General features: G+C 46.5%; 3 protein-coding genes, 1 long non-coding RNA gene and 1 pseudogene across 5 annotated transcripts; 2 read left to right on the top strand and 3 right to left on the bottom strand.

Moving 5' to 3' along the window:
• Nucleotides 1-15451: 15451 nt before the first annotated feature.
• Nucleotides 15452-26054, bottom strand: ATP5MC2 (ATP synthase membrane subunit c locus 2). 2 transcript variants are annotated; one of them, XM_053554444.1, is made up of 5 exons: nt 25999-26054; nt 22633-22701; nt 19713-19796; nt 19008-19201; nt 15452-15712 (listed from the first exon to the last, which is right to left on the bottom strand). In XM_053554444.1, exons 2-5 carry the CDS (start codon nt 22669-22671, stop codon nt 15598-15600), a joined length of 432 nt encoding a protein of 143 aa, XP_053410419.1. In that variant the 5' UTR covers nt 22672-22701; nt 25999-26054; the 3' UTR covers nt 15452-15597. The 2 variants fall into 2 exon arrangements, with proteins under 2 accessions (XP_053410419.1, XP_053410418.1); XM_053554443.1 differs by lacking the exon at nt 25999-26054 and adding an exon at nt 25421-25589.
• Nucleotides 25809-73779, top strand: LOC128560874 (uncharacterized). Its single transcript, XR_008373169.1, has 3 exons — nt 25809-25913; nt 46143-46298; nt 73733-73779. It is a non-coding gene; the product is annotated as an uncharacterized LOC128560874 (long non-coding RNA).
• Nucleotides 36464-37382, bottom strand: LOC128560865 (Golgi phosphoprotein 3-like). The gene has a single exon (XM_053554441.1). The coding sequence runs from the start codon at nt 37316-37318 to the stop codon at nt 36713-36715; it is 606 nt and encodes a 201-aa protein (XP_053410416.1). The 5' UTR covers nt 37319-37382; the 3' UTR covers nt 36464-36712.
• Nucleotides 67656-86347, bottom strand: CALCOCO1 (calcium binding and coiled-coil domain 1). Its single transcript, XM_053554396.1, has 15 exons — nt 86240-86347; nt 83589-83768; nt 83147-83249; nt 82184-82374; nt 79725-79883; nt 79175-79323; nt 76169-76259; nt 74580-74735; nt 73811-74065; nt 73213-73338; nt 72633-72728; nt 72171-72279; nt 71746-71945; nt 71291-71397; nt 67656-69969 (listed from the first exon to the last, which is right to left on the bottom strand). The coding sequence occupies exons 2-15, from the start codon at nt 83742-83744 to the stop codon at nt 69792-69794; spliced, it is 2076 nt and encodes a 691-aa protein (XP_053410371.1). The 5' UTR covers nt 83745-83768; nt 86240-86347; the 3' UTR covers nt 67656-69791.
• Nucleotides 86348-124255: 37908 nt separating this feature from the next.
• Nucleotides 124256-124800, top strand: LOC128560871 (cysteine-rich and transmembrane domain-containing protein 1-like; annotated as a pseudogene).
• The last annotated feature ends 11738 nt before the right edge of the window (nt 124801-136538 follow it).

Here is a 136538-nt window from a genome sequence, read left to right as displayed (position 1 = left end):
TATGCCTGTAATCCCAGCACTCTGGGAGGCTGAGGCAGGCAGATCACCTGAGCTCATGAGTTCAATACCAGACTGAGCTAGAGGGAGACCTCATTTCTAAAAAATAGCTAGCCATTGTGGCGGGCGCCTATAGCTGAGGCAAGGGGTCACTTGAGCCCACAAGCTAGAGGTTGTTGTGAGCTGGGATGCCATGCCACTCTACCAGAGGCGATAAAGTGAGATTCTGTCTCAAAAAAAAAAAAAGAAAGAAAGAAAGAAACGACAAGACTACAGTTGTCAGTTGTTCAGTGGTTAGGGCACTGGCCATATACACCAAGGTCGGCCAGTTTGGACCTGGCCTGGGGCTGCTAAATGACAACTACAACAACAACAACAACAAAAATAGCTGGGCGTTGGGGTGGGCACCTGTAGTCCTAGCTACTGGGGAGGCTGAGGCAAGAGAATTGCTTGAGCCCAAGAGTTGGAGGTTGCTGTGAGCTGTGATGCCACGGCACTCTACCAAGGGCAACAAAGTTAAACTCTGTCTCAAAAAACAAACAAAAAAACAGAAAAGAATCAGTATGCAGTGCTGGAAGGACAAGAAACAACGGGAACTCTCATATACTGCTGGTGGGAATGCAGAATGATATACTCCCTTTGTAAAACAGTTTGGCAGTTTCTTTTTTTGTTTTTTGTAGAGACAGAGTCTCACATACCACCCTCAGGTAGAGTGCCGTGGCATCACACAGCTCACAGCAACCTCCAACTCCTGGGCTTACAAGATTCTCTTGCCTCAGCCTCCCGAGCAGCTTGGGACTACAGGCGCCCGCCACAACGCCCGGCTATTTTTTGGTTGCAATTTGGCCGGGGCTGGGTTTGAACCCGCCACCCTCGGCATATGGGGCCGGCGCCCTGCTCACTGAGCCACAGGCGCCGCCCAGTTTGGCAGTTTCTTACAAAGTTATACCTACACTTACCACCTAACCTAGAAATCCCACTAGGGATTTTCCCAAGAGAAATAAAAACATGTCCACACAGAGACCTGCATGTGAATGCTCAGCAGCTTTATTGTAATAGCCCCAAACTGGAAACCACCTAAGTGCCTATCAGGTAGGAAGTGGATAAACAAATTATAGTACATCATATAATGAAGTACTACTCAGCAATAAAAAGGAATAACAATGCAACTCCTTGGAAGAATCTCAAAAGCATTTTACTAAGTGAAAGAAGCCAGACACGCCCACATATTGCAGGATGGCATTTAATTATATTCTAGAAAATTCAAAAGTAGAGGAACAAGAATCTGATCAGTGGTTGCTACGGGCTGTGGAGGTAGGCCGAGGGGACTGACCAAAAAGGGGCACAAGAGAACTTGTTGAGGTGATAGAAACACACTATATGGCCAGGCACAGTGGCTCACGCCTTAATCCCAGCACCCTGAACCAGAGCAAGACCCCATCTCTAAAAATAGATGGGTATGGCATGGTGCCTGTGGCTCAAGCGGCTAAGGCGCCAGCCACATACACCTGAGCTGGTGGGTTTGAATCCATCCCGGACCCGCCAAACAATAATGACGGCTGCAACCAAAATATAGCGGGGCGTTGTGGTGGGTGCCTGTACTCCCAGCTACTTGGGAGGCAGAGGCAGGAGACTCCCTTGAGCCCAGGAGTTGGAGGTTGCTGTGAGCTGTGATGCCACAGTACTCTACCCAGGGCGACAGCTTGAGGCTCTGTCTCAAAAAAATAAAATAAAATAAAATAAAAATAAAAATAGACGGGTGTTATGGCCAGCACCTGTAGTCCCAGCTGCTCGGAAGGCTGAAGCAAGAGGATCTCTTGAGCCCAAGAGTTTGAGGTTGCTCTGAGCTGTGTTCATTCCATGGTACTCTACCCAGGTTGACAGTGAAACTCTGTCTCAAGCAAACAAAAACGTAGTGAATTTTACTTTATGTAAATTATTTCTCCATAAACTTGAATTTAAAAAGAACCACCACTGATAAAAAGTATGTTTTTTATTTTTTTATTATTGTTTTGAGACAGAGTCTCACTTCATTTTTTTTTTTTTTTTTTTTTGGTAGAGACAGAGTCTGTTTTTAGGCTGCCCTCAGTAGAGTGCCATGGCATCCCACAGCTCACAGCAACCTCCAACTCCTGGGCTTAGGTGATTCTCTTGCCTCAGTCTCCTGAGTAGCTGGGACTACAGGTACCCACCACAACGCCTGGCTATTTTTTTGTTGCAATTTGGCTAGGGCTGGTTTTGAACTTGCCACCCTTGGTATGTGGGGCTGGCGCCCTATCCATTGAGCCACAGGTGCTGCCCCAGAGACTCACTTTGTAACCCCTGGTAGAGTGCAATGGCATCATAGCTCACAGCAACCTTAGACTCTTGGACTCAAGTGATTCTTTTGCCTCAGCCTCCCGAGTAGCTGAGACTACAGGTGCCCATCACAATGCCTGGCTATTTTTTTGTTTGTTTTTTGGAGATAGAGTCTCACTATGTCACCCTCAGTAGAGTACTGTAGCATCACCGCTCACAGCAACCTCCAGCTCTTGGGCTTAAGCGATTCTCTTGCCTCAGCCTCCCAGTAGCTGGGACTGTAGGCGCCTGCCACAACACCCGGCTAACTGGCTATTTTCTTTCTTTCTTTTTTTTGTTTTTTTTGAGACAGAGCCTCAAGCCGTTACCCTGGGTAGAGTGCCATGGCATCACAGCTCATAGCAACCTCCAACTTCTGGGCTCAAGTGATTCTCTTGCCTCCCCTTCCCAGGTAGCTGGGACTACAGGCGCCCGCCACAACGCCTGGCTATTCTTTGGTTGCAGCTGTCATTGTTGTCTGGTGGGTCCGGGCTGGATTCAAACCCACCAGCTCAGGTGTATGTGGCTGGCTCCTTAGCCAGGCACTGAGCCTGGCTATTTTCTTTTGAAAGCAGGGTCTTGCTCTTGCTCAGGCTGGTCTTGAACCTGTGAGTTTAGGCAATCCACCCACCTCGGCCTCCTAGAGTGCTACGATTACAGGTATGAGCCACTATGCCCAGCACAAGAGTGGTTTTTATTTTTATTTTTTTTTTGCAGTTTTGGCCAGGGCTGGGTTTGAACCCATCACCTCCAGCATATGGGGCCAGTGCCCTACTCCTTTGAGCCACAGGAGCTGCCCCAAGTGTGGTTTTTAAATGTGTCCATAAATTCTTTTTGAGACAATCTTCCTATGTTGCCAGACTAGAGTACCATGGTATCAGCCTAACTCACAGCAACCTCAAACTCCTGGGGTAAGTGATCCTCCTGCCTTAGTCTCCTGAGTAGCTGAATAGATGGGACTACAGGCACCCACAGCAATACCTGGCTAATTTTTCTATTTTTAGTAGAGATGGGGGTCTTGCTCTTGCTCAGGCTGGTCTTGAACTCCTGAGCTCAAGTGATCCTTCTTCTTTGGCCTCCCAGCCTGCTAGGATTACAAGCATGAGCCATTGCAACTGGCCTATCCACAAATTCTTTAACGCTCTTCACTTCAAAAGGTGGAGCCTAATTCCACTGCCCTGAGTATGTGCTGTTCTTCTGTAGTGATACACTTCTAACAAACAGAATTTGGCAGAAGTGACGGTGTGTGACTGTTGAGACTAGGCCATAAAAGACATTGCAGCTTTCCCCTTGTTCCCTCTCTTGGATCACTCACTCTGGGGTAAGCAAGGTACACACTCACCTAGCTTTATGGAGAGGCTTCTATGTTAAGGAACTGAGACCTCTGGCCAGCAATGATGTTGAGTGAGACATTTTGGAATTGAATCCTTGAGCCCCTATTCTTTTTTTTTTTTTTTTTTGTAGGGACAGAGTCTCACTTTATGGCCCTAGGTAGAGTGCCGTGGCCTCACACAGCTCACAGCAACCTCCAACTCCAGGGCTTAAGCGATTCTCTTGCCTCAGCCTCCTGAGTCGCTGGGACTACAGGCGCCCGCCACAACGCCCGGCTATTTTTGGTTGCAGTTTGGCCGGGGCCGGGTTTGAACCCGTCACCCTCGGTATATGGGGCTGGCGCCTTACCGACTGAGCCACAGGCGCCGCCCGAGCCCCCATTCTTGAATCAACTGGAGCTGCACCTCTGGTGGATATGTTTTTGTTTTGTTTTTTTTTTTGCACAGTTTTTGGCCGGGGCTGGGTTTGAACCCGCCACCTCCAGCATATGGGACCGGTGCTCTACCCCTTTGAGCCACAGGCGCCGCCCTTTTTTTTAAGACAAGTTTCATTGTGTTGCCTTCAGTAGAGTACTATGGCGTCATAGCTCACAGCAACCTCAAACTCTTGGGCTCAAGCAATTCTCTTGCCTCAGTCTCCCAAGTAGCTGGGACTACAAGTGCCTGCTACAATGCCTGGCTATTTTTAGAGATGGGGTCTTGTTCTTGCTCAGGCTGGTCTCGAACCTGTGAGCTCAGGCAATTTACCTGCCTCGGCCTCCCAGAGTGCCGGGATTACAGGCGTGAGCCACCTCACTTGACCTTTGGCTGACATTTTGTCTGCAACCTTGTGAGAAATCATGAGCCAAAACCAAATAACTAAGCTATTCCTACATTTTGACTCACAAAAACTGTGAGATAGTAAATATTTATTATTTTAAGCCACTAAGTCTAGGGTAATTTGTTACATAATTATAGATGATTATATATGTGTGTGTTTGTGTGTATATGCTGGGAGTAGGGTCAGAACTTCAGACTTGATTTGTTGTTTTTGTTTTTGTTTTTGAGACCAAGTCTCACTATGTTGCCCTTAGTAGAGTGCTGTGGCTTCACAGCTCACTGCAACCTCAAACTTTTGGGCTTAAACCAGTGGTTCTCTACCTTCCTAATGCTGTGACCCTTTAATACAGTTCCCTGTGTTGTGGTGAGACCATTATGCATTATGAAGGTCGAGAACCACTGGCTTAAGCGATCCTCTTGCTTCAGACTCCCAAGTAGCTGGGACTACAGGCGCCCACCACAACGCCTTGCTATTTTGTTGTTGTTGTTGTTGTTGTTGTTGCAGTTGTTGTTTTAGCTGGCCCGGGCTGGGTTCAAACTCGCCAGCCTCAGTGCATGTGGCCAGCGCTGTAACCACTGTGCTACGGGCATGGAGCCCAGACTTGATTTTAAAGTAATTACTTTCCTAGGGAGCAGGCAAAAGTGGAAACAGGGAGACTAGTTGGAGGCTAGGGAAGAGATTATGGTGGCTTAAGGCAGGGTGGTGACAGTGGAGATGAATGTGTGGAGTGAAGGAAGTAGGAGTATCAAGCATGAGCCTTAGGTTTTGTTTGAATAGGTGAAATGGAGATAACTGTAGAAAGAACAGATCAGGAGAGTAGTGGAGGAAAACAAGGCTTGAGGAGTATTAAGCATAATGTATTTGAGAAACTGTAATTAGACCAGTATGCTTAGAGTTCATGGTGATTGGATGGGAGGAGAGAGTGGTGAACAAGTTGGCTGAAAAGATAGCCAGGAAAGAAAGGCCTTCTTTACCATCACAAGGTGCCTACACTTTATCTGAAGCCTATTTAGCCACTGGAAATCACTAAAAGATTTTTCTTCTTTTTGAGATGGAGCCTTAAGCTATTGCCCTGAGTAGAGAGCTGTGGCATCATCATACACAGCTCACAGCAACCTCCAACTCAAGCCATTCTCCTGCCTCTGCCTCCCTAGTTGCTGGGAATACAGGCGCCCGCCACAACGCCCAGCTATTTTTTGGTTGTAGCCGTCATTGTCGTTTGGCGGGCTAGGGCTGGATTAGAACCTGCCAGCTCAGGTGTATGTGGCTGGTGCCTTAGCCACTTGAGCCACAGGCGCCAAGAGTTTGAGGTTGCTGTTGAGGTGCTAAAAGATTTTAAGTAAGAGAATGATTGAGCAAATTCAAAGTTTAGAAAGATAATTTAGATTAAAGAAAGGAGATATTGGAAGCCAGAAGACATTTTGAATAACTTTCTATGAGGCAGCATTGTACAGGGGAAAGAACATTAAATGCGTTTGGCAAAAATAAATAAATAAATGGGTTTGGAGTCAGATGGATCAAAGTTCAAATTGTGGCATAGCAAATTATCAACTGTTATGGACTAAATTGTGTCTCCCCAAAACTCAGATGTTGAAGTCTCCTAACCCCTGCACCTTTGGAAATAAGGTCATTGTAGACGTAATTATTTAAGATGAGGTCATGCTTGAGTAGGGTTGGCTCTTAATTCAGTACGACTGGTGTCTATACAAAAAGGGGAAATTTGGATACAGATGTGCACACAGAGACAATGTCATGTGAAGATGAAAGCACAGATTTACAAGCCAAGGAATACCAGCAAAACACTAGAAGCTGGGGGAGAAACATGGAATGCACAGATTCCCCCTCACAACCCTCAGAAGGGTCTGACCCTGTCAACATGTTGTGCTTTAACTTCTAGCCTCCCAAACTGTGAAACAATAACTTTCTATCCTTAGATAGAAATATGAATTGGTTAAAGCCATTCAGTTTGTGGTACTTTGTTATAGTAGCCCTAGCAAAAATATATGCCATCTATGTCACCTTGGAAAAATTATATAATCTTGCTAATCCCTGGTGTCCTAATCTGTCCAATGGGGATAATTATATCTACATCATAGGGTAGTCATGAGGATTAAATAAAATGACATTTGGAAAGCACCTGGCATAAGGCAACACTACATAAATATTACCTTGGCTAGGTGAGGTGGCTCATGCCTGTAATCCTAGTACTCCGGGAAGTCAAGGCAGGTAGATTGCTTGAGCTCAGGAGTTGGAGACCAACCTGAGCGAGAATGAGATCCTGTTTCTACTAAAAATAGAAAAAGTTAGCTAGAAGTTGTGGTGGGTGCCTGTAGTCCTAGGTACTTGGGAGGTTGAGATAAGAGGATCTCTTGAGCCCAAGAGTTTGAGGTTGCTGTGAGCTATGATGACCCCACAGCACTCTACTGAAGATAACAGAGTGAGATTCTGTCTCAAAAAAACAAAACAAAACATAAATATTACCATGCATTTGTGAGACACTAATGTTATCTAAGAAAAGTAGAATATCTCTGGAGATTTTTATAAAATTGACTGCAATTGTCAGGGTCATGTGTAATACAATCTAGGTCACAGGCTGGATAAGATGACTTTAGAGTCCCATTTTCCTGTTGGAATCCTTAGAGTGTAGCTCTGGCATTATCTTGTGCTTGGTGAAAATGTCGTTTCTTTGGGATAGAACACTAGTACAAGAACCCAAAGTACCCTTAAAGGCAGGAAGATTGAAGCAAACTAATGGGGTGTCCAAACTGTGCTGAGGGTTGCATGCAGATTATGTGAACTTTATTGTTTATCTGTGATTTCATGAAAATTATGCAGACTTTTTTTTTTTTTGCTCATTGGCTTTTGTTAGTGTTTGTATATTTAATGTGTGGCCCAAGACAACTCTTCTTCTTCTAAGGTGGCATAGAAACCAAAAGGTTGGACACCCCTGATAGAACAGAACTACAGAAAAATGAGCCAGATGCCTCAGGCCTCTGGACTCCCCAGCTCACTTCCTTAGGTAAAAAATTTAGGCTGGGGGTTGTCCTCTCCTCAGATCCATAAGGGAAACCCAACAGAGGCCTCACCAGTCTCTGGAATGCCTGGTCCTTTCAGGCAGGGAGTGCTTTGCCAAGGCAAACAATCTCGGCTCTAGGGCTCTATGATTGTGCTTTGGGCTGGGGTAGGGGAGAACAAAGATTCCTTTCTTTGCTTCCCCAACTCTATGGCTTCAGCCAAAGACACTGTTTACACAATCTTCCCTGGTGAAGAATTTGTTCCTTTTCTCTCCAGGTTGCAGCTGGAAAAGATTGATTCCCTCCTTGCCTATTCCTTTTTCCCATGTCTTTGGGCAGGAAAAGTACCCAAAGACCCCAAACTGCCACCCTCAGAGAAGATGTCAGCACACTTAGGAGTAACTCCAGGCCTTTTTGTGATGTGACAGAGAATCTTAGTTTTGGTGAAAGAAAGTCTATCTGGCTGGGAAAGGAAGGGCAGTGGGAAAGGTTGGGAGCCCAGCTGCACTCCATTCCTGGTCTGCTTATTCCACCCTCCATCATTCTCCAGGCTTTCTCAGCTCATTTACAAAAGTGAATAATCAAAATCAAGGGCTGGTTTGGCTTTCTCCTTTGAGTGAATGATAAAGTGGGTAGGATGAACATAGTGTTTCACAGTGGGAGAAGTTTTTCTTTAGTTTTTAGTTATTATTAACTCCAGCAGCACGATATCTCCCCCATTCCCCAAAAAAACAAAAGCAAGAGAGAGAAAAGGAAATCCTAAGAGTGGAAGAGTATAATTTTAGTACTGGCAGAGAACCCTAGTGTTAAATTACTCCCAGTAAAGTGGTAACTGAGGAGCTGCAGAGTCGAAGATAATTTACACAATCCAGGTTTCCAACAAGTAGTTTTAAAACCTAATTTCACGGGTGGTGCCTGTGGCTCAGTGAGTAGGGTGCTGGCCCCATATACTGAGGGTGGTGAGTTCAAACCCAACCCTGGCCAAACTGCAACAATAAAAAAATTAAAAAAAAAAACCTAATTTCACTTATTTCCAAGACATCTCAGGGAGGCAAATAGTCTACCCACTTCATACAAGGGAAGGAACTGAAGCATGGGAAACATTAACCAAAAGCCATTTGGTAATGACTTGAATCCAGGATTTTTTTTTTTTTTTTTTTTTTGCGGTTTTTGGCCAGGGCTGGGTTTGAACCTGCCACCTCCAGCATATGGGGCCCATGCCCTACTCCTTTGAGCCACAGGCGCCGCCCTGAATCCAGGATTCTAGGACTTTCAATCTGGTTGACTCCACAAGGTCAGTCTGTTTTCTGAAAATTGTATAGGTCTTTGCTCCTGCACAAATTTTTCCTGAGCTAAATTTTCTCCCTATCTTAAATCCCTACTGACTATTCTTTCGTTGCTAAGGGAGCTATGGCTAGCTGTTTATTACCCTTTGCAGATATGTTTTGGAAACTTGAAGTCCCTGCTTCAGCTGTTGGGAAATGTGAATAGAAAAGTCAAAGGGGTACAGAGGGGCTGAAAGTCCAATTAGGGTCAGATATAATCCCTACACACATCCAAAAGCACCCTGCAACCGTGTTCCCAGCAAGACATGCAGAATTCATTTCTGTAAAAGCAGCCATACAGTTCCTGGAAGGCTATAATCCACAATGGTTAAAAAGATCCATCCTGGGGACAAAGCTGAGTCTATTATGCTGAGGCTGCCCAGAAACCCTGAAATTGAAGAGTAGGGTAAAATAAACCCTGGGGTAGGTAAAATGATACTTATCTGTAAGATAACAGCAGGGTGGCTCTGTGCCTGTAGCTCAAGTGGCTAAGGCGCCAGCCACATACACCAGAGCTAGTACATTCAAACCAGCCTGGGCCTGTCAAACAATGACAACTACAACCAAAAAATAGCCAGGTGTTGTGGCAGGCACCTGTAATCTCAGCTACTTGGGAGTCTGAGGCAGGAGAATAGCTTAAGCCCAGGAGTTGGAGTTGCTGTTAGCTGTGATGCCACAGCACTCTCCCCAGGGCAACAGCTTGAGGCTCTGATTGTTTAGCCTTCTTGAGCTAGATTAGATTCTATGGAATTAGGCAGCAGCAGATCAGATAAGTCAACTTTTAGAGATTCCTGTCAATTTAAGAACCAAATGAAACTACTACTACTGCAGATTGGAATACTGCACTTGTATTAGCTTTCTACTGTTGCATAACAAACCACCACAAATTTAGCAGCTTAAAACAACATTCATTTTTGGGCAGTGCCTGTGGCTCAGTGGGTAGGGGCGCTGGCCCCCATATACCGAGGGTGGCAAGTTTGAACCTGGCCCCGGCCAAACTGCAACAAAAAATAACCTGATATTGTGGCCGGTGCCAGCTACTCGAGAGGCTGAGGGAAGAGAATTGCCTAAACCCAGGAGTTGGAGGTTGCTGTGAGCTGTGAGGTCACAGCACTGTAGTAAGGGCAATAAAGTGAGATTCTGTCTCTTAAAAAAAAAAAAAAAAGGGTCATTTAAAATATTCTGCCCACCCTAGCACTTATTCAAAAGATAAAAGGAAAGGATTTGGGGAGGATTGGGTGGGGGGGAGAAAATGGGAGTAAACTATTTTTAACTAACCATTTACACTAATAAGGAGGGCCAATCATTGGAGATGAAAAGGGCCTGACCTCATGCCTGGTATTCTATCCATGTTTTTTTGTTGTTGTTGTTGTTCAATAAAGTTTTATTTTTCCAAATATATGGTTGGTTGGACCCTCTTCCTGCATCTCCACCCTTGGTGTTTCTGGTGTAAATTACTTGAGCTCTGTGCTTTGAAACCAGTTTGATAAGTCCTTTACTAAGGAGCTCCTGAAGGGCTGCCCTGGCCAAGGAACCTGGAATCTTCAGTCTCTCAGAGACCAGAGCTGGAGTGATAAGCTTATAGTTGGGAACTTCCTTACAGAGTTTGTCTTTTTTCTTATTTATTTATTTTTTTGTAGAGACAGAGTCTTACTTTATGGCCCTCGGTAGAGTGCCATGGCATCACACAGCTCACAGCAACCTCCAACTCCTGGGCTTAAGCGATTCTCTTGTCTCAGCCTCCCGAGTAGCTGGGACTACAGGCGCCCGCCACAACGCCCAGCTATTTTTTTGTTGTTGTTGTTGCAGTTTGGCTGGGGCTGGGCTTGAACCCGCCACCCTCGGCATATGGGGCCGGCGCCTTACCGACTGAGCCACAGGCGCCGCCCTCCTTACAGAGTTTGTCATACGTAGCTTTGTCAAACATGACTAGGTTGTTTTGCCTTTGGACCACTTCTTTTTGGCCTTGCCTCCAGATTTGTTCACTGGGTCTTTGTCTTTCTTGGCCGACTTTCCGGCATCTTTCTTCTTGTCGTCCTTGGGTGGCATTGTGAAGCTAGGAGAGGAGCTGCCACTACCATAACCTGGCTAAGATGTCCTTATCCATGTTTTCTATCATTTCTGAAGTGGAACCACAAGGTAAATGGTCAAAAATAAGGAAATTTTAAGGACTGCCTGGGGACTAAAAGATGTTCCCATGTTTTAGTTTTTCCTCATCAAATGGTAAGAGCAACAAGATGTCCAGCTATGTATTCGTAGGATACATGTTGGAAAATGCATGGTATTTTGAGATATGATTATTAATAAAGATAAAATTTCTGGGCAGCACCTGTGGCTCAAGGAGTAGGGCGCTGGTCCCATATGCTGGAGGTGGCGAGTTCAAACCCAGCCCTGGCCAAAAAACAAACAAAACAAAACAAAAAAGATAAAATTTCTTTGTTCAAAACTTGGGGGAGGGCGGTGCCTGTGGCGCAGTGAGTAGGACGCCGGCCCCATATGCCAAGGGTGGCGGGTTCAAACCCAGCCCCGGCCAAACTGCAACAAAAAAATAGCCGGGCGTTGTGGCGGGTGCCTGTAGTCCCAGCTGCTCGGGAGGCTGAGGCAAGAGAATCGCCTAAGCCCAAGAGTTAGAGGTTGCTGTGAGCCGTGTGACGCCACAGCACTCTACCAAGGGCAGTACAGTGAGACTCTGTCTCTACAAAAAAAAAAAAAAAAAAGCTTGGGGGAATAAGACAATATTCTTTACTCACCGGTGTGATATTACTGCTTTTCCTTTTTCTATTTCAGAATTCTACATGAATATGCCTTCATTTCATTTGAGTGAAGAAACAGAACTACCATAGGTTCATAGCCACAAACTCAAGCTAAATCACCAGTGTTGTCCCCAAGCAACTATCTCCTCTTGATGACCTTGTAAAGCCCTCAAAGTAATACGTCTATTTATCTATTTAGAGACAGAGTCTCACTCTGTTGTCCAGGCTGGAGTGCTATGGCATCAAAGCTCACAGCATCCTCAAAACTCCTGGGTTGAAGTGATCCTTCGGTATCAGCCTGCTGAGTAGCTGGGACGACAGGTGCCCACCACAACGCCCAGCTAATTTTTGTATCTTTAGTAGAGATGAGGTCTCACTATTGTCCAGGCTGGTCTTCAACTCCTGAGCTGAAGTGATCCTCCCACCTCAGCTTCCTAAAGTGCTAGGATTACAGGCATGAACCACAGAACCTGGCTCTAATTTAAAAGGAAGGCTGCAGCAGTTTCCTTATTACTGTGGTTCAGCATTTGTATGATTTTCAAATTTACTTCTAATTAGGATAGCACAAACTTGTTCCCTCATGCTGAAGAAACACAACTGACTCTTAAGAACCTGAAGAAGAGGAGGGAGCAGGCCCATCCCTGGGTTGAGATGTTTCCTGGGCAGACTTTAAAAATTTTGGATAGTTCACTTCTCTGTGCCAACCAGGAGAGGGAAACACTGCCTGTAAAATGGCTATGAATGAGAAAGCAAATTATAACCAGTACACATTACATTTTGATGGCATTGTCCTTTCCTTATATTCAGCACACTTTTGCATACTCACGTAATCCCTGGAATGAGTATCACTACCCCTGTGTAGTAGACAGGGAGAAACTACTACGAGCATAAATAGAAAAGCTTTCATGAGGGCGGTGCCTGTGGCTCAGTGAGTAGGGCGCCGGCCCCATATGCCGAGGGTGGCGGGTTCAAACCCGGCCCCGGCCAAACTGCAACAACAACAACAACAACAAAAACATAGCCTGGCGTTGTGGCGGGCACCTGTAGTCCCAGCTGCTCGGGAGGCTGAGGCAAGAGAATCGCGTAAGCCCAAGAGTTAGAGGTTGCTGTGAGCCGTGTGACACCACGGCACTCTACCCAAGGGCGGTACAGTGAGACTCTGTCTCTACAAAAAAAAAAAAAAAAAAAGCTTTCATGAATGTTATCAAAGTTGGAGAGATCGTTAGAAAATTTGCTCTTGGACCCTGTTTCTCTATTAAAACATAGCACTCTTCATGCTAAGTTGTTGGCAACTTGAGTTGCCAAGAAATATTCCTTGGGGCCTGAATCTAAGAGGATCCAGGTTGCCTTGATTCTTCCCGAAGAAATTTTCTTCTAAGCTTCTTGCAAAACCATTTCATCATCTAACCTTTGTTCTCTCCAAGCATCTAAGTTAAGGGGTAAGTTCAACCCAGTTCTAAAGAAAGGACCAAGAAAAGAAAACAGATACCTGATGAATCAGGAAGAGGATGGAGCAGCAAAGGCTCCCATTAGAGGTTTAAATTCAATGCTAGAAACAAAGGGAGGGCTACTTCTCATCTCCCAATATGTAAATACTTCCCACCAACTCTGGGCTAGATGAGACAGAAGTCAGGAAGTGATCTAATGAGGTTTGCAGCCCAGAAAATAGTTATTTGAAGATGATATAGCAATCTGAAAGCAAACTATAGACTATCCCTCTCAACCCTGATCACAATAGAACAGAGGCAAGCGTTAATGATTTGCTGTGACCTGCTTCCTGAGCTTCAGTTTACCCTGGGCTTTAATTTTAGTCACCGAGGGCAGCGCCTGTGGCTCAGTGGGTTGGGCGCCAGCCCCATAAACCGATGGTGGCGGGTTCAAACCCGGCCCTGGCCAAACTGCAACAAAAAAATAGCCGGGCGTTGTGGCAGGCACCTGTAGTCCCAGCTAATTGGGAGGCTGAGGCAAGAGAATCGTCTAAGCCCAGGAACTGGAGGTTGCTGTGAGCTGTGTGACGCCATGGCACTCTACTCAGGGCAATGAAGTGAGACTCTGTCTCTACAAAAAAAAAAAAAGAAATTTAATTTTAGTCACCAATGTACCAAAAGTAGTACCTTGGGTCACCTACATATCATCTCTGACAGGACATTAATTTATACTGTTATTTCAAATATGAGTAAGATAAGGATATTCAAAGTTTATGGAGCCTTTAGAAAATATGTAAATAATTTCTCACCTTTATACTGACTGTACAATCCAAAGTCCTTCTTGAGGCAGCTTTAAGGGAATAAAAGGTTTATCCTTGCTTACTCTGTCCTTCCCTACTTACTTGGGAAAATGCTCTCACCGTTGCCAGCGACACTATGCTGCGTGAGGAGAGTCCACAGGACCAATAGTCTTACACCCTGGCCTGCGAGAGATGACTGGTTCTACTTCCATCTCTGCTAGTAAATGCCTCCAAGAGAACCCTTTAACCTCTCAAACCTTGCATTTCCTCACGTGAAGTGAGGTGGTTGGATTAGGTGATTAAAAAATTGACAAAGTACCTCCTGAGGTATTTCATGCTACATCAGCGGTTCTCAACCTGTGGGTCGCGACCCTTTTGGACTGTATTAAAGGGTTGCGGCATTAGGAAAGTTGAGAACCACTGTGCTAGATACTTTTAGAAATACAAAGATGAACATGATGTAGTCTGTGTCCCAACAAACCAACAATGTAACTTCATTCTCTGTGCATGCTCTATGGTCCTTTACAAAGGTTAATGCTCACTTGACTGAGGATAGATGGAAATCAGAAAACAGCTTCAAGGCCTTGTACTCTCTCTCACCAAGGAGGCTGCACTTAAGCTAAGTCTTCAGGGATAACAGAGTTTGAAAAAGAGGAAAGTGAGCAAAGATTCAGAATAAGAAAGCAAAGACGGGCAGAGAAAGGGCAAGGCTGGAAGACAGTAAAGTAAAGACAGGAAAGAATTTGAAAAAAATGGCAAATAATGGCTTGGTGCCTGTGGCTCGAGCGGCTAGGGTGCCAGCCACATACACCTGAGCTGGTGGGTTAGAATCCAGCCCAGGTCCGAACAATGACAGCTGCAACCAAAAAATAGCCGGGCGTTGTGGTGGGCACCTATAGTCTGAGCTACCTGGGAGGCAGAGGCAGGAGAATCGCTTGAGCCCAGAAGTTAAAGGTTGCTGTGAGCTGTGATGCACTCTACCCAAGGTGACAGCCTGAGGGTCTGTCTCAAAAAAAAAAAAAAAAAGGCAAATAATCCACTATGGGCAGTGTGTATAGGAATAATAAAAAAGTTGAGAAAGCGGGGCAGTGCCTGTGGCTCAAGGAGTAGGGCGCCAGCCCCATATACCAGAGGTGGTGGGTTCAAACCCAGCCCCGGCCAAAAAACTAAAAAAAAAAAAAAAAAAAAAAAAAAAAGCTGAGAACAGACTTGTTTCTGAATTGGTAACTGACCAAACTAGTCCTTATGTTTAAAGAGGATCACCTGCCAATGGTGGACAGCAATAAATGCTAGAGGGAAAAGACTGGAAGCAGAAGAGGTTATTAAAATAGACCAGGTGGGTGACAACGAGGGCTTAAGCCAGGACAGTTGGACAGAAAGCCTATTAATCGACATTTTAAGCCAGCACTGTAAGTTGCTACTGACCCCCACCCTCCAAGGCAAGTAGCAAGCCAAGCTAGGTGAAAATTATTAAAAAGGAGAGCTGTGTGTATTTGAATAAAGTTTTACTGCAACAGAATTAAGAACAAGTGGGTCCAGGCAGAGCCATATTGTGTTTAGATCCATCACCACCCCCTGGGCCTTGTACTCTCACCAAGGCACTCAGCCAACTGTGCCAAGAAATATACACAGGAGACTCAAGAAACATCTTATTAATACAGTATTTATTTACCTTTCCTCTGTCAAACCCTGAGCCAACCACTTTCCCCAGGCTGCCTGGGGAGGTATGGGAAAGGAATACACAGGGCAGAGGAGAACGGGAGAAAGAACTATGGGAGGTGGAGACAGCTCCTTCACATGGCGAAGAGGATGAGAAAGGCCACCATCAGGCAAAAGAGCCCCATGGCCTCCGAGAGGGCAAAGCCCAGAATGGCGTAGGAGAAGAGCTGTTGCTTCAGAGAAGGGTTCCTGGAAGAAGAGGAGAAAAGACTGAATTTCTAGTTCACACAAAGAAAAGAACAAACATCTCAGGTGGACTCAGGGAGAATTCCCCTCTTCAAGATGGTCTTATTTAAAGAGCCATTCCAGGCTTGGCACCTATAGCTCAGAGGTTAGGGCACTGGCCACATGCACCGGGGCTGGTGGATTCAAACCCGGCCCGAGCCTAGTAAACAAACAACAAAAAATAGTCAGGTATTGTGGCATGTGCCTGTAAGTCCCAGCTACTTGGGAGACTGAGGCAAGAGAATCGCTTAAGCCCAAGAGTTTGAGGTTGCCGTGAGCTGTGATGCCATGCACACGACTGAGGGCAACACAGTGAGCCTGTCTCCAAAAAAAAAAGCCTTTCGGGATGACACCATCATGTTCATGCCCAAATCCTTGTCCTGAAGCATCAAGGGCTCCACAGGGACTGAGTGAGCAGTGAGTGGATAGTGAGTGGACAATCTATAACTCTGTACATGGCCCAGGGACAATCACTATCTTCTGATAAAAGAACAAAAAAGTGGTTAAAAAAAAATCATTACCTTTTCTTGTGCTAAGTTATCATTACCATTAAGTATCAGCCTGGATACTTAATAATATCTGGAATCCAAACAGGATGGCGAAGCATCCAAACCAAGAGTCTATCTGGAGCAGTGTTGTCACACTTCAAGCAGCATGACCCCCCAAAAGCAAACATATAAAAGCTAAACTGCAATGGTACAAAAGTGGGACATTTTAAAGGCTTGTTTGGTTCTCTAAAGCAGCCTCTGAGCACATCCTCAGAATCTCAGGGCTTTATAGAACACAATTAGAAAACACTGTTCCAGAGGACACAAGAGTCTGAGGGACAGACTACATTCTCTCCTTTGAAAATAGTACAAGAGTTTAGGCTTTGAAAAGCTACACATGGGGGGTGGCCCCATATGCCGAGGGTGGCGGGTTCAAACCCAGCCCTGGCCAAACTGCAACAACAATAAAAAAAAAAAATAGCCGGGTGTTGTGGCGGGTGCCTGTAGTCCCAGCTGCTTGGGAGGCTGAGGCAAGAGAATGGTGTAAGCCCAAGAGTTAGAGGTTGCTGTGAGCCATGTGACGCCACGGCACTCTACCGAGGGCAGTACAGTGAGACGTTGTCTCTACAAAAAAAAAAAAAAGAAAAGCTACACATGGGTCTGTGGGGTTTATGATATGAGTTAAAACAGGATAAAGGGTCTACCTCGGGTGGCGCCTATGGCTCAGTGGAGTAGGGCACCAGCCCCATAAGCCAGAGGTGGTGGGTTCGAGCCCAACCCTGGCCAAAAACTGCAAAAAAAAAAAAAAAAAAAAAGGGTCTACCTCCAACTTTGAAATTTAATATATAATTTGTTATTTCCTTTAACCTGACACCTCTGGAAGTCTTGGTGGTTAAGGTAAAGCACCACCAGCTTTTAACAGAATTGTGGATACAGAATTCTTTTTAAATACACATCCTAAAAAACACCTATTTCCCCAAAGACATTAAGAGAACTTGCTGGTCTCTTAAGGATTAATTCAGTTCTAACATTGTGTTGTCCAAAGTTGGTGGAGACTAAACAGTCCCAGGTGTCAGGTAGCAAGGGCTGGCTGTAGAGCCAGTTTTCCCAGGAGTGACAAGGGGAAATTCCCAGAGATGGGGAACAGTAAGTCACTATGGGCCAGGCCCAGTGGCTCATACCTGTAATCCTAGCACTTACGGAGGCCGAGGCAGGTGGATCATTTGAGCTCAGGAGTTGAGAACAGACTGGGCAAGAGTGAGAGACCCCGTCTCTACCAAAAATAGAAAACTTAGCCAGGCATTTTGCCAGCTACTTGAGAGGCTAAGGCAAGAGGATCACTTGAGTCCAAGAGTTTGAGGTTGCTGTGAGCTACACTGCCACCACAGCACTCTACTCAGGGCAACAGAACAAGATTGTCTCAAACAAACAAACAAACTCCCCAAAATAGTAAGCCACTCCGTTCACTGAGGCTTTAGAACAGGATGGCAAACTTTTCTGTAAAGAACCAGATAGTAACACACACCAAGGCCCCACCCCCCTCCCTCTGTCCCTCTTTCTGCTTTTCCTCCCCCGCCATAACCTTAATTGTCATTAATTGTCCTCATATCAAAATTGAGTACATAGGATTCATGCTTCTCCATTCTTGTGATGCTTTACTAAGAATAATGTCTTCCACTTCCTGGGCCTTGGTGTGTGTCACACTTTATGGGGGCAAGACATGATTGCAAGAGGGACTTTACCTAACAATTGCAATCAGTGTAACCTGGCTTATTGTACCCTCAATGAATCCCCAACATTAAAAAAAAAAAAAAAAAAAAAAAAAAAAAAAGAACCAGATAGTAAATATTTTAGGCCATGGGGGCCAGGTATGGGCTGTATTACCTTAAAAAAAAAAAAAAAAAAAAAAAGATCTTTAAAGCCTGGGCAATAGCAAAACCTTGTCTCTACAAACAATAAAAAATTTAGCTAGGCTTGGTGGCAGATACCTGTAGTTCCAGCTACTTGAGAGGATGAGACAAAAGGAACCTTTCCAGGAGTTGGAGACTACAATGAGCTATGATGACACCACTGTACTCTAGCCCAGGGAACAGAGTGAGACTCTGTGTCAAAACTGAACAAACAAAACAATCCTTTCAAAAATAAAAAAAACCCAAAACATTCTTAGCCTAACCACACAAAAATTGACCTTGGTTTGCCAATCTCTGGTCTACACCAAAGCTGTTCCATAGAGCTTTCTTCAACAATATAAACATTCTACAGCTACACTGTTGAATACAGTAGTCTCTAGCCACATATGGTTCCTAAGCTCTTAAAATTTGGTGTGACTAAAAACCTAAATTGCATGTATTTTTAATTAAGATTTAAATTTAAAATAGTTGCATGTAGCTAATAACTACTATACAGGATAGTATACAGACCCCCAAATATTTCTTTATTTCAGAGACTCAGTCTCTGTGGCCCAGGCTAGAGTGACATGACAACAGCCTAGCTCATAGCAACCTCAAATCCTGGGTTCAGGAGATCCTCCCGCCTCAGCCTCCCAAGTAGCTGAGATAATACCCAGCTAATTTTTGTACTTTTAGTAGAGATGGGGTCTTGCTCTTGCTCAGGCTGGTCTTAAACTCCTGAGCTGAAGCAATCCACCTGCCTTGGCCTCCCAGAGTGCTAGGATTACAGGCGTGAGCCACCGTGCCTGGCCAACCCTCAAATATTTCTGCCCAGACCTTTGGAAAGCATAGAGAGCCAGGGGAAGGTCTAACTTATCTTACCTGGCATAACCAATGATGAGGCTCCCGAACACAGTTCCAATCCCAGCCCCAGAGCCAGCCACACCAACTGTGGCAGCCCCAGCCCCAATGAACTTGGCTGCTGTGTCAATGTCCCTTGAAACAGCACTGGTTTGGAAGCTGCGGCTAGGGACAAGTGAGGCCAGGGAACGTGAGGCTGCCAAGATGCTGAGGTTCTGTGAAGAAGAGGCAGGTAGAGGGTAAAGTTTTTTTGGAAACCCTTGCTTTGGAAACTTAAAAACCCTTTATGCTGTCTGATCCTGAAGTTTCTCCCTCAAATGGAAAATCATTTAACTCCCTGGAAACTCTCAAATGCTAGCAAAGAATCTTTTAAAGCAAGAGGTAGACTTCAAATGCCTTCACAATTCAGGTGTGGCCTAAACTGAGGCCCTGGGCCAATTTCTGGTGCCCTAAGATCATCCATCTTCCTGAGACTAGATACTCCCAACTGAAGTCAGTAGGCCAAGTTCGCAGTAGCACATATGGGCTTGTGCTGCTGCTGGCAAAAGCTGGAGCACCAGAATACACGTTGTCTTAAAACTGTCTTCCATCTCCACCTAAAGCCAATGGCCTTTACACTTCACTAATTTTAGTCTGTGTCCCGAGTACTCCCCCTGCTGGTTCTGGCAGGTAACCCTCCCCAGTCCTCACCCCAAAGCCACAGTCCCAACTGGAACAGAAAGGTACCTCATCTGTTCGTGTCCGTGTCTCTGGTCGTTTCAGCACCACCACAGACAGTGGTCGGCTCAGCAGCTGAGAGGTGCTCTTGACCTAGCAGGGATGACGCAAGGGCAGGAAGGTCAAGGACTTCATCAGAAAGGATCTCCTCTCCTCTGATGCCCTTTCCATTCTCACCCTTAAATCAGAATCTTAGATCATTAGTTCCTACTTTTAGCAAAGTCTGGATTCAAGAACCACATCATTTCTCTTGCTTCTGGGGCTTTGCTTTAAGGGAAGCAAGTCTATTTCCTTTGGGGCCATAAGGGATTACTTTATCTACTCTTGCAATAGCCTCTTACAGCCCTTGAGAGTAAGAAATCTAAGCCTCAGAAACATTTGCTTAACTAATCAAAGGAGATACATACGTACACACATACTTCCCTCAACTTATCATGGGGTTATGTCTGGATAAATTCACCAGAAGTTGAAAATGCATTCAAATCCACCAAACCTAGCAAACATTAGAGTTTAGCCTAGCCTAACCTTAAATGTGCTTAAAATGCTTACATTAGCTGGGCAAAATCATATGGCAGCACAGTACGCTGTGGAGTATTATACTGCATTATCACTAGCCTGGGGAGAGATCAAAATTCTTTTTTTTTTTTTTTTTTTTTGTAGAGACAGAGTGTCACTGTACCGCCCTCGGGTAGAGTGCCGTGGCGTCACACGGCTCACAGCAACCTTTCTACTCTTGGGCTTACGCGATTCTCTTGCCTCAGCCTCCAGAGCAGCTGGGACTACAGGCACCTGCCACAATGCCCGGCTATTTTTTTGTTGCAGTTTGGCCGGGGCTGGGTTTGAACCCGCCACCCTCGGTATATGCGGCCGGCACCCTACTCACTGAGCCACAGGCGCCGCCCGAGATCAAAATTCTTAATTAGAAGTATGGTTCCTACTAAATGCATATCGCTTTTGTATCATCATAAAGTCAAAAAACTCTTAAGTTAAACTAAGTTGGGGACCAACTGTGTCAGTAATGGCAGGCCCACAAGAAGGAAGCCCACAACTGGGCATCTTGCCTTGAACACACCCTTCTGGAAAATATGCGCAAAGTTCCAGGCTCAAAATTTATCTCCTTTTGGTAGCCTTTTCTGACTAACCACAAAGCCAGTACCTCTAAAAACAGATAGCACAGTGGTTAATAGCCAGCATGGAGAGTTAGACAGACTGGCATTCATATCTTTTTTTGAGACACAGTCTCACTTTGTTGCCCCAGGTTACAGTGCTCTGGCCTCAGCCTAGCTCATAGCAATCTCAAACTCCTGGCTTCAAGCAATCCTCCTGCGTCAGGCTCCCATGTAGCTGAGACTACAGGTGCCTACCACAATACCTGGCTACAATTTTTCTATTTTTAGTACAGATGAGAGCTCACTGTTGCTCACCTTAGTTTCAAACTCCCTGAACTCTTAACAATCCTCCTGCGTCAGCCTCCCAGTATGCTAGGAGTTATAGGTGGGTGTGAGCTACTGTACCCAGCCAACATTCAAATCTTAACTCCCTATCAGCTGTGTGATCTCTGGACAAGTCACTTAAAAATATATATATATATATTTTTCGAGACAGAGTTCTACTCAGTGCGCCGAGCAGAGTGCAATGGTGTTGTAGCTCACTGCAACCTCAGACTCGGGCATGGGCATCCTGCTGCCTCAGACTCTGAAGCTGCTGGGATTATAGGTGCTCACGGCAGCACCCGGCTGGGTTTTTCCATTTTTTTTCATGAGTTGGGGTCTCACTCTCACTAAGACAAGCCTTGAACTCCTGAGCTCAAGGAGCCTCCCACAATGCTGGGATTTACAGGCGTGACTTACCGTGCCCAGCAAGTCACTTAAATCTTTCTAAGCCTGCATTCTCATCTATCAAATGGGAACAATACCTCTCAGGGCAGATTTTATTTTTTTTTACTGTTTTTGGCTGGGGCTGGGTTTAAACCCGCCACCTCTGGTAGATGGGGTTGGCGCCCTACTCCTTAAGCCACAGGCACCGGCCCTCTCAGGGCAGATTTGAAGAGTAAATGAGATTACAATATATACAAACTGGTAAACTCAGTTCTAGGCACTTGGTAAGTGATCAATAAATGGTACCTATTAACAGCACTAATAGTATCACTCTTTTTTAAGAGACAGAGTCTCATTTTGTTGCCCTCGGTAGAGTGCCATGGCATCACAGCTCACAGCAACCTCTAGCTCTTGGGCTTAGGCGATTCTCTTGCTTCAGTCTCCTGAGTAGCTGGGACTACAGGCACCCGCCACAATGCCTGGCTATTTTTTTTGTTGCAGTTTGGCTGGGGCTAGGTTCAAACCTGCCACCATTTCAGTACATGGGACTGGCGCCCTACTCACTGAGCCACAGGTGCACTCCTTTTAAACTTATGGATGAATCAACTGTCTGCACTACAGATATTTTAATTTTTTCCATGCTCTTCCTTCTGATTTTTCCAATATGTATTTATGTGTATTTTAGTTTCCCACCCAAATTTAAATACCAAAAAGAACTCCTAGCTATGGCTTACTCAGGACAAGATCCTACACACAGTGCATGCTTGGCCTAAGTTATATAATCTACTTTTTGTTTACCACCTCTGGGTGGTTTCCAGTTTACAAGGAACATAGTTTCTGTATCAGGAATAACCTAATTTTGGTTTAAATTCTTATCTATACCTAAGATGGGTGGATAAGAGCAGTTAACTGGCTGCTTAGGGCTATGGGGCAAAGGAGCATCTAGAGCATCTAGCAATCACTTTCCTGTTAGGCTACACAGCATGGTGCCTTCCCTCCCAAGAATCTCATTCCCCCTCCTCTTGTCTAGCTGTGAAAACAAAGTCTGATAGCAAGGAAGAGACAAGATTGGCACCTACTTTAAAACTATCACAGAAAAAGTAGGTACTCACCAAGCAAGGGGTGGAGATGAACTTTGAGCAGGCGTACATTTTCGGGGGTGGGGGGCTTTGGCAGGAAAGCTGGAATTACAGAAGAAGTATTGTAAACATTGTCCTTGCTCACTAAACTACATCCTTATTAGAACCAAAGGTGCTCTAGAAAGCTTAACTGGTCTAGAGAATGGGATGATTGAGCTTAAGGTCACAGGTGGAATTAAAACCCTAAAGTCATAATTTTCCTCCAGAAATGTCACACAACTTCCATGATTTCCTTACAATCTAGCGACTTCCCCTAGTCTGAATAAGTAGTCACCTGGTACCATCTTTAGAACCATTTCTTTAGCCTCATGATTTGAGGCTGTCAAAGGAATTTTTCCAGAGAGTCCTTTGCCTAAGTTTTTCTGATTTTATTCAGAAAGAACCCTTCTCAGGACTTCATTGTCTGGCCTTAAAAAGTTGTGCTTTAAAGACTAAGAGCCGGGCGGTGCCTGTGGCTCAAGGAGTAGGGCGCCGGTCCCATATGCCGGAGGTGGCAGGTTCAAACCTAGCCCCGGCCAAAAAAAATAAAAAATAAAAATAAATAAAGACTAAGAGCCTTTAGTCTTGGAAGATATTTGTTGCCAAGATACTAGAAGATCTGCAGCAATCTTTAATGAATTACCTCAAAGTACATGATTCCTCAAAACACTTCAATTTTCTACCCTAATTCACAGGATGAAGCAGATCAAGGAGGAACTCTATGTTTAGCAATAGCTACTAAACTGTTTCCACCATCATACTATGGAGTACTAAACTGTGTATCCCCAAGATCTAAACAAGTCCTGGCACTCTGTAGGTTCTAAGTTGGTAGTACTGAACTTAACTGAGAAGAGAGAGCAAGTTAAAGACATAAAGTCAAGGTCTCTCCAAGTTTAGTGAGAAGCCTACCTAAACCAAAATTATTTGGGAATGTGGGTGGTATATGCATTAACATATACCATTTTTGCCCTTCCTGGTCAAGATCTCTGGGGATAAGGCCCAAGTGCTCTGTATTTCCCAAATGATAATTAGGCACACTTAACTATAGTAGCACCATCTTTAAACCATAGTCTTAAAACTATGGTAAGGGTAGAAGCACACTTAACTATAGTAGCACCATCTTTAAACCATAGTCTTAAAACTATGGTAAGGGGAGAAGCAGGACGGGTCTAGCTCTATTGTCCAGACTGGAGTACAGTGGCCTGATCACAGCTCACTGTGTAATCTCAAGCTCCTAGGCTTGAGCAGGAGGAGGAGGAATCCTGCCGCAGCACCCGAAGTAGCTGAGACAACTGGCACCTACCATGATACCCAGTTTTTTATTTCATTTTTTTAGAGACAGGATCTCTATGTTTCACAGGTTGGTCTCAACTTCTGGCCTCAAGTGACCCTCCTGCTTCAGCCACCCAACTCCCTAAGTACTGGGATTGCAGGCATGAGCCACTGCACCCAGCCATTTGATTCTCTCCCTTTTAACACATTTTTGGCCAGCAATTTTTTATCTAGAAACTATCCATGTTTCTAAGTAACTTGTGACTGGTCAGCAATGTGTTAACAAGCTTTCTTACGGGCCATAGGCTGAAATACTTAGCGAATGCTTAAAACTGTCAAACTGCCACTTCCATATACATGAATTGAACTCAAATTGTCCCAGGTGTATTATACTTCTGAATTTAGAATCTTAAGTTACTTTTTTTTTTTGAGACAGTTTCACTTTGTTGCCCTTGGTAGTGCTGTGGTGTCATTACTCACAGCAACTTCAAACTCTTGCTCAAGTGATCCTCCTGCCGTCAGCCTCCCAAGTAGCTGGAACCCTCCACAACACCTGGCTGAATTTTTTTGCAGTTTTTGGCTGGGGCTGGGGTTGAACCCACCACTTCCGGCATATGGGGTTGGCGCCTTACTCCTTTGAGCCACAGGGCTGCCCAACACCCAGCTGTTTTTAGAGATGGGGTCTGGCTCTTGCTCAGGCTAGTCTTGAACCTGTGAGCTCAGGCAATACACCCACTTCCGCCTCCCAGAGTACTAGGATTATAGGTGTGAGGCACCACACCCCGCCCTAGGATATTAGTTACTTTTAATGTGTGTCTTCAACTCTTGTCCTGTCTACAACCATTTTCTTTTTCCTACGAACACACCATGTCACTCTGTATAGAACTCTGATTTCTTCTTATATAATTCTAACCCAATTCTGTTGCCCAATATTCAGGATTTCTTGGGTCAAAATCCAATACTTCTTTAAATCTTTTAGAAAAAGGCTTTCCCCCAAAGCAATTAGATCTCATTATCATTTGTAAAATATAGTTCTTAGAAGGATTAAATTTGCTCATTACAATTAATATATGTAAAGAGTTTAATGTAGTGCTGGCATGGCCCACAAAAAAGGGTGGCAACTAAGAAAGCCTGCACAAAGTGCAGACCCTACCACCAGCCACCTAAACATGTCCAGTGTGCAAATGGTTGCCTACAACTTGGGGCAAAGGCACTATCCAGAATCAAGGCTTATCATGGGTTTCTTCATCCATGCAGATGTGTCAGAGCTACGGGAGTGCTAACTTAACCATTCCCATCCTTAAACCTTTTTTTCCCTCTTAACGGCAGAATATGGGGAGGTTCATAAACCTGTGAGAGTAAAAGTGTCAGGTGGAGTCCAATGCTTTGCCTTAACCCATTCTTCTGGCCCTGCTGTCTCCAACGGAAATCTTTTCCAGCTCACCACCACAGGGTCAGGGAAGTAAGAGAAAGGTACTGGAAAACAACCAGTGGTTTTACAGACACTTGCCTCTCTGCTTTGGCTCTCGCAAGCGACGGCCAGAAGGGAAGGTAGTTTTGGCTGCTCTGGTCACTTCTACCACATTCGTGATCTACTTTTTAAATTGAAGGGTGCTGACTAGAGGGATTGGTGGCTTCATACAACCCACTATCTCCATTACTTGCTTGGAGCACCAGGTGTCCTGGGGCCAAAGTCTAGAGACTTGAGTAAAGAAGGCAAGAATCAGGATGAAGGGGAGAAAACTCAGACAGAAGGGGAAAAGTCTGGGGATTGCGACAATCTGAAAGAAGAGGGTCTGTAAGGGCTGGGTCGGACTAAGTGACAAGGAGCACTCCAGGATCTGACTCTGGCCAGCTCCCAGGTACACCCCCACCCCACGAGACATCCAAGATGGCGCCAGGCCCGCGCGGTTGGAGGTCACCGGCACTCGGAAGAGGCAGTTCTAAGACTGGGGACACCGGGAACCAGGGAGGGCGCGAGAACCTGGGTTGGGGTAAACAAGGTAAGGACCTCAAAGCATCCGTACAAGGTGGGGTGCCCCGCGCGCCTGCGCGACGCGGAGAAGGTACGAAGCCCCAAAGCCTTACCTGCTCCCAGTGCAGAGAAGACAGAGAGGGGCGGGGGGGCGGGAATAGCGAAAGGAAAGCTCAGCGCATGCGTAGCCCGGGCCAACGAGTCGGTCGGTCACGGATAGAGAGAGTTGAATGTGGGAGTGTGGGCCCGGGCGCGACAGCGCCGCCAGCCAGCTGTGTGGCGGTACCCAGCCAATTGCTCCACCTGGCGTTTGAGAGGAGAAACTACAGGCGGAGCTGACCGCTTGCAGAAACTAGGCCAACTCCACAAGTAAGCCGATCCTCTACGTGGCCTGCGGTTTGGTGTGCATGGCATTTGGGATCTGGGAGCTGCGTCCTTTTCCGAGCACGCGCAGTCACATTGCAAAAAACAAAACAAGACAAAACAAAAAACCCCACCTTACTGAGAGTTCGCTTTAAATAGCATACAGTCAGCTTGAGGTTCAGTACCTAAAATGGAGATGGTAGTGTAATCTTGGGATTCCTACCTTCTATTACGCGGGGGCCCTGGCATCACTGCATGAGAAACCGTTGTAATGGGCGAATAGTCAGCAAAATGCCCAATTTGCTTCTGGTGGCTCACATTTCCCCCACTTATCCTTGTTCTTATTCCAATGATAAGCCATGAAAAAACCAGCATCACCGAGCTGGAAGATAGGGGCTAAGTATGATCTAAAGCTCTTTACCTAGTCCTGGGACAGTCTCATAATAATGGGTACCTGTAAACTGCTGTAAGCAGTCGAAGTCACCCAGGCATGCCTGAGCCTCTGCCCAAGTTTCACCTACAAGAGTTGAGATAACAGCTCCCCACAGGAGATGCTCTCCTGAAAGCCCTGTCTTCTCTGTCGTGCCCTTTCCCTGGTGGAAGGAAGTGGGGGCTTCCCGGCCGTCATTTCTTCTGATAGGCCTCTTTGTCTCCCCGATAAAACCCGACCTGCCTTTTGGAAGAAGGCAGCAAGGCCTACCCCGTTCCAAACCTCAGCCACCCCGGCATCGTGCTTGAATGCACGATGGGAAAAAGCTCACCAAACCCCATAAAAAATAAAAAATAAAAAGAAAGCCGCGGCTGTAAATAAAGCCAAATCCGCCACCCTCTGTGGGGCCGTTTGTCCTCCCCTCCTTGGCCCCGTCCTTCCCGCTGCCCCTCCCGGCTCCCCGGCCCCGCAGCGCCCGGCCCCGAGCGCCTCCATTTAATCGGATTTGGGAGAAGGGGAGGATAAATCACGGCAGCAGCTTTACGGTCCCGGAGGAGAGGCGAGCCGCAGCCAGGCACACCCCGGCCGGCGATAAAAACCGCTGCTGAAAGCCCGCGGAGCAATTTCCCGGGACCCCGAGCGACGCCATTACAGGAATGTAATTTTGCCCGGATGAGGCCCTGAGTTTAATTATCCTCGCGGAGGAATTTCAATGCGGCCAATCCATCTTGCAGGCGGGCGGCAGAGGGATTTATATGGGCCCGTTATTTCACACCGATCCTCCATCTGCATTTTTATGGTCCTAAGCTCCTGAAAGGGAGGGGGAAGGAGTGAGGAGAAATAGGAGAAGCGGGCGAGGAGAGAAGGGTGGGGGACGGTTTGCCTTTCCTAAATTCACGGTTCCGGCTCGATTAGGATTCTCTCAGGTTTCTTGAAATGTCCAAATCTCTCTCCGCATCTGCTTGTTGATTGCACCTGGAGCGGGCGGGAAAGTGGAGAATCGGACAGGGACCCTTGGGATTCAGTCAACAGGTATTTACCCAAGTACCAAGCGGGGCCACATACTGTGTAGATGCTGCCGGGGAGGGGGGGGGAATGGACGACAGGCTAGCAAGGACTTGAGTTTATCTCCTGAAGTCCCTAGACACCCGCCATCCCGCCAACAAGGCTCTCAGCTTCACATCCACCAGGGCTGAGAAGCTGGCTCCTCCTAAAAGTTATTACATACAGCCCGCAACATTTAATACTCTCTAACCCTATACCACAGAGGACTCCGGATTCAGACAATCCTCCGTTCCCAAATCGCTGTGTGACCTTGGGCAAGCTGTTTAATCACTCTAAATCGATTTCTTTCCATGTAAATTGGGAATAATGATAGTGCTCACCCCACAGCCAATATTGCGATAATGTACATGAAGCTTTTAGCAAGGTACTTGGTATCCAGTGAGAGTTCAATAATTGCTAGCATCATCATCACCACCACCATCATCATCACTTTTGTTATTATAGTTAGGAGTGTTGCAACCCAATTCTGCATTGCTCCCTGGAGACTGTTTATTGCAAGGCCCTTGAGAGGGTATCTCATGAAAGAGATTCAACTATCACTTAAAAAACTTTCTCACCTATGTAAATCATACAAAATAAAGTTGTTTGACATGCTGGTGAGTAGAGATTTGTGGGGAAGCTGAGAATCCTGGGGGCCAGTTCTACAGGTTTTGAAGCCAGAAATTACATGCATAGGGGTACAGTGAGACTACAAAAAGTGGATGGACGGATCTGAGAAGAGGAATGAATTTGAAAACAACAAAAGATGGTCCAAGAGAAGATTAGGTGAGGATCTAGGGTTCCTGTGAATTATGGACTTGGGGAAAGGGTCTGTCGTCTCACAGAAGGAAAACTGGGGTCCAGGAAGGAAAGGGTGTGGAGCCAGAACTATCCTTTCCAATCAGTCCCTTTCTTTTCCTACCAGACCATGTAACAAGGTTGGCCTGATTGGCCAGTTTTTCTGATAACTGCTAGTGGCAGATTCTGACTGGTTAGCAGCCTTCCTGCACAGTGGTGATGGAGAAATAAGATTGATCTTTTTTTTTTCAGGATTGGTTAAGGGGGGGTGGGGGGCAGAGACTCATTTAATTGACTGGATAGGTTAGGAGGGAGATTCTGCTTCTCTCATATAGAAATTTCAAGTATTCTTTTCCGTAAAGGTCACCAAGAGAGTCTTATTGCCTTATACGTGTTTGCCTTTGGACAGGAAAATAGTAGCTTAGAGAAAAAAAATCAAGAGAATCATGCAGGTATGCCACACATAGTTCAGTTTCAAATCTCAAAGAGATCCACAGAAACAGAGGAGAGAGAGAGAACACAGAAAGAAATGCCAAGGAAAATATTGCCAGAGAGAAGAGGCAGGATTTGAATAGTATATTTTTCATTGCTGATGGCTTAGGAAGAGGCTACTTTATGATGGTGTTTTGCTAGATGCTCATGTTGCCAGTACATAAAGAATAGCTGTTTTGGAGGCAGGAGACTGGGAGTCTAGTCCTAGCCCTGCTACCACCTTGTTGGTAACTGTACAAGTTTCTTCATCTCTCAAAGCTCCAGTTTCCTCATTTGGAAAAATCAGGAAGAAAAGTGGATGATCTCTAATGTTTTATCCGGTGTTAACTTTTGGGGATTCTTTTTCTGTGCTGAACAGGTAATTTTCTGCACGTTGAAGTAGTACCTTTGCATGTTGATAAAGACTATTCTTAGATCTTGAACTTCTATATATATATTTTTTAATTGAGATGGAGTCTCACTTTGTCACCGTGCTGTGGTGTCACAGCTCACAGCAACCTCAAACTTCTGGGCTCAAGTGATTCTCTTGCCTCAGCCTCCCAGTAGCTGGGACTATAGGTGCCTGCCACAACGCCCAGCTATTTTTTATTTTATTTTATTATTTTTTGTTTGTTTAGCAGGCCCAGGCAAGGTTTGAACCCACCAGCCCTGGTGTATGTGGCTGGCGCCCTAAACACTAAGCTATGGGTGCCCAGCCTTGAGCTTCTGTATTTAGTTGTGATTGTTAAATTTCAAGCTCCTGGGCTATGATGGGCTGGTGGACTGATGGATTTTTTTTTTACTTTCCCTTGCTAAATCAGCTCCCCAACACAGGACTGTAAGCCATCAGTAGACCTCCCTACTTCTGGAAAAAGAAAACAGTAGATGAAGGAAGGGAAAGGATCACTGTTATGCAGGTTTCTGACAGCAGGATGAGTGGAAGAGATGGTGGTGGAAGGGTGTCCTAAAAAGATTTTGCTGAGGAAGAATTTAAGTTCCTTGGAATGTGTATGAAGAAATTTGTATGTCTCATACATATTTTTTGTAGAGACAGAGTCTCACCTTTATCACCCTCAATAGAGTGCTATGGCGTCACAGCTCACAGCAACCTCCAACTCCTGGGCTTAGGCGATTCTCTTGCCTCAGCCTCCCAGTAGCTGGGACTACAGGCGCCCACCACAACGCCGGGCTGTTTTTGTTGCAGTTTGGCCAGGGCCAGGTTTGAACCTGCCACCCTCAGTATATGGGGCCAGCGCCCTTCCCACTGAGCCACAGGCACTGCCCAGTGTCATACATATTATCTGGAAGCGAGGATTAAGTATCTATGCGAACAGATTTGATCCCTGCCATTGGAAGTTCCCTCCAAAGCCAAGGAAAACACGCAGATAAAATAGAAAATAAGAAGTCATTGTGATATATTGTGAAAAGCTAAGGATGGGAAGGTAGATCTGATGTCTAGATTTTAGGATGCTACTAATTAATTATGTAACTGAGAAAATCTCCAGACTTCAGCTTTCTCATCTGCAAAATGTAGGGAAAGTTAGATGATTACTAAGTTCTCTTTTATTTTCAAATACATATTAAGTAGCATAGACATGGCCTTTCTGGTCTGTCTTTGTCTCTTGTGACTTCAAGTAATCAGTCAATATTTACTGAACATCTACTATGCTCAAAGTATTGTGCTACATATTGTGAGTGGTATAGAAGGGAGGCAACAATTATTAATCACTAAGAAAGATATGTACATATATATAATATACAAAAGGGTTTAATGGGCTATATGAGTAATAGGAGTTGAGGATGTAGTATGACTTCTAGCTAGAAAAATCAAGGGGTACCATTTTTCTTTTTTTTTGAGACAGAGCCTCAGGCTGTTGCCCTGGGTAGAGTGCTGTGGCATCATAGCTCACAGCAACCTTTGACTCCTGGGCTCAAGCGATTCTCCTGCCTCCGCCTCTCAAGTACCTGGGACTACAGGCGTCTGCCACAAGGCCCGGCTATTTTTTGGTTGCAGCCATCATTGTTGTTTGTCGGCCAGGCTGGATTTGAACCCACCAGCTTAGGTGTATGTGGCTGGCGCCTTAGCTGTTTGAGCTACAGGCACCAAGCCGGGGTACCATGTTTTTAAAAAAATTATTCATTTGGGGCGGCACTGGGACTACAGGCGCCTGCCACAACTCCTGACTATTTTTTGTTGCAGTTGTCCTTGTTGTTTAGCTGGCCCAGGCCGGGTTCGAACCCACCAGCCTCAGTTTTTTGGTTGGCGCTGTAACCACTGTGCTACGGGCGCGAGGCATTTTTTTTTTTCTTTTTTAGAGACAAAGTCTCACTTTATCGCCCTCAGTAGAGGGGCCGTGGTGTCACACAGCTCACAGCAACCTCCAACTCCTGGGCTTAGGTGATTCTCTTGCCTCAGTCTCCCGAGGCAAGAGAATCGCCTTAGGTGGGTGGATTGCCTGAGCTAATGGGTTTCGGACCAGGCTGAGCAAGAGCAAGACCCCGTCTCTAAAAATAGCTGGGTATTGTGACGGGCGCCTGTAGTCCCAGCTACTTGGGAGCTGAGGCAAGAGAATTGCTTGAGCCTAGGGGTTTGAGGTTGCTCTGAGCAATGAAACCACAGCAATCCACCCGGGGCAATAAAGCGAGACTCAGTCTCCAAACAAAAAAAAAAAAAAAGAGGGCGGAGCTTGTGGCTCAGCGAGTAGGGCGCCAGCCCCCTATACCGAGGATGAGACTCCACCCATCTCGGCTGCGCAGAATGCTGGGATTACAGGTGTGAACCGCGTCGCCTGGCTCCAATTCCACCCTTTTAATTGTTTTAAAGCATACGCTAACTTACTGTTGATTATAGTCACTTTGCTGTGCTATCGATTATTGTTCATAGTATTTAACCATCTAACTGTCCTCACTTTATCCCCCCTCCCTGCTACCCTTCCAAGCCTCTAGTAACCATCATTCTACTCTGTCTCCATGAGATCAACTGTTTTTAATATTTAGCTTCCACATGTGAGTGAGAACATGTGAGATTTGTCTTTCTGTGCTTGGCTTATTTCACTTAACATAATGTTTTCCGGTTCCATCCATGGTGTTGCAGGTGGCAGGATTTCATTCTTTTTTTTTTTTTTTTTGAGAGACAGAGTCTTACTTTGTCGCCCTCGGTAGAGTGCTGTGGCGTTACGGCTCACAGCAACCTCCAGCTCTTGGGCTTAGGTGATTCTTTTGCTTCAGCCTCCCAAGTAGCTGGGACTACAGGCGCCCCCCACAACACCCGGCTAAATTTTTGTTGCAATTTGGCTGGGGCCGGGTTTGAACCTGCCACCCTTGGTATAGGGGCCAGCATCCTACTCACTGAGCCACAGGCGCCACCAGGATTTTATTCTTTTTTATGACTATATAATATTCCGTTGTGTATAGGTACCATAATTTCTTTATCCATTCATCTGTTGATGGACACTTACGTTCAGTCCATAACTTGGCTTTCTTGAATAGTACGGCAGTAAACATGGGAGTGCATATATCTTTTTCATATACTGATTTCCTAAATTTGGATATATACCCAGCAGTTAGATTACTGGGTCATATGGTTGTTCCATTTTTAGTTTTTTGAGGAACCTCTATACTGTTCTTCATAGTGGTTCTGCTCACGTAATTCCCACCAACAGTATCTGAGGGTTCCTCTTTCTTCATACCCTCAAACAGCATTTGCAATTGCCTGTTTTTTTTCTTATAAAAGCCATTATATATATATATATATATATATAAAGCCATTCTGACTGGGGTGAGATAATATTTCTTTGTAGTTTTGATTTGCATTTCTCTGATGACGAAAGATGTCACGATTTTTTTTTATATACCTGCTTGACATTTATATGTTGTCTTTTGACAAATGTCTATTCAAATCCTTTGCCCATGTTTTCACTGGACTGATTTTTTTCTATTGAGTTGTTGGAGCTCCTTATATATTCTAATTATTATTTATTTATTTATTTTTTTTTTTTTTTGAGACAGAGTCTCACTTTATCACCCTGGGTAGAGTGCCATGGCTTCACACAGCTCACAGCAACTTTCAACTCCTGGGCTTAAGTGATTCTCCTGCCTCAGCCTCCCGAGTAGCTGGGACTACAGGTGCCTGCCACAACGCCCAGCTACTTTTTGGTTGCAGTTTGGCCGGGGTTGGGTTTGAACCCGCCACCCTTGGTATATGGGGCCAGCACCCTACCCACTGAGCCACGGGTGCCGCCCTATTATTATTATTATTTTTTTTTGCAGGTTTTGGCCGGGGCCGGGTTTGAACCTGCCACCTCCGGTATATGGGGCCAGCGCCCTACTCCTTTGCCGCAGGCGCTGCCCCAATAATAATTTTTTTTTCAGTTTTGGCTGGGGCTGGGCTTGAACTCACCATCCCCTGTTATATGGGGCCAGCGCCCTACTCCTTGATCCACAGGTGCCACCCTATATTCTAATTATTAATCCCTTTGCAGACGAGTAGTTTGCAGTATTGTCTCCCTTTCTGTGGGTTGTCTCTTCCCTTTGTTGATCGTTTCTTTTGCTGTGCAGAAGTTTTTTAGTTTGATGTGATCCCATTTGTCCAATTTTGCTTTGATTACTTGTGCTTTAAGGGTATTACTCAAGAAAACGTTGGGGAGCCAGGCACGGTGGCTCACACCTGTAATCCCAGCACTCTAGGAGGCCAAGGCAGGTGGAGACCAGTCTGAGCCAGAGCGAGACCTCATCTCTAAAAAAAATAGCTGGGCATTGTGGCGGGTGCCTGTAGTCCCAGCTACTTGGGAGGCTGAGGCAAGAGACTTGCTTGAGCCCAGGTTTGAGGTTGCAGTGAGCTAAGATGCCACAGCACTCTACCCAGGGTGACTGGGTGACTGAGACAATCCCCCCCCCAAAAAAAATATAAATCATTGGGGGCACTATGATTAAAGTAGGTTTTTTCTTTTCTTTTAAAAAATTATGAAATATTTGGGCAGTGCCCGTGCTCAGTGGGTAGGGTGCTGGCCCCATATACTGAGGGTGGCGGGTTTGAACCTGGCCCCTGCCAAACTGCAACAAAAAAATAGCCGGGCTTTGCGGTGGGTGCCTGTATCCCAGCTACTCAGGAGGCTGAGGCAAAAGAATTGCCTAAGCCCAAAATCTGGAGGTTGCTGTAAGCTGAAATGCCACAGCACACTACCGAAGGCAACAAAGTGAGACTCTGTCTCTAAAAATAAATAAATAAATAAATAAATTTATGAAATATTTGAATCATATAAAAGAATGTGTGTAAGGCAAAAAAAAGTACAAGTAATAAATATTCATTTATGGGCAGTGCCTGTGGCTCAGTTGGTAAGGCGCCGGCCCCATATACCGAGGGTGGCGGGTTCAAACTCGGCCCCGGCCAAACTGCAACCAAAAAATAGCCGGGCGTTGTGGCAGGCGCCTGTAGTCCCAGCTACTTGGGAGGCTGAGGCAAGAGAATCGCTTAAGCCCAGGAGTTGGAGGTTGCTGTGAGCTGTGTGAGGCCACGGCACTCTACCGAGGGCCATAAAGTGAGACTCTGTCTCTACAAAAAAAAAAAATAATAATAAATATTCATTTATTCAACAGATATTTATTTATTTTTTTGAGATAGAGTTCCATTATGTCACCCTCGGTAGAGTGCTGTGGCATCACAGCTCACAGCTATGAAGTCTTGTTTGGCTCAGGCTGGTCTCGAACTTGTGAGCTCAGGCAATCCACCCACCTTGACCTCCCAAGTGAGAGGATTAAGGGTGTAAGCCACCGCCCCCAGCCCACACCCCCCAATTTAAAACATTACCAATGTGGGGGAGGGGAAACATTACCAATACTACTGAAAGGCCAGGCACAGTGCATCGCACCAGTAATCTCAGCACTTTGGTAGGCCAAGGAAGGAGGTTCAAGTGAGGCCAGGAATTTAAGACCAGCGTGGGCAATATAGCAAGACCCTGTCTCTAAAAATATATATATATATTTTTGGTGGAGACAGAGTCTTACTTTGTCTCTCTCAGTAGAGTGCTATGACATCATAGCTCACAGTAGCCTCAAACTTTTGGGCTCAATTGATTCTCTTGCCTCAGTCTCCTGATTACAGGTGCCCGCCACAGTGCCCAGCTATTTTTAGAGATGAGATCTTGCTTTTGCTCAGGCTGGTCTTGAACTCATGAGCTCAAGTAATCCACCCACCCCGGCCTCCCAGAGTAAAGGTGTGAGCCACTACACCTGGCTCTCTAAAAAAAAAATTTTTTTTTATAGAGACAGAGTCTCACTGTACTGCCCTCGGGTAGAGTGCTGAGGCGTCACACGGCTCACAGCAACCTCTAACTCTTGGGCTTACGTGATTCTCTTGCCTCAGCCTCCCGAGCAGCTGGGACTACAGGCGCTCGCCACAACGCCCGGCTGTTTTTCTGTTGCAGTTTGGCCGAGGCTGGGTTTGAACCCGCCACCCTCGGCATATGGGGCCAGTGCCCTACTCATTGAGCCACAGGCGCCGCCCTAAAAAAATTTTTTTAAAGTCAGCCTGGTATGGTGCTGTGTGCTTATTCCCAGCTGTTTGCGAGGCTGAGGTAAGAGCATTATCTGAGCCCAGAGTTTGAGGTTTTAGTGAGCTATGATGATGCCACTGAACTCTATAGTGTGGGTAGCAGAGGGAGACTCTGTGTCTAAAATTAAAACAAAGAAATAAGGGTGGCGCCTGTGGCTCAGTGGGTAGGGCGCCGGCCCCATATACCAAGGGTGGTAGGTTCAAACCCAGCCCTGGCCAAACTACAACCAAAAAATAGCCAGGCATCATGGTGGGCGCCTGTAGTCCCAGCTACTTGGGAGTCTGAGGCAAGAGAATCGCCGAAGCCCAGGAGTTGGAGGTTGCTGTGACCTGTGAACTGTGACACCACGGCACTCTACTGAGAGCAATAAAGTGAGACTCTGTCTCTTGAAACAAACGAACGAACAAATAAAAAACCCCAAATACCGAAGGACTCCACATATTTCTTTCCTATGGAACTCCTAAATTTTATGTTTATCAATCATCTCCTGGTTTTTCTTCACATTTTTACCTATGATGATTTATTTTGTCCTTTCTCCTATTTTAAACCATTCTGAGAGGGAGGTAATGCTGTTTAAAAAAGTCAAGACTTCTTTGACTTTTTTATCATTCAACATTTTGTTTCTAAGATTCGTTCCTATTGCTGTAGGTAGCTGTAGTTTATTCATTTTCATTGATGTATAATAACCCACCAATTTGATCACTAATTTTATTGCCAATGAGTAGTTAGGTTTGTTTCTAGATTTTTCTGTTATAAATTCTGCTTTGAATATTGCTGAACATGTCTCTTGGTATACATGGCTAAGAATTTTTTTAGGGTATATGTATAAAATGGAACTGCTGGATTATAAGATATTAATAGCTTCAACTTCTCTCTCTCTCTCTCTCTCTCTTTTTTTTTTTTTTTTTTTTTTTTTGGGAGAATATGTTTATTGGATGTGTGTGGGTTCACCCAGTTTATTCACCTATGTGGGGTGGAAATAAAGGAAGAAATCAAGTCTGCTTGATTTAAAGGTCAATGGGAAAGAAGCCCTGAAGTTGTGTTCCCCAAATCATAAGCCTGATTCAAGAGAAAAAAGGATGAAAATATCTCATCATACAAAACTCAGTGATGGGGTCTCTGACAGTCTCTAGCCAGCAGGGGAGAAAAGGAGAAACCCACCTGCTGGCTTTAGGATTTATTGAAGGCTGCCAGCACAGCCCAGATCATCTCTGTGGCACTGTGCTTTATCCCCTCCACCTCAGGGTCCAGTTCTACTAGGTCCTTGGCTCGATTCATTGCCACATCATACTTGTCATCTGTCAGAGAGGAGAAGACATTCTCTAACACGTCAGAGGAGTGGGCTAGCACCAGGAGTGCTAGTGTTCGCTTGTCCATACGCTGAGGGTCATTTACCCACCGCTCTAGTACACTGTCTTGAAGTTTCTTCACTAGTCGCTGTTTCTCTGTTATATTGGTCACTGGATGAGTAGTCATGTCAAATAGCAGGAAATTCTGCTTCTCAGTGGTTAGAATACCCTTCTCTACCAGGTTCTTTGCAATTCGCTCTCGTACATTTCTTAGCTGATACTGTAATTTGAAGGGGTTCCAGGTCTCACCAGTGAGTAGCTCTATCCATGTTTGGACAGTTTCTGTGGGTTCAGTTGCTTTGATGTGTTTGAGAGTTTCATCCAGTAAAACGTCACCAGTTGGGATGTCTGACTTTAGCAGTACCTTTCTGTCTAGCAGTCGCTTCTTACGCATGGTGGGGGGTTCCAGATAGATTCTACTCCGCATGGCCAACTCTATCAGGATGCCCCCTCTCAGGCCTGATGATATGCAGTCATTCCAGAAAGATGTGTAACCCGAGCCACAGGTGCTGCCCTTTGCATTCTTTTCTTTTAGACGTTATCCTTCTCTCTCTCTCTTTTTTTTGATTTTGGCCAGGGCTAGGTTTGAACCCGCCACCTCTGGCATATGGGACTGGCGCCCTACTCCTTGAGCCACAGGCGCTGCCCTTTTTTTTTTTTTTTTTGAGACAGAGTCTCACTTTGTCACCTTTGGTAGAGTGCCGTGGTGTCACTGCTCACAGTAACCATAAATTCTTGGGCTCAAGTGATCCTCTTGCCTCAGCCTCCCAAGTAGCTGGGACTACAACTCCCATCACAATGCCCAGCTATGTTTTAGAGATGGGGATCTGGTTCTTTCTCAGGCTGGTCTTGAACTCCTGAGCTCAGGCAATCCACCCACTTCGGCCTCCCAGAGTGCTAGGATTATAGGTGTTAGCCACCGTGCCTGGCCAGCTTCAACTTTTCTAGTTAATCTCTATTTTCTAATACTTATAAACCATCAAAGGAAATAAGAGTTTTGGTTGCTACTCTATCCTTGCCAAAGATTGATACTAAATAGGTGTTTAGTTAATCTAGTGGGTATAAAATGAAATTGCAGAGTGGTTTGAATTTATATTTCTTTGATTATTAATGAAGTTGAGTATTTTTTCATATGTTTATTGGCCATTCATGTTCTCTCTTCTGTGAAATTCCTAGTCATGTATATCTTTGCCCATTTGTTATTGGGTTATTTGTCATCTCCCCATTGATTTTTAGGAATTAACAAATATATATCCCAGTACTGATCCTTTGTAAGTGGTAGTTTGTAGAGTGGTAGGGATTTTAGTAGAGGCTCTAAGAAGGAATGATTTCAGTTCCAGCTCAGAATCTTCCTTTAGTTGGATTGATTAATTTTTTTTTTTTTTTTGACACAGAGTCTCACTATGTGTCAAAAGGGAGCGCTGAGCCCTAGCTGGTGTCCTTGATTCCAGTTCGGCCTGGCCACAGTCTACTCTCCACACAGTAGCTAAACCAATCTTTTAAAATGTAGATCAGATCATGCTACTTAAAATCTCCCACTGATGGCGGTGCCTGTAGCACAGTGGTTATAGTGCCAGCCACATACACTGAGGCTGGCGGGTTCAAACTCAGCCTGGGCCAAGCAACAATGACAACTGCAACAGAAAAATAGCCGGACATTGTGGCGGGTACCTGTAGTCTGAGCTACTTGGGAAGCTTAGGCAAGACAATCACTTAAGCCCAAGAGTTTGAGGTTGCTGTAAGCTGTGACGCCACAGCACTCTACCCAGGGCAACATAGTGAGACTCTTGTCTCAATAAATAAATAAATAAATAAAATAAAATCTCCCAATGTGAGGTGGGGAGCTAGGTGAGATAGCTCGCACCTATAATCCCAGTGCCCAGGGCTTGTCTTGGCTTACTGTTGCATTTCACTTAGACCTCGTTTCAAAAACTGTCTCTTTAGAGGCTTTTCTGACCACCCTATATAAATAGCTTTCACCCTCCCTTCCATATCTCTTTTATCTTCCTTATTAATGTATTTATTTTTTAAAGAGAGACAAAGTCTCACTTTGTTGCCCAGGCTGGAATCAGTGGCATGATCATAGATCATTGTATATAACCTCAAGCAATCTTCCTATCTCAGGCTCCGGAGTAGCCGGGACTACAGGCACATGCCACCATGCCTGGCTAATTAAAAAAAAATTGTTAGGCCAGGTGTGGTGGCTCACTCCTATAATCCCAGCACTCTGGGAGGCCAAGGTGGGTGGCTTGCCTGAGTTAAAGCAAGACCCTGTTTCTAAAAAAATAGCCAGGTGTTATGGCAAATGCCTGTAGTCCCAGGTACTCGGGAGGTGAGGCAATAGGATCAATTCAGCCAAGAGTTTCAGGTTGCTATGAGCTATGATGCCATGATAGTCTACCATCTACAAGGGCAACATAGTGAGACTCTGTCTCAAATAAATAAAATAAATACAAACAATTTGTTTGTTTAGAAACAAAGTCTTATATTGTCCAGGCTGGTCTTGAACTCCTGGTCTCAAGTGAACCTCCTGCTTTGGCCTCCCAAAGTGCTGGGATTATAGGAGTAAGCCATTGCATTCAGCCTTCCTTTATTTTTCTTTTTTAGCACTTATTATACATAGTTTTATATTTATTTATTTTTTTTTCAACTTTTTTTTTTTTTTAATTTGTCCGGGGCTGGGTTTGAACCCGCCACCTCCGGCATATGGGACCGGCGCCCTACCCGCTGAGCCACAGGCGCCGCCCTTTATATTTATTTTTAATTGCTTCCCCCCCCAACTAGACGATAAGCTTCACTAGGACAGGAACGTTGTTAATTAAAGTATTCCCAGCATTTAGAACAGTGCCTCGCACATGGAAGTCTCTCAGTAGAAATTTTGTGCATGATTAAACAGTGAATACGATAGAATCCTTGCCCTTAAAAAGTTTATAGTCTAACAGGGGATACAGAGAATTAAATATCAAGTAATTTTAACACAGTGCAATAGTATTATAAAAGAGGTAAGCAGTTCCAAATTCTAGGAACACCTCCACAGGCTTCACAAACTAGAGGCTATTTTTCCTCGAAATTTGGATGTGTACACACTGCATTCATGTAATCTTTTCTCTGGGCTCTTTCCCCTGCATTTTATCCCCATTTAATGAAATTGAACACTCTCTAGATATCCTTGGTTCTGTCCTTATTTGTCCAATCTTACCTGACTCAAGAGACCCTCGTGTATTTGATTGGGAGCTCATTAAAGATTAAGGATCACTAACCTACAGGTTTGATGAGGGTGAGGAGGGGAGAAGAACAAGAATCTTCCACTCTTCCACGATATCTCTCCACAGAGGCTAAGACAGGGTTGTGGCTCAGGGGAGCTGTTGCTGAGTCTTATACGCAGCCTGAAGACTCCCATACCTACAGGACAGAAAATGACAGGACAACAGTTAACTGACTACCAGTATAGAAGTTAGCCACATCCTCTTTAGGTAGGGACTAGAAGGAGACGTCATGGCAGCTATGAAAGGGCAGGAGAGGGAAATGAGCACCTTCTTTTGCTGTAACCTGAAAAAATTTCCGGTGACAAGTGGATTTTGGAAGCTATAAGAATGAAAGGAGAGGAGTTGCTGGTGGGCAAGTCTGTGGGCATTCTAGCCATAAAGGTCAGAATGGAAAAGGTAGGAGGGGCTCGGCACCCATAGCTCAGTGGTTAGGGTGCCAGCCACATACCCCAGGGATGGTGGGTTCGAACCTGGCCTGGCCTGCTAAACAACGACAACTGCAACAAAAAAATAGCCAGGGGGCTGTGGCAGGCACCGGTAGTCCCAGCTACAAGGGAGGCTGAGGCAAGAGAATCACTTCTCCCAAGGGTTTGAGTTGCTGTGAGCTGTGATGCACGGCACTCTACTGAAGGCGACATAGTAAGACTTCATTAAAAAAAAAAAAAATCTTAAACAGGCTCAGCATCTGTGGTTCAAGCGGCTAAGGCGCCAGCCACATACACCTGAGCTGGCGGGTTCGAATCCAGCCCAGGCACGCCAAACGACAATGATGGCAGCAACCAAAAAATAGCCAGGGGTTGTGGCAGGCGCCTGTAGTCCCAGCTACTTGGGAGGTGGGGGCAGGAGAATCGCTTGAGCCCAGGAGTTGGAGGTTGCTGTGAGCTGTGAAGCCATGGCACTCTACCCAGGGTGACAGCTTGAGGCTCTATCTCAAAAAAAAAAAAAAAAAAAAATCTTAAACAACAATGACAACTGCAACAAAAAGTATAGCCAGACCAGGCTGTTGTGGTGGGCACCTGTAGTCCCAGCTACTAGGGAGGCTGAGGCAAAAGAATCACTTGAGCCCAGGACTGGGAGGTTGCTGTGAGTTGTGACACCATGGCACACTCCCAAGGATAACTTAGTGAGACTCTGTCTCAAAAAAATAAATAAATAAGTAAAGGAAAAGGTAGGAAGAAAAGAGTCAAGAATGAGATGAACAGGCCCACACCTAATATTTGTGGGGCCCAAGGAAAAATAAAACTATAGATCTACATACCAAATGGTTAAATGTGTAGAAGTTACAAATCAAAGGTGTAGTAAATCAGCCAGGCACAGTGACTCACGCCTGTAATCCTATACTTTGGGAGGTTGAGGAAGGTGGATCGCTTGAGCTCAGGAGTTCGAGACCAGCCTGAGCAAGAATGAGACCCCATCTCTACTAAAAATAGAAAAACTAGCTAGGCAATATGGCGCATGCCTGTAGTCCCAGCTACTTGGGAGGCTGAGGCAAGAAGATCTCTTTAGCCCAAGAGATTGAGGTTGCTCTGAGCTATGATGATGCCACGGCACTCTATCCAGGCAAGCGATGGAGATTCTGTCTAAAAAAAAAAAAGGTATAACAAACTGTTAAATATGAAGGGATTAAAGAAATTCATGGAGGCTTGGCGCCTGTGGCTCAAGTGGCTAAGGCGCCGGCCACATACACCTGAGCTGGCGGGTTTGAATACAGCCCGGGCCCACCAAACAGCAATGACGGCTGCAACCAAAAAATAGCTGGGCATTGTGGTGGGTGCCTGTACTACCAGCTACTTGGGAGGCTGAGGCAGGAGAATTGCTTGAGCCCAGGAGTTGGAGGTTGCTATGAGCTGTGATGCCACGGCACTCTACCCAGGGTGACAGCTTGAGGCTCTGTCTCAAAAAAAAAACTCATGGAAAAAATGGAATTTAAAAATAAAAATAAAAAATATAAAAAAAACTCATGGAAAAAATGGAATTTAAAAATAAAAATAAAAAATATAAACTTTATTTCTCAACATACATTCCATCAATTTTTTTTTTTTTTTTTTTTGGTTTTTGGCCAGGGCTAGGTTTGAACCCGCCACCTCTGGCATATGGGGGGACCAGTGCCCTACTCCTTGAGCCACAGGCGCCGCCCACATTCCATCAATTTTAATACATTTTTGTAAGTGATGATAGCAGTCATTTAGTTCATCCCTAAAGAACTGAGGGTTCTGGAAGTTTAACCATGTCAATGCAGTCTTTTTTACATTATTAACTGAAGAAAAGTAGGTGCCCTTTATTTATTTTTATTTTTTTGAGATAGAGCCTCAAGCTGTTGCCCTGGGTAGAGTGCTGGGGCTTCACAGCTCACAGCAACCTCCAACTCCTGGGCTTAAGTGATTCTCTTGCCTCAGCCTCCCAAGTAGCTGGGATTACAAGCACCTGCCATAACACCCAGCTATTTTTTTTTTTTTTGCAGTTTTTGGCCGGGGCTGGGTTTAAACCCACCACCTCCAGCATATGGGACCGGCGCCCTACTCCTTTGAGCCACAGGTGCCGCCCAACGCCTGGCTATTTTTTGGTTGTAGTCATCATTGTTGTTTGGCAGGCCCTGGCTGGATTCGAACCCACCAGCTTTGGGGTATGTGGCTGGTGCCTTAGCTGCTTGAGGTACTGGCACTGAGCCAGTAGGTGCCCTTTAAATATATATACATTTTTTTTTTTTTGAGACAATTTTACTTTGTTGCCCTCAGAGCCCTGTGACATCACAGCTCACAGCAACCTCCAACTCTTGGGCTTAGGCAATCCTTTTACCTCAGCTTCCCAAGTAGCTGGAACTACAGGCGCCCACCACAATGCCCGCCTATTTTTTGTTGCAGTTTGACCGGGGCCGGGTTTGAACCCACCACCCTTGGTATACGGGGCCAGTGTCTACCCACGAGCCACAGGCGCTGCCATCTTTAAATATTTTTTAAGATTAGGGAACAAAAGGTGAAGCTAGAAGGAGTCAAACCAAGACTATAAGGTGGATGTAAAACTCTTGCAAAATTGCTCTTGTTTGATGAGGAGAATGAGCTGGAGCATTGTCACAGAGGAGAAGGACTCCCTGGTGAAGATTTCCCAGACATTTTTCTTCTAAACTTTGGCTAACTTTCTTTTTTTTTTTTTGTAGAGACAGGGTCTCACTTTACTGCCCTCAGTAGAGTGCCGTGGCGTCACACGGCTCACAGCAACCTCCAGCTCTTGGGCTTACGTGATTCTCTTGCCTCAGCCTCCCGAGCAGCTGGGACTACAGGCGCCCACCACAACGCCCGGCTACTGGCTAACTTTCTTAAAACACTCTCATAATAGGCAGGTATTATTATTCTTTGGCCCCTCAGAAAGTCAATAGATAAAATGCCTTGAGCGTCCTAAAAAACTTTTGCTGTGACTGGTCTGGTTTTGTTCTGACTAGGCCACTCTCGCCTCTTGGTTGCCATTGCTTTGATTGTGCTTTGTCTTCAGGATTGTACTGGTAAAGACATGTTTTGTCAAAGTTCTTTAAAGAAATGCTTCAGGATCTTGATCCCATATGTTTAAAATTTCCGTTAAGACTAGGGTATCTACCCAGAAGTAAAAAAATCATTTTTTTTTAATCATAGGGGCATTTGCACTGGAATATTTACTGTAGCTCAATTCACAATCACCAGTATGTGTAATCAACCCCAGTGCCTGTCAACCCATGAATGGATTACTAAACTGCGGTATATGTATACCATGGAATACTATTCAACCCTAAAAAAGATACATCTTTTGTATTAACCTGGATAGAGTTGGAGAACGTTCTCTTTAGTGAAGTATCACAAGAATAGGAAAACAAGTATCCAATGTATTGAATACTAATCTGAAGCCAGTAGGTGAGATAATACACACCTGCACAAGAGAAAAGCTCGATTTAATTCAAGTTGGGGAGGGCAGGGGAGGGGGGCCGGGAGAGGGATAGGTGTGCTTTCATCTAATGGGGACAATGTAAGAGTACATGGCACACCTCCTGGGTGAGGAGTACAACTACAACAGGGATCTTACCTGACAAATGCAAACATTGTAACCTAATTGTACGCTCTTATTACTCTGCAAAAAAATTTTTTTTTCCATTGAGAAAGCTCAGCTCTTGCCTATAGCTACACTGGGCACAACAGTTTTGGCACCCATTGAATGGAAAGTTTGCTTGGCTTTGGTTTTTCAGTCAGAATTGTGTAAATTGATGGCTATTGTTTCTGCTATTAATCATTGGTGCTCGTCATTTAGGGCATGGACAAGATTAATTTTTTACTCACAGATTGACGTAGATGGTCATCTGCTGCAGGGTTCATCTTCAACAGCATCTTGTTCCTTCTTAATATAAGATGTCCAGGCTTGGACCCTGTAGCTCAGTGAATAGAGCGCCAGCCACATACACCGAGGCTGGCAGGTTTGAGCCCGACCCTGGCCTGCTAAACAACAATGACAACTCCAACCAAAACATAGCTGGGCATTGTGGCGGGTACCTGTAGTCCCAGCTACTTGGGAGGCTGAGGCAAGAGAAGCCCAAGAGTTTGAGGTTGCTGTGAGCTGTGATGCCATAGCACTCTACCGAAGGCGACATGGTGAGACTCTGTCTCAACAACAAAAAACCAAAACAATCAAACAAACAAAAAAAATGAGCTGTCCATTTGGAAACTGCCGATTTCTCTGGGGCATCGTTCCTGTAAACTTTTCATAAAGCATCAGTGATTTCATCATTCTTCCACCCAGGCTTCACCACAGATTTGATGTTTGTTTTTGCTTTAATATTTTAGCAGAATTCACGTTGCTCTGATAGGGGCTCTTTCTTTCTTTCTTTTTTTTTTTTTTTTTGGTAGAGACAGAGTTTTACTTTATGGCCCTCAGTAGAGTGTCATGGCATCACACAGCTCACAGCAACCTCCAACTCCTGGGCTTAAGCGATTCTCTGCCTCAGCCTCCCGAGTAGCTGGGACTACAGGCACCTGCCACAACACCCGGCTATTTTTTTGTTGCAGTTCGGCCGGGGCTGGGTTTGAACGCACCACCCTCGGTATATGGGGCTGGTGCCTTACCTACTGAGCCACAGGTGCCGCCTGATAGGGGCTCTTTTCTTTTTTTTTTTTTTTTTCTTTTTTTTGTAGAGACAGAGTCTCACTTTATGGCCCTCTGTAGAGTGCTGTGGCCTCACACAGCTCACAGCAACCTCCAACTCCTGGGCTTAAGCGATTCTCTTGCCTCAGCCTCCCGAGCAGCTGGGACTACAGGCGCCAGCCACAACACCTGGCTATTTTTTTTTTTTTGGTTGCAGTTTGGCCGGGGCCGGGCCTGAACCTGCCACACTCGGTACATGGGGTACCGACTGAGCCACAGGCGCCGCCCATGATAGGGGCTCTTTTCAAACTGATGTCTTATCTTTCGTAGTGCCTCAAACTAGATCCTATTCAGAAATGTCATGACAAATTATTATAAGTTTATTTTGGTGTAATTATTTTTGTTGAGATCCATGCATAGTTTTTTCAATATACATTTCCATGAATTATTATTATTATTATTGAGACAGAGTCTCACTCTGTTGCCCAAGCTAGAGTGCTGTAGCATCATAGCTCATAGCAACCTCAAATTCCTGGCTCAAGCAATCCTCCTGCCTCAGCTTCATCAGGTTGGGACTGCAGGTGCCCACCATAACACATGTCTAATTTTTTCTGTTTTTAGTAGAGATGGAGTCTTGTTGTTGCTCAGGCTGATCTTGAACTCTTGAGCTCAAAGGATCCTCCCATCCCGGCCTCCCAGAGTGCTAGGATTATGGGTGTGAGCCACTGCGCCCAGCCATTTTCTATGAAATTTTTGAAGGTAAGGGTAAAACACCTGCTACCCTATTATTTGGGCAAATATATCAATATCAACTGGAAGGTTTATATTTAGTATTCTGGGACTCCTTCATCCCTGAGTCTGACCTTTAGGTTTTCTTTCTATTCCTAGCTGTGTCTGGTACCAAAGAGGGCTCACAAAAATGTGTGCCCAGTACAGCCACAAATCTAAACTACATCTGCGCTCCAGGACAACAGGACTAGGTGTGTGCCCCCAGCACTCAGTCTGCACTCTCAGAAGACTGGACCCTAGCAAAAGGCCCTGAAAGTGAGTATTGGCCTTGGAATGGGCTGCTCTGCTCAGCAGTAGATTCTGGTAACTAGAGCATGGTCTAGGAGAGGGAGGCATGAGCTCTAGGCAGACACATCCACTTGGATTTAAGTTATCCTCACTCTGGGGAAGAAGGCCCTCTAAAACAGGCACCCTGGGTAAAGCTGTCTGACCAGGCCAAGGGCATGGACTCTGAAATCATATAGATGTAGTAAGATCCCTATTATGATATAAGACCTCAGACAATTAAGTTTGTGCACTCATTTTAGAAAAAGTGCTGCATATGTCATTGTTGATTATCACTCTGATAACCTTTGAAGTACTCCCCTCGGCCATTTAGTGACCATAGTGATATTCACCAATGAGGTATGTAGCACTTTTTCTAGCACAAGTTCCCAAGCCTAATTGTCAGACCTCCTATATTTGTTCTTTTTTTTTTTTTTTTTTTTTGAGACAGAGCCTCAAGCTGTCACCCTGGGTAGAGTGCTGTGGCTTCACATCTCACAGCAACTTCCAACTCCTGGGCTCAAGCGATTCTCCTGCCTCCGCCTCCCAAGTAGCTGGGACTATAGGCGCCTGCCACAATGCCTGGCTATTTTTTGGTTGCAGCTGTCATTGTTGTTTGCCCAGGCTGGATTCGAACCTGCCAGCCCAGGTGTATGTGGCTGGCGCCTTAGCGGCTTGAGCGACAGGCGCGAGCCTATTTATTCTTTTTTGAACCTGGGCAGATTGTCTGAGCCTCAGTTTCCTTATTTCTAAAGTAGGGATAATAATACCTACCTTAAAGGGTTATTGTGAGAATTAAATATGCTAATGTGTTCAAGGCATCTAGTATTTCATAGCCACCACTCAGTTCATGTTAGTTTCCTTCCCACTCACTACCATGTTTGCCTCAAAGCAACCGTGGAGGCTGGGGAAAAAATACGATGATTTTTTTTTTTTTTTTTTTTAGATAACACTATCTGGCAGGAGTGGATCTGGGTAAAGAAGTTTATAAAGGGGACAGTAATAATCTAGGCAGTAATAATACCAGCTCAGGCAGAAAGAGGAAAAGTAAGCTGTCTTGGATGCAGATAAATGAGAAACAGTAATGGCGTAATTGCTTTTACAATCTGTTTGTTTTGTTGAGGGTAGCAGCTGGTTACTGTTTTGATTTTTGGCTTTCAGATTAAGACAGAGGAAGAAAAGATGCGAATAATCCGAAAAAATAGAAAATCCAAACATCATTTCTTGCTGACCAGAAACACAGAGAAACATGTAGCTGCAAATCCATGTGGTTTCTGTCTTTCAAATGCAGAGATGGACCCTCTTCTTGAGTGCTTTAGTCATTGTTCCTGAACATGTACAGATTCTTAACCACATGCTGGTGCTCTTCCCACTCCTGCAGCTGGATGCTGCTTCTCAGTCATCCCACGTTCTACTCTTTATTTTAGGCCCACTCCCTCCGTGTTAGCATCTTTACTCACTGCCCTCCTTCCCTGAGTTCTTCCTAGTTGGTGTCACCTAGGACTTATTCACTGTTTAACATGTTCACTACCTTGTATTGTTCTCTCATGTATGCAAGTCTTTATTTATTTATTTATTTTTTTTGTGAGACAGAGTCTCAAGCTGTCACCCTGGGTAGAGTGCTGTGGTGTCACAGCTCACAATAACCTCTAACTCTTGGGCTTAAGCGATTCTCTTGCCTCAGCCTCCCACGTAGCTGGGACTGCAGGTGCCTGCCACAACACCTGAGTATTTTTTGATTATAGTTGTCATTGTTGTTTGGCAGGCCCGGCCTTCATATGTGCAAGTCTTGTTTTCTTGGCTATAATTTAAGCTTAGTGAGGGCAGGAACTATAATTCTAATTCTCTAAAATTTCTCATGATGTCTATGAATTCATTCAATATACATTTGTTAAGGTCCCATGTCCCAGAACTGTGCTAGGTGCTGTGGATACAGAGACTACATATGCATACATATGTATATATTTTCAATATGTATATTTTTGAACTTAGGAATATTAAAAATATATAAAATATATGTCACTGGAGTAGATACCAATGTAACGGATTCATGGCTTGCTAACTGCCTGTAAAAGTGTTGAGCACATAGTGGGACTTCAATATATGCATATGTGTGATAGATAGATGAACTATGCTGCTTTTCAATTAGGCATTCAATTAATGAATTAATGAAGGAAACAACTGAATAATGAGACACTGATACAGCTGTTCCAGGTGTTCTCCTAGCAGACTTAAAGGTGTAAAACTGGGGCGGCGCCTGTGGCTCAGTTGGTAAGGCGCCGGCCCCATATACCGAGGGTGACGGATTCAAACCCGGCCCCGGCCAAACTGCAACCAAAAAATAGCCGGGCGTTGTGGTGGGTGCCTGTAGTCCCAGCTACTCGGGAGGCTGAGGCAAGAGAATCGCTTAAGCCCAGGAGTTGGAGGTTGCTGTGAGCTGTGTGAGGCCACAGCACTCTACCGAGGGCCATAAAGTGAGACTCTGTCTCTACAAAAAAAAAAAAGATGGTGTCTATAACCAGACACTACAAAAAAAAAGAAAAAAAAGGTGTAAAACTGGTTGGAGAGGAGAAGTGGTTTTGTTTATTTATTTATTTTGAGACAGAGTCTCACTTTGTCACCCTGGGTAGAGTGCTTTGGTGCCATAGCTCACAGTAACCTCAAACTCTTCGGCTTGAGTGATCCTTTTGCCTTACCCTTCCCAGTAGCTGGGACTGGCCACCACACCTGGCTAGTTTTTTCTGTTATTAGTAGAGATGGGGTCTCACTCTTTTCAGGCTGGTCTCAAACTCCTGAGCTCAAGTGATCCACCTGCCTTAGCCTCATAAAGTGCTAGGATTACAGGCGCAAGTCACCGCATCTGGCTAGGGCCAGGAGATGTGGTTTTAAAGTCACCAAAGAGGAGAGCTGATTGGGTTTTGAAGGTGGTATTCACTCCCTCTTGTAGGGCCTTGTGATTAAATCACAAAGCATTTTACAGGCGTTGGCAAATAAATACCTTTTGCCAATTTCATCTTTTGGGTTGCTCAGTTATGAGAACTATGTCCATCATCGTGATAAGAACAGTTATTATTGAATATTTATTATGTGCTTGACTTTGTGCTGATTTTTTACATAAATTATTTGAATCTTAACCCAACCCTATTAAGTGGCAACTATTATGACCCCCACTTTACAGAAGAGGAAACTGAGACATAGTCAGTCAGTGGGAGAGGTGGGATTTGTGCTATCTATTTAATAAACTAGAAGAGTAGAGAACTGAGTTCTTGAGCTGGCCCTGCCATTTACTCCCTGTGTGACCTACAGAAGTCGTTTCAGCCCTCTGGGCTTCAGTCTATTCTGATCACTTAGCAGCAGCACAGAACTGAATTGAGTCCAGTGCTTTTTCCACCAGCCTCAGCTGCCTAAATCTGATGGTGGTGATGCCCTAAATCTCATCTTTTTTCTTCCTGTAGGGGAGGATCCTCTTGCCCTCAGGGGATCCTCTTGCCTCAGTCTCCCAAGTAGCTGGAACTATAGATATGTGCCACCATGCTTGGCTGATTTTTCTATTTTAAGCCTCTTGATCAGGCTGGTCTTGAACTCCTGGCCTTCATCGATCTTCCCACCTTGGTCTCCCAAAGTGCTAGAATTATAGATGTGAGACACTGCACCCAGACAGGCATCCTTTTCTGAGCAATTATACAGTAGAACCTTCATAGCTGACCACCTCCCTACATTGACCACCTCTTTAAGTTGACTTAATTTTCATAGGTCAGACATGCACCATATGTATGTTATCAGTACAATGGACCTAGTTCTTCATGTTGACCACCTCTATCTGTTGATCCTATTGTTACAGTCCCTTGGATGGTCAACTTACAGAGGCTCTATTGTATATGAAGACTTTGGTGGCTTCATGAAAGTCTTGGCTGATGAGGAGTATAGAGAATGCTGCAGAAGAACAACCTCTGGTTCTGATTTTTTCCTCTGACCCTATCTCTTAATTCTTAGGTTTAAAGGAGAATATTTCCCAGAATGCTTCCCATCAAGAGTCTATTCAGAAAGCACCTACAAAACTAGGCTATGACTGAAAGGCAGATGATGGGTCTAATTCCTTTTTGAGGGAAGAGTTGGATCGACATCATCAAGAGACTGAGACCAAGTAACGAGAGAGAGTAGGCAAAGGCTGACTTCTCTGGGGAGCCTCCTTATAGAAACTGAAGCTGCTTAAATCCTCTGCTTTGTCCCTTCATAAATGGGATTTTCCCTCCTACATATACAGACAAAAGAGAATTATCTGAACAAGTTGCTTGGTTGGCTGGCATCAGTCAGTTTTACATTGGTATGCTTAAATAAAAATTGGTTTGCTGTAGTACTTCTGTTGCTATTTGACCCAGCTCTCCTTCCTTAGCCTCCCTTGTCTGTGTATCAAGGGTAATTGTGTGTTCTGTTCTCACCAGGGCAGATTAACTGTGATCTCCAATGAGGTGCCCAGTGCTGTTCTTCTCTAGAGCTCCTTTACTACTAGGCAGTCTGGCAGGTAGTAGTAATTTCTTTTTCTTTTTTAAATTTGAGACAGAGTCTCTCTCTGTTGCCCCCAGTAGAGTGCAGTGGTGTGATCATAGCTCTCAATAACCTCAAACTCGTGGCTTCAAGCAATTATCAGCTTTCAGAGTAGCTGGGACTATAGGTGCAGCCAAAACACCCAGCTAACCTAGCCTCTAATTTCATCTTGTCATTTTTCAGAATCATTTACATGGTTCTCCTGGATGCTTTCCTCTACCCCAATCTTTATTCCTGCATAGAATTCCACAGAAGCAAGGAGGAAATACCCCACCATCTCTCTCTCTCTCTCTCTCTCTCTCTCTCTCTCTCACACACACACACACACACACACACACACACGCAGGCAGACTTCATCTCGCCCCTGAACTTGCCATGCCCCAAATACCAAATCAAGATCACTAGCCTTCTAGGAGATGGGTCCACCCTTTTGAGAGGGTTCACTTGAAGTTGCTGAAAGGCTAAATTTCTGTATCATCTACTGTCATCCGTGTCAGGCTGCAGCTGAGGGCCTGGTAACCAACAGTTTAGGGGGTCAGTCTGCATGTGCATATAATGTGTTTGTAAAGGTATTTTCCTTAAGCAGAAGGTAGCTTTGATTGCAGGTTAAAATTCTGTTTGTGTGAGAGAGGAAGATGGGGAGCGGTGAGGATATGGCTGTTCTGACAGCATTGGGAGAGGAATTGGCAGCACAAGGGCAGAATTTAGAGAGAAGGATTTGGGAAAGCTTCTGGGTGAGAGCGGTGTGTGGAAAGGTGGGTTGGGAGCCGTAGTTGAGCATAAGGCACAGGCCTGCCGCCTTTCCCGGGATCTCCTCGCAATCTCAAGCCGAGCCGAGCCGAGCCAGATGAAGCCTTCCTGGGTAGGCAGGGCTCTGCCGGTGATCCCAGCGGCTCTCGCCTCCTGTTTCGGCGTCTCTAGGACCTTTCCTGCACACCCACTCCTTCTAACTCCCCTTCGATAATCTCCTGACATCTCTTCAAATCCAATTATTGAATTAATTGACGTGCGAACCGAGAGGCAAACAGGAAGGGGAGGCAAACACCGGGCGCTTCAGATTTATCCTCTGGCCTGCGCAGGCCCCGGCCAGGCGAGATTTACTGGATCTCGAACACAGCGACAGTTCAAACCTTTGATTAATCATGTTTTTCTCCCGGCCCCGTAATTTAGTTGCTCTTTTTCCCTCCCTGCCTTTTTTATCAGTGGAAACAGAGACGGAGTCCTCATCAGCTTCAATTACAAATATTAAGCCCCGGGACAGCACTTTGACAGAGAGGCGGCCAGCCCCCCCTTCGCCCCACCTCGCTAAATCATCCCCGAATTAACATCACAATCGGCGGCTGCCGCGCGTTCAGATTTAAATGGTGGCATATTGTTCGCGGACTGTCTAGTTCAGACTCGTGGGTTCGCAGCCCCCGGCCGCAGCCCCCAGCTCTCTGCTCACCGCCCCCCTCCGGCCTCCAGGAGGCTCGGGGCCCGGTCTCCAGCAGACGGGGCTGCAGGCAGGGGTGCGCTGGGGCGGGAGCGAGCTGGCTGATGAGGCGGTTCGGGCGTGCAAGGCGAGGCAGGCGGAGGCAGAGTGACCGCTGACGCCGGGGTTGCGCGGACAAGGGCAGGGGCAGGAGTGGGGTTGGCATCAGGGAGTGGGAGTTGTGAGGTGAGGACGAACTTTATGCAAATTAGACGCAAATGAAGGCGCAGAAGCAGCGGGTTTGGGAGTACTTGTACGTGGACGTTTGGGTTTGGGATTTTGACCCCTCATATGTTCTGCTGGGCACCCCTGGGTCTTGGTGGAGTGGCCAAGGAGGTAGGGAAATCTCTTGTTCTTTTGGACATGCAGTTCGAAGGGAGAATGTGGAGCAAGATCTCTCCATTCCCGAGCATATTAGAGAAGATTGTTCCTAAACTACAGCCGGAAGTCTTGAACACCCAAGGAGAGGTTGAAATACCTGGGGATTTTTCGGATTAGAAGAACCTCGAAGTAGCCAGATTTCTCCGCAGGCTTTGGGGGGAAAAGATGTGACAACTATTTGGCTCTGTCCCACTCAATAGAAGGAGAAAAGGCAGTGTCATTCCCCTGACCCTATCAATCCTTTCAGAATGAAGGAGTTCGGGAATAAAATGTCAGCCTAGGAGTCTAGATTTCCAGATATTTTCCTAAGCACTTGTCGATTCGGTCTGGCCCGCATCAATCTCCAGGACCCGGTTTCTGCCTAGCAACATCACAACCAATCAAGATGCAATTAAACCTGCCCGCTCTGCTCATCCTTAACTGGGATTGGCTGCTCACAGTATGCGCATCCTAAGTTTTCATTGGCTGACGGCCACCTGTATGGAAATAAGAATTACCCTGGACTCTCAGGCCCAGCTCAGCAGGGCGGACCTGTGGCTTACCGCGCTGAAACCCGAAAGCTCGGAGCCGGGATTCCTGAGCTTGTTTCTCTTCTTCCAAGTAGATCTTTCGAACTTTCCCCTTCTCCCTTTGAGCCCCACCTGGGGCCTAGCCTAAAAGAAATCCGACCAAACAACTAGAAATAATGTGGCTTTGCATGTTTTTTGCATCTTCTTTGCATTCTCTCCGTTCAAGGTCAAATTTTTGCCCCTTTCCTCCAAAGCCACTACCGTTCCTGCCCCTTTATTCCATGTCCATCTAAGGGGTGGCTTCTGTGTGGAATTCCTCAGTCCCTGCCCCCTATTTCCCAAAACCCTTCCTTCAGTTCAGTTTCCTCAATTCCCGACCACTCTCTTCTCCCACTCAGGCTCCAGGCATCTCGAACAACAATCTGGTTTAGGAGGAAGTTAGAGGGGGAGAGGACCCCCCCTCCAAAAAAACCCCTCCATCCTCTCTCCCCATCCATTTTCTCCGAGGGAGCCGAGTTTGACAGCGAATTCATTCCGAGCGGGGAGGGTGATTTATTCTTCAAATATACCGACAAGTGCGGGCATGATGGAGCCCATTAAAATGTTGGGAGATTGTTTTTATGATTGAAGTCTGTATTACTCCAACCATAAAGAAAGAGAGCAAGGAGTCATTAGCATTTTCATGATGGTGTATTTCTGCTTGTCTCCACGCCATCACTCATCTTTACTGCCCGTCCCTTTGCTCTCGCGCTGCTACAACGAGGAGAGACTGCAGCCTGAGTTGGGGTTGGGGGTGGGGGGAGACGGGGGCCGGAGATCCCCCCCACGCCGCTCTGCCCTTCACGCCAAATCCTCACCCTCCCTGGGACGCAGTTTGTGGGTGAGAGGCCCGACACACACAGACTGATGTGCCTCAGCTTCCTTCTGCTGGCTCCTCCTGCCCCTGAATGGTGGGCGGTGGGGCGGGGTTGGTGGTGGGGGGGCGTCTGCGCATATGGTGCTTGGAGATCTGAGCAGGCTGGGGGTTGGGGGAAAGTGTACACCCCTTCCTTTTCTTGGCTCTTCTCTTCTTGACCTATATGCCACTTAGAGCTCTTCAGGGTTATCCACATTGGAGTAAATTGAGAAATTCCTACTGAGTGCCTTGGGCTAGAGACCTTGGAGTAGAAGTGTACAAGAGGGAGGGTACCCCAAGTCCTTGGGTTTGGGGTCTGTGTTGGCAGGAAATTGAGAGCCTGGATATTTGGCTTGTGTCTCTGCTTCTTCCTTAAGTGTCCTTTGACCATGCTGTGACATGAGTTTAGGCCACCTGTCTCCATCCCAGTTCCCCACCTCCTGCTCCCTTCTAATTCCCTAAATTCTTCATTCTTTCTGCTCAGTTATTTACAATCAGGCCCTCTGATACCCCAAGGAACAAATTCAGACCTTCCATGAAAATAATGGAGATCAAAATAATTTACTGCCAAGGTAGGAACTTGGAGAAAGTTCATTATCGGCAAAACACTGTCTCTAGGTGCCCCAAAATTGTTGGAGTCATCTATCCTCATCCCTGTCATTCAATAAGACTCTAACATAAACATTCACTCCAGGATGGGGACACCCTGCCTGAATATCCTATTGCCCCAGTATATGATGCCACTTGAACGTAGGTTCATTGGGATATAGGTTAGGTTAAGTGGTGATGGGGGAGAGAAGGTATAAGTAGTGGCTGGGAAGTAGAGTTAGCTAGGAAGGCGTTGCCAGTGATATGGTAATTAGTGAACCACTTTCCTGTTGGTCTAGTGCTTTTTCATTGATGTCTCACAACTGCCTGAGAGAGAAGTTTTATGACCCCCCATTTCTCAAATAAAGAAATCAAGGCTTGGATTGAGGGGACACACAAGGTCACTTAGCTGGCAAACAAAAGAATTAAGATCTGAACCTAGGCTGTCTTCACTACTTGAAGCTGCCTGAGAAGGAGTTCAGGATCTCCAAACTATTGATAGAAGCCAGAATGACTGATTGCCCCATATACCTCATCTGGGTTAATAAGAAAGTGGGGGAGTCTGTCTGGCAGAAGCTTAAAGATTTTGAGAGAAATTTTACTAGAAATATTTATTTATGCCTTGGTCATTGGGTCTGGGTTAGCATTGCTGAGATTCACCCCTCTCGAATCATTTATTGAGTGAACATTTATTGAGCACCTACTACATGTCTTCTTTTGGTTGACCACATCCTCCCCTTTCACAACCCTGCACCTACTAAGATGGTTATCTAGTAAGGCTCTCAGGTCCTGGGTAGGAGTGGAGGCCCAGGAGAAAAGTGGGGTGTGGAGGTGAGGGCCCCCCCATAGTCTGTATGGTGCCCAGAGGCGGCTGCTGCGGCAGCTTCAGATTTATAGCTGCCCCGGCACTGATGCAATAAAAGCAAACGATCCTTCTCTGTACTAATTTCTGTGTAATTAGATCTCTCCTGGCATGGAAAGCGGTGAGTGGGGGTGGCCAGGAGGGGAGGGTGCCAAGGTCTATTCACACAGTCTTCCTTGGGAGGAGGGGCTGCTGGACACACATGGCTTCATGTGGGGCAGGTTGGATATGTGGATCTGCACTCACTGTAACGGAGATGGGAAATGCAGTGATGCACACACGGAAGGCAAGGAGGTGGAGGAGTCTCGGGATGTCAACATGCTTATGCCCAGGATGGGGAGAGACAAACCTGGGATCGTGTACAAAGAACCTGAAGCCAGAAGAATAGCTTTTGGCTGGTCTGTGTATACGTGGACGGTATACACAGAGTAATCCTCAGAGTAGCTGCATACAAATTTCCCTGTACTAAGCTAGATACCAAGATTCCTCAGAGAGGCTTGAACAGCAAAGAATTACTTTGACCCATCTGCATTTATATCCACATGTACAATACAATGCATACATACACATTTACTGGCATGAAAGCAGATAGACATCTCTTTTAATCAAATGCAAAAATAACAGTTTCTATACTTAATAGTGACTCAACAAATGTTTGTTCTGTCTTCCCCTTCTCATTGCCTACCCACCTCTCAGGCAGGAAACTAAAGGATTAACAAAAACTCTTCCTTAAGTAAGGTTTTCTTTAGGATACTCTAAGATGGATCCTATGAAGCCAAGAAAAAGATGGGGATTGCAGAAGAAATCAAAAGAATGGCTAAAGAGGGAATGATCTCGGACTCTTACCTTTCCTTGGGAAGAACAAAATCTCTGCTCCCCTAACTATACGCCATGGTGACAAATAATGACCTTGGGTACAGCAGGAATGCCATTTGGAACAGCACTTCTACTGAGCTAAGTATTCATCATACACTTGAGTGTGTTTGTGGAAGAACCTCAGAGGGCCTCTTATCCAATCCCCTTTGCAGCTTGAATCTCTTTTACAATAAGCCTGCCAGAGAGTCAGCCAGCTTCTGTGTCAATACTCCTGCTGAAACAGATCTCTTTACTTCATAAGCCGTCTGCCCCTGTCACTGGACAGCTGTAGGGGTTAGAGTATTCTTTGGTGGAATTGAAATCTGTCTTCTTTTTAATTTAAGAATATACTATTTCTAACTACCTGTCATATTTCCTTGAGTTATTCTAATGTTTTAAGACCAGTTCAGTCTAAGCATTAATCGTCCCTCCCAATGGCAATAACAATTAGGTACCCATTGAAAAAATCAGATGATTTTGATCTCCACAGATGACTGTCATGTACTTATCTTAAGCCCTTGTTCTAATGGGTAATTTCTGATTAACCTGAGTAATGAAAATGTACCACAATAAAGAAAGATTTGTCATGCCTTCTTATCACTTCATAAGGCCGTCCTTCTACATACCTGCCATAACATCAGGATATTTCTATCCCGATAAAACATGATCATGATGTGCTTGGCTAATAAAAAGGAAAAAGCCATGTATTAAAAGTATGTTTAAAACGATTTGCATGAGTGGTGTAAATATAAACCACCATCATCATTGTCAACACCATCCCCAATTTATTTGCCTTTTGAAATCCCTGCCTGACCTTGAGGGTAGGAGATAGATAAAAGAAGAGGGAGGCAGATAATTAGCGTCTATTAAATGCTTACCTTTGCTAGGCACTGTGCTAAACTCCAACAGCAAATTAGGTAAGTTAGGTTTTTTTGTTTTTTTTTTTTCAGTTTTTGGCCGGGGCTGGGTTCGAACCCACCACCTCCGGTATATGGGGCCAGTGCCCTACTCCTTTGAGCCACAGGTGCCGCCCGTAAGTTAGGTATTTTTATGCCCTTATAGGTAAGGAAGTTGGTCTCAAGAAGTTAAGTAACTTGCTGGAGGTCATACTCTAGTAACCAGAGAATCATGATTTAAACCCTGTTAAAATCAGCATTTCAAAGTCTGCACACTCTTTCTCTTGCACCAAATTGACTTTGACCCCAGAGTGCTTCACTGAGTGCATCATACTACTGATGTGACACTGGTGAGGAGATAATACTGGGTTCAATGACCTTACCCTTCCCAGATACCCAGATTTCTCAAAGGGAGCCAAGAGTTTAGAGCCTGAATTTTGGGGGGTTTGTGCTCAGTCACATTACTGCCTTCACCTGTGGGTGCCCACAGAATCACGGCCAGTGCTATATGCACCGTCACTGTTGCACAGTGTCACCTCCAACACACACCCATACTCATAGGCTGGCTTTACCTTCTGTCTCCCAGGTAGTGGTGTGTGCAGCCAGCAGGGGTCGCCGGCACACCAGGAATTACTACTTTGCAGGTCTGACTCCTTCTGCCCTAACTAGACAGAAATGTTCTTCCTACACTCTTCTCCTAAAACCTCTCTCTAATCCATGCCCTCCCCTACCTAACACCCAATCCTGTAGGTTTCTTATGATGAACTGGGTCTTAGGCCATTACGTAGCACCCTAAGCTGCTGAACCCCAATCTAGACCAGGGACCAGGGATTCTGGCTGTCAGTCTTGCTTTAGGACTGGTGGGAAGCCTGGAGTGCCTAAGCTTGTTAGGACTCTCCTTCCTCTCAGTGCCTCCCCCAAAACTATCTCAGCACCCTCCCTTACACTCTGTCTTCACCATCCTTTCTCCTCCCAACCTGTAAGAATCTGTCTCAGGCATCCTCAAACCCCCAAGATGCTTTAGTTCCCTCATCTTGGGAGGGTGTATGAATGAGGGAGGAGGCAAATCTCTTATGGAGTGATCTGTGACGATGGTTTTGGATGAGAAATCATGGTTTGAGGAACACAGGGGAAGGATCCAGGGACCCTGCCTCACAACAAAGTGGGGCCAGGTGTCTGCTTTCTTCAGGAAAGGGGCCCAGATATTGGCAGTGCAGGTATCTGCGGCTGCGTTCTGGGAGGGGCATCTCTCTGCTCTTTTCTGCATCTCCTCCCTCCCCTGTTGTAGCAACAGCGCCCCAGCTTTTCCATCCCCCCATCTCTCTGTTGCCCCCTCCCCCCAACTCCTGGAGCCCAGTGATTGGCGGCTGCCTGCTGCAGGGCCGGCTAGGTTTATGGCTTTGCGGCAGCTGGGGAGAAAGCGAGGCCAGAGACAGAAAAATGGAAACCTACCAAGAAATCAACAACGATGAAAGATAAAAGAGGAGACAGAGATAGAAGCAGAAAGACCTCAGGGATAATAGAGACAACAACAACAAAACCAAAATGATGAGAGGGACAGACTGAAGCAGAGATAGATACAAAGAAAATTATAGAGACGCTGATAAAAGATGAAGATGATGTGATAGGGATGGGTGGGAGAGAGAGAAACACACAGACAGAAAAACATTTGGATAAACCGTGAGAGTAGGGATGTGCACACTTTCTAGAGGGGGCAGGGATTGCTGGTAGTAGGTAGGGGTGAGGCAGTCATTTAGGGACTCCCAGAAATCACTCTGTGATAATGAAGAGGCTGAAGGATTTCACAGTTAATCGCAGTTTTCCCTACACCTGTGCTCTTATTCACCCAAGTAGCCTCTTTCATGTCCACACCTTTCTGGAGTTTTAAGGCTGTTGCTGAAATGTCCTCTTTAAGGATGACCTGTGACCTAGTGTGGAAGGATCTTGTTTCATGTTCATTTAAATGAGTGGGAAAACCAAGGTCTGAGATTGGGGAGGGATTTTAATGTTAGATCTATCCTTTTAAAAAAATATTTCAGAATGTTTTAATTTTATTTTTAATTTTTTGAGACAGAGTCTCAAGCTATGTAGCCCTGGGTAGAATGCAGTGGTGTCATAGTTCACAGAGACCTCCAACTCTTGGGTTTGAGCAAGAGTTTTTTGCCTCAGTTTTTCTATTTTATTTTATTTTTTGAGACAGAGCCTCAAGCTGTTGCCCTGAATAGAGTGCTGTGGCATCACAGCTCATAGCAACCTCCAACTATTGGGCTTAAGTGATTCTCTTGCCTCAGCCTCCCAAGTACTTGGGAGGGACTACAGGCGCCCACCACAACGCCTGGCTATTTATTTATTTATTTTTTTGGTTGTAGTTGTCATTGCTATTTGGCAGGCCCAGGCTGGATTTGAACCTGCCAGCTCTGGTATATGTGGCTGGCGCCTTAGTCGCTTAAGCTACAGATGCCAAGCCAGTTTTTCTATTTTTATTTATTTATTTATTTTGAGACAGGGTCTCAAGCTGTCTCCCTGGGTAGAGTGCCATAGCGTCACAGCTCACAGCAACCTCACTCTTGGGCTTAAGTGATTCTCTTGCCTCAGCCTCCCAGTAGCTGGGACTACAGGTGCCCTCCACAATGCTTGGCTATTTTTTGGTTGCAGTTGTCATTGTTGTTTTAGCAGGCCCAGGCTGGGTTTGAACCTGCCACCCTTGGTGTATGTGGCCAGTGCCTTGCCCACTTGGCAAGCTATAGGCACCATGGAGTTTTTCTATTTTTTTTTTTTTTTTGGCCGGGGCTGGGTTTGAACCCGCCATCTCCAGCATATGGGACCGGCGCTCTACTCCTTGAGCCACAGGTGCCGCCTGAGTTTTTCTATTTTTAGTAGAGACGGGGTCTCTCTCTTGCTAAGGTTGGTCTCAAATTTGTGAGCTCAAGCAATCCTCCCACCTCGGCTTCCCAGAGTGCTAGGATTACAGGCATGAGCCACCGGTGCCCGGCCTAGATTTACCCTTTTTTGGATATGAATTAACTTGCAAGGTTGTATCTCTCTGTCATGGTTTCTCAATTAGCACATACCACATTTACTTTATATGCATTATATAATGTTATTTCTTTTTGCTAATATATGAGCTTCTTAACAGAAATATCTGTGCCTGCCCTTCTTTGTGACTCCCATAGTGCCTTAGTTTTATTTGTTGAGTGAACCAATGAATGTCCCCTGGAGATGTTCAAGCAGAGGTAGAATGACTACCAATGAGGGATGTGGTCCAGGGAATTTCTGCACTGAATGAGAAGAATCTGGAAATAAGTCTGTAAGAGCCCTTTTGGTTTTGAGGTTCTGTGAGCTCATATAAATTAATCAGAGTTTACTGTTTCTTTCTCTACTTCTCCAAATATGCAGAGGTAAGGGGCAAAGTGGGAAACCCAAAATTACAAAGTACCTAATGTGGGCCAGGCTCTGTATAAGAAGGCACTTTGCACATCTGATCTCATTTAATCTTCTAAATAACACCAGGTAGGTGTTATCCACATTATACAGGCAAGGGCTCTGAGAGACAAAGTGTCCATAGGGCTCTAAAGCCTGGGTGATTTCAATGACACTGTATTTCTACCAATTTGTGAGATTTACATAGTTTAGAAAAGGAGGAAAGGCAAAGAGAGAGGTGAGAAATGAAGGAAACAGGGAGAAGACATGGCTTCTAAATTCAGAGTTGAGAGAGAGATTCTGGCCTCTAAGCCAGGAAAAAAAAATCCACTTTTGTGAGTTAGAGTAGGACAACTTTGCTTTCACTCAAGTATCAACAGAATTGGGGAAAGAGAAGGTGTGAGGGACCAGGATAGAGGAACCCTGGAGATAGGATACTGAGGACTGAAACCTTTGGCCCTAAGTTTTGGGTTGTCAACATCGGGTACAGACATGCATCAAGAATGCAGTCTTGGGGCTGGGTGCCTGTAGCTCAATGGTTAGAGCACTGGCCCTGTGCACCTGGGTGGCGGGTTTGAACCCGGCCAGGGCCTGCTTAAAAAAAAAAAAAAAAAGAATGCAGTCTTGGGCCAGCCACTGTGGCTCATGCCTGTAATCCCAGCACTTGGGAGGCTAAAGCAGGCAGATTGCCCTGGCTCACAGATTTGAGACTAGCCTGAGCCACAGCAACACCCCATCTCTAAAAAAATAGCGGGGCATTGTGGCGGGGGCCTATAGTCCCGTCTACTTGGGAGGCTGAGGCAAGAGAATCGCTTAAGCCCCGGAGTTTGAGGTTGCTGTGAGCTGTGATGTCACAGCACTCTACCAAGGGCAACAAAGTGAGACTTGTTCTCAAAAAAAAAAAAAAAAAAGGAATGCAGTCTTGGGAATTCCAGGCATTTGTCTTCCTTCTAGAAGGGATGTTGGGAGTTTGAAGTGATTAAAACACATGGGGGAGATGGAGTACGTCCAGGCTGGTGAGGTCCTATTCTGTGGCAGGGCTCAGGCCAGTGCTGTGCAGTAGAAATTTAACATGAATCGCATACATTATGTTAAATTTTCTAGTAGCCATATTTAGAAAAGTAAAAAGAACCAGGTGAAACTAATTTTAATAATATATCTTTTAGGCCAATGTACTATGTATCTGAAATACAGGTATTACCATTTCAACCTGCAATCAATATAAAATTATTAAGATATTTAAAAATTTTAGGGGTACTAAGTCTTTGTAATTTGTTATGCAATTGACACTCACAACATCTCAACTTGGGTTAGCCACATTTCACATGTGGCTGGCGTGGCTGGTGGCTGCCCTAATGGACAGTGCAGGTATAGGTTTTAAATTACTTTCGACTGGAGGGTGCCTCAAACCTTGTTGGCCAGAGGCAGCGGTATCTCTGATGTGTGAGTCTCAGAGATCTCTTTCCTATCCTTGATTTTTCTTACACCTTGATTCAAAAGCCTTTTTTTTTTTGAGACAGAGGCTCACTCTGTCACCCTGGGTAGAGTGCTGTGGCGTTGTCATAACTCACAGCAACCTCTACTCATGGGTCCAGGTGATCCTCCTGCCTTGGCCTCCCAAGTAGCTGAGACTACAGGCATGTGCCATCACATTTGGCTAGTTTTTTTCTATTTTTAGTAGATACATAATCATGTATCTATTGCAGACTCTATGAAGTCCAGCTGTGTAATAACTTCCACGTCCAACATCTTCCTCAAGATTTTCTTGCTGAGCCCCAGTGACTTCCTGGCTGCTAACCCAGTGGTTTCCAAGAGTTATTTCCCCGGTTTCTCTCCTTGACTCATCTCTCCTAAGTTGATTCCGACCTCTCCGACTGGTCCTTCTTAGTCTTCTCTGTAACTCTGCATTCTCCATATTTCCTTCCACGCTGATGTTCTCCTGGATTCTGCCTTGGTCCTCTTACCCTCTTCCTGTATATGGAGGGAGGCCAGGGTGATCTTTCTTCACTTACATCACTTTACTTTCATGGATCTTAAATATCTATCTCCAGCTCTGGATTTAAATATCCATCCAACTGTCTACTGGACCCCTCTCTCCTTGGGAAGATCCCAGAGACATTGGGAATCCCATAAGCCAAAATTGCACCAATCATCTTTACCCTTAAATATATTTCTCCATTGGTATTGTAGTCATCCTTAAGTCCTTTCTATAAAATGATGTGGGCTGAGTGAAGTGGCTCACACCTATAATCCCAGTACTGTGGGAGGTCAAGGCAGGAGGATTGCTTGAGCCCAGGAGTTCCAGACCAGACTGGGCAACACAGAGACCCTGTCTCTACAAAAATGTAAAAAAAATTAGCCAGGTGAGTTGGTGCATGCCTGTAATCTCAGCTACTTGGAAGGCTGAGGCAGGAGGATCACTTGAACCCAGGGATTGGAGGCTTCAGTGAGTTATGTGTCATACCATTGCCTTCTAGCCTGGGCTATAGAGCAAGACCCCATGTCAATAAATAAATAAATAAATAAATAAAATGGTGTAGTATTTGAATGTAACCTATACACATCTTCCTGTATACTTAAATCATCTCTAAGATTACTTATAATACCTAATACAGTGTAAATGATTGGTAAATCATTGTTATACTGTATAGCTTATTTGTGTTTTAATTGTTGTATCTTTTTTTATTGTTCTCAAATTTTTTTTTTTTTTTTTTTTGTAGAGACAGAGTCTCACTGTACCGCCCTCAGTAGAGTGCTGTGGCGTCACACGGCTCACAGCAACCTCTAACTCTTGGGCTTACGCGATTCTCTTGCCTCAGCCTCCCGAGTAGCTGGGACTACAGGCGCCCGCCACAACGCCCAGCTATTTTTTGTTGTTGTTGTTGCAGTTTGGCCGGGGCTGGGCTTGCACCCACCACCCTTGGCATATGGGGCCGGCGCCCTACTCACTGAGCCACAGGCGCTGCCCTGTTCTCAAATATTTTTGAGCCATGGTTGCTTGAATCTACAGTTGCAGAACCCACAGATGTGGGAGGGCTGACTATATATATTTAGTGAATGGCATTATTAGTTATCTGGTCATCGAAACTAGAAACCTGGGATAAACATGACTCCTTCTATTCACTTCCCACATCTAATTATCAGAAGTCTCATTAATTCTGCACCCTAAATAATTCTGTCTCTTTTCCTCTTGACCCTAAATTTCATGTTCATCATTTTAACCCGTTTTATTTATTACAATAGGTTCCTTTTTTTTTTTTTTTTTGACAGAGTCTCACTTTGTCATCCTTGGTAGAGTGCCATGGTGTCATAGCTCACAGCAACCTCAAACTCCTGGGCTCAAGTGATTCTCTTGCCTCAGCCTCCCCAGGAGCTGGAACTACAGCTGCCCACCACAGCAGCCGTCTATATTTATTTTTTTATTTTTTGAGACCGAGTCTTATAATGTCGTCCTTGGTAGAGTGCTGTGGTGTCACAGATCACAGAAACCTCAGATTCTTGGGTTTCTCTTGCCTCAGCCTCCCAAGTAGCTGGGACTACAGGCACCCACGATGGCTATTTTTTTTTTTTTTTTTGTAGTTGTCGTTGTTTGGCAGGCCCAGGCTGGGTTCGAACCCACCAGCTCTGGTGTATGTGGCCGGCACCTTAGACACTGAGCTACAGGTGCCATGCCTGCCCAGCTATTTTTAGAGACACGGTCTCACTGTTGCTTGGGCTGGTCTGGAACTCCTGGGCTCAAGCAATCCTCCTGCTCAGGAAATCCGCTCACCTTGGCCTCCCAGAGTGCTAGGATTATAGGCTTGAGAATTACACTCATGCCACTGCGCCTGGCATTACAATAGGCTCCTAAGTGGTTTCTCTGGACTTTTGTGATCTAGCAACAGAGTGTAAGCTCCTTAAGAATAGGCATTCCTGTTTTGTCCATGCTGTTCCTCCAGTAGCTAGAACAGCACCTGACACATAAGGAGAATTCAAGCAATATTTGTTGAGGGGCTGTCTGGGCAAATGTCACTAGTTTACCTTTCCAGCCTCACTACCCTCATTGTGTATGATCCTCACTTAGCAGACCTACCTGAGTGTATAGACTTCTGAGTGAGTTAATGTCTTGCACATTTGTTTCTGATGCGTGCACATATTTGGTTCACATCTGTTCGTTAAGGCTTAGCCCTACTGTGGGAAGCTTTGCCTTCCCCAGTCTTGGTTGAGTACCCTCCTCCGTGGCCTCAGCATTTTGTGTACACCTCCAACATAGCATTTATCCCGCTTCCTTGTTTGGTGCTTTATGTTGACTGTGAGCTCTTTTTTTTTTCTTTTTGTAGAGACAGAGTCTCACTTTACTGCCTTCAGTAGAGTGCCATGATGTCACAGGACTCACAGCAACCTCTAGCTCTTGGGCTTCAGCGATTCTCCTGCCTCAGCCTCCCGAGCAGCTGGGAGTACAGGCGCCTGCCACAATGCCGAGCTATTTATTGTTTGTTGCAGTTCAGCCGGGGCTGGGTTTGAACCCGCCACCCTCGGTATATGGGTTCAGCGCCCTACTCACTGAGCCACAGGTGCCACCCTCTTTTTTTTTTTTTTTTTGCAGTTTTTGGCCAGGGCTAGGTTTGAACCCACCACCTCTAGCATATGAGGCCGGCGCCCTACCCCTTTGAGCCACAGACACCGCCCTTGACTTTGAGCTCTTTGATGATGGGGTTTTTGACTATACCAGTGGTTCTCAACCTGTAGGTCGCAACCTACAGGAACTGTATTAAAGGGCCACAGCATTAGGAAGGTTGAGAACCACTGGACTATACCATCTCTATTCCCCAGCACCTAACCCATATAGAGCACTCTATAAAGTTTCTTGAATTAATACAAACATTTATACCCTACCTGACATCACTTTTTTTTTTTTTTTTTTTTTTTGTAGAGACAGAGTCTCACTTTATGGCCCTTGGTAGAGTGCCGTGGCCTCACACAGCTCACAGTAACCTCCAACTCCTGGGCTTAAGCGATTCTCTTGCCTCAGCCTCCCGAGTAGCTGGGACTACAGGCGCCCGCCACAACGCCCAGCTATTTTTTGGTTGCAGTTCAGCCGGGCCGGGTTTGAACCCACCACCCTCGGTATATGGGGCCGGCGCCTTACCGACTGAGCCACAGGCGCCGCCCCACATCACTTTTTTTTTGAGACAGAGTCTCACTATGTCACCCTCAGTAGAGAGCTGTGGTGTCACAGCTCACAGCAACCTCAGATTCTTGGGCTCAAGCGATCCTCTTGCCTCAGCCTCCCGAGTAGATGGGACTATAGGCACCCACCATGACGCCTGGCTAGTTTTTAAATTTTTAGTAGTGTTCGGGTCACACTCTTGGTCAGGTTGGTCTCAAACTCCTGAGCTCAAGCAATCCCCCTACCTCAGCCTCCCTGAATGCTAGGATTACAGGTGTGAGCCCCTGCACTCAGCCTTGATTCTTTATATATATTATTTTGTATGTATATGTTTCATTAAAATAATTTAAAAATTGTTTTGGGAGGACTAGACCTACGTACCAGTTTTTGTAATGAAGTTTTAGGAACACAGCAATGTATAAACACAGAACTTACCCTTAAGTTGCTTATAGTCTAGGGCAGTGGTTCTCAACCTTCCTAATGCCATGAACCTTTACTACAGTTCCTGTGGGTCGCGACCCACAGGTTGAGAACCAGTGGTCTAGACAGAAGAAAAAGTTGTAAACATGATGTAGCCTGCTTTTACAGAATGCTGTATGTGGTATCTCAAAGGATAATGGAGGGAAGTTAAGTCAGGCTTCATGGAGGTGTCTTTTGAGCTGAGAGAAAAGTCTGTGCTCAGAGGCATGCAAAAGCAGCGCATATCTTTGTGGAATGTTCTGTTATCCTAGAGTACAGGGTTTCTTAAGGTAGGATGGGGAGAGGGAAAGGCAAGTTGGGATGAGACGGTGAGGACTCTGCTTTACATACTAAGCCATCTGCACTTGCTGTTCCTGCAGGTAATGGGCAGCCATGGAGGTTCTGTAAGTGGAAAGTGGTGTTTGGATTCATTCTTCTACCCCCAAATACTGACACGAATCCCTCCTTGCTGCCACTTGGTCTGACTTTTCCTTTCACACTAGAGTCTCAAACCCATTCAGCAATATCAGCTTCTGCGCAGACGCTAGGAAGCATGGAGGGAAGAGATGATCCATCACAGAAGGGAAAGTAGCACAAAGGCTGAATTGCCAAACGCCACGCAGTGAGTGGGATGTAGAACTAGCGTTGGACCCAGCTGTCTTCCTTCCCTGCCTGTGTAGTTGGTTACCCTCCCCTGAGCTCCCTCTGTGTCAGGGACCTGGCTGGTTGCTGGGGAGGCTAATCATTAGGAGGGAAGAGGAATGGCCCCAGACACTTGCAGAAATCTCACTCTGCAAAACCTGCATGCAGTCCTTGTATATGCTTTTGGTTTGACTGCTGTGGCAATGGCCTTGTACAGTGAGCCACATGGCTCTTGTTGGTGTGTGTGGCTTGGCAGGGGCTGTGGGGTAGGAGGCCTGGGTCCCTGTTTCTGCCTTCTTTCTTTCTTTTTTGCACTAGAGGGCCACCCTTCTGGAAGCCAGGATGTGTGGGTCCCAGATTCTTCCTTCGCCAACCTCCCCCAGAAATAAATCACAAATGATTTCATTAAATGCACCTCCTGCTGGGGATGTTGGCTCATAATTCCTCTCTGATTAACCCCCACTACCCCGGCAAGTTTATAGGCCAAGAAAGGGAGGGGGTGAGGGGGAGGGTAAAAGGAGGGGTGGGGGGAATCCCAGGCGGGTGATGGATGCCTCTGTCAGCCTAGCTCGTATTTATTAATAGTCTTAATACGGGAAGCAATAAAGGAAGAGAGGGATTCTATTAATTAAATCATTGTTATAATTAACTTTCATTAAAGGAGGATCAATAAAGAGGGGTTGAGATGGAGAGAAGAGAGATCCATTATCTCTAATTTCCTTGGAAGGGATTCAGGGAATGAGATGGGGTTGCTAGGAGACAGAGACGTGAGGAAAGAAGGAAGGATGTAAGATGTCATCCAGGTGGGGTTGGAAGAGGGGTAGACAGGAGGGTTTCAGGTGAATGGAGAGAGGAAATGGTGGGGGTGGTCTACCCAGGGGCCCTGAAGGGAGTGGAGGGTGGCTGATAAGGGAGCCACTGGGATGGAGAGCGAGGGGGCTGCAGCACATGCTTGTGCAGAGCGGTGCTGAGAGCCGTGGTGAGCACGCAGGTCCTTAATAAATGCTTTATGATGCTGTGTATGTGTCTGTATAGGCTGCGACGCTGGTTAGAGTGGATGGATGTGTTTTTGTGACTGTGGAGTCAGAGTATGCATATGGGTATGTGGGGATGGCAACAAAGAGAGACAGACGCAGGGGTGGGAGAAATGAAACAGTTTTTAGAGGTATGGGGCTTAGGGCATTTTTTACTAAGTGGATGCTCAAAGGTGTACACCCTTGACAGAAGTAATGCCTAGCCTTTGGCCTAAGGTACAGTGATGGCTGCTACAGTGGGTGAAGGTCTGAGCAGTGGAAACCTTGTCCAACTTTTCCGTGCCATACTCCCACCCCTGGGATTAAACCCTGAGCAGGACTGAGGCAGATGTGCCTCCTCCTCCCCCCACTGCAGTATTCTCCAATCCAAATCTCCCACTTGAGAAAAAGGCTCTTTCCTCTCCTCCTCCGACTGGTGCCAGCACATTAGGAGGGACGGTGGGAAAATAACTGCTCAGCATTCTCCCCTGTAAGGCAGGGATGAGTCCCCTCCTTCCCTCGTCCCTCCACGAGCTTATAAGAGCCAGAGGTCTGGACCCTCTTTGCTCTAGTCACACTCATAAAAAGACACTTTATGGCCAGGCATGTCACCATGTGGCTCACACCTGTAATCCTAGCACTCTAGGAGGCCAAGACAGGAGGATCCTTGAGCTCAGGAGTTTGAGCAAGAGCAAGATCCCGTCTGTATTATAAATAGAAAAAGAAGCTGAGCATTGTGAGCGGGGCCTGTAGTCCCAACTACATGGGAAGCTGAGGCAGGAGGATCCCTTGAACCCAGGAGTGTGAGTTTACTGTGAGTGAGGCTGATGCCATGGCACTCTAGCCTGGGTGACAGAGTGAGACTCTGTCTCAAAAGAAACAAACAAAAAAGAAATAAAAGGATACACTTTATGACAATGGTTTACATATCATATAAATATATTTGTCCAAACTCCAAACTACAGATAGAGGGGAGAGGCATGGGGAGGGATTCTTATTGCTGTGGGGGTACCTGGAGAGGGAAGAGGGGCTGGGAAAGGACGCCTGGGACCACTTTTTTCCCCCTTCCCTCAAAGAAGGCACAAATACATTATTTCTCTCCATGTGAGGTTACAGGGGTGGGAGTAGGGATAAGGCAGGGAGGCCTGCAAGGGGGAGGAGACAGGGTACAGGAATCCTCAAAATACAAAAGAAACTTCCAAACTTAATACCTAAGGCTATGGAAAAGGCTGGAGTGGGGTGCAGAAGGCAACAGGGGGGCAGAAAGAGGAACAAATGAAGCTGAGAACCGAAAGAGACCTACGAGGTCACAATGTCCATGCTGCCTCTACGCAGGCCCCAGAGAAAACTCGGGTAAACAAACATAAGCCCCAAATAAGAGAGGGTGGGGTGCCCCAGAACTGGCTTTGGGGCATCAGAGAGGGGAGTGTGTGTGAGTGTGAGTGTGTGTGCAGTGGCTGTGTGAGTATCAGAAGCAACCAGGGCTGGGAATGGATGATTCTGCTCCCACAGGGGAAGGTCTCCTCCATCCTGGCTCTTCCAGAACCGCTTTCAGGGGGAACATTCAGCCACTGCTTCTGAGAAGGGCTCCTGCCTGACACAAAAAAGCCAGGAAGGAGAGGATGAAGTAAGAAAGCTTGGGATGAAAACAGGGCACCCAGAAACGGTTCTTAAGAGAACAGAATATCATGGAGCCCAATGTGATGGAGAACAGGCACCACACTGAAGTGCCTGTGTGTGTGAGTGTGTAGGAGAGACTATGTGTGTGCGCGTGTGTGTGTGCATGTACTAGGGTGAGATCACTCAAAGGTGAAGGGGTCCTGGGTGCTGAAAAAGAAGTGTCCATCCATGTGGTCCTCTAGGGCATCCTTGTCACTCTCAGCAGGGAAGCGCTCCTTACAGATAGGACACTCCTTCCATGGTGGGGTGGCAGGGCCCCTGGTGCTGGCCTCTGACAGGGGACCCACTGCAAAGCCACTAGGGAGAAGGGAGAAAGAGAGGATCAGCGTGCTGTTATCTTCCTGTCTTGTAAACCTCAGGGAGCGGGACCCATACACCCAGGTTCCCAGATCATCCCGTTCCCAGGGCAACATCCTGTGGCTCTCTCCCCTGGTTTCTCCTATGGCATATTTCTCCCCATAATACTGGAGTCCTAGTTTTCCAGCTCCCCACTTCCTCCCTTCTTTAGTCTCGGCTGGACTCTGCAGTGCAGAGCCCATCCCCCAACTTATAGCTCTCCTCCCTCCATCTCCGTCTGCTGCCTAATGAGGCTGAAAATGAGTCTGACACCATCCTTCATCTTCCTGCTCCAATCGAGAAGGATGACAGTATCACCTTCTCCCTGCCCTGAACCCATCTCATATCCAGGCAAAGCTGAGACTAAATCTCTCTTCCCCAGTGCCTGCCCTCTCGACCCAGAGAAGAAAAGGGAAGGCAGAGGGCACAATCTGATACCCGAATCCTCCACCTCTGTAGGTTCCCTCTCTGAGGAAGTCAGGGAAGAGAGAAAGCATCTCAGGTGCAGCTGCATGGATGCTGGGCCCTTTTCTCTGCTCCCATCCCTGGAGTCCTCATCACCTCCCTTCCTTCCCCAAAGAGCCTAGGTACCTACCTGGTGGTTGGGGAAGGGGTAGGGACAGGAAAGAGGGGATGCAGGGTAATTTGGGCTCCGTGGAAGATGGTGCTAGAACAATACAGAAGCCAGTTAAAGGCAGGACCTCTGAGTGCACTGATCAGACAGAGGGAAGGTTTACCTGAAGCCACTGGAATTTTGAGCAGTGGGGAATTTTCTGTGTCAATCACCACACCTATATTTCCTTTCCTTTTTTTTTTTTTTTACCTGCCACCTCTGGTATATGGGGACTGTGCCCTAATCCTTTGAGCCACAGGCGCCGCCCTCCTTTTTTCTTTTTCTTTTTTTTTTTTTTTTGAGACTGAGTCTCACTATGTCACCCTCAGTAGAGTGCCCTGGTGTCACAGCTTACAGCAACCTCCAACTCTTGGGCTTAAGCGATTCTCTTGCCTCAGCTTCCCAAGTAGTTGGGACTACAGGCACCAGCCACAACGCCCGGCTATTTTTTGGTTGTTTCGCAGGCCTGGGCTGGATTCGAACCTGCCAGCTCTGGTGTATATGGCTAGCGCCCTAGCTGCTGAGCTACAGGCACCGAGCCTTTATTTCCTTTTCTTGACTAAGGTCATGAAGGGGGAGGTTGGGAGCAGGGCACAGTGATTGGTCACATGAATGGCTTTTTTCTCCTTACTTCCTTATCTCCCTCCTGCCCTCTCTGGCTGTACTCACCTGGCCATGTCATAGAAGGCACTGCCCAGATCAGGAAGCAGCAGGTTGGCCTCCTCACCCCCACTCTGCACAGCTGCCATCAGGACTGACTTCTCATCTTCAGCCTCCTGGGTACCAAAAAGAGATTTGGGTTTGGGGATGGTGTCCTAAGATGGGGGAGCAGCACAGAGGGATGGGTAAGGGAAGAGCGGCCAAGGCTGGGACAGTGACTAGAGAGGCTATAGGAAGGGTGAGGCAGGAGAGGCATTTCAATAGGGGCAGGTGGACAGGAAGAGAATGAAAGTGAGGAAGAAGCAGTGAGGCTATTGGGCCAGACTGGTTTTGGGGGTGGTATCCATTGGTGGCCTTGAAGAGAGGCTGGGCCTGCCTCCCCTCTCTTATATGGCTAAGACTTCCCGCTCTGGAGGCTGGGACACTTGGGTTTGGCCCTACCTCTCCTTATTATTTCTGCTCACCGAGTCAGAACTACTGTCCTCAGCTGGCCCTGAGAGGTGGGGGGCAATGGGAGCTGGCTGGCTGATGACAACGAGGGGAGAAGCCTCTCGGGGCCCAGCAGGAGAGGAGCTCACATCTGCACGTTCACATAGGCCATAGGAAGGAAGCCTCATGTCTTCTGGGGACTCGTCCTCTGAGTCTGTCAGAGCTGCTGGGCAGCCTTTAGGAGAGGAAGCAGGCAGAGAAAGGATGCATTGTTAGAGGGTTAGATCAGCTGTCTCCTCTGCATGAGGAATATAGTTCAAATAAACAGGGGCCAGGGACTGGAAAGGAAAAGGCAAAACACATAAAAGGCAGAGGCAACTCCCGGAGGGTCACACGGAGCTTTCCTCAACAGGGGGAGGTGCAGGGAGGAAGAGGCGTCACAAGATAGGGGTGTACAGACTCAGCCCTGCAGTGGCCTCCTCATCCTCTGTGGCAGCATCCTCATTCCACTTCTCATCTGCCACCTTCTCTAGGCGGGCCTCAAGCTTTCTCATGTACTCTAGCAGTTCCTAGAGTTGGGGAAGAAAGACGCAGGTGCTACAGGCTGGGCAGATGCCAACCTTACTGGCCACAGAGCCTTTCCCTCCATCCAAGATGAACTATTAGCTCCTCAGGAGTAGATGGCTTCATGGAAGAGTATGCAGCTTCAGGTAGATCCAGCAGTCCTCTTTCAACCTTTACATCCCTCCTTCTCCTGGTGACCCTCCCATGGCCTAATAAGGGGAGCCAGGGTGCCATTTTTAGCATCAGGGCCCTCTTAGAAATTCCAGTTTCTAAAATGAGAGATGCTGAGAAGATACAAAGTTTTTAGCTCTCAAGTCCTTAACTGTGGCATCCACAGGGCCGAGTTATGGGTTCTCACCTGCTTCTCCTCTTGTAACTGCTCCTTTTCTTTCTGGAGCACACGCAGGGCTGACCGCAGCTCTGTCAGCTCCCGCTTACTCTCTGACAACTGCACCTGAGGGAGAAGGGCTGATAGAATCTGGAGCCTAGAATGTAACTCCAAGAACCAGGGCTCTGGAAGCTGGACCAACAACCTAGAACCAGGTCTCCCTGTTGTTTCTGATCCTCTCTTTCTCTGACACATACAGGGGGATCCCCATTACTCTTCCTGTAGAAGTTCCTTATCTTGGTTACAGAGACACAGTTATCTGAGACATAGTCTTTGCCTCTTTAGTGGACCTGGATGACTGCCTCTGGGATAGGGTGCAGAGGCCTTGATCGTACTGGGGGTGGGGGTGGGGCTATATTACTACTAGGCCCAGATGTGTGTCCTGAGAGGGACACTACACATTTCAAACCAAGAGGACTCGAGGTGTACAAGTGAGATGCTGACCAACACAGAATTTGGCACCTAACACTTCAGAGACCACATCCAAGACAGAGATAAGGGGCACTGATGCCTCAGGAGGCCCCAGGAAAGGCCCCATTGGATCTCTCACCAGGCTAGAATCCTTTTCCCGGGCCAGTTCAGCCTTGAACACTTGATTCTGGGTCCTTTCCTCCTGAACTGCCTTCTCCAGTCGAAGTATCTCTGCACTCAGCTTCAAGATCTTGTCCTTTTCTGCCTGGGAAGGAAAATTAGAATGGGAAGGGGAAGGAAAAGGGATGCCACAGGCAACAACACCAGAACTCATTGTGTGCCTTCCTTACTTTGATTAAATTGTTTTTGGAGCAATTTTCCCTTTTTGCCTTCCTTATTTCCTATCCCCTCTGAATGAAGGACAAGACATGACTGCATGTGCTGATCAGGGATGGGCATGATGGCAGGGCCTTAGAAAACGCTTCTCTACCAAGTATAATAGTATACCAAGTATAATAACCAAGAAAGGGGTGCCGTGGTGATCAGGACTGGGATACCCTGGTTAGGGAGGGTCATATCTAGAAAGTAAGTGTACTTCCTTGAAAGCTCCTCTCTACCTGGGTCCGCTAAGGTTTTCAACCCCTCTTCTCTCCTCCCAGAGGGTCTGACCACATGTCGGAGTCCCACACAGGTGGGGGCAGTGGCCATCAGATGACCAGGTCGCCTTATCCCTCTACCTCCACACTCTGCAGCAGCCCTGCCCGCTCCTTGCTCCACTGGCATTTTTCGTCCTTCAAGTGCAAACTGAGCTCAGCCAGCCTGCCATTGACTTCAGCCACTTCCAGGCGGCTGCGGTGCAACTCGGCTATGGTGCGGTCTCTGGCTGCGGCTGCACTGGCCAACTCCTCTCCAAGGAGGGTGGCCTTCTGCTGGCTTGAGGCAGCAAGCTCCTGGGACCCTCGAAGCTGCTCCTTCAGGGGCTCCAGCTCAGCCTTAGGAGAAAGGAGGAGATGGAGATCAGATTTCTCAGTGAATCATTTGTCAACCAGGGAAGTAACCAAGCTCCCTCCCCCAACTACTGCGCTGGGACTTAGGTTTGAATTGTTTAGTCTTTAGCCGTTTCTTTTCCCCTTTTCTCTGGTGACCCCAACTTTTCTTTTCTTTCTTTTTTTTTTTTTTTTGAGACAGAGCCTCAAGCTGTCACCCTGGGTAGAGTGCTGTGGCACAGCTCACAGTAGCCTCCAACTTCTGGGCTCAAGCGATTCTCCTGCCTCTACCTCCCAAGTAGCTGGGACTATAGGCACCCCCCACAACGCCCAGCTATTTTTTGGTTGCAGCCGTCATTGTTGTTTGGCAGGCCCGGGCTGGATTCGAACCCGCTAGCTTAGATGTATGTGGCTGGTGCCTTAGCCACTTTAGCCACAGGCACCAAGCCTGACCCCAACTTTTCTACAACTAGCCCTTGAACCTTTCACTGCTTTCTGTTGCTGAGGGGCCTTCACTTACCACTCGCTGCTGGGCCTGGCTTAGGTTATCCTTCATCTGGGTCACTTTGTCCTTTAGTCGCTGGACCTCAGCACGCTGTTCCTCTTGCTGGCTCTTGGCCTCCTGCAGCTCCAAATTTAAGTGATGGTTCTCCTGCTGTGCCATTTGGAGCTCAGCCTGACGGAAAGGAGTGTATGTGTTGGGGTGGTTAGGGAGGTGAACTATTGTGACAAGGGAGGTCAAGGTTCCATTTCTCAGATTTAACATAACTCAAGCATTTAGCTCTTATTAGCCATTCTTGGGTTCTCAGCTCAAAGGGATTCAATCCCACGCTTCCAGCATCCAGCTCTGGAAACGAGCTATCCAGCATCATAGCTGGGGTCATACATGAAGGTACTGCCATCCCATTTCTGCTTCTTCACTTGTCCTCTCTTAGAACAAAACTCAGCGTGGATATCTTACAGGCCCCTCGAACCTAATATAGTCCACCTCCCACCCCTCCCTAGTCTTACCTACTTTTATTTCTATCCCCATGGTACTACCTTCCTCCCAAGTCACTCAGGCTGGGTGACTAATTAGGAGGTTATTCGGTAGTCCAAGCAAGAAATAACCAGAGTCTGAGCTAATGTGGTTGTGGCAATAAAAGAAAATAAATGGAGAAATTTATTCAATAGAATATAAAGTCTCTATTGAATTAAAGGGTAAACCGAGAAGGCAAGGTGGACAGTTTAAAAATTGTTATCATTCACATCTACTTGTGTGTGACTCAGTTGTTCTCAATATTGTGCAACCAAAGTAATATATACAAATGCATTAGTTGCTGAGACTGGCACAACAGTCATCCGTAAGCTCTAATTTCAAAGTTTGGTTTCCATCAAAAATTACTTTGTTATACATTTGAATTTACAGAAATAAAATAAATTTATAGTAATAAAACTGTCTATATTTATTCGTTGAGGTTTCACTTAAAATGAAAAACTTCATTGGCGAGTGGAGAGGAAAAGGTTCTCCTAAAAAGGTTTGAAAGTACTAGGCTAGTTAAAGCCTCTTTTTTTGAGACAGAATCTTACTCTGCAGCCCTGGGTAAAGTGCGATGGCATCACTGTAGCTCTTCAAACTCCTGGGCTAAAGCAATCCTCTTGTCTCAGCCTCCTGAGTAGCTAGGACTATAGACACGTAGTAGTCCCATGATGCCCAGCTAATTTTTCTATTTTTAATAGAGATGAGGTCTGGCTCTTGCTAAGGCTGGTCTCTGATTCCTCAGCTCAAGCAATCCTCATGCCTCAGCCTCCCAGAGTGCTAGGATTATAGGTGTGAGCCACCATGCAGTGGCTTTTAGCCCCATTTGCGAAAGGCTTTTCTGATGTCTATCAAGATGTGCTCTCATCCATCTCCCTGGCTCTTCATGATACACCATTAGATTTCTCCTATGATACTTCTTATATTCTACTTTGACTAATCCTAATTTGGGTATATGTCTTATGTTCCCTAGTAGAGTGCACATGATGTATTCTTCACATTTTTGTTCCCTTTGGTGCCCAGCACTCAGAAGGGACTCAATAAATACTAGCTGAACAATGGAGAAAGCAAACCAACTCTGAGACCCTTACCTCACTTTGCTCTCTGTCTGCTTGCATTTCCTTCAGTTGCCCAAGGAGTTTCTCTTGTTCCCGAGTCAGGGCTTTCACTGCGTCTCTAACCCTATGAGTGGGGGGATGACATGTCAGATAATCTGGTCACCCAGAGAAGGAATGAAGGACTTAGACCTCTGTCTTGTTTTCTTCTATGTAGGTCTTACTCCAGGACTAGACCTCACTTTACTCTGGCATGCTTAAATCCCCAAGCCAAATGATCCAGGTCTACGCCTAAAGAACCCAAGATTTCAAGTCATGGGAAACAATCTAGAAAGAAATAATTTTTATTTATTTATTTATTTATTTATTTATTTATTTATTTATTTATTTTGAGATAAGAGTCTCACTCTGTTGTCCCAGGCTAGAGTGCCATTGCATCAGTCGAGCTCACAGCCATCTCAAACTCCTGGGTTCAAGCAATCCTCCTGCCTCAGCCTCCTGAGTAGCAGGGACTACAGGCATCCTCCACCATGCCCGGCTAATTTTTTGTATTTTTAGTAGAGATGGGGTCTTTTTTTCAGGCTGGTCTTGAATTCCTGAGCTCAAAGGATCCTTCTGCCTCAGCCCCCCAGAGTGCTAGGATTACAGGCATGAGCCATTGTGCTCAGCTTATCATTCTACATAACTTTTTTTTTTTTTTGAGACAGAGTCTCACTATGCCCTGGGTAGAGTGCCTGTGGCATCACAGCTCACAGCTCTTGGGCTTTAGTGATTCTCTTACCTCAGCCTCCCAAGTAGCTGGGACTACCGGCACCTGCTATAACACCTGGCAATTTTTTTTATTGTTGTTGCACTTGTCATTGTTATTTAGTAGGCCCAGGCTGGGCTCAAATCTGCCAGCCTCAGTGTATGTGGTTGGCACCCTACTCACTGAACTATGGGTGCCGATCCTCTACATAACATTTTAAGGAATGTTCTGCTGATGGTTCCTGGTTGTCTTCATTCAATCAAGAGACTAGAATCCAGTCTTTCCAGATAAAGGTCAGTCATTATTAACTATAAGCCTGTGACCTAAGTCAAAAGTTGGCAGATTTTTTCTATAAAGGGCCTGATAGTAAATATTATAGGCTTTACAGTCCATGCAAGTTCTGTAGCAATTACTCAAGTCTGTGACTGTAGTGAGGAAGCAGCCATAGACAATATGTAAATAAATGAGCATGGTGTTCCAATAAAACTTTATTTATGAATACCAAGATGCGAATTTCATACAATCTTCACCTGTCACAAAATATTCTTTTAATTTGTTCTCCAACCATTGAAACAAAAGAATCTTTCTTACCCGTGAGCTGTACGAAAACAGGTGGCAGGCTGGATTTGGCTCATGGGCTATACTTTGTTGACCTCTGGTCTAGACAGTACCTAATCTTTTTCAGATGCTCAATCTGATCACCTCTTTTCTGTTCTGTGACTTGCAACAGAGACATCTAATATCTCTGTAGGGCAAGACTAACATTCTGAAGAAGCCTCTCAGATTAACTCACTTATTACTCTGGGCCTTGGACAGAATGCCTCTTGCCTTTAAAGAGTTTTTAAAAACTATCAAATCTACCAGTGCTGAATGAAATGCAACTATGTCATTTGATGAATGAAAGAACTAGAATGTTTAAACTGACGAAAATTTGTTTGTTTGTTTGTTTTTTTTGTAGAGACAGAGTTTCACTTTACTGCCCTCAGTAGAGTGCCATGGGGTCACATGGCTCACAGCAACCTCTAGCTCTTGGGCTTATGTGATTCTCTTGCCTCAGCCTCCCGAGCAGCTGGGACTACAGGCGCCCGCCACAACACCCAGCTATTTTTTTGTTGCAGTTCGGCCGGGGCTGGGTTTGAACCCACCACCCTCGGTATATGGGGCCGGCGCCCTACTCACTGAGCCACAGGTGCCGCCCAAAACTGACGATAATTTGAAGGACAGACATGGGAGGTAGTGGTCAATATTTGAGCTATTTGGTAGAAATAACAGTTTTCTGGTAGAAGCAAGAAATGTATTCCATGTGGGTCCAGAGGTTTAAAACAAGGACCCACTGATAAGTTATAGGAGGGGAAACCCAAGAGATGAAAAGTGACAGCTGGCAGGGTGGCGCCTGTGGCTCAAAGGAGTAGGGCGTTAGCCCTACATACTGGAGGTGGCAGCTAAAAACTGCAAAAAAAAAAAAAAAAAAAAAGAGAAAGAAAATTATGGGTAGCACCTGTGGCTCAGTAAGTAGGTGCCGGCCCCATATGCCGAGGGTGACAGGTTCAAACCCAGCCCCAGCCAAACTGCAACAAAAAATAGCCGGGCATTGCGGCGGGCGCCTGTGGTCCCAGCTACTCGGGAGGCTGAGGCAAGAGAATCGCCTAAGCCCAGGAGTTGGAGGTTGCCGTGAGCTGTGTGATGCCACAGCACTCTACCAAGGGTGACAAAGTAAGACTCTGTCTCTTAAAAAAAAGAAAAAGAAAAAGAAAAATTGACAGCTGTCGAGTATTGAAAAAGGCTGTCTCCTGAGGGTGGTGGTCCCCTTCATAGCTGCTTATATACCTCATATTCCTTCCGATGCTAAGATTCAGTGATTTATACCTTTTTTCAGGGGCGTTATTACATAATATTCTTGAATCACCAGTTCTAACATTTCTTAATAGTAAGAACAGAGTCTAATCTGGTCTTTCCTGTGGTAAAGTTTGAAATCTATCCTCTCTTATCTTGTGCTGCCTACTCTACTCATTGTCTTCTTCCAAGTCCCCCAGTCCTAGCCCTTGCTTAGCTATCACCACCATAAACAGCAACTATGATTATTTCTGAAGGTGAGAAATGCAGAATAATGTTAGGAAAGATGGCAGACAGCTAGGCAGAAAAACACCCCCAGTAAGTAGAATACCCTGTGTGAGGTTCAGAAGGGAAAGAGAAACCGTGTAAGACAGAGAGGTCTGCTTTCCTGAAACAGGAGGCTGGAGGTCAGGGGTCACTGGAAGTGAGGGGAGTAATGGCAGGAAGGAGGGTCCCCTCACCTGTCCAGCTCCACCTCCTTTGTCAGCACTTTCTCACTGATGGTTTGGATGTCATCCTCCAGCTCCAGGATACGTGCCACATGGTCTCCCTGTTGCCTGCTCAGGATGTCCCTCTCTTCTGTGAGCTCCCCATGGGACCGAGAAATCCCCTGGAATTAAAGAGTCCCCAAGAAGAAGCAGGAGGTGGAGACTCATCTGTCAAGTGGTAGAACAAAGTAGCACCCCAGAGTCTGACTTCTCCCGCCCTCCTATCCCATCACCTTCCTTGAAAAAGAAACTCTAAGGGAACATTCCCTTACCTATGAAGATGGCCACCTCCACCTTACCCCAGCATTCCTATGTTCAAAGAACTGAGTCTTGTTACAAGTTTGGGACATGTCTCTTGTCATATCAAGTTTAATTCTACTTATTCCTCTGCAACCTATTTCCTTGATGCCAGAATGACCTTAAAGGCCCACTAAATCTCTCTCTCTCACTCTTTTTGCTGGGTTCAGATTTGGGTCACTGAGTGAGCAGCCAGGCCCTGTTCCCTACCTGGCCCAACTCCTACCTTGTACTGCTCCATCAGCTCCACGTGCTCCTGCTTGGCAGTTGCCAGAGCCCTCTCGAGCTCCTGCACTTGACTTCTCAGCTCTGTCACCTGCCCCTCCAGCTGCAGCTTCAGCTGCATCAGGTCATTCCGTTCTTGTTGGCTCTCATCCAGCTGGTTCTACAGAGGACAGGATGAGAGGGGAGTGTGCTTGGGAGGCACCATGTGAAGGTCTCATCTCCATCACTCTCTCGGTGCATTTTGGGGTTGGAAAGTGACATCAATACGGGCTATAAAAAGCTGAGTTGAGGGGAGGTGTGATGTGCTTCAGAATCCTGCCCACCACCCTGTCAGACACATCAGCTCACCGCACTCTCAACTGCCTGTCCCTCTTCCTTTTCCTCATTCAGTAAATGCAAGGATGTTGTCTTGCACAGTCTTTCTTAGTAAACACAAACAAAAGGGATGGCTCCCCTAATTTTACCCCCTCTGTTCTGGAGTTTGATAGACATGGATTCAAATATTCAATACAATTTTTACTAGTTACATGACTTAAAAAAAAAAAAAGATAGGATCTTACTACCCTGCTTCCCCGAAAATAAGACATCCTCCGAAAATAAGACCTACTTACAGGAAAGATAAGACGTCCCCTGAAAATAAGACCTAGCGCATCTGCAGGAGCACACCTTAAAATAAGACACTGTCTCATTTTTGGGGAAACAGGGTATGTTGCCCAGGAAGAAGTGCAGTGGCTATTCACAGGCATAATCACAGGTCACTGCAACCTCAAACTCCTGGCCTCAAGACATCCTCCCACCTCAGCCTCCTAAGTAGCTGGGACAGGTTTATGCCACTACACTTGGCTAGCTAGTGTGACTCTGTGACTGTGACTGAACAGTTAACCTCTTTGCATATCTGTGTCCTCATCTGTAAAGTGATCCCTTAGTCTGGGTTGTTATAAAGTTTAAATAAGAATTCTGAATGTGAAAATAGAGCTCACACATCTCTTACTTCTGTGAGATACACAAGTATCTTCTTTCTGTTCTTGTGTTGACTATGTGTAATTATAAGACAGGAGTTCTGGCCAGGCATGGTGGCTCATGCCTGTAATCCTAGCACTCTGGGAGGCGGTGGATTGCCTGAGCTCACAAGTTGGAGATCAGCCTGAGCCAGAGTGAGACCTCGTCTCTAAAAATAGCCAGGCATTGTGGTGGATTCCTATAATCCCAGCTGCTTGGGAGGCTGAGGCAAGAGAATTGCTTAAGCCCAAAAGTTTGATGCTGTGAGCTGTGATGTCATGGAATTCTACCGGGGGCAAGAAAGTGAGACTCTGTCTAGAGGGCAGGAGTTTGTCTAAATCACAGAAGTTATTCATTCTTACCTTTAGAGCCTTCCTCAGGCCTTTTGTGACTGGGGAATGTATTTCTTCCCTATGTGGCCCTGACCCTTGCCTTCCTTCAGGAAATCTTCCTTGCTAATGTCTGCCTCCATTCACTAATTCTTGTCGATTTGGCCCAATAGTAATATACAAGCCACATATATAATTTAAAATTTTCTAGTAGCCCCTTTAAAAAAGAGTAACAAACATGTGAAATTGATTTTACTAATATTTACTCTAACCCAGTCTATCCAAAATAGTATTTCTTTTTTTTTTGTGAGACAGAGTCTCAAGCCATTGCCCTAGGTAGAGTGCCATGGCATCACAGCTCACAGCAACCTCCAACTCTTGGGCTTAAGCGATTCTCTTGCCTCAGCCTCCCAAGTAGTTGGGACTACAGGCACCTGCCAGAATGCCTGGCTTTTTTGGGGGGAGGGGAGGTTGTAGTTGTCATTGTTGTTTGGTAGGCCCTGGGCTGGATTTGAACCCACCAGCTCCAGTGTATATGGCTGGCACCATAGCCGCTGAGCTACAGGGGCCAAGCCAAAAATAGTATTATTTCAACATTTAATCAATATAATAATTATTGAGGTCTTTTACATTCTTTTTAAAACACCATATCTTCAAAATCCAAAGTGTATTTCACCCATACAGTATATGTCAGGTTAGTCACATGGGACGTGCTCAAGTGCCACAATGGTCAAGCGCCTCTGGTACTAGTAGTGCAGGTCTGGGCCCCTGCCTATCTGCTCTCACTCCTCACTTGTCCTAGAAGCAAGTCTTATCCTGCACTTCATTTGAATGTTTCCTGGAATGGCCTCCCTCTGCCATCTAGATCTTCCTCTAGGGCTTAGGGCAGAATATAGCCCTTGAAGAAGGAAGGCTTGAAAAGTTCTTATGAAATCGTAAGTTACATAGGCCAGAGGTGGCTTACTTTCCTGCCTTACATGTTCATGTCTATGTTAGATTGAGACTTTCCTGAAGGCAGGACTTTGTATAACTTCCAGGAGGTCTTCAGTGGAGGCTACAGATGAGGGAAGGGTGAGGTGGGAAGCTGTCCTCCCATTCCCTACCTGGAGCAACTCTGCTACTTTTTTCTCACCTGTAGCACAGTTGCCTTGGGGACCACCAGAAGGATGTCAGAGCCGCCATCTGCTTCCTCCAAGGTCACCAGTTCATCCATGGGCCTTGGTTCTCGGAACTGGAAAGGGGGGCTCTGCCCACACACCCGGCCTTGGCGGTTCACATATCGGAACTGGTAGAGCTGGGCTCCTGGTTTGGGTAGGTAGCTGGCTGTGGGAGGAAGAATGGGCCCAGGACCCCGGTGTGATCCCAGATTCTCGAGTGCTGAGCAGGTCCCCCTCTCCCTTAGTGTACGTCATTCATTGTCCTTGGCTCCAGCCCCTTGCTCCTTGTTCTGTATACTGTTTTCCCACCTCTCTGCCCTCCACATACTATTTCTGTTCCCTGGGATATTCTTCTCCCTTTTTTTTGCCTAGCCCTCTCCTTCCTCTCTTTCCCAAACTCATTCTCTATCATAATCATAATAATGCTAGTTGCCATTTATTGAATGCCTACCATGTACCAGATACTGTGCTAACAGATTCACCTGTACCATTTTAAAGCCTCATATTGTCTCTGTAAGCCAGAGATAACAGAAAAAGGGAGGCTGCATTATTTGTTCAAGGCCAATCAGCTTGTAAGTATCAGAGCTGAGATTTGAACCCAGGTCTTTCAGAATCTTATTATAACCATCCTCTTCTCAATACATAATACTATTTTCCCTCATCCCTACCCCCCAGTTCCCTAAGAGGAGTCCCTCCTTCTTTGGGGAGGATGTAGGACGAGGTGCCCTCTAAAGCTCCTTCTATATCCCTAAGTCCCTGATTCTGTGATAATCCCATGAGTCTACATCTGCTGAGCCCTGTTGCATATATTCTAGTTATATTTATTTGCACTTATATTTCCTTGTTCTCTGTGCCTTTTATATTTCTGAGCCCAATATCTTCTTCCAAACCTCTACTCCCTTGGCTCTTCCCTCCCCATTTTCCATCCTCCCTTATACCTTGGAACTGGACACTGGTGTGGATGGGAGAACCATCAGTTGTACTTTCAGGCACCGAAGACCACACAAAAGTGTGGTAATCCCGAACACAGGCGGCCTCCACCTGTCAAAGTCCAAGGTAGGAGAGGGGTATGGGGACAGAACTACTATCTCCAGATGGTGAAAAGGGCTGAGGGATTGAAGGAAGGGGACTGGATGGAGCTATAGTGGCATCAATGGCAAAGGATAGGTTAAGGGGAGGGATACTAATGTGTCAGGAGTGAGCAAGATCAAGATGGGGAGAAGATGAACTTTGCTTATACAAGTGGCCTCTGTCATCTGTGACATCTTTCTCCCTTTTTCTTTACCAACTTGATATTGAGAATCTAAGAACCTAATTATTCCCCTTCTTCCAACCAAACCGCGGCCCATGAACCTAAGCCAAAAGGGCTTCCAGGGATACCTTGAAGATACCAATCCAGTCACTGGCACTAGGCATGGTGCCTGGGGGAAGGGTGTAGTGACATTCCACCTTGGTGTTGGGGATGTAGGTCCGAGCTACATTCAGAAAGTTGACTCCACCCCGGGATGGTGCCCGGTTTAGTGATGATTCTTCCATACTGCCCTTGAGATATCTGCCCTCCTGTGAAAGCAAGGAGGATTGATACCCTAAAGTCTCTCCACTCTACCTCCTTTCCCCCCACTCCATCTCCACCCACCCACAGCCCCTGCCACTATGCCTAGAGATGAAGGCATAGCTGGTTTCCAGCCCCTGAAGGTATTAGGACCTTTTAGAGGTATTATTCTTAGTCTCTAGGATATAGGTCTGGTCTTCCAAGTCAGGCCTCACCCTGTCTCACACTGTACCTGCTTTGGATTGTACACCCTTCTTCTTCTTTTTTTTTGAGACAGAGTCTTACTATGTTGCCCTGGGGAGAGTGCCGTTGCATCACAGCTCACAGCAACCTCAAACTCTTGGGCTCAAGCAATTCTATTGCCTCAGCCTCCCAAGTAGCTGGGACTACATGTACCCACCCCAACTCTATTTTTAGAGATGAGGTCTCGCTCTTGCTTAGGCTGGTTTCAAATCTGTGAGCTCAGGCAATCCACCCGTCTCGGCCTCCCAAGTGCTGGGATTACAGGCATGAGCCACCACACCTGGCCCACAGACCCTTTTTAGAGTTCATATCTTATTTTTGCTCTCTTTTCACTGTCCCATTGACCAACCAAGTTGTAGTATCCCAGGCCCTGACCCCTTCAGTCCGTACTTTTCACTTCTTAATCTCCATGAGCATTCCAAATTTTCCAGCCTCTATTTCCCCATCTCATCTCCCACACCTTCTGACTCTTGCACTCAAAATCCAACTGAGGTGTGGGGCCCTTTCCTTCTGAGCAGGTTCTAAGCTTGTTGACTCAGCTATACCCAGGAATAAATTGTAACCCCTGAGTTATGACCTCAACTAATTTCCGAAAGAAATGGTTGCGTTTTTCAGAACTGTAATACGGCTGAGGGAAGGGGGGCAGGGTCAACTGGTACCCCAATCTTCAGGCTCCTGAGCTCTCAGTCCTCTCCCCATCTCTGAGATTTCTACCACTATGAATTCAAGAGAAGAATAAAGCTTCTTCTCATCCAAGAAGACAAAGGGAAGGGGAGATATAAAGAAAGACAGGTTCTATCCCTCAACTTTATTATTCCAGGAAGTCAAGAATTCTGGAGGCGGCAGCTTCAAGGGTGGAGTGAAACACTTTGCAGGCATGTCGTGGTGTGGGGAAATGGAATGTGGGGGCTTGGAGCCAGGAAAGCCCCACCCCTAGGCAGGGAACAGACTAGGAATTTAGGGGCCCCAATAAGGGGAAATGTATATTTAATGTTAAAACAAGGGAGAGATAGTTCAAAAAGAACCTTAACATTCTTCTTTCCAGATCTTGCCTGCAGCAGGATGAGTTTCACTCTAATATTTCCCTCCCCATTTTCTCTCTGCTTCCCTTAGCCTCAATTCTAAGTGCCTCAATCCTTCCATTTCTTTGGATTGGTAGTTGGAGACATACTGTAGGAGAGGGTTGAGAGGAAGGAGTGTTTCAAATTAGCTGGGGAGACTTAATTGGAAAATATGAAGGTTGAGTGTCAACAGGTAACAATAATAAAAATCAAGAGAGCTCCTCAGTCTGGCGCTGTGAGATGGCTCTCTTATTCATCTCTCCTCTCCAGCCCACTACTGTTTCCTGTGTCAGCCGCAGCTGATGTGTCCAATCAGCCATCACCACTAGTCATGTGCACGCCCCCAAACATCGCAAAGCCGCATCAGGCTGAAGTCAGAGGGACAGGAACTTTAAAAGAAAACAGAAATTCAGGGAGAAATAAAGGTAGGCCAGCAATTCAAAAAGTGGCTACTTCTCTCTTGAAAATAGAGATTAAATAAAAGACAAGAAATTTCTTTGGATTTTCATCTCTCTGAAAATTTCCTAGGTAAAACTCGTCCATTTTTCTCCAAATACAGTACTTCCAGCTTTCAAAAGGAGTGTGTGTGAATTGTCCCCGGAGATTTAAGCCTAGAGAACCCTCAAATAAATACTCTCTATAAAGAAAATCCATTAACAGCTGTAAACATTCTCCATGCCTGAAAGTTCTGGGCAGGTGTAGGTGTGTAGAGAGATCCAGATGTTTACATATGGGAGGGGGTGTCTCGCCCCCTACTCTATAGGGCTCTAGAGTTCCTTGACATTCTACAACCTGGAGAGTTCCCCGTCCCCTAGGGATTCAGCGTAGTAAAGGCCTTTGGATTTGGGACGGGGATAGAGGGAAGATTTGTGGTGGCCAAGTTTTGCCTGAGAAAGAATAAACCAAGATTTCAGATCCTTTAAACTCCCCTAAGCGTATCAAGCTTTATAGAGAAGGACTGAGAAGGCGGCGAGGACAGTGAGGGGGCATCCCCTGCTCGTGGCCCCCTGAAACCAAGAACTCCCCAAACTGGCTTCTCCAGTACAGAAAGTGTTAAAACCCAAACGCTCCTGTATCTCCCTTCTACAATTTCCTTAGATTATCCTTTCGCAGACTGGAAAGTGTGGTGACCCCTCCCGCATAAGATCGCCCCCGAATTAGGCCAAGTTTCTTACCCACAGACGGATCAGCTGTTCCCCTCACCTTTCACCAACAACAAAAACAGCACTCAGACTCCTGAGGGGAGGGAGAAGAGTGGCCGCGAGGGCTTCTGGGGCTTGTGGTCCTTCCGCGCCTTTTCCTGCCGTGCCTGTTGGGACCTGAGACTACATATCCCAGGAAGCTTCGCGCAGCGGGGGCGGAGACGAGGGCGCTTGTAGTCGCGGCCTCAGCGTGGCATCCTGGGAGGCGTAGTTCTCGCCTTGGTGACAGCAAACGAGGGTGTGGCGACTAAAGGACTTCACCGCCCATGATTCCTTAGTAGGGGGCAGGCAGCATTGAGGTGACTGCTGGTTTGTAACGTGCATTGTTGGGGGGTGGGGAGGATTTGCAGCTCTAACGCCTTCTGTGTAACGATTTACAGTAGGCAGAACGTTTTCTGGTACGCCTCCTCTTTCACTTTTCCCAACCGCCTGTGTGACAGCTATTAGTGTTGTCCACACTTTAAGGAAAAATACAAGCCCAGGACGGTTAAGGACCCGGTCTGAACTGTCAAAGCTATTCTATGGTAGAAGTGCTCTAGAGCTGCCAGACTCGGCGTCGTGTGTTCTGGCCACTACCCCATAGCTATCCACCATTTAGGGGTTTGGAAACTCACCAAGGGGGTAGCAGTTTCTTTACTGCTCCAGTGTCAGGGACAGATCTTGTAAAAGCTAAGTGTTCTGCATGGCTGACCATTTTTTTCCAACTTGAGGATTTCAGCGCCAAGGGGCCTGATAACACATCACACACTTGGTCGGGACTTCTCTAGAGTGGCTCCTGGATCGAGGAAGAGGATACTTTGCTTGAGATGGAATGAAAAGAATGAGGTTGAAAGGGAGCCTAGCACAATTCAGGACTTGTCACAATTCACAAACAAGCCACTTATAGGGGCCTGTTTGCCCACGCCTTTTATTTTTTATTTATTTATTTTTTTTAAGAGAGTCTCACTTGGGCGGTGCCTGTGGCTCAAGGAGTAGGGCGCCGGTCCCATATGCCGGAGGTGGTGGGTTAAAAAAAAAAAAAAAAGAGAGAGTCTCACTTTATCACCCTCGGTAGAGTTCTGTGGCGTCACAGCTCACAGCAACCTCCAACTCCTGGACTTAGGCGATTCTCTTGCCTCAGCCTCCCAAGTAGCTGGGACTACATGCGCCTGCCAGAACGCCTGGCTATTTTTTTGTTGCAGTTTGGCTGGGGCTGAGTTCGAACGGGCCACCCTTGGTATATGGGGCTGTGAGCACAGGCGCTGCCCTGCCCAAGCCTTTTAACTGGCTTGAATTAATTAGGATAACAATACTTGCTGTTGCTCTTTTTTTCTTTTTTAAGTAGAAATGAAAGAGGGACACTTCTCTCACATCCCAATTCACATTTTATAGACTTGGGCATTCTATGTCCTCTCCCCATCTTCCACCCCTCTAATCTGAGGTGTTCAGAATTATCTCTCCCTGTCTTTGTATTAAGGGATTACAGTCTAAGGATTAATTTCCTATTCCTATGTACCCGCTTTAATTCTCTGCTTCATTAAGTTATGGAGCCTGTGCCTTTTCCAAGGTTTTGGTAGTGTTTTGCTTTTATGACAGAATGGGGTGTCTGTTGCGTGCCTTTCATCTGAAGATCTCTAGGCACTTAACGATAAGTTACTGGGATTAAGGAGACGTGCCTGTGTCATTAGTCAAGCTTTATGAGTTAGAGAACAAGCTTCTGGATGAGGACATGGCTCAAGGTCCTGGGGTGGATTAAGAGTGAGGCTTGTTCAAGGACCTAAGTCTCAAGTGTTTTGGTTTTCTCTTCTACCCATCCAGAATAAAGGCCTGTAAGAAAACTCTCAGATGGAGCTAAAAATGGTAAGTTCCATTTATTGGGTGTTTACAATGTGTTCAATCTAGGCTAAAATTTTCTGCATTTAATACAACAGCCATATATTGTAGGCCCTATTATTATACCCATTTAACATATGATGACATTGAGGCACAGACAATTAAGTGACTTGCATAGGGTCATTCAGCTAGTAAGTAGTAGAATCAGGAGTCAAGTACACGCAGTCAGTACACCATATTCCCATCCCAGAAACTCTGGTATGTGACACTAACTCCTATTGTTCTAAGCAACAGTGCTATTAATTAATAGGGGACAAATTTCATTGAGAATTCATCTTCTTGGTGTAAGGCACAGATAATGTGAAACAGATTCATATTCAACAAATATATGTGTTATGTACTATGTTAGGTATTCAATAAATCCTATTGAAAGAATGAATGTAAAATGCAGATATCCGAAGGATGGATTAAATTTGGATAATTTGGCAGGATGGGGACAGGAAAGGGTAAGCTCATTCTTTTTTTTTTTGCAGTTTTTGGCCAGGGCTGGGTTTGAACCCACCACCTCCGGCATATGGGGCCAGCACCCTACTCCTTTCAGTCACAGGTACCGCCCTAGGGTAAGCTTATTTTAGGTCAAAGCAAAGAATCAGAGGGGGAAATAAATAAGGTTTATAAGAGCCTAGAGAATCACATAAGAATAGCACATCAATTTCAACCTTTTTTTTTTTGCAAACTCAACTTATTGGTAATGACTATCTGAAATATTGTGTTGAGGACTCTGAGGAAAGAGTGAAGGGTAATAATGTCTGCCATGTACTTCGTATGGAAAATGGCAATAGTAGATTGACTTACTGTTTGGAATTATTTCCTCTCTTTTTCCCTGCCCATTACCCTGTGATTTTCTTTCTTTCTTTTTTTTTTTTTTTGTAGAGACAGAGTCTCACTTTATGGCCCTTGGTAGAGTGCCGTGGCATCACACAGCTCACAGCAACCTCCAACTCCTGGGCTTAAGCGATTCTCTTGCCTCAGCCTCCCGAGTAGCTGGGACTACAGGCACCCGCCACAACGCCCAGCTATTTTTTGGTTGCAGTTCAGCCGGGGCCGGGTTTGAACCCGCCACCCTCGGTATATGGGGCCGGCGCCTTACCGACTGAGCCACAGGCGCCACCCTGCCCTGTGATTTTTAGTATCTTCTGCAGAAGGAGTCTCATTTTATTGACTTTGGGCTAGGTCGTGTTTCACAATTTGGCCAATGGGATGTGAGCAGATGTGACTCATGGCTCTATTCGAGCTTGTGGGTTTTCATTTCTTGTTCTTCTCTCCCACTAGAATGGGCATATTCCATATGAGGGTTGGTCCTTCTACCTGGGTCCTAGAATGAGAAGACCATTGGAGCAGACTAGTAGCTCACTCACAACATACATGTACATAAATCAGAAATAAACATTTGTTGTTGTAAAACACTGAGATTTTGGAGTTGGTTGTTACTGCAACAGAGCTAATAACCATAGTTGGATCATGGAAAATAAAGTTTGAAAGGTAAGTTTAAGCCAGAGAGTAGAGAATTCTGAATGCCAGGTTAGACAGAGTCTGTATATGTTTATCAGAACCTGTGTCTTCTTCTTGGACACATAGCTGAGCCACATTGTCAGCTTCTCCTTTAATTAATGTGTTCCCCTTTCAGATCTAGCCTATAAAGCCTCCCAGTGGAGAGGCTTCAGATTCTTTCCTTTCTGGCTTGATAAAGGTGACCTTGAGCACAGTGATCCTGAAGGCCACATGTTAAAAACAGTGGAACCACAGGATGGAAGGAACTTGGTTCCCTGAATCTTCACTTGATAGGGGGCTACCTGTTAATCTCGATCATGTATTTTGGACTTCATGTGACCAATAAACCAATTTCTATTTTGTCATACTATTAAAAAGTTGAGATTTATCTTTTGTGGCCATTAGTATTTTGCTAATCAGTTTATCAAGTTAAAGGTTTGGACTTGATTCCTATCAGGAACTGGAAGTTAGTCACTGATGATTTTTCTGAACAAGGGGAATAATGCTGTGAAGACAGGTGGAAGGTGCAGTGACAGGGATCAAATAATACTTCTGAGGGAGGTTAGGATATTTTGGGACTTTGTTTTTCTCAGAATATAGGCTAACTCATTGAGGGAAGGGGGATAATTTTCATGAACATTGAAAGGTTCTCTAGAGCTGTGGAAGGAGATGCTGAAAAGTGAATGCTATGTCCCTGAAGTTTTAAGTCTCTTTTCTCTTCTGTAGAAGTCCTAATTCTGGTACTCCTCATTCCGCCCAGTGCTTGCCACATAAGAAGTGTTGACTGGAAGCTGGTCTGAGCTCTCAGAATACAATGAGACGCGACCACTAGCTAAATGCCTACTGCCTGAGAGGTGTTCTTTCACCCCTTGTGTTGTCATGACAAACATGCCAGGTGCTATGCAAATTTTACAGATGAAGAAACTGTGATTTTAAAAGTAACTTGCTCCAGGTCACTCAGAACAATGTTATTCAGAAACCCATACTTTATCAATATCACAACATGCTTTCTAAGAAAATAATTATGGCTAGTATTTGCTGAGTGTCTGCCTTGTGCCAGACACTCTACTGCAGGGGTCCTCAAACTGTGGCCCGTGGGCCACATGAGGTGGTGTGATTGTATTTGTTCCCATTTTGTTTTTTTACTTCAAAATAAGATATGTGCAGTGTGCATAGGAATTTGTTCATAGTTTTTTTTTTTAAACTATAGTCTGGTCCTCCAATGGTCTGAGGGACAATGAACTGGCCCCCTGTTTAAAAAGTTTGAGGACGCCTCCAGTCTACTGGGTGCTTTACAAACACATAGAAGCAGCTCTATCAGTTATTGTAGGCTGTTACTAGTGTCTCCAAACTGTGAACTCTGTGGGGAGTAGAAACAACATTAACATAATTTTAGGGAAGAGCTTGATTCTTTTTTTTTTTTTTTTGAGACAGAGTCTTACTTTATTGTCCCCCCCTCGGTAGAGTGCTGTAACATTACAGCTCACAGCAACTTCAAAGTCTTGGGCTTAAGCGATTCTCTTGCCTCAGCCTCCCAAGTAGCTGGGACTACAGGCGCCCACCACAACCCCTGGCTATTTTTTGTTGCAATTGTCATTGTTGGTTTTTTAGCTGGCCTGGGCTGGGTTCAAACCTGCTAGCCTTGGTATATGTGGCTGGCACTGTAACCACTGTGCTATGGGCGCCGAGCCTAAAGTTTGATTCCTTTGGGGTTTTCTTTAAGGTCTCTGGTCTATTTTCTTTTATTCTCTTAGTTCCTTTGGCTCCATTTACCTTGGGCCAGGGGGAAGACTGGTTTAAAGTTCTCAATAATACTCAAGTCTGCATCTCTTCATTCACTCCATAAACACACTCTAGTATAAAAGTGTTCAGATCACCTTAGTCCTTTATTAGAAGAGAGAAAGATGTGTCTCTGATAACTCATCCATCTATCTATTCCTGTTCATTCATTCATTATTCATATTTATTTACTTATTTTATTTTATTTTTTTTTAGAGACAGAGTCTCACCCTATCGCCCTCAGTAGAGTGCTGTGGTGTCACAGCTCACAGCAACGTCCAGCTCTTGGGCTTAGGCCCTTGCCTCAGCCTCCTGAGTAGCTGGGACTACAGGTGCCTGCCACAACACCTGGCTATTTTTTGTTGCAGTTGGCAGTGCTGTTTTAGCTGGCTGGGGCTGGGTTCAAACCCACCACCCTCAATATATGGGGCTGGCGCCCTACTCACTGAGCCACAGGTGCCACCCCCATTATTCATATTTATTAGAAAGAATTTGAATAAGCATTATGGGTCAACTGCTGGAATAATAGTCAGTGACATTTCTACCTTTCTAGAATTAAAGACTTTTACATTCTTGGACTTTTTTGATCTTCCCAACCAGTACTATCAAGTGGATCAAATTATTATTATTTGATTTTTATCAATGAAAACAACCAAAGTTCTAAAATATTAAACAACTTGACCACAGTCACATAGCTCATGTGAAATTTTAACAATTTCTGACTTCTGAGTGCTCTCCTGCGTCCTCCTTATCCATCACAGTCCAAACTCAACAGTGCCACTAGCCTGGTTTCTTGCCATTTTGGCCTCATTACCTTGATTTGTGTATTAGGGTAGATATAACAGCTGCAACAGACAACCCCCAGATCTCAGGTCTTAATATGATAAAGATTTATTTATCACATAAGTCTAATGTGGGTATTTGTGTTCAAGTAACTCAAGAATCCAGATTTGTTCATGCTGTGGATCTGCCATCTTAAATATGTGGCTTCAGGTTGCCCAGGTGTCATCCTGCCAGCAGATGGGGAAAAGCGAGCATATGGAGAAGGCACAACCACTCTAAACTTTCACAGCATGGAAGCAACACATCACTTCCACTTATCTTCCATTGGAGAGGACCAGTGATACGGCCTCTTCTCCTTGCAAAGAGGCTGGAAATAGAATTTAGCCAAGTGCCCATTCTACTCTTGATAAACATGGGTTGAGTCAACATTCTAGAATTAGTAGGGTTGTCTGGGAGGAAAAAATAAATATTTCTGAGAAGACTTTTAACTGATTCTAATCTGCCCACACATTCATATCTCCTTTTGTCTCTCATTCATTCTGCTGGAATTTACAGAGCACCAACTTTGTGAACTGCACACGGCCAAAGATCTCTTGCTAAAAAACAGATTGGAATCCAGCCGCCCAAATGTTGGCAGGGCGTCAGGCCACATGCTGATTGCACATGGAAATTGTCTATCTCCTTTGAGGCAGTGTTATTCATGTAGTTATAATTTTTCTTTCTATTCTGTTGCTTAAAAATGTTTGAAAATTTTTACCCTGTCATAAAATAAGTAGCTGTGTTGTGGCTGTGATTTAAGTAGTTGATTTCATGTATTTTTCAGTTTTGTCACCTTTCTCGCAGTTTCAAAATATTTCTGTCTAGAAAACTGTGGCCGGGCATGTCCTCTATGCTCCTCTGGCCTCCCTAGTGCAATGGGAATGGAGTGAGCCTGAGAACACAGTAAGAAGACAGCTCAGTCATCTTGCTGAGAGAATGGAGCAAAGTAGACACAAGAGATATTTAGGAGGTAGCATGGGAAGGGTGAGGGGGGTGAAGGAGAAGAAGGGAAGATATTTTGATATTTGAAGTAATCATTTTGATGTGGTCATGTGGGCACATGACCCGCCAATGTCAAACTTTTATCTTTATAAAAAGCCACTTAAGTCACTTCAAATAGGCAACAGGCTTTCTGTTGCCATCTGCAGAGAAGAAAGAGTCATGTCTGAGCCCAAGCTTGGACATCTGAGTAGATGGTAGTCCCTCCCTAAGCAGAGATCTTGGCAGAAGGAGTGGGTTTGGGGGTGGGGTCGGGAGGTCTGGGGTATGTTGTTCTTCTACTTCTTTACGAAGAAGGTTTGAAGGACCACTGATTCTCCAGAGAGCCATTCCTTGTACTGTGAAGCCCGACCTTCCTGGGCATCTTTATGTAGCTCCAAACTTGCTTTAAGGGAGAAGATGGAGGATGGTTTAGAACAGTGGTTTTCAACCTGTGGGTTGTGACCCATAGGAACTGTATTAAAGGGTCACGGCATTAGGGAGGTCAAGAACCACTGGTTTAGAAACTCAAGTGCTGGGGAGAACAGAGGAGCCAATCATAGATAAAGATTGTGCGTGCCTGTGTGTGTGTGTGTGTGTGTGTATACATGCCCATGTGCATTAATTAGCACCGAGAGGAACAGGGTTGAGATTGCAAAGGCAATAGATGTTCATCTGCATTGTCCGTAACATTTGCACATTAATTAGCTCAAATAAAAATGCATAGAAACCTCCCTAAGTCTCAATCTCACTCCTAATAGAGGAATCATTCTTATCCTCTTATTTTTTATTGCTTTCTCACAAACCCTAGTTCTTGTTATGTAAAGTTCGGATGGTCATACTTGGAAAAAAAAACAAAACTACTTGACCTCTGTCTTGTTCATGGTGACTTCATTTTGTGCCTGGGTCAGAGTTGTGGAGACAGATGGCTGTTGAGGGGCCAGAGATTGGCTTAGTTGGTCTCAGGGAGTGTCCTTGACTTTATCTATCTGGGTCCCTCTTTTTGTCTCTTTCCACTCACAGATTGTGTAGCATTTTGGAGGGTGGAGTGCCTGGGCACCCAGCCCACCACTTCCCGCCCCAATCTGGCCCTGGGCACAAGCCACATGGTGTTGGCCATCAGCCTGGCCTCTTGCCCATCTATTACAGCCTCAGCTGCCAGGCTGGCATGGGTACCAAAAAAATTATCCCCTGCCCTCCTCCAGTTCTGTTCCTGGGGCTGAAGTGGAGAGTCAGATGGAGGGGACACAGTCTCGGGCAGAGGGCGAGGCCAACATCCTTTGATGGTGGAAGGGAAGTGTCTGTGCCTTGGAGAGTACGGCTGAGGCACTGGGCTGTAGTGTACAGAGGAAGACCAAGTTCTTGGCACATGTATGGGCAGGAGGAAGTGTCAGGAGGAGAAAGGGGTGGGTGCTGTGGTATGAAGGACCCACTAGGTGCTAGAAGCTGTTTCTTCTCCTCTCTCTGTCTGCAACTGTGCAAAGCATGCAGACTTGTGTAGGTTTCAGACTTGCAGCCATGTCTGGGGGTGGGACTGTAGGCAGGGATTCCTGTACTGTGAGGAGAGGTCTTTAGCTATGCCCAGGCAGCACCAAGGTAGACCTGGAGTGAATACCGCATCTCAGGATGTACGTCTCTGTCCACCGTGGGAGTGCCATCTATGAGGCTGCTATCAGGGTGCGGGAGAGATACATGGGCTGAGTTCCCTGGTATGGAGCAGCTGTATCGGCTACATGGAGCACCTGACTACCAAAAACACATGTACTTCCTGGAGTGGAAGACATACCCCCTCATTTCTGGCAGTGGTATAGACTGGGCCTATGCATGGGCAGTGAGGGACGGGGATGAATACCCTGTCTGTGGGGAGTGCTGGTCACATCCTGCCTTTGCACCCACGTGAATGGTATGTTCAAATATGTGAATACCCTGGAGAGATGTTGGGTGGTGAGGGGGTGGGAAGCCTGAAAAAGATGGAGAATTTATGAGCTGCTTTTGTTGGGAGACAGTCATAATGAAGAAAATTCAATTTTCTGCAGCTCGGAGAGTCAATATGTTAAATCTCGGAGAGGCTGTGGAGTGACAGTGGAATGGCAAAGTCAATGGGACGTGTGTGGGAGGGAAGCCGTCTATCTGTGTCTGCAGTGAGGCCGCCTCTCTGTACCCTTGAACTGCAGCTGAGGGACAGGATGGCACCAGATACCTGAGTTCTTGGAACATCCCCTCTTCCTCTACCTCAGTGGTCATCTCTTGCCTCCTTGTAGGGAGAAAGGCTGCCCTTTCTCAGGTCTAATTCTACCCTAGCACCACTTAACTGGGAAGTCCTTCTTATAGTCCGACTAGTACTTTCTCTTGCTGCAGTTATTAATTTCATAGTGGCTGTTTAGAGCCTAAAGTGATTCTTAGGAAAATTCTATTTTCTTTCCAACTTTTCAGTCTCACTCTCCCCTCAGCTTCTCTGTGGCTGGCCTCCTGTTCCCCAGCAAGTTTCAACTGTTTCCCAAAAGTCTTCACTTGCTCTTTCCAGTCTCCTGTTCCCGGAGGTAGGAGTGTAGGGGGTGGGGGGGGGAGGGAAGCTGGGGATTCCTCTGTGAGCCACAGTGTCACCAGGAGCTGTGATTAGCCGAGCTGCTGGCTGTGTAATTGGCGTGTGCCCGCGTCCCGGGGGTCTGGTATGTTAACAGCAGGTCCCTGTGGTGAGTAACGAGAGCGTGCCCATGGCTGGTTGCACACACTAATTAATTAGTGCTCCTTTGGTGTCGAGGAATGAGGAGGAACTGGGGGAGGTTGTGGTGAGGGTGTCTGAAAGCCTGAGAGGCCAGCTCTTCAGAACCCAGAGGTCACCTAAGGTCTGCTTGCAATGGGAGCATTCAGGCTGGAGTGCAGGAGTAGGGATCAGAGAGTGAAGGTCTGAGCTCTGGGGGACCTGGCTGAAGGCAGGATGTGTATAGACCCCAGCTGCTTGGTTATGAGTATCCTAGTGTCCTGGGCAGGGTGGAGACAGATTGAGGGGAGGACACTCCTTCAGCCCATCTTAGAGAAGTCTCCAGGCTTCCAACAGGGGCCTGTCTTCCAACATCCTTTCTCCAGATGGCCCAGAGAGGAAGGAAGGGAGTGGATTTCAGACCCGTTCCTGTCCCCTCAACCCTCCCTCATCTTACAGCCCAGCTTCTCCATAAACCATTTCACACTTACCATAGCTCACCGTGTGTACAGAGCTCAAAGGGCCTGCAGACAGACCCCTCTCATCTTAATAATCATTGCTTTCACCTTTTGGCCCACACAGGTACCCACATTCCTCAGTCCTAGAGTTGACCTGAGAGTACAGAAGCTTCTTCTAAAGCCTGGGATCTGGAGCCCAGATATTTGGGAGACATGCCATGGAAAATCTGAAGAAGTAGGGGGAGGGGAGAATGTTTGGAGGGAGCTCCACCATCTCCCAGGAGAGTCTGATCTCACTTGTAGCAGCAAGAAAGATTAAGGTGAGAAGAGAGGAAGAACTTCCGGTGAGCTCAGCGCTGTAAGTCTTATTTACTGAGGCAGAAATCCTATGCCTGACGTCAAGAGGGGTTAGGATGAAAAGGGATCCCTGGAAGAAAATCTCTTACCCTTGAGTTTTGGAATTCAGCAAAGTGTGGCGGGAGGGAGGCAGAGGGGACAAAATAGAGAAAACAGGCAGAAAATAAGATGACACTGCGGCAGGGAATCTTTGGCTTCCATGTGGAGGCGCGAGTCCCGTTCCCGCACACGGTAATTGCTAAATTACCCGCCATCTGCTCCGCTCTCAGCCATAAATTACCTGCGAGGGGAAAAGACGCAGAGGCGGCCACACTTTGCTTTCTCTCCCCCAAACCCGCGCAAGGAGCTGAGGAAATAGTTTTCACCCCTGTGCGGGTGGAGGTCGGGTGGTGGGACGACCTGAAAGAACAGTTGGCACTTGCCTCCGTCTTCCCCTGAGGGGTAGTGGCCTGGGGATGGCTGAGAAACCCGGCCCTCCCGAGGTCCCAGAGCCGTCCGAGTCGACTCTTCGGACTTGGGCAGGGGACGAGCTGTGGGCCGGGCCGAGCCTTCGGAGGCCGCTCGGGGGAGGCGGGGCCGCCCTGGTGGGCGGGGCTTCTCTCAGGTGTGACCGATTGCCCGGGCAGGTTTTCCCAGGTCACCGTCTTCGTTCTCCCTGCAGCCCACCACTTAGCCTGGGGGGCGGTGTCTCTTCGGTTCTTGTTAACACCCGTCCCAGTATCCGAGAAAGAAGAGGAGAGGACAGGTAGAGGGCAGGAGGAGAGAGAAAAGGGGCAAACCTCCTTTCTTTTTCATTCTCTGAAACTCTCTCCCTTTCCTCTTTAGATTCTGAAGGGAGGGAGAGGTGTCAAAGCCGATGTGGGAAAAATGACTTGGAATAGGGCAAAATGGTAGGATGCAGCAGGTGGAGAGATGGAGGTAAAGAAAAAGAGGAGCCCATAGGAGGCGGGTAGGCAGGGTGGTGGAGTGAAAGGTTGGCACGGTGGGGAGGTGAGCAGAGTGGGAAGTAGGTAGGAAGAGGGGTCGGAGGGATGCCGGTGGGGCAGGGCCCTGAGGTGGAGAGGCCAAGCAGGTGCAGGAGAATGGAGCCACAGAGAGATGGTGCAGGGGGGAGAAACAGCATGCGGCAATGTCAGGTGGGAACTCAGAGATGGGCAGGGTGGCGAGTCGAGGGGATGGAAAGCTGGAGGAGGATCAGAGAGGCAGAGGAAGACAGCAGGACGTTCAGAAGCAGTTCGGGTCCTGGAGGGAATGTAGGGAGCAAAGGCAATTGCAGGGAAGGGTAGGGTGTTTGTGGGTCCTTCCAGGGTCCCAAGTAGGTGAGGGTGAGAGCCCCAGAACCACTTCCCACTCTGAGGCTGAGGCCTTACTCTGGAGGGGAGCTGAGGGAGACTACCTAAGCAGTGGGGATAGGGGTGTCATCCTTCCTCCCCCCAGCTCCAGGCACCTGCAGGGTGTGCCCATCAGGGTGGGGGTGGGCTGGGTTGATTCCCAGCTCTGAGCGCAGGAGCTAGTGGGGTTTCTTCGGAGCGATTGTTTAGTATTCATGGGGCGACGCAATCTCTCCCACATCTGCTTAGCACAGCAAGTCCTGTCATATAACTGTCTCCCGCACTGTCTGTCCATAAAGAATGTCTCGGAATTGGTGTAATTCAGAGAAATTAATGACGACTTTCCGCGGGACGGCTCCCTGGGGGATGATTAACACTTCATCGTCCATCTGATGCGCGGGGCCCAGCGCTCCATCGCGAACATTTGGGCCGTGGCCAGCCGCATTAAAGGTTATTACGGAAAACGCGACCTGCAAACGGGCGAGAGGCATGATGGACCAGGAGGGGCGGGGGCGGGGGAGTCGGTTCCGAGCTGGCCAAGTCGGAGATCAAGTTTCCCGAGGTGTGTGCACCTGGGGGGTCGGAGACTGAAGGAGAATGGGCTTCTATTTCAGCGAATGCAGTACGGGGAGAGTGTTGGAAAGCTGCTCTGCCCTCACCTGCACCGCAGGGGCTAGGGAAGGGAATGGGGTCGCTTTTCATGGGTGGGCACATTGCTGATGGAGACTTTCCCTGTCTTTTAATCCTCACAGCATTATTGGGTAAGTTTTATTAACCTCACCTTACAGGTGATGAAACTGAGGCTCAGAGAGGTTATGTAATGTGCCCAAAGAAACACAGTTTATCGAGAGACAAAGGCAGGATTTGAACTCAGGTCCTTGGTTCTTGAGCTCTTCCTCTTTCCATCACACTATGGGGGCATGTTTGCCTCAGTTTCCTGCACAGGGAGTGGCAGATAAGTGCTCAAAATTTTTTGTTGTATGAACGAATTAGTTATCTTTGTAAGTCCCATTTCAGTGGTCTGGACCATAGTCCTAGAGTCTGGTGGCGGGGGCTGTATAGCAAAGGGCTTCTAGTTTTGGCAAAGAAACTCCAAGGGTTACATGCATTCTCCTGGACATTTTAAACCTCTGGAATCCAGAAGTCTTGGTTCTTGATCCTTAGTCAGCAGAAAGGAATTGAAGACAGGTGTGCACCTACAAGCATGTACAAATGTGTTTCATGCGTGTGTGTAAGTTTGTGTGCATGTGTGTGTCTGAAATGTATGAGTTTATGAGTATGTCTAAGTTGTACATGTGTGAGAATATATGTGATATGTGGGTGTGTGCACATGTGTATGTGTTTTGAGGGAGTGTGTCAGTGTGTATGTATGAGTGTGCAACTGTATCTGTCTGTGTGTGTGTGTGTAGGTGAATGTGTGCATGTGGTGTCCCAGAGGAGGGGCCTAAAGACTCAGCTGAAGATGTCTTTGATTTACCTAAATCTCTAGCAGGTTCCAGGATGTGGTATATGGTGAGCTGATGTGGCAGACCAAGAGAGGAAGAAGCTTTTTTCTCTTAGGGGTACAGGAGGTACAGGAGATTGGGGAGCAGTGAATGCCTTTGCCCTGCCAGGCACAGGGGTATAGTGTCAGAGTACCAAGTCTGAGGCTGGGTGGTGACTGGGCCCTGAGGCCTTCACTTGGGGCTTGAATTGGAACTACTCAGTGGCCTTGCTCTGACCTGGGAGGATGAAGAATTGGTGTTAGGGTGGGAGGGTGCCCAGCAGCAGAGAGTTCAGGCCTAATCATTTCTTCCTCCCTGATTTTGGAAATTAGCTTCTAAGCAGGCTGCTATTCCTAAATCTAGGCTCACTTATTCCACTTTAGGGCAGAAGAATCCCCAGAAGCCTTTATGTGCAACTTTCTGACTCTGGGAACATTATAACCATGGTGAAAACATCTCTCTCTCTAATTGGCACTACCCAGAGGTCTAGAACAATTTCCTCCTCTGTTGGAGTCCACTGGTAAGGCCATGGATATCTTCACATTAAATTTTGGAGGTTTTCAGGCCAATTGTGCTGGAAAATTCTTCCTTGAGTCTGACTTCAGATTTTTCATTATGTTTGATGCCCAATAATCCCAGCTAAGTTTGTGAAATTGGAACCTCAAACCCCTGTCCCCATCCCAGCATGGGAGTAGTTTCTTCTTGATGGGAGAGTACATCTGGACTATAGGGGCACAGAGAAAATGGAAAATCAAAGCCTGGAGGATTACAAATTGGTCAGGCCACCTTTGAGAGGATGGTGATAATCAGGAGGACAGTTTTAGAAAAAGGAGCTCAGAGACCACCATTTCCAACACTCTTTCTTTACAGACAGGAGCCAGAGTCCTCAGTGGTGGGAAGATTTCACTCAGTGTCCCCTGCTACATGGGAGCTGCCAGACTCTGTCTAGGAGTCCTTCTTGCGTCCCATTTAGAGGACCCTAGATTCTGTCCCTATTCTCTTGGCTGTATGCAGAGGGAGGAATACTTCAGCTAGGCTAGGGTGCTGCCCCTTCCTCTTGCTAAAGGCTGCAGTGACTCCCTCCCAGCGGAGCCTTGGGGGCTGTCCCCCACCATGCCTGTTCCTCTAACTCCCCATATCCCCTCCACAGGATCTCTGGATCTCTTAGCTCCATGGAGGCAGCTATCCTTATGTTCAGTCAGTCATTCCCCCCTCCTCATCTCACACAATCTGGCTCCAGCCTCAACCATTTTCTCTTTCTCCAGACCAGCCTCTCAGCCCTTTGCACTATACTCTCCTCTTCTAGGAAGCCCTCCCTGATTAGTCCTCCTGTTTCTGATCCCATGTTTCCCTTTCTAAACAACTGCTGAAGCGCCTGCAGGCCTCTTCTTGTTCTTCTCTTTCCTGGCTCCCCTGTTCTGATACCTCTCCATGAGCAGGGCTGTATTTCCTCCTCCCCCTGGATCTGCCTCCTCCCCTTTTCCCTCTGTTCCAGGACCCCGTCTGTGCAGCAGGAGAATCAGCAGGAGAATCAGCACTGATTCTCCTGCTGCAGTGGAGTATGGACTGGACACTTCTCCTTTCTATGTTTTCTGGGAATGGCAGGAATAATGCATCCATCTGGGTCTCATGCTGAGGAGGCAAGTGATGTTGCAAACTCCCTATCTTATCCTGTTGGTTTATTCTGGTTTAGGTCTTGTCCCCAGCTCCTGGTGCTCTTCTTGCTCTGGTTGTCTCTGGCCCAGTTACCAGGCTTCTTCTGGCAGAGGTGGGTAGATTGATTGCTTGAGCTCAGGAGTTTGAGATTAGCTTGAGCAAGAATGAGACCTGTCTCTACTAAAAATAGAAAAACTAGCTGAGGATAGTGGCGGGCACCTGTAGTCCAAGCTACTTGGGAGGCTGAGGCAGGAGGATCAATTGAGCCCAAGAGTTTGAGCTTCCTCTAAGCTATGATGCCATGGTACTTTACCCAGGGCCACAGAGTAAGACTCTGTCTCAAAAAACAAACACCTCCCCCCCAGAAAAACAACAACCCCCTCCCCTAGCCTCTTCTGCTTGGAGCCCCTAGGATGCTGGGCCTGGTGTGGGGGTGGCAGACAGCTCCAATGTGATACCTTGCCAGGAGCTCTCATCCCCCTGACTGCCTTCTTCCCCTCTCAGCTCTTCACATTTGTTCTCTCTCTCAGGTTTTCTTGCACCCTCCCTTTCCTTCTCCCACACAGTCCTCACCCAGCCCATTTATCCCCAAAGCCTGAATCCTTACAGTAAAGCTCCTCTTTTCCTGAGACTCTCAGAGTTGGCATCTGCAAGGTGGAGGGAGGAGGCAAGAGGTGAGCAGAGACTAGGCAGAGGCCAAGGTCCTGGCTCTCAGGAGGCATCAGGCCTGACTTTGGACCAATTGATGCATTGGCCGCCACCTTGTGGCAAATACTGAGAACTGCTGGGTTGGGGTCCTGGGGCTGAGGGTGTGACCTCTTGGGGAAGGGTTGGGGGATAACAGCAGGGGTGTGCATTTTGAGAGTAGTGGGCCTCTGATTTCCTAATTGACATCGGAGGTTTCCTCAGTGAGCTTCTGAATTCCTCACTGACAGGAGAGGAGAAACCTGGGAGGGAAGCCAAATAGCAAAGATACTGCTAGATGGAGAGGGATAATTGAAACTCTGTCCTCAAGTCTCAAACCTGTTATTGTAATCCCATCCCCCCACCAAAGCCTAAAAGGAGCAGCAGGAGTTGAGGTCTGATCTGTGGAAGTTCCTGACAAGCCCAAAGCGTACTCGGATGCTGCTGCTTCTGACTGTTGCCTAGTTTTTTCAAAGCCTTCCTCCCCTGCCCCACGAGTTGGTTCCTCCACCTTCTCCAGGCTCCTTACTCTCATCGCGCTCAGTTCATTGGGCCTACCCAGGTCTGTGACTCTTCCTGTTCCTGCCTGAGTTTTGCCTGTAACTAACATGTTGATCTGGGAAGTCCCTTCTCTGATCTAACTCCAGTCCTTCCTGTAGCAGTGGAAATGGAGAGAACCACTGCAAAGCTAGCAGAGCTGCAGATGGGAAAGTGGCATCCTAAGAAAGTGGAGATGGCTAGAGAAATGAACCTATGAGGAAGGTTACAAGGGAGGGCAGCCCTGCCCTGGTGTTTCCTTTCATCCTCTTCTCTCTGTCCCTTTGGATCCTTGGAGATGAAGGGAATTGGACAGAGCATTCCAGTTCACTGGAGAATTCTCTCCACCTGGGCTCCAGGATTCACAGGTGCTGGGAGCAAGGGGCTCTGAGTTCCAATGGGCCTTGTTTTTCTCTTCTGCAGAGTGGGTCTTGTGGGGAAGCAAGGTGGGGGTATTTGTCTGTATCAGCCTGAGCTCTTCAGTCTCAGAGTCCCTTTGAAGCCATTTCTTTCTTTCTCCATCAATCTCAGCTTCTACCTAAATCTCAGAAGCTCTCACAATGATCCTTGAAGCTCCTACACCACCCCCCTTGGTCCGGCCTCCTTCCCTGGTGAGCTAAGAGTTACTAAATTCTCCCTGTGCTTTCCCTGGCACTTCTTGGACATCCTGCCAGGAGCTCTGGCTCTGCAGGCTCCAGCACCCTCCCTCTGAGGTGCCATTCCTCCCCTGCCTCATTTGCTGCCGCTGACCTTACTGAGTTAAATTAAAAAGCAATGTTCTGTGTGCAGCTCCAGCCCTGTGGAGCTTGACTCTGGGAAGATGAAGACAATTACTGGCCCCTCTGTCTCCCTCTCGTCTGGCTGCCTTATAATTTTTCCCCCTGCTGCCTGGTATGCAACATTTATGTTTTTAATAACACCAGAATGGTTTTGACCTTGGGAATTCATAGCAGAATGGGCACTGTGAGAAGCTCCAACGTGATTGGCGTTTGTCTCAGTCCTTTGCAGGGAGGAAACTCTGAGGCCTCTTGGATTATGGGATTGGTGTGTGTGGGATGCATCCCAGGGAGTCTTGGAGAAATCTCAAAAACCAGAGTGGACAAGGACGCGGGGAGGGGGGAAAGAGGTGGAGGGTTTTGTCTCTTTAGTTTTCCCCTGAAGGATGAAAGTTGGAATAAGGTGTTTGAGGGGTTGGAAGGCTTTTATCCTCTTGGTTTATAGGAAGTGTCCTGGAGGGAGGAGGACATGGAGTACATGTGTGGAGCGGCAATGAGGAAGGGGTGGTAATTGGCACAAGTGTTTATGCACACTCATCCCATTGGCCCATGAGTTTGCACATTTGCCCCTATTTGGGTCCATTTCTCCTCAGTTACTCTCACCTTCTCTCTAGCTCTTTAGCTCCAAGGAGAATGGATGAAGTGAGGATCAGAGAGAGGACGGAGGTCAGAATCAAAGTAGAACTTCCCAGTGGAGGGACAGAGCCCTGTGCTGGCTTGCAGACATGTTGTTTCCCAGTCCCTCCTACCTTTCCTCCTCTCTATTGCACTCACCTCCCTCAGTGGCTCAGTTTTTGTGGTTAAAGGAGAGCCAATGGCAACAAGAAGGATCTGGAGGAGTAAGTAGGTCAGTGGAGGGATAGGGGAAGGAAGAAGCAGTGAGAGGACCAGGGGAGAGGATCCCTGGGAAGAGAGAGCCAAAGACCATGCACAGGGCGGCACCTGTGGCTCAAAGGAGTAGGGCGCCCGGCCTCATATACAAGAGGTGGCCAAAACAACTGCAAACAAATAACCAAACAAAAAAACACAAAAACAAAAAACCCATGCACAGGCCCTCTCTCTCCCTTTCATAAAGGGCTGCAGTAGGAAGAACCAAGGTTAGAATGGGCAAAGGGCCTTGTGTGTGGCTTTTAAGAGCTTCTGGAAATACAGAGAAAAGCACAAATTAGAAAGGAAGAGCAGTTCCTCCTGCAGTTCAGAGAGTAGGAAGAAGAGAGGGGCAGAGGGGCCTGTGTAAGCATAAGGCTGAGGGCTGCTCAGCAAGGTGTTTGCAGCGTGCATCTCTCTGCTCTGGGTTAGCAGCCCTACATGCCCTAGTTATATATGTAACATGGGGAACCATATCGCTTAAGGCATTGATTTTTTTTAAGCCGCCGGTTGTGATCTGGCTTCTCCCCTGTGGCCTGCGGAGCATGATTTTACTGGAGCAGCAGCTGGCATAATGGGAAGACCCCCCACCCTGCACTGAGAATCAAGAAAACCTGGATTCCAGTTATCCATCCAATTATCAGCTGGGGTGCTCCGGGACAAGGACATGAAAGGGGGGTTGGGTTGATGATGCTATTTCAGGGGCTAGAAAGCCTGAGAAGGGACGCTGTTTGGAGAGGGTTTCAAGAAAAATTTCCTGAATCAGAAATTCATAAGTTCTTGCTCCAGTGCCGGTAGCTCAGCCTGGCTTTGCCGACTCAACAGCTTGTGGGGCCGACATCGGGCTCTGCAGCGAGCGCTGTTCTCTGCCGCCCTCCTGTGGCCGCTAAGCCCTTCGCAGGTAGCTGCTGAAAAGATTCTGCGGATCTGCAGAGCTGCGCCCCTTGCCCCCTGGTGGAAATTGCGTTTATTACAAGAAGCGACCTTGGGTTTCCACTCGCATTTCCACTCTGCCGTTTCCCTAGTTCCTGGAGGCATTCATGACTTCTTTAAAGCTGGGAAGGTCTTCCTGAGTTTTAATTCTCTATACCTTTGCCTTAAGTTTTAAGTTCGGGTTTTGGGGTATGGGCGGTGGATACAAGGGACTGAGATTGAGTTAAAAGGGCAATTTCTCTTCTTCCTCGCTGGGTTTCATCTACAACCCTGTATTCCTAGGGTCGCTGAGTTTTCAAAGAAATCAGGGTCTGGCGACATTCCTGGAGAAAATGGGTTTGGAGAAGACCAGGTATTGCGCATCTGGGCTTCTGTGAAGTTGCACCTGAGCGCAGTAAGTCAGCGGCAGCAGGGAGATGGATTGGCAGGAGCAGGAGGCAGGAGACAGGGATGATGGAGGGAGATGGCATATTTGACAGATGCTGACAGGGTTCGTTATTTGCTAGCTCTGGAATCCCCTCCCACCCACCAGGCTGCCCTTGGCCCTCCCTTCCCAGCACTCGGTGCTCATTAGTGATTGTCTGTCTTTGAGGAGAAACCCAGGGGGCCAAGCTGCACGGGTGGGCAAGGGAGCGCCAGGGAGAGGGAAGGGGCACCAGGTAGACGATGTAGATGGTGGAGGAGTAGTGGTTGGAAAGACTGGGATTTGAACCTGGGGTCCAATGATTATTAGGGTGCTCTGGAGGTTTGGCAGAGGAAATTGACAAAGGGGCAGATACTGAGTTGTTGGGGGCGAGCTGGTGAGGGGAATGGGGAGGCATATTTAAATTGAGTTCCACTGATTGAGGTATTGATTTTAGAGAACTGATGAAATATGAGCCAATATATATTTTTTTAACTGAGAGCTTACTAAGTACAGGGGAGACTTACGGGTGTCAAGAGGAGATAGAGAAAGAGGGACACGCCACACGTTTCCTGCTGCCCTTCCTGCACTTTAAGACCTGCCTCATCTCTTCCTTAGACTTGTCACTCGTGTCTGACTGAGGAGAGCAAGGAGCTCCTTGGACAGTCTCCACTGGGGATGCTGAGACGACCCCCAGGCACATTTCTGTTCTTCACACCCCTTCAGGAAAGCATTTCCAGTCGGTTTCCTACCTCTCCTCAACCCTTTTTTCTTAGGGTGTGGCAGACTTGCGAATACCTGGGTGAGGGGGGGCCCTCGGAGCCCTCCCAGAATTTCCAGTGGCTCCCAGTGGACAAGCTGGGTCGGGGGAGGGGTAAGCCACACTACCCTGAGAGTCCAGGGTAGGGCAGGGAGGGGGTCTGCATTTGGAGTCGTGGAGAATGTTCGGTGAGATTGCTGCAGTGGAGCCCGCGCTGCATCCTAATCAGCGCTGCGGAGGCTGCGGAGGCTGCGCGGCGCCGTCAATCTTCCACACAAAGGGCCGCCGCCCCCTCCCTCCGCGCCAGCCCCCCTCGGTCCCCGCAACTGCGGGGAGGCAAAGAGGCAGACAAGGGGGGAGCCAGACACACAGACAGGGACAGAAAGACCCAGCAAATTCAAGCCAAGGCTGACCGAGTGGGACCAAGAAGGCAGAGCAGGTCGCAGCACTCTGGAGATGAAGAGATGGAGAGAGACAGAGAACAGAGACAGACGCTGGCCGAGGGGAGAGGGAGAGACGGACTTAGAGACAGGAGGCACCCAAAGACAGAGACGCCAGACAGCAGAGACCGGAGAGGGAGTCAGGCCCAGGGGAAGCTGAGAGCCACGGACCTACAGCCAAAGACACACCCCTGTGGGGTCAGGGCTGAGGGGTCAGAGAAGGAGGGAGATGCCTGACAGAAGAGGGAAGAAATGAGAGCAAGGGTGGAGGGGAGGCAGTGAGAAGGGGCGAGCAGGGCTTGTAGAGAGCAGGGTGGAGGCTCATAGGCGTGTTTGTTGTGTGTGGGTGAGCAGGACATAGCAATTCAGAGCTCTCTTGAAAATGCCAGAATCGTCTGGTGCTGACCTAGACTTCCACAGACCCTCCCTCTGCAGCGGCTGTTCTGAGCAATTATGGTGGAGTGTGGTGGAGAGAAGAGGAAAAAGATGGAAGTTAAAGAAAGACTGAGAAAGAAAAAGAAATGGCAGAGGCCCAACAGAGATCAGAGGGAGATAAATTACTATAGAAAAAGGGAGTAGAGAATCGACAGAGGACAGTCAGACAGAGGGGGAGAAAGAAATACAATGGGATAGATTAGAGGTGTGTGTGTAAAAGATGGGGGGAGGGAGGGCACCCCAACCGCAGGATGGTGACGGGGCATGGAGAGAGGGGGCTGTGAGATGGAGGGGAAATGGAGCGGGATGCTGGCAGGGCACCTAGCTCCCTAAAGATGCTGGGCTGGTATGAAACAACCCCTGAGGTGGGTTGGGGAGGCAGTCAGTCCAGGAGTGTTTTTTTTTAGGGTGACCTTGTCTTTTTTTTTTTCTTTAGTACAAAGAACCTATTCCAATTCATGCCATTTCCTTCCAAGGTAGCTGCTGCCGCGGTTGCCTGGGTCATTCTGGTAATTTCTCTTTAGGGATCACCTTTAGAGCCTGCAGTACAGCTATGAGCATCCTCACCAGAGGCAAATTTTTTATCCTTCAAGAGTAGATCTAATTTTTGAAAACAGCCAAGTGTTAGGAATCAAGGCTGGAGAATAAGGTGAGGACCCAGCTGGGGAGCAGTATTTCCAGTTAAAAACAAGGTCAAAGTGGGAAGACATAGTGGGGTGTGTGTCCTCCTCAAAAGTGGCTCTGAAAGGCTATTCTGAAGGACAGCCTTACAAGATGTGACAGAAAACCTTCCACTGGCTGCTTGAGGCCAAATTTCATTTTTCTGTTCATTAAAAGCACGTAGTGATGCTCCCAGGAACATTTACAGCTTGGTGATAGAGGGGTGAGGCCTGGCATTTGATGGAAATGCTTGGTCACTAGTGGCTCCTCCCTTGAAGACCTTATAATACGTCCTCTCCCCACCACCAGCATAATGCTTATTAGGTGCAAAGTAACGGTGATAATCACTACAGCACAGATCAACTAGTGCAAATGACTAGGGCAGGTTCAGAATCAGAGCCAGTTAGTTCATCAGGGAAGGCTGCCTGGAGGAGGGGAGTTACGAGTTGGGTGTGGAAGGAAAAACCCAATGGAGAAGGAATGGATTAGGAGAAGAAGTACTTCTCTCTGATGGTGCAGAGACAGGATGAGCAATACATAGGTGACACTGGGGACAAGGAGTCAGCATGAGGGAAGATGGAAGGGGGCAGGTTTTAAAGGCAGGCTGAGTGGTCTGACTCTACTATGAGATAAATGGAGGCCCACATGTGTCAGGCAGAGAGTGTGAGTGCTTAATAATGGTCTGGAGAGGTGTGCACTCAAGTTCCCGTATTTGTGTGTGCACTTGTGTAGGGCATGTACACCCAGGTGGCTTTGTGCCACGTGGCTTTTTGCCCCAGGATCTTGCGTTTCCATCTGCCTGTGTGATTGGCATGTGGCTTTCTCTGAGTGTGTTTGTTCATTTGTGTGTTGCCATGTGGTCATGTGAGAATGGTATCTCGGCTGCTTTTTGTGTATTTTATTTGGCTACTAGCAGCAGAAGGCAGCGTGTGTGCGTGCGTGTGTGTGTGTTTGTGTGTTTGCTTGTGTCTGCAGGAGGAGTGGGGCCAGCAGGGAGCCCTGGCTACCCAAGCATTGCCTTCTGTCTCTCTCCCTCCACTGGCTCCATCTGCCCTGGCTGAGGTCGTGACAAGGAGGCAAACAGCTACCGCCAGAGAGACTAGAAACATTGTAAGCACAGCGCAGACTCCTCTTGCGAGGGAGAAATGGCCATAAACTACCGTAGGAGACAGACAGACATACACACACAAAGTACTGCGCGCACAGACTGCTCCGCAGACATGGTTCACGGTGCAGGTGCGCCCACATAGAGGCCTACATCCGCAAAGACACACGCCCGCTCCGGAGCTCCCTGCCCTCGCCCCTTCTCTGAGCTCACACGCAGGCCTACATCCGCAAAGGACACACGTCCGCTCCTGAGCTCCCTGTCCTCGCCCCTTCTCTAAGCCCTGCGCCCCAGCCTTCCGTCACCTCCAAAGGTCTGCTGGGGTTTGGGACGCTGGGACTCTCACCCGGGTCTCGGAGCTAATTGCTGGACATGTAATTGCCCCTTTGGCTGTGGAAGGGTGTATGTACAGGGGTGTCCCCTCCTTCACTCCTTCCCCAGCCCCGCCACCTCCCACTCCCCTTCCGGCCCGCGGCAGTTTCTGAAATCGCCCGGCGGCCGAGAATTCATTAGCGGGGGGCGGATGTAAACGCAGCGCGGTGGAAAGTTTTAATTAGGCCTGAACAATAAACAAGCTAAACGAGGCGCGCAGGGCTCCCTGGCGGGCCCTCAGCCTCCCCGCGCAGCGCGGACTCATTACGGCCGCAGCCAATTTCATGCCCGCGCCGCGCCGGGAGGAGGTGGGGCGCTCGGGTCTGCGGGCCGCAACCGGGCGACTGCAGCGCCACCCGGGGACCGCGGCTGGGTCGGAGCCCGCCCCGCCGAGCCGCCGCTCCCGCACTTCTCCACCATTCACCTGCTTTCCTCAGTGTCCTTGAGAGCAAGGTCCCTCCCCACGCCACAGCTCCCGGTTTGAGCTTTGAGCTGCCTTTTAGGGTCTCTCTCCCGCCTCTCTCCCTCCACTCTCTTCCTCCCTCGCAGGCTCTTTCGCTGTGGCTGCCTCCAGCTTCTGCTTTCGGCTCTCAGCCTCTAACCCTCATCTCTTTTTGTCGCAGTCTCCGTGTCTGTCCCACGGGGTCTCTTCCCCCCCCCCCCCCGGCTCTGCGTCGTCAGACTTTCCTGGATTTTATCTCTCCGCCCTGAGTCCCCTGCCCTGGCCCCCCATCCCGTGTTTAGCGCCGTAAGTCTGCGCTGTTCCCCCTGATCCGCAGCACCGGGACACACCCGGGGGTCCCCACCCCCACCTTCTCCTTCCACTCCGCGTGCTCTGCTTTCAGCCGCCTTCGCCGCCTGTCGCGTTTTCCCCGCGTTCTTTCCTTGGCCCTGACACCCCTAGCTTTCAGGCGCACCCCTGGCTTTGCCTCCACCCCCCTGGGGCTCTTCTGGGTCGACGCAACCGGCGGTCGAGTTTGGCTTGTTTCTGCCCCCAGCCTCAGCCAGGACTTCCTGGTGGTGAGTGGCAGCGGCTCTTGCCCCAAATTTGAATCCTAGCCCTGTCCCTCACCATGTGGCCTCTTACACTGGGCTTGTTCGCGGGGAATAATTTTAGGTGCTTCACGGGGCTTTTGAGAGAATTAGCGCTGTGATGAAGAACGTAACACGCTTGGCGGTAGTACATACTCAATAAGCATTAGCTGTCTACTTAGGGCTCCCTTCTGCCCTTTCTCAATCTGAAGTTTAAAAACAAGGCTTTGGGGGAGAGAAGAACCAAGCTAATAGACCTTATAGGCTGAAAACCGGTCCAACAAATGCTCTAGCTCTGGTGATAGGAAATGCTGTTGAGTGTGAACAAGAAGGGGGCTAGAGGGGTAGGCTGAACCACAGTGGAATGCTAGGCTGGACTGAGCAAATGAAACCCCGAGGACTATGGGGTAGGCCCAGAGTCCAACCTGCCTTTGTCCTGCCTCAAGAGCACTGCCTGCCCTCTGTTGGGATACAGAGTCAGGGGACTGTGTCCGCTTGAAGGCTGCAGTGGGTCTGGGAGTGTCCCCCAATACCCCCCACACCCAGGCAGGAATCAGACTCCTAGAACATCATACCCACATATGTCTCTCCCCTCTGTGTAGTGTCCCCCAATGCCCCCTATACTCAGGCAGGAATCAGACTCCTAGAACATCATACCTGCATTTGTCTCTCCCCTCTGTGTAGCACACACACCCCCAAAGGTACTTTGAATTTCTAAAGGAAAGCAATATCACGCTGGAGATCCATTCCCTCCAGCTGCCTGCCTCCCTGACACTTAAACCTTCCAGGGCAAAGAGTGGGCCTAGAATTCTATCCCTCCTTGAGCTTCTTTTCCGGTTTCCCTCTTCTGTCCTAAGGCACAGGATCAGTGAGTCCCACCCCTACCCTCTCTGTGTGTGCTGTCCCATGAAGTGGGCCCAGAGGGAGATTCAGTGGGAGAAGCATAGAGCCTGCTCTGCAGGTGCTCCTCAGCTAATGGTAAGATGAAGCTGGTACCCAAGGTGGACCAAGAATCACAGAGCTCTGGGAACTCCCTCAACAAGGGTTTAGGAGTTGAGTTGGTCAGGGGCAAGTGGACCATGCCCTGTGATTCTGATGTTGAGGAGACTGGGAATGACCAAAGGAGGGAGGAAGGAGATTGGAGCAAGGCCTGGAGGAGGTCCAGGAGGCTTCTTAGAAGTTAGGATGAATGGTACTCAGTAGGGAGCAGCAAACTTGACAGGAGAGGGCTAGTTAGAGCTCTCAGTAAAATGCACCATCTTGGGGTAGGGAATGGCCATTGTGAACCTTAGAGGCAGATGAGGAGAAATGTACGGGTGTGCATGTGTGTGCATGTGGGGGGAATGTGTGTTGGGGAGTCAGACATGGAGAAGGCAGGGTTTGGGAGAGCAGGTTTGCTGGGCTATAGCAGAGAGCTTGCCTGAGATGTCCTGGGGGACCCCTGTGATGTAGTGGCAGTATGGGACAGCAACGGAAAATGTCCCGCTGTTGTAGATCTACAGTGACCCTGAGTTGGATGGGCAAGATGCTGGGAAGCCAGCCTAGCTTCCCTGGCTCTGACATGTCCTCGTGCTGTGTGAGGATGAATGAGCCTAGATTTCATGGGCTAGTGAACCATGGCTGGGTGGAGACAGCTGCTCAGGCTATGACATGTTGGGAAGAGGCCTCTGGGGGTCCACAGACCGAAAGAGGGAGAGGGAGGCAGAGGTGGGGATGGGATATATAATGGAGGATGGAAGCTTTGCGTTTCTATCCTGGCTGTCTCCTTTACTCACTCCTTTTATGAATTGGATTATTCACTATAAAGCTAAAAGACTTTCAGTAAATTATCTGGTCTAGTCTTCCACCTTCAGAAGGTTTGATGTTACTTTCCCATTTCACAGATGAGGCCTACACAAGTCAACCAACTTGATAGAGGTCTGTCTCTTTCAGCAGAACATGCTGAAAAGGGCATTAGGAGCCAGGCCTTTGTCCTGGATGAGAGAAAAGAGAGAGTAACCTCTCTCTACACCACTAGACTCTAAGCCTGGCTGTTTGCCAGGCTGGAAGCTTCAGGAGTTGGCACCAGAATGCAGCAATTTGATCTCTGACTACTTACCAGCTTTGTGACCTGAGGCAAGTTACTTAACCTCTCTGTGTCTTAATTTCATTATAAAATGCATACTAATACTTAACGTCTGTAGCTTGTTTTTGAGGACAAAATGAGATTTATGTGAAAGGATTTATGAGTTGAGTTGGTCAGGGCAAGTGGGACAATATTTACAGTTTTAAATAGTTACAAATCTAATTGTATCAAGTATTTAAAATCATCCCCATCCTCATCTTTAGTATCTTCCCAGCTTATTCCCTGCTGGGGACATCAACCTCTCTCCTTCACAGCCCCAGAGGCTGCCTCTGGACTCTTTCCCTCCCTCAGGGACTGGGATCACAGAGTGGGTCCAAAGAATCAACAATGAGGTGCAGAGAGGGTGAGATAAAACAGGAAAGGGAGCTCTGAGGGAGAAGACATCGAGCTATGTGAAGGGCTCTTACCTGCCCATATAATCCTTCTGCAGTGTGTTTGCCACATCTGGGGAGGGCAGCAATCATGTCTCTCCTGGAGCTAAGGGTTAGAGGGCAGTTATTTTCCTAATGTTTAAAGAGACTGTTTTGCCCCAGGATGTGGGACAGATCACCTGGAAGTCAATCCCCCAGGAAAAGAATAGCAGTTCTTTTCCTAGGGGATAGAGAGAGAGAGAGAGACAGCTCTCCCTTTCCTGTTTGGGGTATGTGTGATGGGGAATGTGAGTGAGTGTGTGTGATGGGGAATGTGAGTTGATGAAGATTCTATCATGTTTCTCTTCTCAATTGTTCTAGCATTTACTGACCTTAACTCTAAGGAAATCCTTTCTGAAGTCTATTCTAAATTTCTTTTGCTGACGTTAAGCCCATCTCTTTAGTGGCGGTATTATCTAAAGTCCTGGATCTGGCTCAATGTCTTTTGTAAAAGATGTGTGTATGTGGGGGAGGAGGAAGATAAAGGGTGGAACTTGGGGAAGAAATGTAATGATCCAGCTCCTGGCTTTAATTATGTGTGAGCCCTGAACATTCTGAACTTTATCAGCCTCCTAAATGTCCATAGGGGTGGGATGGACCTGGTAGGTTTTGCTCCCTGGTCCTCTCTGCAGGGCTTCCCTGGGGGGGTACCTGGCCACCCTCCCTACCGTTCCTCCCCATCCCAGCCCTTGGCTGCACACCCTTTCTCCCGGCTACAGGTGGCGCTATAAATCAGCTCTCCTGGAAAGGAGGCTGTCACCCACCTACCCAGTCCAGGTGTCACACTGGCTCTATTTATCTTTCCTAAGATCATCTCATTCCTTCTCTCCAACCCAATATGCTTTCCCCAGCACCACTTTCTTTTGATAATCTGTTTAGTTGTTTTGGAGAGAGGGGCTCTTCCTGCAGGGAGCTCCCTCTCCTCCTAAGCTTCTTACTAATTGCAAACAGAGAAAGCCTGGTCTGTGAAGTTCCTCAGCTTGGTGGAGGGAGCCAGGAGCTGGGGGATTTAAAGTGCAATTTCCTGTACCTTTTTCATTTCCTGCTGGGGATTGTGAGAGCAATAAGCAAGGTGGGTGGTAAGGGCCAGAGGACTGGGCAGGTGGGGGATGGGTTGCAGAGGGTTCCCTCTGTGCACTCTTGCCATCTCCCTTTTTCTAGGTCTCAGGATGAATTCCTTGGTGATGGGGAACTTGATAAAGGAGGACCTGGCAACCTTCCTCTTACCGCTCAGAAGTGAGGCAACTGAGCAGAGAGGAGCAGGAAATGATTCAGGTCCTACATTTAGAATAACAGATGATAGGACAGGAAGGAAACTTCAAAATCCAGTGGATGCCCTTAGATTTCAGATGAGGAAACTGAGGCCTGGGAGAGGGTGTGTAACCTGCCCAGGGTCTGTGATATCTAGTGGTGGGCTGGTGTGGCTGGGATTTCCCTGACTCTCATAACTCGCTGGTTAGTGCTCTTTCTGAGGGTGGGCTGGCGGTCAGTGGTGTGTGTGTACTGAGGAGGGGGTGAGATGGGAGAGGAAGGGATAAGGAGTGTGGGGGTGGAGCACAGGGAGGTATCTAGACAGCGAGGGCCCCAGGTCCAGAAATACTCAGTTTGGTGGCGTCTTGTGGAAGAGCCCAGGGAAGTCCAAACTTAGGTAAGGCTTTTGTGAGTTGGCTCAGGAAACAGATGTGTGGGAAAAACGGAGGTGAGAGGGAGGCATTGTGGCCATTGGAAACTACTAGCCTGGTATGCCTTCTTACCCTCTCCACAGTCAGAGGTGGATGAGGTGGGGGAGGGGGCATGGCAGAGGACAAAGGAGCTAATTATTGAGTTAGTGGATTAATTGATTAATTGTCCAGAAGCTTCCAATGCTTCCCCAACAATGACATCCCCTCCCCCGAACCCAGTCAGGCATGGCCTCGGTTGGCTTGGATTATTAATTAGGGCTTGAAGTCATTTAACGATGATTTCATTATCGACGTGCTGTCTGTCTCGGGCTCAGCTCGGTTGCCAGGGTGACTCTGATCGATTGCCTTCCAGTCTTCTCTGCTCCCCGGGCTTCTGTTTCTCCAGAGCCAGGCTGTTGGGGAGCACCCCCTAGCGGTCCCCTCTGGTATTGCAGAGCTTCCCGGTTGGCCGCTTGAGTGACCCAGTCAAGGATCAGATCTAGGGCTGCCTTGGGAGGCTTTCGGCTTCCTGAAGACTTGCCTGGGTTACCCAACTGTGGTCCAGGTTCCAGATGTACTGACTGACCTATCTGTTTCCAGGGACCCTGGGGATTGGGCTCTCCTTTTTCCTGGTTTGTGAAGTCCTGTCCCCCAGTGGCCTTCCACCCATGGCCCTTTAGGCTGGCTGTAGGAAGAAGTCATTGCCCTTTAGCCTCTGAACTTGGCTCTGGGAGGCCCAGATAAGCTGTGATGAAGTTCTTCCTGCTGCTAAGGAGACTCCTTGGACTCTATCTGTAACTGGACATCTGGCCTCTTAGACCTTGAATGTGGCTGGCAGGCAAGGAGAATGAATAATTTCCCTTTAGATTTCCTTAGCTAATGTTCATAGGGTCTTCCTGGGCCTTGAGAGGAGTTGTAGGAGTTGGTCTTTGCAGAGCTCAGCTGCCTCCTCTGCCTCAAGAAAGCCTGGAGAAAAAAGGCAGGGTCCAGTTTGCCATGCTGTCTTAGCTCTTTAGACACTCGGCTGGTTGCTCCACCACTGGTCCCTTAAAACCTAGACTCACATACTTACACTGGTCCCAGGATCTCTATTCTATGCCCCAGTTTCTCCTTTTGTGAATTTCATGTATATATTTTGGGGGACCTGTTAGCTGAGAGTTGCCTGAAGGCATTGGTCATGATTTCCTAGATGTGTGAATTGTTGACCCCAAAGCAGTGACCATCACTAGTTTCTTATTTTGCTTATACTTTGCATGCAGCTTATGTAGCTCTCCTGTGTGGACATCAGGCAGCTCCTCAGTCCTTACCTCTCCTTATTCTTCCCCACTGATCCCTAAGCAAAGTCTGTCCCCATCACCTTCCCCTGAACTTGTGTCCCTTGCTGGCCTGCCTCTGATTCTTTCTCCTCTGTCCCAGTCTCCTTGCACTGATTGTGCCAGGCTGCATTAGCCCTGAACAGTTTAGGGCTGGGCTTCAGGCCGCTCTTGATGGCTGCATTTGTTCAGGAGAGGGAGGCAGGTTGTGTTGTTATGCCCAGGTAGGGGTCTCTGAGATCCCCAGGTTGGCACTGGGAGAGAGCCCTGGGGGCAGACATGGCAGCAGCTTCTCCCTATCAGCTTTCTGGGCACATCCACTCCGGAGCAGCACCTGAGAGGGGAACCGGCTCAGCAGCAGAGTGAGATTGAAGAGGATCATAAAGAAAATATATATCCCCCTCCCTGGCCTCACTCCCTCCCCTGCTCTGCACTTGCCTCCTTCTCTCTCTTTGTCTCACTCCCTCCCCCTTCTTCACCGCATCCCTGTTTTCTTTGTTCCTTCTTTGCCTCTGTCACCTTCATTTCTGTCTGTCTGTCAGTCTGTCTGTCTCTCTAACTCCAAACATGTTGTGGTCTGAGTTTTTCTAGGGCTGCATCTGCCATTGGCCCTTTTCTCTCCCTCTCTCCTTCTCCCTTCCCCCCTTCAGTCTCTGAGGGTCTCTCCTTATGAGTGTCCCCGTGTGTGCTGTTTAGTCTCCCCATCCATGTCCCCTCATGTCTGTCTCCTTTGGTGGCCTCCCCATCACCATGCACATCTCTTGCCCTGCCTCCCCTCTCTCTTTTTTGCTTCTCTTGTGTCTGTCTCTCTCAGTCTCTTCTCTTGTTTCTGGCTCACACCACTGCCTGCCTCTCATCTTCCCTCCTCCCACCCCTCAAGGTTCAGATACTTCATGTGAAATCACCTGGATGGGCTCCAACTGTCAGGTCCCCCAATTCTCTGGAGAGATTTACAGCCCCAGCCCTGCATCCTCTGCATTCCCCCAGCCCTGGGCCAGTTCTTTTCCTTACCTGGTGATTATCTGGGGGCCCTGGCATTTCCCCCAGCTTCCCACCTTCTACCCAGCAGGCAGTGAATAGCACAGGGAAAGAGGGGAAGGGATTGCTCCTGGGACCAGATGCAAGGATGTGGGGACCCTCCCCCTGTGCCCGCCCTTCTTTCCCTTAAGCAGATGCACATCTGGGAAAATCCCAGCTTGAGGCAGGAGATGACAGCTTAGGACTGTTGGAACAGATATAAATCAAACACTCAGATACCCCTCCCCTGTTGTTCTGTCATTAGAGCCATCCTTCCAATTCCTGCCTGTCTCCTTTGCCTCTAGGCCTTCTGGCTCTGTATTCTTGACTGGGGCTACTCATCCACTCCCCAGCATAATGCCCGGGACAAAGGAGGTGCTCAGTTAATGCCCTTGGTCCACGTTGAATTTTAGGTTTCCCTCAGCTGACAGTTCTTTTTCCGGTAATTTCAATACTCTGTCTTTGTATATATTAGTATCGATTCTGCCTCTTCAGGGTCCCACTGTACCATCTCCTCCCCTCTGTCATGTCCAGTCCAGTCTTTCTTGCAGGTAATTTAGGGGTTAGAGGATTAGTAGCACTACTGAGTCCAGGCAGCAGTGCCCCTGTCCCTTGAGACCAATGGCTTCTTGAGCCTATCACTTGTTGTCCACTCAGCCCTCAGACTCTAAGTGGGCCCTACCTTCTCCATCTCTGACCGTTCGGTCTCACCTGTTTGAAGATTAACATTCAGGGAAGGGAGGCCATACCATCCTTTAGTTACCTGTATCAGGGTCTTGGAAGACCTTTCAGATATCTCCATTGTAGGGAGCAGGATGCTCCCTAGGCAGGGACCATGTCTTTTTTCATCTTTATTTCCTTCACCACGATGCTCCATGAGCATTCAGTTAACAAATGTTAAAGGTCTGTCTTAGGAAGTCCCCTGTAGTGAAGCCTAAACCAATTTTCTCAGTTTTATCTCTGGGAGTATGGGAAACTTTAGCAAAGGGGCAGGGATTAGATGGTGATGGTACAAGAACTTAACAGGAGTATTTTTTTTCCCCCTAGGGATGGTGTCTTGCTATGTTGCTCAGGCTGGGGTGCAGTGGTTATTCTCAGGTGTGATCATAGTGCATTGCAGCCTAGAAACTCCTGGGCTCAAGCTTCCTCCTGCCTCAGTCTCGCAGGTACTACAGGTGCCCACCACTGTGCCCTCAGACTACAGGTGCCCACCACTGTGCTTGGCTAGTAGGAGTACTTTGAGAGCGATCAGGAGACCCAGTGCTTCTATCCTTATCTAAATGAGGTCTTTATCTGGATCTAGAACTGACCCCGTATTACACTAGGCAGGGCTCTAACCCCGCCTCAGCCTCTCCTTAGCCAGTCAGACCTCCTTCATACCCCAGACTCCTCTGGAACTTGTGCTTACTTCAAAATCCACTTTCTGCTGCCCAGTCTCCAATCATGCTCCATTTAAGTCCCTATTCCAGCATCTTGCCCAAACTGAGCCCCAAGCCTGCTCCCATTGCCCATCTCCAGCTTTCCTTCTGAATTCTGGGCTATGCTACCTACTTCACACTTTTCCTTCCCTTCCCAAGGCCTTCCCTATGAAAGCCCCTCCCCACCAGGCCTCCCTGGGGCCCTGCTAGAAAAAGACCATGGATAAGTGATTCCTTGTGGTTATGGAGTTGGTAAAATAACTGAGCCAGAGCCAGAGAGGAAGAAGCTGGGCCCAGAGTGGTGCTGGCAGTAAAACTCCCGATGGGTTTGAGCAGAAAGTATTCCATGGTGCCAGGGCAGGGCTCAGAATCAGAGCATGCAGACCAGAGGCCTTGTGGGCTTGGGGAGGGTGGGTAGGTTTGCTGGGGCCAGAGTGATTTGGAGGCCTGTGTTCCAGTCTACTCCAAACCAGAAAACTCTTCAGCAGAGCTGGTCCTAGAAATGTATGAGTTGGGGCCGGTTATTCCTTAGCCCTTCTCCTTCTGCATCTTTCCTTCTCTTTGTCATGGCCTCATTCCTGGCCTTTCCTTTCTAGCCTGGGGTGGGCTTGCTTTCTTCGTCTTGGGGCCCACCACATAGAAACGCTCGGATATGTTCTTTGAATGAATAAAGATTTTCCCACTGGAATCTGCTGCCTCCTTCGTGTTTTGTCAGTGTTTCCTACTTCTGATTCCGAAGCTGTCTGCAGCCCATCTTTGCTGCAGAGCGAGGGGAGGGCAAACCATGCAGAGTATCAGCTCCGGTTTGCTAAGGTGGTCTAGGCCAGTGAGAGAGGATGTCAGGGGTCTTCTTCATAGGTACTCGAGTAGCTAGGTATGTATTTTTATAGCTGCTGAACGTAACCTTCCTGCCTTTCTTATGTAATTTAAAAAAGCAGTGGTGGGGATTATAGACTAGGTAAGTTGTAGGAGGAAAGATTTCCAAGTTCAATGGGGTGCGGTTGCTCAGTGGTCTTTAAAACACTGTATGAAGGCTTGCTTCAGGTCCCAAGTATATTGCAAATGAGCCAGTGCTAAATAAACCTTGAAACCTGATGGCTCTGTTCTCTCTCTTGGACTCTATCAATTTTGTGTACATGATAGGCATATTTATTGATCGATAAAGGCTTGAAGGAGAAGCCTGAAATAGGACTGGCTTCCTTGGTCTCCACGAGGCAGTTTGCTGTTATCACAAAACATGTTTAAAGCTCTTTAATTTCTAAGGCCCTTGGAGTCTTACTTAATAAATTGCTCTTCACTCTAAACACATGTACACTGCAGGCAGTACCCCCACATCAGAAGCCCAGACAATGTCTACCTCTGCAGGGGCACCTGCGTTACTGACTATACGCGGCAAACGTTTAGTTCTAGGTTGCCCTCTAGTAGCTTTGGGGGAAACTTCTCTCTCTTATCAGTTAACAAGTGATGTGTGCCTCCAAAGACAGACCCGTTTCAATTTTAGTTTAAGCAAAATCATGTGGAAAACCCAATTTTGTTTAAAAAGTATATTCCAAGTTAATAAAAATGATTTTTCGATTCTATTCTTTTGGTTTATCCTTGTCACTTTTTTTTTTTTTAATTGAGACAGGGTCTCACTTTGTGGCCGTTGGTAGAGTGCCATGGCATCATAGCTCACAACAACCTCCAACTCTTGAGCTGAAGCAATTCTCTTGTCTCAGCTTCCCAAGTAGCTGGGACTACAGGCGCCTGCTCCAATGCCCGTCTTTTTTTTGTAGAGACAGGGTCTTGCTTTGGCTCAGGCTGGTCTTGAACCTCTGAGCTCAGGGCAGTCCATCTGCCTCAACCTCCCAGAGTGCTAGGATTACAGGTGTGAGCCACCATGCCTGGCCAAATTTTTTTCTTTTATTAATACAAAAATTATTAAGGTGATGAGGAATATTGATAGAAAGAACCAGAGAATGAGGATAAAAAAAAGTCCCCTAAAAAGCACGATGCTACAAGCTTCGCTGTAGATTATGATGCATGAGGTTGGGGTCAGGCAGGTGGGTCTTGGTCAGAAAAATCACACTCATCTATATTTGGATAAGAACTCAGGACTTTATCTGACTTGAATGACTTGGTGTTTTTCCTATAACAGAACAAAACAAATTAACGTTCTAAGGTTGATGCGGGGATATGGAGTAGCTACCTATGGCTTGAGTCCTCTCCTAGGGCTATGGAGGAGAGAGGGAGGAGGAGAGAGTCCTAGGGAGAGAGAGAGAAAGATAGCTAACTACTTACATGGGAGGACAGAATGATGTATTTAAAGATATGAAGGAAGATAACCAGACAGGTAGTTGGCATTTCCTAAGTGACCCTGTGTGCAGAGCTTTATTGCAGGTATTGGGAGGAGGTACACGGGAGGAGGACCATAAGCTCTGACCACTCACAACTGCTAGTCCAAAAGTAGAGACAGGATTTAGCCATAGATGGAACCAATGGATGGATGGATTTCTACATTCTATGCTTACAGGAAAATGAAGGATTTGGGAAAAAGAAACAGGATCAGGGCTGTTTGGTAAGCCTTATTGGAAAAAATGAGTGTGGATCAGGGCTCCTTGTAGACAAAGCCATTTTATGTTACAGTTGGAATTGGAAAGTAAGGTGGACAGCAGATGAATTTTCTTCTACTGCTTTCTCATGAGGACTTTTCTGAGGTGTTCTGGATGGATAAAACACTGCGTTGAGAAAAGGGGAGTAGAGAATCATAGGGGGAGGAAGGGAGAGAAGAAATCAATTTAAAAAAAAAGAAATCAATTTTTACTGTTGACATCAATGTATCACATCACTTTGCTAATCTCTTAATCTTTTATATGCTTTCTGGCTTTCCCCAGTTTTCTTTCTGATTCCCATGTGGAAAATCTAATTCTGATTCTTTGAGGTAGCTCATCTGGTTTCCGAAGAGCTCTAGACTCTTTTCAGATTTGTCAAGTTGATCATCTTTTTTTTTGTGTGTGATACAGTTTCCCAAATTGGATTCTGACTGAAATGGAACCTGTTAATGTGTCAAATCATAAACGAAGAAACTTGGAATTGACTATCATCTCTGAAGTTCTCCCAGGGAGACTCGGAGAAGCTACCTTGTTCACAATCATCCCAGAATGATACTAGATAACATGAAGTATATATAGTCTCTAGAGAAGCTCTGGCTGTCCAATTATTCACCCAAATAATGGCACAGTGATACTAGTGTAGTGTCTACATGTAGCAGGGTGCTCCATAAATATGGAGGAGGGGAGGAAGCAAAAATATTTTGGTTTACATCTAGGTGGATTTTGGACTACATCTGGATAGATTTTTGTCTACATTGTTTTGGTGTCCATCTGGTCTGAATGGGTTTTCACCAATGTGGAATTCAGCATCTGCCAGTCTAGAATGGGCTTTGAGAGGGGTGGTGCTGGCGGTGGTTGGCTGGGCAGGTGAGCTGGAGGAGGCAGCTGTGTTTCCTTTTGGTCTAAGGAGCAGACAGTTTGGGGGCTGCCATAACTTTCAAGTTCAAGCTTTGGTTGCAGCTAGTAATATTTACTGCAGAATTACAGTTTCTAGCCTCAGTGGGAGAACATAACACAGTTCCTACCCTAAGGATTTTTTATTTTACATAGGGAGACAAAGTATTCTCCTAAGGAACACTGCAGGAGAAGGTGGCACGTGGGCTGTTGCGGGGGTGGGGCGAGATGGCAGTGAGCAGTCAGTTTGGTGGGGTGTCATTCTCAGAAGACTCCTGGGAGATGTGCTTGGATATTTATTTTCGTCAGTATGAGCTAAATTTGGTTACTTCAGCTTTCTTTTCCACCTTTCAGGGAAGCTATCTCGGCTTTACTTCTCTTTCCCCAGGGAGATGTAACACAAGGGTTACTACTGGGATGGCTTTCTTTTTTCCTTTTCTGCACACATCAAGCCTGAAAATTATTAAATTTTATTATGTTTTAGTATCTAGATCTGGATTACTATCTGCAACAAATATTTGGGCAAACTGGATTTATTGGTTTAAAGTGTACATGGAGTTTGTTTTGCTTTCTTTTGCTTTTGGTGGGAGGCACACAGGGAAGGCAGGCCTAAGTGAAGTTCAATTTATTGGATTATAGTGCAAGTTTCACCACACCGTGAAGAAGGAGCTTGAACTGATGTTTCTCAGGAAACAGGCAAAATGACCAGATGGGGCGATTCCCCGTCTTGTATGCCCTCTTAGACTGATCGAGGTGCACAGGAGATATTCCCTAATCTTGCCAACACTGGAAAATAAAGCCCTTCTCCCTCGTGTCTTCCATGACCTATAATGTACCTTCCATTACATACAATGCTTTTGCCTCTGTAAATAAACTTGACTGTTTGTTTCTGCGTTAGGATTACCCTTTCCAGTCCATGGTTTTATAAATCTTTTACTTATTTTGAGGGGTAAGGCAGGAGCCACAAAATGCCTTTGATAGTAAGCTCCCAAAGCGGGGGAGTCTCTATTTGCCACCATTTGTTTTGCATTGTGTGTAAATGAGTGATTTGGTGCTCATGGTAGTGGGGGTAATGTTTTAAGGAGGGAAAAGTCATTGTTTTTGCTTGAATTCCAGTCTGGGGAAAAAAAATCATTTTGGTGCTTGAATTTTCTAACTTGGAATTTGCTTTGTATTCACTTATTCTGAGTTGAAATCTGATTTTTTAATAGTTTGAACCCAGTCTTTAGCAGTTAGAAACTTTCAGTGGTATTCACTTGAGGGAAATACCAAACCATATCATCCCATTTCTCACTCTAGAGCCAACCCAAACTAGACAAAATCCATCTGTGAACTTATTGACAGTACAGGACCAATGGTAGCAAGTACAGAAAATTATCTTTTCTGGGAACTTGTGATGTAAGAGTGGTTCACAGACACTTCCCCAAGGCCCAGACTCAGGCAGTGCAGGGAGGAAAGAAGGGGGAGCAAGTGGACGTGATGCTGGGTATAATGGTGGGGGCGCAGAGAGCATCCTGGAAGGCTCAGATATCTGTGGCGTGGTTGCAGAAGATTCCTGAAGAAGGGGCGTGTCGAACAGAGCTTGGAAAAAGGGTGTTTTAGACAGAGAGAGACAGTCTGTGTGGTGGGTGAGGTGAATGACAGTAAGATGTTCATGTGTGGGGAAAGATTTGTCTTGTTCAAGCAGAGATCCACGGCCAAGGTTAATAGTGGGAGTGAGGATTAGAAGAATAATGAAAAGAAAGCCTTGGAAATACAATCTTAGAAATTTGGACTTAACACAGTAAGAAATTGCAGGCCTGGTAGGAAGAGGGGTTGTGTGTGTGTGTGTGTGTGTGTGTGTGTGTGTGTGTGTGTGCGTGTTGCTCTTCAAGCCTCGAAGAAAGTGTCATTTTCCAGAAGGAGGGTAGAGGGCACTCAGACTTCAGTTATCTGCTGCAATGCAGCAATTGGGATGGATGTGATTTAGGGCTGTAGTCCACTTCAGAGAAGGGTAGGCAGCACTCTGATGGCTGCTGGGGTGAATCTAAGTGGGATCTGAGAACAGCTCATCTTTTAGCAGCGATTCTCAACCTGTGGGTCACAGCATTAGGAAGGTTGAGAACCACTGGTTGAGAGTTAACCCATTTTAGAGCCCAGGAGGGTGGATCAGGGGCTATAGTGAGAAGCTGGTCCTGGATGCACAGGATCCGCAAACTGTAGGAACCTTCTAGCTAGTATTCTGGTGGAGATAAAGTGCCGAGTGTCTGAGTTACTTCATGTCATTTGGAGAGAATTCAGGGCTAGGATAGTGATCCCAGAATATCTGAAATGAGTGATTTCAGCTGGGATTCCTTAGGTTTAATCTAAATTTTTATGCAGTGTCCCTGAATAAAACCAGAATCCTAAAGGGCTGCTTTGCCAAGCTCCTGTCTTTAGATGCACCTGGGGCTTTGCTCCTTATAAAACTGAAATGGAAAGGTGGTTCCTTATCTTTGTTAATCTTCCTATACTGATAGCATGTTCAAAATACCTACTATTCCTTATCTTGAGTCCATATTCCTTACAACCTTTAAAAAAATAGTGAGATCCTGAGGTGACTCGGGACTCGCAGCTCTCAGGGCGGCGGTGATGTCAGGCTAGCAGCTCCCTACTTGCACCCAGGCAGGTGCAGCGAGTCTAGTGTGGTGTTGTTGGGTCTCCTCAGTTCCGGACCTCACCACGATCTAGCGGGTCTGTGTAGAGGAGAGGTGCACTTTGCAGGACTATGATGAACCAAAAAAACCCTCTGCCGTATCCTGGCCCTGGTCTAGTATCCCCATACCCACCGTATCCACATGCACCAATGGGTCCAGAACCTATGGGTGGGCCTACCCACCTCCCAGGGGTATCCGTACCCCCAGTATGGCTGGCAGGGTAGACATCAGGAACCTTCTAAAACCACAGTGTATGTGGTGGAAGACCAAAGAAGAGATGACGTGGGACCATCCACCTGCCTCACAGCCTGCTGGCTGCTCTCTATTGCTGCTGTCTCTGGGACATGCTCACCTGACCAGGCCAGCCCTTCTGTCCTGCCACTCTGCTGCCACCTCCAGTAGGTGTGCCTGCCTCCATGTCTTCCGATTGCTGTAATAATGACTAGCTCTGCACAGAAACCTCTTCCTTCAACACTGTGGGATTCTAGATTAGTGGGGGTTGCTGGTGTTTAATTCAGTGACTTGATCTTGATCTTTTTGATGTTTGCAGTGCATTTCTTATCAATCTTTAACAAATGTGCTAAATGATTCCTTTTATTGGCCAAAGGCTTAGTGATGAAATATATATTTATGATTTTAAATTATACATTCAAGGTAGTGGCAAAATGTAACACACCATGGAATAATTTTTCTCTGCTAACACCCTATGTTTCAATAAATTTGTCCAAATCTCAAAAAGAAAAATAAATAATGAGATCCCCAAACTGAAAGACTAAGAGGTCAGAGTTGATGCCTGATGTCCACTGGTCTTTGGGTTTATTTTTGTGAGTAATAAATACTAAGAGTGCCCTAGTTGTGAACTAAGATTGGACACACACATGGGTCACAGTGAACACTAATACCCATTTTTAACATTCTGTTAAATCAGGTCCCTGGTTGTCAAGAACCACCAAACCAGAGGATCACCCTTCCATAGTTCAAGTCCTTCCTCAAGCACCACTATAAATTTTTAGCTCTGCAATAGGGTTGATCATGTTTTTGAGTAACTGGCAAATTGACGTTTTTCTGGTACTAAGTTCTTCTGAGTTAAAGATCAGGAGATTGCCGTTTTCTGGTAAACTTTCTCCCCAGTCTGTTCCTGATTGGCAGCCAAGTCTGGGGAGCAAATGGCCAAGTGAATTAGAAAGCTTAAAAGATGTTTTGTTAAACCATCCTTATTAAACTGGCACCGCCTGCCTTCCCACTCTCCTTTGTCCCAGTTGGGGCTTTTGTTGTGACAGATGTTTCCTAACGGTGTGTGCCAGTGGCATCTGGAAGCCTTGGGTGACTGCTGAGGTTTGGGAAGGCCAAAGCTGGATGTATTTACATTGTCAGGGAAATCACAACCATTTTCCTGCCATTAGGTTGCTACCATTAAAAAAAATACCTGGCTAATGAAAATCAAAGTTGCATTTCTTTCTCTAGCCCTTCCTAACTTGCACTGAAGATAGTTTTTTTCTTCTTTGTAATGAGGTGGTAAGTAGACAAGATTTGTAATATGATGAAAGAAGTCTCAGGAAGGTTATTTATATTTGGCACCTGGAGATCTGTTATCCTATGTTTCCAGTAAAAACCAAGAAAAAGATATGGAAGTAGGAATCACAATTAGATGTAAAATTGTGTTTGGGGACTATTGGAATAGCTACAGATGTGCTTTGGGATTTCCTTTCTTAGTATCTAGAAAGGTTGGAAACATTTTGGCAGTAGATTGGATTAGGATTTTAGTAGGAAATGGTTTGATGGAACTTACAGATTTAATGATCTCCCTACTTTCAGCCCTGGCCCATCAGTATCTATTTGGGAGAAAAGAGAAGACACTGGCAGGGGGCAGTCTCGGGACAAGGGTAGGAACTGGCTCAAATCTTCTTAATAGTCATGTTTTAGACTCCTTAGTCTTTGTGGAGACAGGTGCTACAGTAGAAAGAACAGGGACTTTGAAGTCAACAAGATTCAAGTTCAGCTCTTCTCTTTACTGACGTATGATCTTGAAAAAGTTACTCAACCTCTCTTAATCTGCAAAATGAAATACTAATACTTATTGGGTACACAGGGATTAGTGAAGTAACACGTATACACTCCTTGCAGCTCAACACATTTTTGTCCCCTTTTGCCGCTCTCGGTGTGTCCCTCATTGGAGCATGCGTACCTGGTAATCCCTATTTGACAGACATTTTCTCTGCTTGTCTTTGCCAGTGTCTCCTCATATTCAAGCCTAAGGCCCTGGTTTATTAATTTGTGTTAGTCCCACAAAATGGCAATAACAGTATGTACTTTTTATAACCATACTAACATGAGCCAAGGTTGTGGTTTCTTTCCAGGCATTTTTACTTGCTGACAATTTTGGTTATAAATCAAAGACAAAGGAGTTCTATCTTCCCACCCACCCCTCTGATCTAAAGTTTCTGATTTGGGGCTAGAGCATTCTTGGTGGGATTTCATTCCAATCAAAAAGTGACTTGTATATAAAGATCCTTCAAGGAAGAAAAAATCCACAGCCTTTAGTACTGATTTTCCTCCCCACCTTTTAGTTTGAAAATATTAGAGCTACGGAAAAGTTGCAAGACTAGTATAATTAACACCCATTTATCTTTCACCAAGATCGACCAATTGCTAATGTTTTGCCACATTTGTTTGAGCTTGTGTGTATCTCTTGTATATTAGTCTATGTGTGTATATATATGCATATATAAAACACAGATTGTATGCAAAATTTTTCTAATCATCCAGTAATATTTTTTGTAGTGAAATGTTTCTCCCTAGTCCAAGCCCAATCCAACGTTATGGATTGTATGTCTCTTTATTCTCCCTTATTATTATTATTTTTTTTTTGAGACAGAGTCTCATTATGTTGCCCTCGGTAGAGGCCGTAGCATCACAGCTCACAGCAACCTCTAACTCTTGGGCTTAAGTGATTCTTTTGCCTCAGCCTCCCAAGTAGCTGGGACTACAGGCGCCCGCCACAATGCCCTGCTATTTGTTTTGGTTATTGTTGCAATTGTCATTGTTGTTTAGTAGGCCCAGGCTGGGCTTGAACCCACCAGCCTCGGTGTATGTGGCCGACGCCCTACCCACTGAGCTATGGGCGCCGCCTGTATTCTCCTTTAATCTGGAATAGTTCCTTAGCCTGTTCCTGGAAATCATAGTTTTGCAGAGTGCTGGTTACTTATTTTGTAGAAAGTCATTCAGCCTGAGTTTAGCTGATTATGTTCATCATTAGATTCAAGCTAAACATCTTTGGCATTTTATGATTATATAAGAACATTGTTAGAGACCGTGTCATATAGGCAGGGGGATGTATCTTTTTTCTCCCTGTTGTGTTCCAAGTACCAAGCACAGTGATGGCCATACAGCAGGTACTTAATATTTACTGAATGTGTGAATGAATGATGTAAAATGTTCACTGCCATTTAGTTTGTTATTTTTCTACCCGAGGAGATGAGCAGCCTTCTTCTGTATCCTGGACTCGTTTTCATTATAAATCTTTGGACTTAAAGGGTAACCCAAGCCTTCTTTAGCGAGACCACAGAGGAGGGGATATGAAGCAGGGATGTGAAGTGAGGGGAGCTGTGGCATTTCTGTTTACCCTGCGTGGATGGGTGGCGTTCAGACTCCATAGAGACAGGAGAGTGAAGAGGTCCTTAGATGGAAAGAAACGCAGCACATAGAATCTGAGAGTACGTGCCTGTTTTCTTACTGAGAGTAATTCGTTATTTAGGTTTCCAGATTTTACCATACTTTCCTCCACTAACCCCCATTTGAATCCTGAGAATGCCATAGTGAAAATTGATTTCTGTCCCTCCTCCTTTCCCAGAGGGGAAGACTCCATAATTCTCTCCTTCTCACCCTCCACCGCTACCCCAACACCACACACAAGTGTGTACTTTCTAACATTTATAAACTGTGGTTGGGCGGCCATTCTCCCCGGATTATTTATTGTTGAGAAAATCTATAACTCCTTGGACCTCTCATTTTGATGTAGAAGCTTTCCTCCCTGCCGCCCGGGGGAAGTGAGGTTATGAGAGGTGCTCTCTGCCTCTCAAAAATGTGTTTTCAGGCTTCCCTTTGGGGCCCTTTCTCTCCCCAGCTCTGATCATCTCAGACATTTCTGACAATCCTTCCTGAGGCATCTGGGGCCTGGGACTAGATTCATCTATTTAATTTTGCAAGGCTTGGAGTGCCTGATTCACACAGCTCCTGCCCCTTTTCTTAAGAGTCTACCTATCCTTGTCTTTGCAGTCCTTAATTTCACTAGTTTCTGGAAAAAAGTGTCCTTCTTCTCCTTATCAGCTCTTGGTTATCCACAAAAATGGAGCAGATAATCCAAAATAGTGAATGATGCACAGACTACTTTTGTTGATTTGTAAGTGATTGAATCCTGGCTGAAGATAATCCATAGGGTGAACTACTTTGATGAAAGTGATCCGTCATGTTACTCTCCCCTGGGTGAGTAGATGGCGTCTCTTTTTTGGTACTTAGAGAGGGAGGCAGGTGGAAGAATATTTCAGCTTGTTTAGCTCTCATTTTGTTGTCAGAACCACAGGACATCTGATGGGAACTCTGCGGAACCCATCTCTGTGCTGAGTTTTCAAACTCAAGAGGAGGCCTATTCCTTAGCTTGAGAGCTAAGTACTTAGTTCAAAGAGCATAAAAATCAGTAGCCAACATACGAAGCTGTTGCCTTATCTAGGGTTTCCACGATACCCAGAGTAAAAGCCAAAGTCCTCATGGGGACCTTAGGGCCCTACATGAGTGATCTGGCCTCCTGATTTCTTCCTGACCTCATCTCCTGCTACTTCCTATTAGTTCTTTCCATAGCAGCCCCAAACGGCCGGATACGGCTTTACATACACTAGGAGAGCTGTTATTAAAAAACAGAAAATAGCTAGTGTTGGCTGGCTAGAATATGGAGAAATTGGAACCCTTGTGTGCTATTGGTGGGAACGTAGCGTGGTGTAGCCATTGTGGAAAATAGTACAGTGATTCCATTAAACAAAGAATTATCATGTTTTATCACTTTCACTTCTGGGATATGCCCCAAAGAAGTGAAAGCAGGGTCTCAAAAAGATATTTGTAAACCATGTTCAGAGTAACGTTATGCACAATAGCCAAAAGGGGAAGCAACCCCAGTGTCTATCAATAAATAAATAGATAAAAAAAATGTGGCATATACATACAGTAGAATATTAATCCTTAAAAGGAAAAGGTATTTTAACACGGATGACCCTTGAAGACATTTTGCTAAATAAAATAAGTCAGATACAAAAAGTTAAAGTTAAATCTTGTATGATTCCCTTTGTATGAGGCACCTAGGGCAGTCAGATTCACAGAGACAGAAAGAAGAAGTTTCTGAGGGCTGGAGGTGAAGAGAGAATGGGAAGTTAGTATCTCATGGGTATAGAGTTTTAGTTGGGGAAGCTGAAATAGTTCTGGAGATGGACAGTGATGATGGTTGAACAACAATGTGAGAAGATGACACGTCCTGAGTGGTCAGGGACAGAAAAAGTACTCAATGATGCAAGCCTCTGAGAAGACTCCAGCTATATTTAATAAGGGGCAAGAGACATGAATAGAACCTTCTCTGAAGAGGACAAATGGCCAACAAACACATGAAAAAATGCTCATCGTCCCTAATCAGCAGGGAAATGCAAATCAAAACCGCTCTAAGATATGACCTAACCCCAGTGAGATTAGCCTACATGACAAAGTCCCAAATTTTGCAGATGCTGGTGTGGATGTGGAGAGAAGAGAACATTTTTACACTGCTGGTGGGATTGCAAACTTATACAGCCTCTATGGAAAGAAGTACGGAGAATCCTCAAAGAACTAAAAGCGGACATTCCATTTGATCCTGCAATCCCATTATTAGGTATCTACCCGGGGGGCGGGGTGGGGAGGAACATTTGACCATAGTTTGTTATTTAGTTTGTTAGTTTGTTATTTGACATTTGCACTAGAAGGTTTATTGCAGCTCAATTCACAATTGCCAAGATACGAAAGCAACCCAAGTGCCCACCAACCCGTGAATGGATTAACAAACTGTGGTAGATGTATACCATGGAATACTATTCAGCCATAAAAAGATGGAGGCTTTTCATCTTTTGTATTAACTTGGATGGAGTTGAAGCACATTCTTCTTAATAAAGTATCACAGAATGGAAAAGCAAGTATCCAGTGTACTCAATACTAATATGAAACCAATAGATAAACAACTGCACACCCACACGAGAGAAAAACAGAATGAAATTCAAATGGGGAGGAGCAGGGAAAGAAGAAAGGGGAAGAGGGAGGACGGAGGGGGTTGGTGTGCTCTCACCTTACGGGCAGGATGTAAGGGTATTCAGCACACCCCCTGGGGAAGGGCTCAGCTACAACTTGAACTTTATCTAAGAAACGCAAACAATGTAACCTAATCATTTGTACCCTCATATTAAAATTGAAATTTAAAAAATTCATGAAAAATAGCTGGAGTCTTCTCAGAGGCCTGTGTCATTGTTTCCTTTTCTGCCCCTGACTACTGGGGACGTGTCATCTCCTCAGTGAGGCCTCCTTGGAATACTCTTAAAATTGCTACTCCCGCCCTGAATATATCATAACTTCTTGCTTTCCGTTTCTCCACAGCACGAACCACAGTCTAACATGATATATATTCCTATTATTAATTTGTTTGTGGAATGCTTTCACCTGCTGGAATGGAAATGATGTGAGTGGAGGGATTTTTTGCATTTCTCCATTGCTGTATCTCCAGTGCTGAATAGTTGGGGACCAGTAAATATTTGTTGAATGAATAAATGAATGACCGTGACTAGACACAGACTTCTAGAAAAGGCCCACACAATAAGAGAAAATGAGAAGTTTCCATTTTTCATTTGGCATTGTTAACCCATTTCTTCCAGACCTTGGATAAATAGCTCATCCATTTCTCATGATGGCTTCTGTGCTATTTGCTTCTTCTTATGTGTTTTGAATGATTTCCTATTTGGAAGTGTTGGTGTACTACATACACCATGGTTATTATTAAAAGCTCTCGCCCTTAGCCGGGCGTTGTGGCGGGCGCCTGTAGTCCCAGCTACTTGGGAGGCTGAGGCAGGAGAATCGCCTAAGCCCAGGAGTTGGAGGTTGCTGTAAGCCGTGTGACGCCACGGCACTCTACCGAGGGCAATAAAGTGAAACTCTGTCTCCACACACACACACACACACAAAAAAAAAAGCTCTCGCCTTGAACTTGAAGCCTCTACTCTTGTATTTCTGACTGCCCCCTCTGTAGCTGCAAAGGGGCTTGAGTCAAGACTCTGGAAACTCTTGGGAACCTCAAATATCCAGAAAGGTTTGTACTTGTTTGTTTTGGAAGCACTGGTTTGATTGGCTCTAGAGTTTTCATTCTCTGAAAAATTTGAGGAGCAAACTTACATCATTTGGGATCAGGAAAGGTTCTATATTTGCATGCAAAGTGATTGGTATAATATGTGGAGATAGTGCAGTAAAAGTCCACTTCTTTGAAACTTTGAGACTTGAAAATAATTATTTAATACCCCTATTAGCCTTCCTCTCTCAAGTCTCTTTTTATTTCAAAGCATTTCTGGGGTACAAATGTTTTTGGTTGTATGGTTCGCTTTAGTAATGCTTGAGTCAGAGTTATAAGTGTGTCTGTCACCCAGATACCCATTGTGTAGGTTTTTGTCCATCCCCTCCTCCCTCCTGCTTGATTTCCAAATGTCCATCAATTCATGAGTGAATTAACAAAATGTGGTATATGTATGCCATGGAATACTACTCAGCCATGAAGAAAGATGACTTAATGTCTTTTGTAATAATTTGGATGGAACTTGAGAGCATTATCCTAAGTGAAGTATCTAAAGAATGGAAAAACAGACACCACACGTACTCACCAATAAATTGGAACTAACCAATGAGCACCCATGTGCATAGAGGGAAGTAAAACTCTCATGTCTTTATCCAACTTCTAGCAGAGAAATTTGTATCCAAACTGAACTTGAGCAGGAGCCATGTGGCCAAACTTCCTGACTGGCAGGATCGTTAGTACCCAGCCAAGGGAACCAGTGGAACTTACTTCCTTGGAAAAGTGTTTTGAAAAGGCAAGGTCCAGTGTGAGGGCAGTACCCTGCTTAGAGAGAGGGCAATGAACATGATGACCTCCAGGATCAGGAGAACGGGTGGGGTTGGCTGGGAAAACAAGACGGCCTGCAATTTAGTGGGTGGATTGTTGGATTTGACATGAGATCTTCTTGGCTACTTGGGATGGAACTTTTGTTTTGGAGTTTGGAAAGAGCTCAGAGCCTGAGAAAAACTCAGGGAGGAGGAGGGAGGGAAGGAAGGAGCCAGCGGCATTATGGAATTCATACAAGCTGGCTTCATGTTCTCTGGCCTTCCTCTGTATTTCTTTAAGCACCTCCCCTGCACCAAGCTCCTCCTTTGGGAGAGACTGTTTCCCAATTAAACTGAGGCTCACAGACCCAGAGCTCTCATTAGGAAATGTTCCCAGGAAATGCTCTTTAAATAGAAGTTTGTCTATGTTCTAGTCTCCTATTCCCACTTCTGTCTGGCCCTTTCTCTTTCAAAAAAAAAATATATATATATTTCTTGCTTCTAGGAATCCTAAGACATACCACTCAATGCATGTATGTATTTATTTTCTCTTATCCAAGTGTCTCTTTTGGTTGCTTGGTACAATTATGAGCAGGCCTTTTTCCTGGGTAACAAGGTTTGGTGGTGGGAATGTGGAATTCAGAGGGGGAGCACTGCCCCCTGGAAGCCTTTAGACTGTAAAAGAGCTTAAGGGACACCCTGAGGACACCACCAGACAGAAAGGGCAAGGCTGACTGTCAGTGTTGGCAGAACGGGGGGGGGGAAGGCTGGCTATGGGGCCACTGGTGAGGATGGCTTAGGAAAAGCTTCTGGAAGTGGGAGAAAGGTTGTAAAATAGGGTTGAGAAGAGCTAGAGGGTCCAGACTGGCCAGAAAAGAGTAAGGAGGGCCTCCCGGGAAGGCCAGTGACTGACACAGGCCAAAGGTTTGTCACACTAAGGGTAAGTCAGGATGTCAGGAGCAGAGTCAGGAGACAGGTGATGGCAGAATTAGGGAGGGTGATGACAGAGTCATTGAATAATCCAGACTGAATAGGAACCATCGGAAGAGTTGTAGATTACTGCACAGGGAGAGAGATTTCTGAGGATTTGCCTTGGAGGAAGAGGGTTACAGTTTAAGCTTTCTTGGGATTTCTAGTCGCGTGTTTGCTTTTTCTTCCTTAAGTCCAGTTGTTTGTTTGTTCTGCTTACTTCTGCTGGAGTCATAAGATAATTATTTAATTTCCACATGTTCTGTTCTATTTTGTAAGCCCCATTTCACTCATCTTCAGCAAAAGTGGAAAGGGCCCAAGGCCCACCCTGCAGAGTAAGGCTGAGGGAACCAGACGTGCACTCTTGCGTCACCTCACAAAACACCGCAGTGAAAGCTCAGCCATTGCGCTGGTTGATCCTGCGCCGGGTCCACGGCACCCCGGCTGCCACAGTTTACGGAAGGCCCTTTTTGATTCATTCTTTTCCTCTGTTGTCCCTCACATCTGTTCTCATTTCCCTTCCTCATGGGAGGCAACTGCTTTAGTTTATTTAGGAAGTGCTCTTCCAATCTATATTCTATAGGCTTATTTAGAGATATTCATCCAGCGAACAAATATAAACTGTCTACTTTGTATCTGACCCAGTTGTAGGTGCAGGGAAACAGTAGAGAATAAAACAATAAAAAATTTCTGCATTCATGATGCTTACGTTCACATAATTTGAGAAAGATCAGGAACAGATAAATGAGTAAAATCCACTGACTAGAGATAAGTTCTATGGGAAATAAACAGCAGGGCAGGGGATGCATTGTGCTGTGGGTGGCCAGAAGTGGACTGAAGTGCCTATGGGGTGATTAAAGAGCGCCTTACTGAAGGCGTCCCATTACACCAAATGCAGGGAAGTGATCAGGCATGTGGATATCCAGGGTAGAGTGGCCCAGTTATGAGGAGACAGCAAGTACAAAGGTCCTGAGGCAGGATCTTGCCTGGCATGTCAGAAGCCCAGAAGGATCAGGAGGCCAGTGGTCAGAGCAGAATGAGTGAGAAAAGAGAGAACCAGAAGGCTGAGAGGAAGCTGGGTCAGTGGCAAATGGTGTAAGACCTTGTGGACCACTGCAAATGCAGATCTTGGCTTGTACTCTGAATATGAAGGAAAACCAATGGAAGTTTTTGAGCAGAGGAATGACATGATCTAGGTCACATTTTAAATTGTTATATCTGTATTCTTGAAAAATATGCAGTGCTATTTTGACTGTTTTCTCATGTATGTAAATGACATTGTGCTATACACTTCATCTGCTCTTACTTTTTCCACTTAACTTTGTTTCTGAGATCTAGCCGTGTTGCCATCTGTAAATTCCACTTCACTATTTCTGACTGCTAGGCTCACACAGCAGAGTGTAGGTATATATTCACCTAGTAATAAATAGTAATAGACACTTGGGTTGCCTTCAATTTCTTAATAGCACAAATGGTGCTGTTTTATTCATATATGGGCTTCTTTATGGACTCAGGAATTTCCCTGGGGTATATGACTAGGAACAGCATTGCTAGGTTAGAGAGTGTGTGTATACTTTTTAAAATTTTATTTTAGAGACCGGTCTTGCTCTATTGCCCCCACTGGAGTGTACTGGTGTGAGCACAGCTCACTGCAACCTCCAGTTTTGGGGGGCAAGCAATCCTCCTGGCTCAGCCTCCTGAGTAACTAGGACTACAGGCATACACCACCTTGCCTTGTTTAAATTTTTAAATTTTTTGTAGACCTGAGTTCTCACTATGTTGCCCAGGCTGGTCTCAAATTCCTGTCTGCAAGTAATCCTCCCGCCTTGGCCTCCCGTAGTGCTGGGATTATGTGTATACATACTTAATTCTACTAAGATTATACATCAGGGTGGTGGCCTCAGTTATACTTCCACCAGTAGTAACAGTTTATATCTTCTCTTTTAATCCTCATGGTGATCCAGTAAGGCAAGCATTATTATTCTCATTTTATGAAAAGTAAACTGAGGCTGGGCGATGCCTGTGGATCAAGGAGTAGGGCACCAGCCCCATATACAAGAGGTGGTGGGTTCAAGCCCAGCCCCAGCCAAAACGCAAAAAAAAAAAAAAAAAAAGAAACTGAGGCATAGAAGATTATTCAAATTTATAAAGTTAAATAGAAGAGCCAGGGATCAGCTTCTGAAATTCTGACTCAATATTCTTTGCTCTTATTACTACAGCACCCAATATTGACTCTTCCAGAAATAGTATGAGGTAACCATAGATAAAAATTATTATTATTAATATTATTCTTGCTATTCATGCCATTTTCCTGTTTTAAGCATTTCCTCTCTTCAAGGCTGGTTGGACAAAAGACAGAGTTCTTCCCCCCGCCTTTTTTTATTGTTAAATCATAGCTGTGTACATTAGTGCAATCAAGGGGTACAATGTGCTGGTTTCATATACAATCTGAAATATTCTCATCAAACTGTTCAACGTAGCCTTCATGGCATTTTCTTAGTTATTGGATGTAGACATTTGTATTCTGCCTTTAGTAAGTTTTGCCTGTACCCATTCTAAGATGCACCCAACCATTACCCTCCCTCCACCCTAACCTTTCTTGGCCCTTTCCTCATAGTCTTGTGCTATAGTTGGGTTATAGCCTTCATGTGAAAGCTATAATTTAGCTTCATCTAGGGCAGAGTACATTGGATATTTTTTCTTCCATTCCTAAGATACTTTGCTAAGAAGAATATGTTCCAGCTCCATCCATGTAAACATGAAAGAGGTAAAGTCTCCATCTTTCTTTAAGGCTGCATAATATTCCATGGTATACGTGTACCACAATTTGCTAGTCCATTCGTGGGTCAATGGGCACTTGGGCTTCTTCCATGACTTAGCAATTATGAATTGGGCTGCAATAAATATTCTGGTACAGATGTCTTTGTTATATTATGATTTTTGGTATTCTGGGTATAAACCTAGTAAAGGAATTATAGGATCGAATGGCAGGCCTATTTTTAGGTCTCTAAGTATTCTCCAAACATCCTTCCAGAAGGAACGTATTAGTGTGCATTTCCACCAGCACAGAAGACAGAATTCTTAAAGTTCAAGGAGCCACTAAAGGGGAGCCGTGACCTTCCTC

The sequence above is a fragment of the Nycticebus coucang genome, chromosome 12 (assembly GCF_027406575.1).
Source record: "Nycticebus coucang isolate mNycCou1 chromosome 12, mNycCou1.pri, whole genome shotgun sequence".
Taxonomy (NCBI): domain Eukaryota; kingdom Metazoa; phylum Chordata; class Mammalia; order Primates; family Lorisidae; genus Nycticebus; species Nycticebus coucang.
Note: the sequence above shows the minus strand (reverse complement) of the source record. Positions and strands in the feature narration are given on the sequence as shown.

Coding starts and splice junctions, on each gene's coding strand:
- CALCOCO1 (XM_053554396.1), bottom strand. CDS start 83,744: ATGGAAGAATCATCACTAAACCGGGCACCATCCCGGGGTGGAGTCAAC. Junction 79,884..82,183: donor CCAAGGCAACTGTGCTACAG/GTGAGAAAAAAG, acceptor TGTCCTCTGTAG/AACCAGCTGGATGAGAGCCA. Junction 71,946..72,170: donor GGAGGCCACTGCAGGGCTGA/GTCTGTACACCC, acceptor CCTCTCCTAAAG/GCTGCCCAGCAGCTCTGACA.
- ATP5MC2 (XM_053554444.1), bottom strand. CDS start 22,671: ATGTACGCCTGCTCAAAGTTCATCTCCACCCCTTGCTTG. Junction 19,797..22,632: donor TCATCTCCACCCCTTGCTTG/GTGAGTACCTAC, acceptor CATCCCTGCTAG/GTCAAGAGCACCTCTCAGCT. Junction 19,202..19,712: donor CACGGACACGAACAGATGAG/GTACCTTTCTGT, acceptor TCTTCTTCACAG/AACCTCAGCATCTTGGCAGC.
- LOC128560865 (XM_053554441.1), bottom strand. CDS start 37,318: ATGCGGAGTAGAATCTATCTGGAACCCCCCACCATGCGTAAGAAGCGA.